We start from the raw sequence: 120,514 nt of genomic DNA, 5'->3' as shown, positions 1-120,514 counted from the left end.
ATTTTACTCTTTATTTATCCTTTATTTAAATATATTAGATCATTTGATAATTTTTTAAGATTTATTTTTATATGAATACATTTTAATCACTTTGTTTTTCTAAAAAATATTAAACTAAAATATTTTAGATTAATCGTAAGAAATGATCGAAATATATTACTGTAAATTAAATTTATTTGTTACACTATAAACATTTTATAACATTATAGTAGATTATATCTACTAAAATTTAATATTAATCTAAAATCAGACTTTTCTTAATAAACATTCAATCAACATAACATGTTAAAAGAACAGATTTAGTCTCACAAGTCCAATTGTTAATTAATGTGTAAACAAATTCTAAGGAATATATACTTTTGTTGACATCTAGACTTTGACCTATCTTTGCTTCTCTTGGAAGAAATTAAAATTAAATAATAAAGTGCACTTGTACGATACGAAGAAAATGAAAAATCACCGTTATAATAATAATAATAATAATAATAATAATAATAATAATAATAATAATAATAATAATAATAATAATAATAATAATAATAATAAATTTGAATAGTAAATAATTGCAGTTGGTGTGTGGGTCACTCAGCATCCGGTGCCCCATTACCTCCATTAAGGTGGTATCTAAGTCTAAATTCGTTTGCACTTTCAAAAAGATAAAATGCACTTTGGGATTCATGAATTAATTACTCATTCACTACTACTAATCAATGAGATTAATGCGTTGACAAACACAAAAGCATGGGGTTAGGAGTTAGGACTTAGGACCCATGAAATGCCTAAATACAGTACTTATGTTTTAATTTATAAACTTAACCTAACATATGTTTTTAAGAACATACGATAAAATTATTAATAGTAAAATATTTTAATTTTTTAATAATTATAAAATAAATATATTAAAATTTTTAAATTTTATTTTTAATAAAAAATTTTAATTTATAATTTTAACATGTCTCTTTAAAATATAAAATAACAAATTTTTTATTTATTGAATTTTATTAATAATTATTTTTATAAAAAATAGTAACTGAAAATCATTAAATGATTGATATAAAATTATTTGATCAAATTTTGTAATACAATATATTACATCTTAATTATTATCTTTACATAAATATATATTATATTTATGTGAGTAATCGTCTACTAATAAATATATTAAAATTTGAAAGTTCAGATAAAAAATATAAATCAAATACATATTTTTTAATTTTATGCATTAGATATATTAAAAAAATTAATTTCTTTTGATTTTATCCCCTTAACCATTGTTTTTAGGACTCTTTTAGCTAAATTCTTTATTTATTATTGTAATAGTTTTATATTATGAATTTATTAAATTTAAAAATTAAATAACGACGGACCTTGCTAACAAATTTCATAAGGATGTTACTTAATTTTTTAATATTTTATGCGTTGAAAAAACCAAAATTCTTTTCTTTTTACTTTTTTTTTAACTAATTTATTTAGAATGCTGTTAAGCCAAAATCTTCAAATAATAAAGATTATGAATTAGAATATACTTGTTTTGAGACACCAGAAGTGATCTAAATTTAATCTAAGTATTATTATATACACTAAAATGAATATTTTTTTATCTTTCATTATTTAAAATATTTTATGTTCAAGTTCTCTAATAATTATATACAAAGTTTAAATTACGAAAATAATTATTTTCCTATGATGAGACAAATGCGCTTTTGAACCCTGAAATAGTTTGGTAAGCTCAACATAAATCAAAACAAATTAATTGTACAATCTCAAAACCTATTTGTTAATTGTTTTTTCCTCATAATCCATTTTTTTAATGGTATTTACAAACTCATTAAGTCAAAAATTAATTTTTTGTGACTCAAAATTTCATTTATTAATTTAGTGCTAACTAATAAATTATTATATATACCAGATAAAATTAATATCCTCCAATATTTCTTAATGAAAAAGTCTAGGAACCAGTAACTTTTGTATTTTCTGACCAGCACTTAACTATTAAGACAAAAGTGAGTGATTTCCCACCATTAGATATAATCTCACACCATTAAAAACACTATTGATAGCCAATTAATGGTTACAAAACACCAAAATTACTGCCCCCTAGCATTCCTCTTTACTAAAATAAAGAAATGAACTAATCCAATCAATTAATCCAAATTAGTCATTTATTTAGGAACCTTGACAGTTATTCAAACACGTTTATTTATTCATTCATTGAAATTATCCATTTCTTCCTTCCATGCCGTTTTCTCTCTTACCATATTCACCAACCTTCCATTAATAGATATTACATAAATCTTTAATAATCACATTTTTCATGCCACAATGGACATTCAATCACGATGACGTTTCACTAAAAAACATACATATATATATATATATATATGACTTTGTAAAGACTGTGTTAAGAATATTAAAAGAAAATAAAGCTAGCTTTTATATATAAAATTTTTTATTTTGTATTCAAAACAAAGATTTCTAAATTAAAGTACCTATAAGCAAAATTTTCATCTAATGAGTTTTGCTAATAAGACAATATAAAATTTCAATCTTTTCTCAATAAATATATTATTAGAAAATACTGAAAATTTTTAAATTTTTAATAAAAAAAATTGTAAAGAAAATGCCTTAAAACCACTTATTAGCTATTGAAAAAAATTAAGTGATACGTGAATTTATACCATATCACAACATATATTATACATATGTTAAAATAACATGTCTTGCAATAATGCTGCCAGCAGTTCGGTTAGGTGAATGCAGCCAAATTTTATTGCTTTTACCTAAACATGAATAATTCGATTTATCATTTTTAGAAATATTTATCTCCAATATAAAAGTCAAACTCTAACCTATCCTTTCATGATGGCATGATAAATACCTCGTGAGTGTTACTTTATAAAAACATTTTTGCTTAAATATGGTAAAAAAAATTAAAATATAGAAAAATTATGGGTGCATACACCAATAGAGGATTTTTTTAATATAAAATAAAAAATTCATTAATTCCCAAAAAGAGATATTTAAATTTTATTTTTGAAAATACAATTTTTTTTGCATTAAAGACAAGTTCGTCGCACCCCAGCGAGCTTTATGTTGAGTTCGGCAGACTATAAAAACTGGTGGGACCATTTTTATTTGTCTCTTTCTTTTCGTTCTCTACTCAAAATTTACTTTGTTCCTTCTTTCTGTCTTTCAACGTTCGTGAAGTTCGTTATCCACGATATTCTCAGTTTCAAGTCAGTAAATAATATACTAGTTAAAGTTACTGTTTACATGTTAGTTAAAGTTACTAGTTAGAGGTTGCATGTTATTTAGAGTTACAAATTTATTATTTATATGTTAGTTAGAGTTACTGTTTACTGTTACATGTTAGATTTTTTATGTTATTGTTGAGTTGCTGTTTATTATTTATAATATGTTAATTAGTATAAGTTGTTAGTCAATTCTTAGGTAGTTTAAATTGTGAGTTACAAGGTAATTAATTGCATAATTAATTAAGTTAAGTTAGATGAGAAAGAAACATGATTAGTAAAATTTAGGATTCAATTAGTTATTAATTAGGGTTGTTTAGGGTGTTAGTTGACGACGTCATATAATTGGGTTAAATTTAAATTAGTAAATTTATAAACCGAAGAACTAAGGTAGACAATTATAGATTTAAATATATTTTTTAAGAATTTAGTTGATGTAAAAGAAACTGAGTTTAGTATATGTGATTTTATTTTACTAGAGTGTGGTTAGATGGAGCAGTAATTATTGGGTTACGAGGAGACGATGTACAGATTGGATCAGACTGAGCACATTGCTAGCAGGCTTGATTGAGTGGTACAATTTTTTCACTGTTGCTCATTGTATTGTAATTAATAAACAGTGAACTTGTTATTTTATGTGTTCACCGTCCTTTTTTTTTATTTTTTTGTCTCCGTTTGGTAGGCGTCTCGAATTTTGCGCACTAGGCAAAATTTGATGACACATCCGCCGGGACAGATTAGGCCATATCTCAGAGGAGGCTGGTTTAAGTATGTGGCCTATATGGTTGAGTTCGAGCACGACTGACCACTTACATCGGCGTTGATAGAGAGGTGGAGGCCTGAGTCCCACACATTTCATCTACCATGTGGGGAGATGACTATCACCCTACAGGATGTGGCTTATTAACTGGGACTCATGATCGACAGTAATCCTATCAGTGGATGCATTGGTGGTTGGGAGCAGTACCATCAGGGACGGACCATTGAGGAGTTATGTCAGCAGCTTCTAGGTGTTGTTCATGACATCATTAATACATTCGGAGATATTCGTCATCATGTGACTAAATCGACGACTCTCATCCGCATACAGCACCCATTGTGACCGAGGCATTTCTTAAAGCCAGTTTGTTATTGCTATATTTTTTCCCCTCAGACGGCCAAAATAATGAGCGAACTCACGCTGTGACTTCGAATACGCTACGTTTATCAGAATCTTCTTCAAGTCCTTGTTCTTGAAGTGAGTCATGAAATTGGCGGCAACGTGTCTTGTACAAAATGCCTGGAAGGCATGTGGTGATTTCCACAAACTTCCCTCATCGTTCAGCGCACTATCAATTGATTTGTATCTGTCTGAAATCACTAAGACACCGGGTTGTGGTGTCACATGCTGCCGCAGATACAAAAGAAAGAACGACCAAGCCTCCTTCGTCTCACCCTCAACAACGGCAAATGCAATAGGCAAAATGTTTGCATTGCCATCTTGAGCAATGGCCATCAGCAACGTCCCACCGTATTTACCATATAAGTGGGTACCATTGATGGAAATAAGTGACTTGCAATATTTGAAAGCCTCAACACACGGTGGAAATGTCCAAAAAATTCGATAAAACATGACTATGTCGGCTGAACCAGGTTAAGACTGTGTCACAAGTTGCACTCAAGTACCTAAAGATCTATCATCGATGAGCACATATAGATAGTGTCTTTCTTAATAGCGAATAACCACATTGAAATAAATTTTACCGAGCAAGTACATCTGCATAGCGAATAACCAATGAGAAAACTTGCTATATAACTCCTCCCAATCGCCATATATTCTAGCAATGACTCTTTGTTTTGCAAGCCAAATCTTTCTGTAGGATGCCTTGTAATCGAAATGATTCTCCACACCTCCTTGCAGCACCCTGATGCTGATTGTTAGATCCGCTTTTACCATTTTGAAAATGTGTTGAACAATCACCTTCAAATCCAACCTACGATGGTCTTGACCCACTGATGTTTGCGTACAAGTATGAGGACCAGTGTATCTCCTAACCTCCCACTTTTCTTGCTTTCAACGATAAGATATGAGTATGCTCCAAGAAAAACCGGGCCCAAACTGGATACACTGTGCATTATATATCAAATGGTCACTCTCTACTATTTTATACTCCGTTGTCCTCTTGATGCTGTACATTTTAACTGCCAACATGACTTCTTCTTTGTTCTAAAATTGTTGTCCAATATCTAACTCATTGCTTTGATTCTCTTCGGGGCCTCCTTGGGTAAATGACCAATCCAAAGTCATTGCATCGAGATTCAACTGGGAGAAGTGATCCGACCGGTCATACGATCGAGAAATCGTAGGCTGTGTCAGAGCGATTTGTGTCTCACCGTAGTAGTTCATCTCTTCTTTCTCGTCGCCATCATCAGAAATTTTGGGTGGTTCGTCATCAACATCGTCTCCGTCATCGGGGTTAACTTCATACTGATCTATCGTCGGATCCCTGATAGCAGAACCCTCATGACTTTCAACATCGTCACCCATCATGTCAGCATTCCGAACTTTAACATTAGACCCCTCTTGACTACCTTCAGGTGACATATTCGGATCGGCTATCGTCCTTCGAATATTCCGTCTAACAGCTCCACTCAACGGACTATCATCGACAGTATTTACAGATGATCCTCGACCACCCAACTCAACCAGGAACACGAATAATTCCAATAAATGAACATTTGTCCATCTGTTGTGCCACGACCTTATAAGACATACATCCTTGTCGTCACGTAAACGATACCTAATTCAAAACAACATAAATATTTCTCACAACCGTGGTCTAATAAATATACTATCAACAGAGCCAAGACAACTGTGATATACCTTTTATATAACAAGTTGTCATCTACTTGTGTCGGATATCTGTAGTAAATTTTTTTCACCAACTTTGTCTCTTGTTGTCTGATGGAATGCAATATCAGATTCTTCAACGCCGTCAGACTGTTGACTTCGGGTGTTATATAGGTAATTATCGGTTGTTCGACTCTAAAAACGATAGAATCTTCTTGATTGTATACTATTTTACCATTATAATGAATTGATAACAATGGATTCCTTGACATCGTTGAGAAAAAATGTAATTACTAGAAAGAAAGTGGAGAAAGAACTTGTGGTACTCAGCTCCGTTATCCAACAACCTCGCATTTATTTTTGAAATCCAAAGCCGCCTTTGTTACTCTTTCCCCATCAAAAGAGTTGCAGTTCAGCCTCCTAGGAATACAGAAGGCTTTGGTTGAGGAAGATCGAAAGAACCACAAGATCCAAAATCTTCCAATCATAATTTATGTTTATGAATTCAGGTACGCTTCCGCATTATGTTATTTTTGGTGATTCAATATGGATGATCTGGGTTATTGAAATTAATTTATTCCAACAAGTAGAGTGCAGCGAACTTATTCTTAATACAAAAAAAATCGTATTTTTGAAAATAAAATTCAAATCTCTTCTTTTGGAAATTAATTAATTTTTTATTTTATATTAGAAAAAAATCCTACCAATAGACATTTATTTAAAAAATAAATTTTGCTTAATATACCAATATAACATCTATTTATTCAATATACCAATACACCATCTATTTAAAAAATAAATTTTCCTTAATAGACATCAAAGTGAAATTCTAACCTATCTTATCTTGATATCAACATTTTATTTTAATTTATCACTTAAATATTTAACATGATGTTTTAAACATTTATCATAAACAAAACTTTGCTTCCAAGTTCCTTGGTTCTCAAATTCCAACAGTCACAGTCACACCCACTTCACTACACAGCTAAGCTACCTTGATCTGAATGAAGACAATCATCTCAATTCACAATGTGATCTATTCATGCTGCTTGCTAAATAGGGTGGGGTCCCTCTTCCTCACATCAAACAAAAAAGACAACAATATACCATGTTATTACTACTATTTTCTTGGCCATGATTCAATTTCATGAATACTATTCCCTACACCACCAACATCACTACCATAATCTCACTCAAATTTTTATTTTTTATCTTTTCTAAGCTTTATACTTGTTTCAGAATATTCTCTACTTTTTTTTCTATTCTTTCTTCCCCCCATAGTGCCCAGGTTCTCCAAAGTCCTTGTGGTCTTCCCCTGCTTCTTTTCTGGGTTCCATATTCCTCTGCAATTCATGGCCACTGTTTAAAGTTTGTTTTTTTATGCCTTTAGTTGCCCCTAACCTCACGTGTTCTGCACCATATTTCTTCCTATATATCCATGTCACTTCATTTCTACTGAATCTACAAGGCATGTGCTTCTTCAATTTTCCCAATTGTAGTAGTTACAATTCTGACATTTTTTTGATAAAGTTATCTTCTTTACATGTTCTATAAGCTTTTGCTATCTTGCACCTTTTTTGCTTTATTAACAATCACTTTAGGTATATATTTTCTTTATCTATCTTGCTCCTTTTGTTGTTGTGTGATTTGATTATTGTTTTTTGGGGATATGTTGTTTACTATTTTCTCTTTGATCTTTTATTTCCCCCTAGAAATTTGTATGAAATTTTCAGGTTTCAAAGTTCATGATTTCTATATTATAATCTTTTTTTTTTATTTGTACAAATGTCACCTGTTATCTGGATATTAGTGTATGATGCCACTTTGACTTCATATTTTACATTAAAAAATGGTTGGGGGTTTGTTTATTCACTTGTTTGTTGACAAGGGTGATAATTGGTGGCTATGGCTTTTCAGGCAACTGGTCCAAACATGGTTAAAGTTTGGTTCTTGGTGTTGATTATTCTCTCCAATGGATTCTATTCAAATGGGGCAGACATGCAAAATTCCACAGTACCTGAGGTTGTAAATATTGGGGCTCTCTTCTCTTTCAATGGCTCTTTTGGTAGAAGTGTAAAATTTGCTCTAAAGGCTGCAGTTGATGATGTAAATTCTGATCCATCAATTCTTGGTAAAACAAAGCTGAATCTCATACTGCAAGAGGATACAAAATACAGAGGTTTTCTTAGCATTTCTGAGGGTATGCCTTTCATGGATATCATCATATAACCCTTTTCTTTTGTGTTCATGGCTTATAGATGATGTTGCTTTAACTTTGTTAGATCACAATTCTATGCCATTACAGTTTTGCAGGTTGCGACGAGACATACTGTGGCTATAATTGGTCCCCAGTCATCTGTAACAGCTCATGTCATAGCTCATATTGCAAATGAGCTCCAAGTTCCTCTGCTATCGTTTTCGGCTTTAGACCCTACCCTTCATTCACTTCAGTTTCCATTCTTTATTAGAACAGGTCATAGTGATCTTTATGTGATGACTGCAATAGCAGACTTTGTTGATCACTTTGGGTGGAAAGATGTTATTGCTTTCTATGTGGATGATGATAATGGGAGGAATGGAATCGGAGCTCTAGGCGACAAGCTCGCCGATAGGCGCTGCAGGATCTCGTTTAAGGCAGCTGTGAGTCCTGATGCAACTGATGAGGAGATTACTGATGTGCTTGTTCAGGTGGCTTTGGCAGAGTCAAGAGTTATAGTTCTTCACCTCAACACTCTTTGGAAACTCAAGGTTTTCAATCTTGCAAAGAATCTTGGGATGATGGAAACTGGTTATGTCTGGATAGGTACTACTTTTCTTTCTGCTGTGCTTGATATGGAAAGTCCATTGTCTTCAGATAAAATGGATGATATTCAAGGAGTTATTACATTTCGTGTTTACACACCGGATTCTGAACTCAAAAGAAGGTTTGTTTCTAAGTGGAAGAATTTGACTCAAGCTGATAGTGCTAATGGAGGCCCTCTTGGTTTTACTCCTTTAATTCTATATGCTTATGATACTGTTTATGCTCTTGCACATGCACTTGATTCGTTTTTCAAACAAGGGAACAGAATCACTTTCTCAAATGATTCAAAGTTATCAGTGTTACGCGGTGACAACTTGCATCTTGATGCCTTGAACATCTTCAATGAAGGACCTTCCTTGCGTCAAAGCATTTATGGGGTTAACATGACCGGTGTGACAGGTCCATTCAGCTATACATCTGATGAAAATCTTGCCAATCCTGCATTTGAGATCATCAATGTAATTGGAACAGGCTCTAGGAAGATTGGTTATTGGTCTAACTACTCTGGATTATCAGTTCTTCCTCCAGATACTCTTTATTCCAAGCCTGTTAATAATTCCAGGGAAAGTAAAACTTTACTTCCTGTGATTTGGCCTGGAGACACTGATCAAAAGCCCCGTGGTTGGGTTTTTCCCAACAGTGGAAGGCTATTAAAGATTGGAGTACCAAGAAGGGTTAATTACCATGAATTTGTGTCACCGGTAAAAGGCACTGATATGTTTCAGGGATTCTGCATTGATGTGTTTCTTGCTGCAGTGGATTTGTTGCCTTATGCTGTTCCCTATAAGTTTGTCCCCTTTGGCGACGGTCGCATCAATCCTAGCGCCACAGACCTTGTCCGTCGGATCACAACCGGTGTGAGTATCATTCCAATAGTTTCTTTATGCAATTGGGATATATTATGACAATGTTCTGAGATTAACTTGTTTGTTTCAAAACTAGGAATTTGATGGTGCTGTTGGTGACATTGCCATTACTACAGAAAGAACAAGGATGGTGGATTTTACACAGCCTTATATTGAGTCTGGTCTAGTTGTAGTTGCACCAGTTAGGAAGGCAGAATCCAATGCTTGGGCGTTTTTGTCGCCGTTTACGCCAATGATGTGGGCTGTCACAGCTATGTTTTTCTTGTTTGTGGGAGCTGTTGTTTGGATATTGGAGCATAGAGTTAATGATGACTTTAGGGGACCTCCCAAGAAACAAGTAGTTACTATCTTATGGTAAGAACATAGCAAAGTTTATATTGAAGTTGCAAAATTCCACACTATGTTCACTTATTTAGATATGGATATGTTGTAATCCTTACCTGTTGTTGTATCTTGCAGGTTCAGTTTTTCAACTATGTTCTACTCACACAGTTAGTACTATTTCTTCTCTCTAATGAAATTTATGCCTAAATGGTAGCTTGAATAGCTTCCCTTTGATTTAAATAAAGTTTTTTTGTATGATTTGTAGGGGAAAATACAGTTAGCACGCTCGGTCGCTTGGTGCTGATTATATGGTTATTTGTAGTTCTTATAGTTAACTCGAGTTACACAGCGAGTCTAACCTCAATCCTCACAGTGCAACAACTTTATTCACCCATCAAAGGCATTGAAAGTTTGGTAAATAGCAAGGATCCTATTGGTTACACTCAAGGTTCTTTCGCGAAAAATTATTTGATTCAGGAAATTGGCATTGCTGAAGCGAGGCTGGTTCCTTTGAACACGCCGGATGAAGCTGCTAATGCTCTTAAAAAGGGTCCCCATGGTGGTGGTGTCTCTGCATACATTGATGAACGTTCCTACATAGAGCTCTTCCTTTCAAGCCGGTGTGATTTCACTGTTATTGGTCAAGAGTTCACTAGAGATGGTTGGGGATTTGTAAGTATTCTCCTACTTTGATCTTAAAAGATTGAAAGCAGCTTAAAAATCTTGTGTTAACTCTTGTCCCATCAATTTTCTTCAGGCCTTTCCGCGAGACTCGCCTTTAGCAGTAGACCTGTCAACAGCAATTCTGGAAATGGCAGAGAATGGAGACCTACAAAGGATCCATGACAAGTGGCTTCTGCGCAGCGCCTGCTTGTCGCAAGGCACGAAGCTGGAAGTGGAAAGACTAAATCTTCAAAGCTTCTGGGGCCTCTATCTGCTATGTGGCTTTGCCTGCTTCATTGCTCTCTTGATATATCTCATACAAGTGACTAGGCAGTACTTCAAGCATGGCTCTGATGAACTTGACCCTTCAGAGCAGGGCTCATCTTCAGGATCTGCGCGCCTTCGGAGCTTCCTTTCATTTGTGGATGAAAAGGAGGAGACAGTTAAGAGCCGCTCCAAGAGAAGGCAAATGGAGAAGATCTCATACAGAAGCAGCATTGGATCATCCATGAGCTCAAACAAAGACTATGCTCAATCTTCTCCATACAAAAATTATTGTGCTAATGATGCTCCAGCTTCTCCACACACAACTGATTGTGCTAATGAAGCATGATTTTGTAGCCTCTGATCCCAACTTCCTCTGCACCACCACCATCATTATCACCTTTGCTTTGAAATAGTGGTATATATTTTCTCTTATTCATTACACATGATATCAAAGTTGAGAAAACCAAACCGGATATTGAACCGGTTAAATTGATAGGAAATATGTATTTGTAGCTTAAGTACAATACATAGGTTTATGTATAATGTATCTTCTTTGAAAATTGATTGTAATATGTAAGTATTATTTTATGATGATTATATATACTTAAAGGTAATTATTCTGGTATCTTTTGAAAGTTAGAACATAAATTATTTACTTTTATGATATATTTTTGTATAATAAATTTAATTATATACGTAATAAATTTCTCTGTATATTTCATTTGAATATAGAGTATTATATTTGAATCAAATTCTAAATAATTAATTTATTGCATCATTTTCATCTTCATGAGATTATAAAATTTGAAAAATACTTGAGTAATATGTTTTTGGTTTTAGTTTTTATATGTTTTTATAATTAATTAATTTATTAAATAGTACAAGAACAATTGCCATAATTAATATGTTTTTAGCTTTTATATAGACATTTTTTTAAATATAAATAAGTTTTTGGTTTTATTGTTTAAAGTTTGAGTAAAGTATCGTTTTTGTCTCAACGTTTGGGGTAAGTCTTATTTATGTTCCTAACGTTTAAATCGTCCTATTTGTATCCTTAACGTTTATAAAAGTGATTCAATGTTATCCTACTATCAATTATACTAACAAATCAGATTATATTTTTCAATTATTCTCACTTAGATGTATTCATTTTCAATTAGGTCTCACTTGGATGCGTTTGATTTTAATATTATACCCACTATTTGTGTTTAGATTCAATTATGTCCCTAGAAAAGTGAATTATGTAAATGTTGTAGGAATTATTTTCAACATTTCATGAGCTATTTTTCGGAAGGCATGTGTATTCTAACTTGAAGAAGAGATTTTTAAAACTCAAACTAAAGGGCTCATGATGTGTAACTTTTACAAACGTTAGGATACAAATAGGACGATATTCGGGTAAAAAACTAAAATAAGCTATGGGGAGATACATATTACATGAATCAGCCAAAACGAAATCTGATTCACTAATCAACCAATGCACAAATTCATGTAGTTCGAATCACCTCGTTTCGAACTTGACTTGAATGTAATTCGAATCATGCAACTTCGAATTACATGCAAACGTGAAACATACATAATTCAAATTGATACAATTCGAATTACTATCAGACGTGTACTTAGCATAATTCGAATTGATGCAATTCGAATTACTATCACACGTGAATTCAACATAATTCTAATTGAACTGGTTTGAATTACTCCCAAGTGCCTAGTCCTATATAATTCGAATGATGTTGATTCGAATTACACATTGTACAATAAGATACCAGAAAAAATACTATATAATATAAAAAAATATACTAAAAAAAGTATAAAATAAGATTATAACAAATTAATTTTAGTATAAAATTATCAAATATAAATTAATTTTAACTCCTATTAGTACATTGAATTAAAAATAACATATAAAAATGTACTTGTATTTATTAAATTTTAATAACATATAAAAATTTAATGACTTTTTAAATATTCTTTTTATAATAGGAGTACATTTTTATATACTTTAAATACTTTATAAAAAGATTATTTAATAAAGTGTGGTGTATGTTTATTATACAAAAATAAAGTATTGTGCCAATATAATAATATTATAGCATTTTAAATCAATTTTTTCTAGGATTTTAGATTAAAAGCAGCAAATAAAAAAGCATTATTGGTATTTTAAAGCTAACTTAATTAAAAAAGATAGAACTGTATTTTTTAGGATTTTATGTACATAATTAGGCTAATTTTTGTTAATATTGATCAAAGATGTGTGTTACACTATGTTATTTGGTTTCAGGTAAATTTTACTATACTATAATTTTTTTTTTTTTACTTTTCAGAAGACACAAATCTAAAAAATTTTATAAATTAATTTAAAAGAAAATATCATTGACGTTTTATAAAATTTTTTAGATTTGTGTCTTCTGAAAAGTAAAAAAAAAATTATAGTAGAGTAAAACTTACCTGAAACCAAATAACATAGTGTAACACACATCTTTGATCAATATTAACAAAAATTAGCCTAATTATGGACATAAAATCCTAAAAAAGACAGTTCTATCTTTTTTAATTAAGTTAGCTTTAAAATACTAATAATACTTTTTCATGTGCTGCTTTTAATCTAAAATCCTAGAAAAAAATTGATTTAAAATGTTATAATGTTATTATATTGGCACAACACTTTATTTTTGTATGATAAACATACACCACACTTTATTAAATAATCTTGTTATAAAGTATTTAAATATTCTTTTTATAAAGTATTTAAAGTATATAAAAATGTACTCCTATTATAAAAAGAATATTTAAAAAGTCATTAAATTTTTATATCTTATTAAAATTTAATAAATACAAGTACATTTTTATATGTTATTTTTAATTCAATATACTAATAGGAGTTAAAATTAATTTATATTTGATAATTTTATACTAAAATTAATTTGTTATAATCTTGTTTTATACTTTTTTTTAGTATATTTTTTTTATATTATATAGTATTTTGTCTGATATCTTATTGTACAATATGTAATTTGAATCAACATCATTCGAATTACATAGGACTTGGCACTTGGGAGTAATTCGAACCAGTTCAATTCGAATTATGTTGAATTCGAATTGCATCAATTCGAATTACGCTGAGTTCACGTCTGATAGTAAGTCGAATGGCATCAATTCAAATTATGTATGTTTCACGTTTGCATGTAATTCGAAATTGCATGATTCGAATTACATTCAAGTCAAGTTCAAAACAAGGTGATTCGAACTATATGAATTTATGCATTGGTTAATTGGTGAATCAGATTTCGTTTTGGCTGATTCATATAATATGTATCTCCCTATGGTTTATTTTAGTTTTTTACCCACAAGAATATGTGAATTTCTTGAGGACCCTTAATTGAATGGGACTTGTATTTTATTAAAAAGACTAGTATATGTATATGTATTCATTTTTGTATTAGATAATATATAAAATATTTTTTTTGAATTTTTAAAATAGAATCACGAATAATAATTTTGTTATAAAAGATTTATAAATTAATTAACTTTAAAGTTTAATTATTTTTAATATTAAAAATAATAAAATTAATAAATAATAATTTTATTTATTTTTAAAGTATAACAATTATTTATTAATAGTAATATATAATTTGGGATTAAATTAAAATATTTACATTATAATTCTACTTTTTCAAAAAAAATTTTAAATAACATTAATGATTGAATTTGTAAATATTTTTTTATGATACATAAATAAAACTTCAAACCCTCTTACTTTTATATTAAAACTGATTTGAACAAGTATAATCTAATATGAGATAAAATTTACTTTTGAATTATCTTTTTTATTATCATAGTAAAAAAAATATTATGAAGAACTATTTTTGTTAACCTAAAATTATTTTATATTCTAGTATTATATTCATTCTTGGAATCAAAGTAATATGATCTAACATTATATATTAAAATTTACTAATATATTTTATCTATTTTTAAGTTGAAGCAACTGTATTTGTACATTTTATAGTTTTTGTTAGTTTAAACACTTACAAAACTGCTTAAGATAATATGAATGCACAATATCTCGTCATAACAATGATAAACTTATTGATTCAAAGTAATTTATAATATTTTTCTATTTTAAGATGGATAATAAAAATTATATTAAGAAAAAATGGGATACAATTTATACTTACTCATTATGCATAATCGACATTATATATAATATGATCCCTACAAAAAGAAAAACAAGCCAAAAAGACAATATATATATCTTCATTAATGTTATTTCATCATTCAATTTTTTAAATTAAAAATAAAATTAAACATGTAAAGAATATAATCAAATCAAATAAATGATTAATTATGATACTCTTAAAAATTATTAATCAAAATATATAAGATAAAAAATTAATACAAATTAAAATAAAATTAATTTTATTTTTCTATTCAAATTAAATGATTAACGTAATTGATTAATTATAATTAATATAATCAAATAAAATAATTAATTAATTAATATATTTAAATAAATTTAATAAAATAAATCAAAAAATATTTAAAAAAATATTATGGATCAACTATGTTATTAATTGAAAAAATTCGATTTTAATAATATATAATATATTAAGAAGATTGCAATACTTCCTATCCTATTCTTATAATATATTGCCAAACTGATTAGAAGAGATTAACTTGCTCATCGTATAACATATTATGAAATTATTCGTTGTAGTCCATGATAGATTATGCCCGTTGTTGGCAAAAAAGAAAAAAAAAAAAAAAAAAAGAAAAAAGAAAAAGATTTTCCATCAACTCCTATAATGATGATGGTGAAAACTCAGGTGAAGTCAACTTTACGTGACGTGAAGTTGATATCTGAGAGACGTTGGATGAAAATTTAGTCAAATCAGTCAAATCATCTAACGGCTCTCAAATATCAACTTCACATAAAGTTGACTGCACCTAAGTTTCTACCAATGATGATAGGTCACAACATAAAACCTAATCTGTCCTTATGATAAAGAACAGTCCAATCAAATCTCATAAAAAATTCAAATTATCACAACAAAAATTGCTTTTATTTTTAATATGATGATCAAATAAGTGTAATAGGTCCAAATGAGAGTTTGAATGTGTAGTGCACATGTATAAAATTAATAACAGTTTTTACATAAATTATCATATAAGATTTAAATCAAATCGTGAATCACGATCTAAAAAAATAAAAAAATAAAAGAGAAGTCAAAAATCATCAAATCATTGATCAATCGTTGGGAGTTATCAAAAAAATGAGAGTTGAGAGTAGATGAAAAAAACAAGAGTATCAATTTCTTCATATAAGTGATTTTAGAACAAAACGTTATTCTCATTTTTATTGAGTAAAAAATTTTGCCACTAACTCAAATTGTTAGTGACAATTTATTCTAATATTAATCTATTCCATATTAGTGTATTACACTAAATTTGCATAATATTACACCTTTTATTTTATAATATCTACAAAAATAGCTACAAAAAGTGCTTCCGTTTAAATTGGTAATTAATGAAGCCCATTAAGCCCATGAGTGACAGGAACATTAAGCCCATGAGTGTTTTCGTAGAGTTAACAAATTATCGAGTCTTAATTTAATACACGTGATGGTAAGTTATGGTACTTTTTTTAAGAAAATTCGTATCTCAGATCAATTGAGTATATAAGCCAAACAATATTCATAATCATTGTAATCTTTACAAAATCATATCATACATGCCATAATATCAAGTATACTTCAATTATATCCATTTTCATATTTATTTCACCATTTTTCCTACTTTACTTCACCCCCAAGATATCTCAAATTCCTATCTCCATCTTATTACTAGAGCTCATACTATAGTTTGAGGCTAAAAAGATGAAAATAGAGGTTTAGAAGTTTAAAATTTGACATAAAAACACAAAATTTATTTTTGCTGAAACAGGGGCCACGCGTACGCGTAGGCGTGCGAAAATGCTTGCTCGCGTACGCATACCCCCTGCTCGCGTACGCGTGGATCCTAGCCTGTAAGGGTTGATCGTGTCGCGAGCGACGGGACGCATATGCAAATCCTCGGTCACGCGTACGCGCCACGCGTATGTGTGAGCGTACGTTTTTCCAAAAATTCTGCTAAGTTGAAAAAGCTGCAGAATTTCCAATTTTCAATCCGAAACTTCCGACGCACATAATTTTTTCGTTTTAAATAATTTTCCTTCCGTTCTTCGAACGGCGTAAACTTCACGGACCCAATTTTCGTATAAAATAAGTTTAAAACTATTTGGGGATCTGGAAGCCAAGTTATGGCTCGCCGAAGATCGGACAAAAATCAAGTTTCTCAAAAAGTCCCAAACCTCACTTTCATCAAAATCAAGTTCAATATCCACTTCCTATACATATATTCAACACAACACATATCATAACATCTCCAAACAACTCTACTATCCACTTACCAAATCACAACCCATCAAACTTCAACTTTCTTACCAATCTACACCCTAAGTTTTCTTACCTCCATCAACATAATCATTAACATTTTACCATACACACATGTACAATCAATATCATCAATTTTTCCAACAATATCCACACACCAAAGGATTATGATTACCAACAGATACATAACTAATGTCATCAATCAGCATCATTAATGCTAAGCATCCAACCTACATAGTCATTCCAACATATCCTATGGTTCTCTAACCTAATTTTTCACACGAAATTATATATTAAATACGCGAAACCTAAACTATACCTTGGTCGATTTTCGCATATACCCCGAGACACCACCAAGGCACCCAAAGTAACCTCAAGGTTCAAAATCTTCAAGACAAGTCCTCCCAAACTCCACCAAGATCCCAATGTCCACAATTCAAGCTCCAATTACATATACACAAACCTAATTCATATATATATATATATATATATATATATATATATATATATATATATATATATATATATATATAACACAAATACACCCAAATTCAATATCTAACATACTAAATCAAGAAATTGAATAGGGTTAGTGATCCTTACCGCACCCACGGACAAAACAACCCAAGCCCGATAAGCTCCGCAAGCTAAATCGAACATAGAATACCAAAATCAACAAAATCTCAACATAGAAGCTCACAATTTTCGAAAATCAAAAGGGAGTAGAGAAACTGAGGTGAGATTGTGGCTTACATATGAAATTATTCCGGTAGAGCTTGACACGGTGAATACGTAGCCGCAAACGGTGTAGCGATCAAAACTCGGAGTGAGGAGATATGGAGGTTTGAATGAGGATCAAGGGTTTGGGATTCTCCTCTTCCCCTTGGCTGTTTCAGCGCCCCTTTTTGCTGAATGAGGAAGAAGATGAGCTTCAACTCATTTAATTGATGGGCTGGTTGGGCCTATGGGTCCGGTTTGGGCCCGGTTCGATCCATTCGGCCTAATCTCGGGACAAATTCTTTGAAAATTAGTGTCAAAATTCTTGTTTTAATGAGCTCTATCCTAATTTAATATAATATTCACATTTTTAATTTTTTTATTAAAATTTAATTCATTGACTAATTATTTACTAATTTAGCGGAGTTTACAGTTTTCATAATCTATTCTATTATATAAAAATTGAATTTTTACACTTAATGATAGAGCTAATGTGGCATGCTCTTGAAAATATTTTCTATTTTATTTACTTTAACTCATTAAATCAAATCAATTATAACTAAATAAATATATCAATAAATTAATTTAATTTATCCAAATCTCACATCATTTATTATATCTATTTTGAGATAATTTTTTGTGATTTTTATAAGTGTGACCTAATTAAATATACGAAATTGTTCATATTAAGTCATTCAATTAAATAGGTGTCATGTAATCATATAGCATGTACGTTCATATTTAGCATTTTTGTATTATAATTGGTCCCGACTCTTTCACTGATAGAAGATTCTACTTTAAATATTTCAATAGTTTTGATAGGCAAACTAAGTTAAAGTTTGTTTTGGATGGAGGAATTTTACTGCAACCTACAAATTGCAACTTGGGAGATGTTTGCATATATCAATAAATTAATAATTGTATTCAATGAATTCATACTAAAAATTTAAAATAACACTAAATATAATTGAGGATTTTACATGTAACATTAAACTTGGTTTCTCTCAAACAATGTTGTTGTTGAAAGTCAAAATTATAATTTGGGATGTGGCTCCAATGGTTAGTAGATATTGCTACGAAGTACTTGATAAATACTTGAGTGATACTATGAGATTTTCTCCAACATATAACAAAAATTTTCCTTTGGAAAAAAAGTGATTGTACTAGATAGAGTCTTTAGACAAATCCTTCCTGTCATTCCATAAGAGTCAAGACAAGATACTATTCATTCAACCGGAATTCGTTTTATTTTTAGAAGTTTTGTCTAGTACTCAAACTAACAAAAAACATAAACTCTCTATAGGGACAACTACTTTAAATTAAGATGAGGCAAAGTAGTTTGGTGGGTGGTTATTGAAAATTAGTAATGGTCTAATAGGTAATAATATAGATGGTAAATCTGAGATTTTTTTTTTTCGATAGTTCCAGTAAGATCCCACAATGGGATAAAGTTCAAACTAACATAGGAGAATCTAAGATAAGCAAAGAAAAACAACAACCCACAAAATGACCAAATAACATAACTAATCAATACTCAATCAAGCATTAATATGACTCTGAATCAGTATACAAGTCTCCCAGTTCAGGTCTCTCATGTAATATATGTGTCTCACTCTGTTGCACACATGATTTTGGCCCTTCACCCACCTTCTACACCAATATTCTATTTCTCATTCTATTGCATTTAGATTCAAATTCTTTCCATTAAAGACTTTTTTATTCCTCACCTTCCAAATATACCATATAGTTGTTAAGAATATCATAGCTTAAACGTTCTTTTCTCCTCCAACACTAGGAGCCTCCAGCCATGAGTTGAAACAGAAACTGACATCTCCTGGCCATGACTACGCAATTTGATGTCTTTTAATGCACCTCAACCACAACTCTCAGGCCAAGTTACATGAGATATGTCTTCCGGAAGATATTGTTATTTCTTTTTTTGAACCAAACATTTCATGAGTTGGTTCATTTTTCTTATCCAAATATTTTGAAAAACATGAATTCAAAAGATTTTTTCAAAACTAGAACTATGCTATCTCCTACATTGGACATTGTTGAAGAGGTCAACAATCATTTAATAGCTATTATCCTAGAGAAAAAAAAATTATATCTTAATTCGAATTCAATTTGTATGAATGAAGGGAATATGGAGAGTCAACTAGATTTCTATAGTCTTAAATTATTGAATAACATAAATTATTCGGATTTGTCTTCACATAAATTAATACTCAATGTTGATATTCTGGTGATGTTACTGAGAAATATTGACCAATTCAGTGATTTTTCTAAAGGTAAAAAGTTATAAGTTAGGAAGTTTAGAAATCATGTCATAGGATGTGAAGTTTTAATAAGTCGTGTTGCTTTGATTTCAATAATGAATATGGTAACAACAAATGAAACCGTCTCAGTTAGATTTTAACGAAGACAGTTCCCATAATAGTATTATTTGCCATGGCAATTAATAAATTTTTAGGGACAAACTTTATCTCATGTTGGATTGTACTTGTCCAAACCAGTTTTTAGACATGACCAATTAGGATCTGGATCCTCAAAATTTTGAATTTCACTTTAGAGGGTAAAGTGTGATCTCTCACCATTTATTTCATAGGTGAGACCAAGAGAAAACATAAAAGAGAAATTATTTAAGGGTGAGAAATCATACTTTACCCTATAAAGTAAAAATTCAAAATTTAAAAGATCCAAATTCGATCAATTATATGTGGCACTTTCAAGAGTTAAGAGTAAGAACGGTTTAAAAATTTTGCTCATAAATCAGGCAAAAATATCTACAAATTTAACAATTAATATTATTTATAGAAAATTTTTTAAAAAGATAGAATCTTAATGTAAATAATTTAATTTTATTTTAAATTGTGTATTAAAATCAATAAATAATTATTTCACTTCAAAAAAGTGTAAAATGATAATTATTCCCTATTCTCAAGTTAAATTTTAATTCAAATTAACCTATTTTATGGGCAAGGGAAACTAGTAGTCAATTTTTAGCCTCTTTGATAGTGATATGTAATTTTTTTAGGATAGTAATTATTTCGTGTATTTTTTTAAAATATTTAAAAATATAAATACTTTTTGTACTTTTATGAATTTTTTTGTGGATGGATACATACACTAGTTAATATAAATAAAGGAGTTAAATATTAACAAAAAAATCTAATTAATTATATTTTTTAATAACTAATTAATGATAAATTGTTTATTTATAATTATGCTAGGTAGAATTTTTATTCTAAAATAATCGGTCTGAAAAGTGCTTAGATATTTAATAATGATTGTATTTGAATTAAGACACATAAATTATGTATGAAGAAGAAAAAAAATTAAGAAAAAACAAAAAAAAGGTTAATATAAAAAATTAAACATTTTTGGTATTAAAATTAAATATTTTTTATGTTATTGTTAAAAAAATTTAGTATTATTTTTTTATAAAAAAACGTGATTAACATACATATATTGAGCCATTTTTATTAAATTTAAATCAATTTAATTAGACTTATCAAAATATTTAAATATAAAATGAGACTGATAATTTTAAATTAAATCGAGTTTGAATATATTAGATTTAAAAGGAGTATATAAGGTTGTATTTGTTTACAGAGACAAGACTCTAACATATAGACAAAAATACAAAATCGTATTTGACAGGAGAAATATAAACAGAGATATTGTGTTCAGACTTTGGGTGTGTTTGGTAACTACGTTTGAAGGAAAAAAGCATATTAGAGTTTCTTGAAAACTTCACTTTTTTGTTTGGCTAGTTTTTTTCTAAGTGATTTTGTTCATAAAATCACGTTTACAAGAAGCAATAATTTTTAACTTCTCCGTTGCACTAACGTGCTTTTAGCCAATACCTTCCATATTTATTTTTCTTTTACCAACTTTATCCTTTATACATATTATTGCATTATTTATAGAATTTTTATTATTCCTCTCTATATGAACTCTTTTTATATTATTTATTATTTATGTTTTTTATTAATTTTTTATTTGACATTATATATTTTATAGTTATAATTTTTGTGTATTATATTTATTATTATCTTTTTATAATAGAATTTATTGATCCATTAGGTAAAATAAATTAAATAAAAAAATTAATCATAAATAATAATAATAGTTAAAAATTATAATGTATTAAAAAAAGTACTAAGAATATTAAAAATATATTATATAAAAAACATATAAGAAAAAAATATATAAAAAAAATTAAACATGTATAAAAAAATAATATTATAATTTAATGTCATGTCCTTTTAAGTAATTATTTATCTAAAAGTGATTTTAACTAATATTATCCAAATAATATTTATTTTATCAAAATCAATTTTAGTAAAGAGTTGCCAAACATAAATCATATTGTCACAAACTTACTTCTATCCAAAATTAATTTTATAAAATTACTTTTATTCTAACTCCAGTTTGAACAACCAGAATCCAAACACACACTTTATACTCAATACTAAATTAATATATTTTGTATTTTTTCACCGTCGCCGGCGCCATCTTCCTTTAGGTAAACCTCTGTTTTACTCTTGGCCTCTGTTTTTCTTCTTTTATAGAATCTCCATGTATGTTTTATTTTGTAAATTAAATGGCAATACCGCTGAGATTTGAATTTTTGTAATTATATTCTTATTCATGCTGTATTGTGGAGTTTCCTCGTACGTATGAGGAGGGGTCCGATTCCTGATGATGATGATGATGATGCTGTTCCGAGGAAGGGGAAGGTTGTCACGACAAAACCACCACCTATCCTTCTGGACGAGCTCATAGCGGAAATCCTGCTGAGGATACCGGCGAGGTCTCTCGTTCGATTAAGGAACAGCGTCTGCAGTTCATGGAGAACCCTAATTTCCAGTTCCCAATTTGCGAAGGACCACCTTCGACGTTCAATGGCGGTGGATCCAGGCTTGACCCACCCACTTATTGCCTATTTTGGCCGAGCCTGCCAATACCCCAAAATCGGAGTGTTCTCCGTACGATCTGTGATGGAGAACCCTCCCCAGGAACCCACTAAAGTAGTTTCCTATGAGGGACGACGCTACCGCATCATCATTGGCTCTTGACAAGTATAAGCTCTTGGCTGTTGTGAGAAAGAAATCAGGCGAACCCGTCACCACCAGAATGTTTACATTCGGCCCAAATTCTACCTGGAGAACAATCCAGGATTTCCCCCATAATTATTTTGACTTTCATTCCGGGGATTATCTGGAGCGTCTTGCAGGGCTTTATTTAAGTGGCACTCGCACTCTTAATTGGCTTCTTTACAGCTATACTAGTTTTGTGAAGGTTATTTCCCTTGATGGAACCCAAATTGGGTATCTTGAGGGATTGTCTTGCTGTTTGTTATGAGACTAAGAAAACTCATTGGACTCTCTGGTTCATGAAGGACTATGGAGTTCCTCAGTCTTGGACTAAATTGACCACAATCCCCCACCACCCGCTACTCCTTCATAGTCCCTCATGCGTTGCATTACAGCCTATATACATGTTCAAACATGTTCTCCTTGCAATTTCTCCCAGTGGCAAGTTTGTTTTATGTAACTTAAAAGATGGCTGCATAGATCTTCCTAATATTAACAGCTCCAGTGATGGCATGCCCAGACTTCTTCCTTTAACTCAGCACTCATGTACAAGGGTCTTTCAACTCTATCATGAAAGCTTAGTTTCACCGTCGCACTTTGGTCTTCCAAGTTGCTCATTTGAGATGCGGTTAATTAAGCCAAGCCTATAATCTCTTAAAGATGGGATCCTACAGCCTTGTTTTTTTTTTGTATTTTATAGACTCTGGCTTCATGTTTAATGTTTTTTAATTAGGTTCCTTATGAATACCGATCTTCTTTTGTTTTAGTTAGAATATGTATTCATCATAAAATGCTATATAATTTATGTTTTGTATCCAACAACTGCACAGAGGAGCTTCTGATAGTGGGCTTTATGATCTTAACAAAATACAGAAATGCCAAGAAAGTGTTGCTATAAAACCTGTAAAGAAAATGAACAAGATATACAAGAAAGAGCTTGCACTTGCATTCTTATTGCTCACTGCTGCATTTAGGAGCTTGTTATCAGCACAAGGGATGCACTTCTACTACTTATTGTTCCAAGGAGTGTCATTTCTCCTCGTAGGTTTGGATTTAATAAGAATTTGTTATTGTTACTATTATTAGAAAGATAAACAATTCAAGAGGCCAACCAATTGTGGAATTGCTGCTATACAAAGATGTTGGTTTTGGCAGTTATATCATATGCAAGGTTTCTGTAATATATAAGCCGATTCGCTTTCTCTCAGTTCCGTATCAAACTGTTGGTCAATTCACTCTCAGTTCATATGTAATGTAATTACTGAAATGAATGACATTGATATGTTACAAGTGCATTTAAAGATTTATACGTTTGTTGTTCCAAATTTCACTTACATGATGCAACTTTGCTTAGGAGTAAACTTGCAATTTTATGCACCATAAGTGTAAAATAAAATTTCACAAATTTCTAATTATGTATTGCCACAAACAGAAATATCTTATTGGATGAAAGTAGGAATTCATGGTAAGTAATCTCATGTCAAAAACAGTTTATGATAAATATAACAAGTGTCGGCAGGAAGTGGAGATTGAGAGAGAAAGAGAGAAGAATTAGATTTTGTATTGCATCAAAGAAACACATAAATGTGGGTTTTAGGCCATGGATTTTGCAAAGGGACCAAAATCATGCAAGTGCCCCACATTTAGACCCCATTTGTTTTTAATTTAACCGTTAAACATATAAGTAAAGATTATTTTAGAGTATATAGTAAGCATATGCCAGTTGCTGTTCCATTAATGGCAGAGCACATGAATTGCATATCCTCAAGGCCTCAACCAAGTCTTGTGGGTGGGCCCTTTGCTTCCTCAACAAATAGTTCTCTTTTCTGCTTTTGAAGGACTTTTAAAAATATGTGGTGCTTACATCAAAGGTAAGCATAATATGTTGTTATTGCATGTCAACGTTAGCGAAAAACACGTTGATGGTGATGCTTAAAGAATTCAGTGGGTCGTTGTTATACAATTTTTTTTTTGTTTGAGGATGTGTTGTATAATTTGCTAGGAGCCTCAGAAGGCATGGATAATGCTACCCACAGAAAAAAATTCTATCCAAAAAGGAATAAGGAAAAGTTATGTGTGGGTTTATTATATGAGTTTATGACATTGTTGAAATTATAATGAGCCAAAGTAATTGTAATACGTCTTATAATTATATTATTTTTGTGGTTAAAGTTATTACAGTTTAAGAATTTGCAAGTGAATCGTTACGGTATTAATAATCTATTTTGTAGCTACTATTTTTTAACTAGAAATTGTATAATAATTTGATTTTAAATATTTTATAAATCACTATACATCGTATACAAGAATTAACAATATTATATACAAGAATTAACAATTGAAAATGAAAAAAAATTTAAAAAGAACCTAATTAAAAGTTTGCATCTAAAATGGATAGTAAATGTAGATATATAATTTTAAATTTTAACGTTTTTGAAATGAAATTGTTTTTATTATAAAATTAAAAGTAGTGTAAAAATTAAATCGAAAAAAATAAAATAATTAAATCCTTTATAAAAGTAAAATCTAATTTTGTATAATTATATTTGTAACTATAAAATATGAATAGTCGTCAAATGATCTAACTACTAACAAAAAACACTAAAATATTAATGTCGGTATAGTAATGTATACTCTAGAATTCTATTATTCTTATTTTCAAAAGATTGAATAAAATTTTTATTGTAAAAATAGTCAAATGTATAGGTTATGTATTGATATTAAAAAATAACTTAAAATCCATTCAGTCAATTTTGTTAGATTTTTAATATAGAAACTAACAACCATTAACTATAAACAACAATTATTTTTTCAACAATAATCATTGACATGGCTCAAAGTGCAGTGGTTCCACTAGAGTCACGACTCACGAGAAGAAGCATACATTTAAGCCTCAGTTCTTCTCCCTCAACTAGTCACTTAGAATTTTTTTGGAACCTTCTTTATTTTATTTTGGGATCTTTTTTATTTTTTATTTATTTTTTACCAACATCGCATAGTCTATCCCATCAATTTGTCTATTACTACCTCTTAATTAAGCATGTGATGCTTACACCATAAAATCTTCCTAACAAATAAGGATGTCAATGGGGCGAGACAGGAACAAAAAATGCCTCCCTATTTCTCGTTTTCGCCCCCAGAATTGATCCTCATCCCCGCCATAGAGAAATAATAGTCTCCATCCTCATTTTTTGCGTTTTTCGTATTCCCCGCCGAAGGCCCATTTCCTATCTTCTTGTGTTGAACATTTATATAAAAATTATAGTAAAAAAATAAAACAAAATACAAATTACAAAACATTATTACAAACATATCTTATCCAAGATTATAAGTCCAGAAATACAACATTGCAAATCATAGTCCATAAAGGGATAAACACTGAACAGGAAGAGTGGCCAGTAGCGACTGACGAGGGGGTATGCTGCTATGGCTGTGCCTGTGGACACAACTATGGGGGATTGGGAGTTTTGAACTTTTCTAAAAAGTTGGGGCTTAGAAACGGCGCTAAGTGGAGTAGTAGGAGATAATGGAAGACATTCAATAAGATAAGGTTAGGGTTTTCAATAGGCGAAATTACGAAAAAATCCCTATATTAGAAATAAATTAAGGGTATTTAAATAAACTCAAGAATTCGAGGAATTATCGAGGACGGGACGGAGATCTCCGCTCGAGTCCTTGCGCCTGTTTCGGGGGGATTTTAGTCTCCATCCCCATTCCCATCCGCACGGAAAAAATTACTCGCCTTCGAATCCCATTCGAAGTAGTTCTCGCAGGAATATCCGTACTTTAAAAAATTTTGACACCCCTACTAACAAAGATACTCCTTTTATAATCAAAGAGATCATGACAAAATCCCCACATCAATTATATATGAACAAATCGATTATGACAAAGTCTCCACATCACTATAACGAACATAACTTTATTTCTTTTTAATTTTAAGCTGTCACGTGGGTGTTAGGATTTGGTTGAATTAGTCCCACATTGCTCAGGATAGCAAATGGAGTGGGTGGCCTAGGTTATAAATATGAGGCTAAGTTCTCCATTTGTTTTTGCACCAGTCAGAAACACTTTAAGCTTGTATCTGATTTTTCTTTTCCTCTGTACTCTTTGATTAGAGAGTGTTGTGAGGTGTAGTTAGATATTTGCTTTGAGAGAGTGTGGGTGTACTGGGGTGCCGGTGAGAGAAAGAAGTCTATGTGTTGTAACAATTTTCACATAGTGATATTCTCTGGTTGTCATTTGACAACAGCCGTGGTTTTTTCTCTGGTAATTGGAGTTTCCACGTTAAATTCTTGTGTTGTGATTGTGTCTATTTTATTTCTCTGTCAAAGGTGTTTTCTCAAGGGGGAATGGTGTATTATTCCCAACAAGTGGTATCAGAGCTTCGGTTCGGTGGGATTTATTCTTAGTATGCTCTGTGGTTGCAGCCTAGTCTGACCTTCCACATCAGAAAAGAATTTTGTCCTGTGGCTTGAGGTTGATCTTTGGTTGCTGTTGTTGTTGCTGGAAGGCAGTGTGACACTGTGAGAGTGCTGTTTGGAAAGGTTCTGGCTAAGGAAAGACTTGGTATTTAAGTGTGTCCATTGTGACCCACCTCTCTTTCCTGGGGACCCTTCCTAGTGCACGGTTGAGTTATACTATTCCAGTATACGGTTGCAACAATGTCAGGATATTCAAGTGCTGTGAAGCTTGAAATAGAGAAATTTGATGGAAGAATCAATTTTGGCTTGTGGCAAATACAAGTCAAGGATGTGTTGATACAATCAGGTTTGCACAAGGCGTTGAAGGAGAAGATCTCTGGTTACTCTCTCTATGAGAGAAGATGATGTTCTCTAGAAGACAAGAAGTATCCTCATGGTATTACCGCACTGCCATGGATAAGGATAAGTTGTGGCAAGCGGGTCCACAATTGCACACGGGCATTGGTTGGCGTTGAGATGCAAGGTGTGTGGCGGAGTTAGGTCGATGGCTGAAGAACTTCCAGGAAAAGCCAATTTGGAAGTTGCACCATGAATTTTCAGCAAGGTTTCGATCTGTACCAAGGTGAAATGCTTGGAGTGGTCTAATTCCAAGTGAGTATACTTTCATGGTGGAGTATGATAGTTCTCTGAACTATGATTGTCGGTATAGACAATGGCAGCAAAGAATTGTCGGTGTTGACAATGGAAGCTGAAGATGTGTGACTATTTCAATCAAGGTGGAGATTGTTAGGATTTGGTTGAATTAGTCCCACATTGCTCAGGATAGCAAATGGAGTGGGTGGCCTAGGCTATAAATATGAGGCTAAGTTCTCCATTTGTTTTTGCACCAGTCAGAAACACTTTAAGCTTGTATCTGATTTTTCTTTTCCTCTGTACTCTTTGATTAGAGAGTGTTGTGAGGTGTAGTTAGATATTTGCTTTGAGAGAGTGTGGGTGTACTGGGGTGCCGGTGAGAGAAAGAAGTCTATGTGTTGTAACAATTTTCACATAGTGATATTCTCTGGTTGTCATTTGACAACGGCCGTGGTTTTTTCTCTGGTAATTGGAGTTTCCACGTTAAATTCTTGTGTTGTGATTGTGTCTATTTTATTTCTCTGTCAAAGGTGTTTTCTCAAGGGGGAATGGTGTATTATTCCCAACAGTGGGTTTACATGACCACCTCATCTTTTGTTCAAGTAAAACATACATCCTTGTTTATAGTTCGAAGCCGTTGAAAATTTGCAAGAGTTTAAGGATTTCTCACTATTTTGCAACAGCTACATCTAGATACTTGTTAAGTTGATATGTATGTATTTTTGCATCATTTTTGAAGGTGTATGCCTGAAATTAAAGTGAGGAAAGGATCCAACTGTCAGATAAAGTCTTTATTATCTTCTGATGAATGTATTTTTATTGCTTTTGAAAATTTACTAAACTTTAGAGAATGATACTACGTGACATGATATTCATCTATTACTTAACTACTTTTCCAATTCGATCGATAAATCAAGAATTAAGAAATAATAATTAATTTATTTATTCATTTATAAATGTGAGAGGACCTACGGCCCATAAAGAAAAGGGAACAAACAATACTAAGGGATACTCTTCAAAAATACTATAAATTGATAAATACTTTAACTAGAATTTACTATTTAGTGTAAAGAGTTAGATATTATATTCAAAAGCATTATGTTATGTAACTGCCATTGATATGCTTTTTTCGGTTGAATTTTAAAATTGTAAATGAAAATTTAGTGTTAGACATTTATATTGTATAAAGTCACATTTTTTTTACCTTAACCACTTTATTAGTGATAAAGATATATCATTCAACATTAATATAGTAGCATTTTATAACTTTATAGTCTACCACATAATTATTTGACTTTTCACCTTATTTCAGGATATTTTTTTTAAGGGTTATTTTAAATAATATAGTTCAAAATAAACTTTATTACTAACTGGAAAATATAAAATTATTTCTAAATGGATTTAAAAAAGTGACCGAAACTTTTATAACCAATTGAGTAATTTAAATCATGACTTCGTTTGAATTTGGAAAGTGGCACATATGTATAGGAACACATCAAATGCTAATTCTTTTATTTTTTTGTGATATTGACACACACTAAGCTAAACTATTTTGGGTTCCAATTTTCAGCAAAGTAATATGCATAGGGTAGAACTTTTGTCAATGTGTGCTGTCTGAATAGATTCTTTCAACCCTTGATATCCACAAATTCGGTTATTTAACAATAAATATTAATTGATAATAGGACAATAATATATAAATTACAATTACCTCACTTATGTTTAAACAAAAATTATACATGGCACCTGCTGTTTATAAAAGAACATACTCATATACTAATATTTCCTTGGATTAAAATTCCATGACACTCCATAAACTTATTAGCATCTAACTTTAAGAGAGGCAGGGGCGAAGTTCGACAATATTTATTAGGGGGCCAATATTTTTTTTAGTTTTTTATTTTAACAAAAAAAATTAAAAGTAACTATATATAATTTTAATTAAAAATAACAACTAAAACTTAAAATTTATTTTTTATAAAATAACTGAACATATTGTATATTAAAATAATTAAACACAAATATCTCAAAACTAATTTCAAATATTGTAAATATAAGTTGTTACATACTTGTTTTTAGAATCTTTAACTACTATTCAATTTTTCTTTAAACGTTTCCTGCAAAATTATTAAAAAAATATATTATGCTTCAACCTTGATGTAAATAATTTAAATCACAACCATAATTTATGCAATAAAAAAATTAGTAACAATATTATTAGAACTGAAATAAATTAAAATTTACAACTTACATAGACAATTGAGCTCGACGTTTTTTCCTTGATTCAAAGTCATCTATTATTGAATATGTACTGAAAGTAGCTGCAATTTCTTTCTCAATGTAAATGACTAAATTATCTGCAAGAAATTCGTCTGTCATTTTACTCCGAAGTCTTGTTTTAACAATTTTTATTGCCGAGAAAGCTCTTTCTGTTGTTGTAGATACTGGAAGAGTCAAGACATTGCGAATCAGTCTATCAACCAAATGATAAGTTCTTGATTTTCTTGTTTCCTTCAATATTTGACATAACTCAGAAAGTGTCCCAACAACTTAACTAAACTCAATTTATTTTATTTTTTGCAAATCAATAATATCACTATCACAAACAATTAATAATGAGAAAAAAAATTAAAAACAATACAAGGATAACATTATAATTACATGATTCAAAAACCTAAATTATTATTACAATATTATAAACTAGATAAATAAATAAATATATAAATTATTTATAAAAACAAATAAAATAAATAACTTACAAAAGAAAGAAGAATGAAAGATGATAATGGAAGATCAAAGACTATTTGTTTTCTTCTAAGTTGTAATGATAATGGAAATATGGAGTGATGTTTTGTTTTCTAATTGAAAGAAGAGGAAAGAATGAAAAAAGTGATTTGTTGATTTTTTGTTATTGCCTTTTCAGATTCTTCACTTTTAATATGGATTTGGGCTTTTTTTTAATTAAGTATATGACCCACTATTCATAGCCCAAATAACACATTACTTTCTAAACCATTTTTTGAATAGAATTATGTAGAGTATATATTTTTCAAAGGGAGAGGCCTACTTTTTTTTAGGGAGACCACTCTTTAATTTTTTATTATTCTTATAAACAAAAACTTTTTTTGGGGCCACTGCCTCCCCTACAATATGAGAAGCTTCGCCCCTGAAGAGAGGTGTATAAGTTTGCAGGAGGGACCAATTTCTAGCTTATAAGTTGATGCATCCTCAAAAATCATTCATGGGGTTAAATGGCACGCTTACAAACATGGATTTACAGAAGACTTGTATTATTATTATTTCATATAACAACCCAAATCAGTTGCGAAGCATTCTCATATCATGACCGCTAAAACAGATTAATGTATAAACTCGAATTATTACAAGATCAAGCATCCAAATAAAAGAAAAGTGTTTGAACATAAACCAAAACAGCTAGGTTCAAAATGACAGATAGTTGCAGCTACAAAGCTTTCCAATAGCTATGGATCAATGCTCTGTGGTATCTGAAAATTGAAAAAAAAAAAAAAAAGAAAGAAACAACAACATAACACTTTGATCAAAATACAGCCCAAACAAAACAAAACCAGCTTAATAATATCAACAGACAATATAATTGTGAAGAAACAAAAAGGATAAAACAATTTGAGATATGGAAGGCAATAAATGGTTACACTACAATATAACTAAATGGAAGCAAAAAAGTACCCAACAAACTGAGTGATCATCAGAGTATATGCAATTGCACTTATCAAATAGCCTCAACCAATGTGTTGAGCTACTGTAACAGCAAGTTCCTCCGGAGGGGTATCATCGAGGCAAGTAACAAGAACCTCCGATTGACGACGGAGGACTATGAAAGGAAGGGGATGGTTGAACCCGATCTCAACCCGAAAGCAAGGGTAGGGGCTGACATCCATCGCAACAAATTCCACCGCACCGATGAGCCTTCTAGTTTCACCCATTAGCGTGTAGTCCTGAGGAGCAGGTGGAGTACCGAAAATTAAGGAAATTCAACAAAATTAATTTAAAAGGTATGTCTATTGAAAAGTAAGGAAATTCAACCAAAAGTTATGTCTATTGAAAGGATGTAACTATTTGAAAAGTCATAAATGTTGAGTACGTAGCTGCATGTTGCATGTACTCCGTATTTATAAATTTTCCTTCATTTCATTCTTCTGTAAATTTGAGTACGTAGCTGCATGTTGCATGTACTCAGCAATAATGAAATAAAAAAAATTTATAAATATGGAGTACATGCAACATGCAGCTACGTACTCAACATTTATGACTTTTTAAATAGTTATAACCTTTGAATAAGTCACAACTCTACACCTCTCAAGAACTTCATTGACTTTTAATACCTTATAAAGAAAAACAGGAATTCAACGAAATTAATTTGTTACCTCTTCAATAACAGAAGAAATGGTACTTTCTTATTCATCTGCCGTAAACGTCGCAGTCCGGATAAAAATCCTGATTCAGCTCATCTTCATCTTCGTAGAAAATAAGAGAACAAGAGCTGAAGAGAATCAAGATGAATTTGTTAAATTAATTTAACCGAAAGTTATGTCTATTGAAAGGTTGTAACTATTTGAAAAGTCATAAATGTTGAGTACATGGCTGCATATTGCATGTACTCCGTATTTATAAATTTTTCTCATTTTATTCTTTTGTAAATTTGAGTACGTAGCTGCATGTTGCATGTACTCCGTATTTATAAATTTCCCTCATTTCATTACTTCAAATTTACAGAAGAATGAAATGAGTAAAATTTATAAATACGGAATACATGTAACATGCAGCTACGTACTCAACATTTATGACTTTTCAAATAATTACAACCTTTTAATAGACATAACTTTTCAAATAGTTACAATCTTTCAACAGACATAATTTTTCAAATAATTACAACTTTTGAATAAGTCACAACTCTACACCTCTCAAGAACTTCACTGACCTTTGATGCCTTATAAAGAAAAACAGGAATTCAACAAAATTAATTTATTACCTCTTCAATAACAGAAGAAATGGTACTTTCTTATTCATCTGCCGTAAAACTATAACATCGCAGTCCGGATAAAAATGCTGATTCAGCTCATCTTCATCTTCATAGAAAATAAGAGAACGAAAACTGAAGATGAATTTGTTGAATTAATTTAACTAAAAGTTATGTCTATTGAAAAGTTGTAACTATTTGAAAAATCATAAATGTTGAGTATGTAGCTGCATATTGCATGTACTCCGTATTTATAAATTTATCATTTTATTCTTCTGTAAATTTGAGTACGTAGCTGCATGTTGCATGTACTCCGTATTTATAAATTTTTCTCATTTCATTATTGCTGAGTACATGCAACATGCAGCTACGTACTCAAATTTACAGAAGAATGAAATGAGGGAAATTTATAAATACGGAGTACATGCAAAATACATTTATGACTTTTCAAATAGTTACAACCTTTGAATAGACATAATTTTTCAAATAGTTACAATCTTTCAACAGACATAACTTTTCAAATAGTTACAACCTTTGAATAATATGAAAAGATGTGACTCTTCAAAATAGCTTTTCACATATTTTAAAAATATATCTCACAAAAGATATATCACAAAAAAGAAAAAACTAAGTAGCAAAGATAATAAGATGTTTAAGGTTAAAAATTAATGATAAAGATATTTGTAAATAAGTGCTTAAAAATAATGAAAAAAAATGACTGTTTTTGAATGTGTGGCTACGTGTTTTGGATTTGGATATTGGAAATTGGAAATTTGGGGATGATACTGTTCAGAGTTGTCCATTTGTTTTCAGCTCTTATACAAAGACATGTTATCTAACCAATATTTTAAAAATTGGACCGGATTGATTGGCTTGACCGGTTCAATTACAAACCAGAGACATAAACAGTTTAGTCTGATGTTTAATACTGGAAATTATAAAACTGAATCTAAACTGTTGAACCGGCCAAAAACCGGCCGGTCGAATTGGAACCGGCCAATTTGAATTAAACGGCGCAGTTTCGCACTTAAGGGGAGAAACAAAACGCTCTTCTCCATCTCCTTCCTTATTCCATCGAGCAGAACACGCCCAGCCTCAACCAGGGAAAAACCGTAGCTGCCACCACCGCCGCAGGGAGGAGCCGTGTTTGCCGCTGTTGTCGCAGTCAGGGGCTTGTCTCCTCGAATCTTCGTGCGTCACCGTCACAGTCAGGGGAGTTCTCCAAGTCTTCGATCTGTTCGCAGTCACCAGTCGCAGGGGCACCGCTTCTTCCTTGAGCTCGGTGTCCGTCGTGTTGTCGCCATCTGAAATGTTTGTTTTACAGTTTTAAATGGCAAAGTGATGCAAAAAGTGGGTGTGGAGGTTGTAGGGTTGGGAGCCCTAAAGCTCACTGGATTTCTTAGAGAACAAATGCAACAGAATAACATGAGTTTCGAATAAATGTACACTGTTCGAACGCTAAAAGAGGTACTAAACTACTAATACCATTCTTTTTTGTTTTTACTTGAATTTTAGAAGAAAGAGTAATGTAATGTATTTCCTATGTATGATTCCATAAGACCAAAGTTAAATTAACAATTCAGGTAGAGTTGAGTTTGTTTACGAGTAATTAAATGTACGAAACAGGAATATGATTGCTAATTTCTTTTGTGACTTTCATTGTTCTTTTTCCCTTATGATTTTTCTCTGCAGTGTGGTGAGAGGGACTATTTCTACATTGAAATAATCTCAGTGATATTGTCTGATATTTTGTTGGTTGCATGATAATAGAAGCTATGCTTTGTTGCTATTGATGATGAAGTAGAGCTATCTAAAGATACACAAGCATCATTTGAAAAATGCATCTCAATCATCTAATAAAACTTAAATTGCAATTTATTTTTCTTACTTTCTTTGCATTATTCAAGAATCAAGATCATTAGAAATCATCATGCATCTTTTAGTTACATTGCAACGTTTCAAATTGACGATAATTCTTGCATTGTGTTAATTTGTTTGATTTCAATTGGATCATCAAATCATGCATTGATGCAAGAAATGATGGAAATACATGCATAAATGAGATTGTCTAGATCAAATAGAATATGATTATTAGCATATTAATTCTTTGTAAATTAGTTCTCTAGAATATGTGATTATTAGCATATTTATTCTTTGTAAATAAGCATATTTTTTTGTTGCTATTTAACTTATGAGTTTGTATCTATCTATTTATTAATATTAATATATAATAGGAGAGCAGTAGTAAATTTATTATTCGACAAGTGTACAGTTTATTTGCTCGACAAGTGTCTAATCTGTTTGTACAACAAGTGGCAAAAAAAATTAGACAAAATAAGTAATTAAGTATACAATGAGAAGTGGTTTTGGACGGGTCTTTTCCCAAAAAGGATCAGGATTTGAACACAAGTTCAGCATGTTTGGACACCTTTAAATGATGGAATTAGAATTCAATTCCATCAAGAAATGAATTCCTAAAGAAATGGAATTCAATTCCATAGTTTGGAACAACTAACTCATTTAATGAGATAAAATTGAATTCCATTGTTTGGAATGACTTGTTGATGAATTACATTATTTCTCTAAGACATTTTTACCTCTCAATAAATATTAAGTATAATTTTATTTATCAATTAAATTAGATAATATAATTATATAAATCACTTATAAGTAAAATTGGTCTAACACAACCTCACCAATTAGATCCATCTCACCCATGAAATCATGATAGGTGGAATTTTTTCAAAAATGAGAAATTTAAATTATTTTTTAAAAAAAATCAACATCTCATAACTTTTTCATTTTTTTTCTATAATCTTATTTGTGTGTGATTATAACACTCATTTGATATGATCATATTTTTGTTAAAAACAATAAAATTAAAAATGAGATAACCCCATAAGCCATAAACATAACAAAGTTTAATTTAAAACAAAATACTCATAATCCATATCAATAAATCAACCTCACATGACCCTCATAGAAGTTTTGCGTTTTCATCACGCTAAACATAACATAAAAGTCTAAATAGTAAAGATTTCATCATACTAAGTATAACATAAGAAAGTAACATTAGTTTAAATTTAAAAACATTGCCACAAATTTCTAAAACTCAAAATCCATTTTTTCCCTCAACCATTCAAGACGAAACTCTTCTGGTAAGCCAAAAAATACTCCAAGAAGAGTAGGATGAGTAACAAGCCATTCAAGAGCTTCACAAAATGAGTGGCCCTGCAAACCTAATTTAGTTAAAGCTTCCCTTATATCAGATGTCTTCCAAACTTTAGGATGCGAACTTATGATAGCATTTGCAATATCTTTCATTGCCATAATCATGTCTTTCATATCTTGGGAATACTCGTCTATTATTGCCACTTTTCTTTTTTTTTTACCTTTAGCAGATGAGGTATTAGACACCGGTGGAATAGATGATGGTGGAGCTTGTGAGGTTGGGCTTGCTGGCATACTTTCATAATCAAAGGGATTAAAATTCTTCAAATGCACCTCATTGTTTGCTTGCATTTCATCAATGTCATCAATATTAACGTGTGTATCTTTCTTTTTCCATCTTCTCACTTTTTGTTTACCGGTCTCAACCCGCATTCCATTTGCTATATCTTTTTCATAAATCTCTTTAAGAATTTCCAAGTGATAAAGATGTTTTCCTCTAATAGCTTTAAACTTAAGATTTGCCTATACAAAAATTAATAAAATAATTCATATCAAAATATCAAATAAAATAAATAATATTAATATTAAAATAGACAAATATATATATATAAAGAAAATATACATACCGAGCATAAAGATTTCCACACATTAGGTGTAGCTTCAAATGTTTTGGTTGTATCATTCCATCCTACCCCGCTCTTTTGATTAATTTCTTTTGCTAAAAGCATTTGTTCCTTGAGAGTCTCTTCAAACGATTTATAACTTTACTCTTATTAATGCTCACAGAAAATTTCTCATTAATTTCCTCCACCACCTTTCTATAAGATTCAGCCGAAAAAACTCTATCTTTCTTTTGACCCTTATTCTTTTGCTCCTTAAGAACATCAAGCATTAAGCCATCCATTTCCATGGTCCATTTAAAGTAGGTATAACACTCATTTTTTCCTTCTAACATCACTAACTTTTTCGAAATCCATATCACCACCTATTGAAAATATGATTGAACACAACCAGCTTCAGGATCTATGAGGTAATAAAGGAGATGGAACATATAAAATTGAAAGTTAGGCATAACATTTTGACAGCAAAACATTCAACTACTTGTAACAAATATGTATAGCATAGTAGCACATGCTACATGAATTGAAGGCTATAACAAACATCTATACTTATTAGAAAACCTTTAGAGATAGATCACTTCACAAACTACCTATTAGTATTATCATTCAGATGAATTATTCTACTATTCATTGATAAGTTTTTTGATCATACATCATAGCTAACCAACAAATGCTCATTCAATTTCTTACAGATACAACAAATTGATATTAAAACTTATATAACTAACAACTACATACGACAAAAAGCATTGAAAATGCATAATATATTTATTACCTCAATAGCCTTGCTAGGAGCAACCCTGATGACATTGACAAAATTACCCCTGAACAATCCCTTCCAGCCATCAGTCTTCATGATATTCTGAAACACCTCACCTGTTGAATGGCCACTACTCCCAACCATCAAATGAGTTCTTATTGTCTCCAATGGCGCCACGCAAGTTCGCGAAATTGCACCCGCGAATGCACCACTAATCAACCTCCTCAGCGAAGGGCTCTTCACCTTAACCTTCATCTTAACCACAAAAAACCCAGCCTTTTTCTTCTTCCCCTTAACACCTTCCTCTTCCTCCATAACTAACTCCTCCGATTCAGAAACAATCTTCACTTTCCCTTCTGAATGCACGTACTTCACATACAACTCAGTGCAGGGGATTCTGACTCCATTGTTGCTTCCTTGGGAATCAGAAGAGGGAGAAGGTGTACGGTTTGGTGCACCAAACCCCATTCCCATTTGACCTACGCTTGCGAGCAATCCACCAGGGTTGAGATCCCATTCAGAATGAGAAGAACCTAAACCGGAAACAGAGAGAAAAAAACCAATCGTTTTGCTTTCGGTTATCATCATCGTGGCTAAATCGCTGAATTCCTGTTCTTCCACCCATGAATTGATGAACCTAATATAATTATTGCACAGGGATATTTTTGATATTGCACAATTTAGGTGAGATTTAGGTAAGAATTGATTTTGAAATCAAACTAACTTTGGTCTGATTTGTAAATGGGATAAAATGAGAATTGGAATTCTCACCGAAATTCAGTTTCATGTTTTTTTTTTCTATTCCAAAGTAAGGAATAGAATTCAATTCAATTCATCTATGATTTCAAATCAGATGCATTCCAAACAGGCTGTGAGTGTTTGAAATCAAGAATTGAGTGAACAAATTTTTAATTTTCTGTATCTTTATCTTTCTCTTCTTTCTTTCTCTCTCTCCCTCCCTCCATCTGATTGTTCAAAATACAGAGATATTATCGCCGACAAGAAAGAAAGAGCTCGCAGTGATGGAATGACTAGCTGGAAGAGAAGATAGAGAATGGTGGTGGTCGGTGCTGCGGTTGGGAGAGCATTTGCCGAAGAAAAGATAAGACGACGGCAGAGGCTACGAGTCTGTTTCCAGCGAGCAGTAGAGATGAAGAACAATTAGTCAGAGGTTACGGTGGTTGTTGATGCAGCATCGAGTAGAAAGAACAGTGGCTGCGGTGAGTGGTGTTGCAGCCGTCACTGAAGAAGGAGCAGCTGGCAGCAAGTTGACAATACCGATACAGAGAACGAAGAGCTTTGAGATCCTGCCATCGGTGGTGTTACAGAGGTAATTTCTTTAAAAAAAGCATAAATTTATTTTATGTATTTTTTAAAAAAATGACAAAAGGTTATTTATTTATCTTTAATCTACTTCTGTTTTGGCTGAAGGTTGAGGTTGGACTAGGTTTAGTTAGCAGAGGAGCTAATGGTGGTATGACTGATTTGCAGTGATTACGACGACACTCCTTCTAGCAGTTTCGAATCATCTACAATTGGTGCGTATCAGGTATCTATTTTATAAGGTATCTGTTTTTATTTGTTAGGATTTTATTACTGCTTTCTAATTGCAAATCATGTTTATGTTAGGGCCATGTGAAGAGAAAGAAACTCATGCTTTTGAAATTAATCCTTCTCAGGTAACTTAGTTATGAGCTTTTGAAAGACAGTGTCTAATTTTCACTGTGAAGCAAATCCCTTTGTTTTCAATTTTGCATCATGATACCTAGATTTACACCACAAATTTGAATCAGAGTTATGTTATTCTCATGAAAGAATGATGCTGAATTTGGTAATTTAGGTCCCAAATGAATGGATGAGTTAATTGACTCGAATCCAAGGGGTAAATACATTAAGTGGATTTCACTCTAAATCCTTAATTTTACACAGTTGATCGTCACTCAAATTATGTAGTTCATCTTTCCATCTTTTTGGTAGTCAACTTTATGTTACTTCAGTTTACGTGAGTTTCTATTTGAAATTCGCCAATAAATAATGTGATGTCAAAATATTTTTAATTTGCAAGAAAATTAGGATTTTATCTGTTGGAAATCAAAATAGTGATTGCAATTGCATTAAAGCAACGATGCTTGCCAAATGCATTAAATTATCCCATGTAGGAGGAGTATGATTTCAGAAACGATACAGTGAGTTTACATAATTTTTTTTCCGAAGAAACCCTTAGGGTTGTAATTATGTTTATTAATAGTACATCTTGCTAATTTACAGTTACGAGCTTTGAATTGGTTATCTCGCATGCATTCAGTTGTATTCTGTTAATGCTGCAGGTAAACCCTGACCTTGACATGGAACTAAAGCCTCAGGCACAACCATGACCTTATTAAGAGAAGAGCCTTAGCAAAATATTTGGAAATGGTAATGCTGATATCTTAAACAAGGACTTTATCTCTTGCAATTTACTAAATTGAGAGCACACGTCAACTTTTGTTTTCGAATTGATTGAATTTATTTATTTATTCATTTATTTTTTAAAATTTGGTCTTAAACTTGGGGTTACAACACAATTTTCAAGTTCTGCATATTATCAAGAGTCAAGACTATATTTTTCAGCTTCATCATTAAACCATAACATATAGTTTAAAAACTTAAAGGCATGTAACTCTTGTATTCTATGCATTATTATACCTCATCAAGGTGCTACAGCAATTAACTCCTTGAGTTGCTTTATCAGGTTGGAATATGTGGAGAGCATGGTGGGAGCCATCTTCTGTTGCATTCTTTGCTCAAATTGGTCTTGACTATGTCTCATACTCTCCTTTTAGGTTAGATTTTTAGCTTAAATATAAAATAGAGTTTTAAATGTTCAACTATTAAACTCAAATTTGAAGACTCTTGCAGGATTCTAATTAAAAGGCTTGCATACACTTCAAGTTGTAGTTTAAAAAAATTGTTAATGTGATGTAAGAGGGTTTAGTGACTAGCTTGCTCTGTTGATACATAAGAATCCTAATCTTACCATAAATTGATCTATTATCATGTTTTGCAATTGCTCAATGTTCCGAATCCTGTTGTTCCTGACATTCCTGTTTGTGCATTGGGGGATGGATATTGGAATTATATATTATTATACAGATTACCTAAAGACTAGGTAATACCATTATGAAACAAGTTTGTTAGGTACTCATAAAAAATTTTTATGCCTTTGAATGATTAATTTAAATTCTTAATTTAGTCAAAAGAAAAATACTGCAAAAGTATTATGCTATTTTTTTGCATGTCATCGTATAGGTATATCCATGATGAGGAAGGAAGTTGAGAACGATGAGTCCGTATATTTTTTCTAACTCAAAACAAATAAACAAAGGTCATGCTTTTATATCAGCTGGATTTGATTTGAAGAAAAGGATTTGGTTTTGGAAATATTTGAAAATTTTCTGTGGTCAATTATTTGAGCTGGAAGCCTGGAACCAACAAACAGATAAGAAATTTTTGTTTAAAGGTTTTTGTTCTGATTTTTTGCAGGAATCTTTATCTATTTGAAAAATACCAGTGGTATCTTTGCCAAACTGATTAGAAGAGATTTACTTGCTCATCGTATAAGATATATACAGAGAAAGTTTAACAAGAAAAATATTTTTATTAAAATTTAGTCAGTATTTAATCAGCAAAATAATAATAATATTATATTATTAAAAATACTAATAATATAACAATAAAAAATTCAAATTATCACAACAAAAAGTCGTTTTTATTTTTAATATGACAATTAAATAGGTATGATACACTAAAATGAGAGTTTAAATGTGTAATGCACATATATAAAATTAATAACAGTTTTTATATAAATTATTATACAAGATTTAAATCAAATTGTGAATCACGATTTGAGCGAAGAGAGGGGAAAAAAAGAAAAATTAAGAATTATTGAATTATTAATCAACAATTGAGAGTTATTGAAGAAAACAAGAGTACCGATTTTTTTATGTCAGTAATTTCAAAACAAAACATTACTTTTATTTTTATTAAGCACAAAATTGTCTTCTATCAAATTGTTACTCACATGTTATTAAGTGTAGTTTTTGTCACTAATTCAAATTGTTAGTAATAATTTATTCTGATATTAATCTTTTCCATATCAATGTATTACATTTAATTTACATAATATCGTAGTATTACACCCTCCATTTTACAATATCTAAAAAAATAATGAGCCACAAAAAGTGCTTCCGTTTTTTTTTCGGTGAACATCGGGGCCAACGGCCCAAAGTGCTTCCGTTTAAACTGGTAATTATTAATTAATGAAGCCCATTAAGCCCATGAGTGACAGAAACGTTATAAAAAAAAAAGGGGGGGAGTTTTTAATTTTACCAACATGAAAACGCCAAAAAAAAAAAACAATGGTCATCTTCCTCAGTTTTGCAGTTGCACTTGCACCTTCTGTTGCGTCATCGACCTAATCAACGACCATAAAAAACCACCTTTTCTGAAACTTTCTCCCAATTGCCCTTCCAATCTCTTTCAATTTCCACTTTCAGTTTTCCCTTTCAACCTCTCTTTCATTTTTCATGTCCGTATCACAACCAACTTCTACCCTCTTTTTAAGTTTTCTCTAAAAATCTATTTTTGACTACTAATTCTTCCAATTCATCACAAAATCTCAGTGGGGTTCAACTCAATCTTCGCATTGGGTTGTTCCCTTCTATTTGATCGCACTATTATGCCTGTGCCACCAAATGCTATGCAATTGCGCTCTTCAACCACCACCTATCCATAAATCTCTTCAATCAAAAGTGGGTATTCTTCTTCATATCAAAAAGACATGATCTTTAGTAAAATCACTGCAATTTTATCCACTTTGTTGCATACCCAAAATTCCTCTCCTTCTGCATACCCACTCTCTCTGCCCTTCGCACCCACCAAAAATAACAACCTGCAAGTCTCTTCCTCTCTTCAGGACTTCTCCTCGTACCCCCAATTTGGTCCTGAACGTGGCCATGTTGCTGATGATGTCACCGGTGTTGTTCTTCCAACCCATTTGAAGCAACCACTTCATAAGGTGAAGCCTGTTCAAAGTGTTGCCAACTGTTCTCGCAAGAAATGGGTCAGTGCCATCAAGCTTGCAATTTTTCTTACGCTGCTCCTTTTTATAGTTTACATGGTTTTGGTGATTGCTTATTCCTATTGGAGTCAAGGGTCTGGGAAGTATTTTGTTGTGATTGATTGTGGTAGCACCGGGAATAGGATTTATGTTTATCATGCTTCCATTCAGCACAAGAAATATAATAGTCTTCCAATAGTTATCAAGTCACTGAGGAGTGGTTTGCAGAGAAAGCCACGTTCTCAGAGTGGTCGTGCGTATGATAGAATGGAAACTGAGCCTGGCCTTGATAAGTTGGTGAATAATGTTACTGGTTTGAAGGGTGCATTGAAACCATTAATTCGCTGGGCGCAGAAGCAAATACCGGCACATGCTCATAGGGGTACTTCGGTTTTCCTTTATGCTACCGCAGGTGTCCGGAGACTCCCCAGCGCTGACTCGAAGTGGCTGCTAGACAATGCCTGGTCTGTGTTAAAGCAATCTCCTTTCTTGTGTAAGAAGGATTGGGTTAAGACTATATCTGGTACTGAGGAGGCTTATTTTGGATGGATATCACTTAATTATTATAGTGGCATCTTGGGTGTTAGACCTAGGAAGGCAACTTATGGTGCGCTTGATTTGGGTGGCTCATCATTGCAAGTAACATTTGAGAGTGATCAGCAGCTGAATAATGAGACTAGTTTGTATGTTCGGATGGGGTCAGTGAGCCATCATCTCACTGCTTACTCTCTCCCAGGGTATGGTCTTAATGAGGCATTTGGTAAATCTGTGGCGCATCTCTTTAAGAGAGAGTTCGGATCATCTGCCAATGCCGGCATAGCTAATGAAAAGAGAGAGCTCAAACATCCTTGCTTGCAGGCTGGGTACAAGGAACAATATTTTTGCCCTCGCTGTTCTTTCGGTAACAAAGGAGGTGGAAATCCTGTTGGTAATCAGAAACAATTGGGTAAGATAGGAGCATCAGGAACTCCAGTAGTGCTTGTTGGTGCTCCGAATTGGCAAGAATGTAATGCACTTGCAAAAATTGCTGTCAATTTGTCTGAATGGTCCAATATCGGTGCAGCACTTGATTGTGGAGTACAACCTTGTGCTTTGCGCAAGAATCTCCCACGCCCATATGGCCACTTTTATGTGATTTCTGGATTTTATGTGGTGTATAGATTTTTCAACTTGAGTTCTGAGGCCACACCTGATGATGTAGTTGAAAAAGGCAGGACTTTTTGTGGGAAGAAATGGGATGTTGCAAAGAAAAGTGTTGCCCCTCAACCCTTTATCGAGCAATACTGCTTTAGAGCGCCATACATTGCATCACTGCTGAGAGAAGGTTTGCGCATTACTGATGACCAAATATCTGTTGGCTCTGGAAGTATCACTTGGACTCTTGGTGTTGCCTTGTTGGAAGCAGGGAAAGCATATTCCACCGGATTCGGGTTTCGTGGTTTGGAATTGCTTCCAATGAAGATAAATCCCCTTATTCTTTTTCTCATTTTGTTGCTTTCCTTGATTATCCTACTCTGCGCTTTATCATGTGTTGGCAATTCGATACCAAGGTTCTTCCGGAGGAAATATCTTCCCATTTTCAGACATAGCAATGTTTCTAGTGCTTCTGTTTTGAATATCCCATCTCCTTTTCAGTTCCAGCGATGGAGTCCAATCAACTCTGGTAAGCTATTTAAATACGTGTTGATTTTGATTACCAAATAACTTAAACTGATGAACTATTTCTTCAAAACCTGTTTGAGATGCATATCGAGTTGTCAATTGTTATCTTTTAGATTTAGTTTTGACTTTTACTACTAGATATGGTATAAGTGGTAGACTCTTAATATTATATTACAACAACAACAAAGTCCTATCCAACTAGATAGGATCAGCTACATAGATCAAACAATGCTATTGATCATGTTTGCACTAAATTTTTACTATTATAACTTAGTCACTATGTAGTGTCTGCTCATTATGCATCCCAGCTGCAGTTGTTGCAAGTGTTGATCATGAACTCTTTTTTCAAATGTTTTAGGCATGATTTTAGCTCTGTAGAGTCATTTATAACCAAAACTGCTATCATGGGCTGATTTGTGCACCCTATTTGCATTGTTCACAATGTCCTTATATAATTGAGCTTTAAAGTCGTTTATGCCTATGAGTCTTCAGGGGATGGAAGAATAAAGATGCCACTCAGCCCAACTGTCGCATGCTCACAAGGTAGCCCTTTTGGCGTTGGTAATGGTCTTGGTGATGATGGTGGTGGCATCCAGCTTATGGAATCTTCCTTGTACCCCTCAGCCAGTAGCTTTTCACATAGTTTTTCATCGACAAGTTTAGGGCAGATGCAGTTTGACAGCAATACTATGGGCGCATTCTGGTCTCCCCACAGAACTCAGATGCGGCTGCAGAGTAGGAGGTCACAATCTCGCGAAGACCTGGATTCCTCGGTGGCTGAAGCACATCTCGTGAAGGCTTAGGGAATCATTTTCTGTAGACATTAACATTGATAGGTATGAATGATTACATTAACATATTTCTCTATACTTACTTCCTTATAGTGGAACATAAGTAATAGTAATTAGTAAAGCAAGCAAACATTCTTTTCTGGTGATTTTTCTATGGGTAAAAGAATTTATATTTTTCTCATCATTTTTTAGATTTTTGTCTTGCAGAAAAGTGGAGCTAAAGATGCAGCAGCAGCCAGAAGAACTGATTCCAAATGAAAAATTGAATTGATCATGCCAAGTAAGCAATTGCGGAAATTTACACTTGACATCTTGACATGGTCAATTCGGATTTTCCAGATCATAAAGGATCCATTTCCATTAAGCACTCGAACCGGGGAACGATTTATAGCTGTTTGATATCTCCATTTCTGCCTCAGCATTGTAGCTTTTGTGGTGCTACTCAAGCATCAATGGCTAACATAGTTTACTAGATCCATTAATTCATGGCTGTTTTCTGTAGTTAATACCATTCTTTAGACTAATTAGGTGCCATTACTATAGAGATTAGAGAATCTCCCCTTGTTTCATAGATGAGTATTGACTTGGAAAGATGAACCACAGAGAGGAGTTATAAGTACACAAACATGTTATACATCAAACAAGCCATTGGATATGATTTCTATTACACCATACAACATTAGTGCTGTGTATAAGTACAGTGTTTTTGGTCTAAATGGAGCCAATTATTGGTGAATGAACATGGCGTGGAAGAGTGGATTTGCTTCTGGTTTTGGCAATTATAGATCAAGACAACAAAATAATAAAACTTCAAGACAACAAAACGGGTCATTCTTTAACGATAAGGATGAAGTCGCCAAAATTTGATTAAGAAAGAACTACATCTTTGTCTCTACCATCAACAGCAATGTGTTGCACTCTTTTTTTTTTTTTCTCTTTACCGGTTGTTCTTTTAGTATATAATTGAGCAGAAAATATTGCTTATAGAAATTCTCAATTGAATATTGGCTTCATTTAAGCATTTTACGCAACCAGCGAAATAATCAAACGTAGCTATATCGGCAAGAAAAAGTATAGGAGGCAACACTCACCAAAGTTGATACCAAAATTTTTATACATTAAATTTAGAACAATGCTAGAGAATCAAAAGGGTATTAGCCAAAAACCAGCCAAATACTTTTGGGTGAATCCAAAATTTCTACGAGTTAATATATATGGATTATTTTTCTGTTAAGAATGTTTCTTTATTTTTCGAATTTTTTTGTATTGCAGATGTGAATGTCTCTAGCCAATGAGTAATAGCTCAAATAGCATAATCTCCTCATACTCATTTAAGAAGTTGCGGGTTTGAGTCTTCATATCTTTGGTAAAAAAAAAATGTGAATGTCTCTATTTCTTTAAGAATTTCATATTTTTTTTAAATTTTATAGATATTTAATTATTTTTGCTAAAATATAACTGGATATTTCTTTTGTTAAGTATTAGGATATTTTTTTTCATATTAAATAAATATTTTTTTTATATTTCTGTAATTGTGTAGTTTGCAGTCTCTTTAATCATCAAAACGGCACCTAATATCCCAAAATGTAGAGAGCAAACTCCTAATTACAAACATGTGGGTTGAATACAAACCAATCCCATCTTCTTCAAAACTCCGGCAGCGGCAGCCACGTCTCCAGCTTAGCAGTGTGCAACGAGGAAGTAGTTGTGTCCCGTCAGATTCAGATTCACGCCGCGCGTGGTCTATAGCTTTCTGGTGCGTTAGGATGTTCAGGACGGAGTAGAAGGTGGTCGCACTGGGGCAGCAGCCTCCAGCGTCGGTACGTGCCATATATTCGATGACGTGGAACGCGTCATCGACGCGCTGGAGCTTGCAGAGGCGCGTGATGAGGGAATCGAACGCGTTCTTGCGAGTGACGCCGCGGTTGAGGGTGGATATGATTTGAAGGAGGTGGTTGAGGAGGGAAGAGGAGAAGGTTTCGTCAGTGACGAAGTCGAAGGTGGACTTCGTGTTGAAGTAGTTGTCTTGGATGCGCTTGTTGAGGACGTCGCGGAGAGCATGGAAGTTGCCGGAAAAGTCTGTTTGTGTGATTGTTGGAGGTGGATAGGTTAATATGAGAGAGAAGATGAAGGTTTTTATACGTTTTAATTAGGTTTACTTATTCAATTTTAAATTTTTTAAATTTTAAATTTAAAAATTTAAAATTAATTATTAATATAAATTAATGTGGTTTTGTTTAATTTTTTGCTGGTAACATCTTGGTTTCATATATTTTTCCTTAAATTCACGTCAATACAGTTGCTTACTTAACAAAGTTTAAAAATCAATCAATCAAATTTTAGAAAATTAAAAATTAAAAAAAATTAATAAAATCATGAATTTTTTTTTGTATTTTTAAAACAAATTTATGAAAAAAAATATTCTTATTATTTATACTATAATCTCGAATGTTATCAATTTCATTACGTAAATCAAATAATACAATGCAAGTAAAAGTTTCTAAATTCATGGAGATACAGAACAGCATATAAGTTATCATACTTGCATATCCATCATTTGAATCTTCAACAATTATTCCAATAATAACATTCGATTTGACCTATGGACGAATGCGCAAGAATTATTATAGATTCAAAATTAAATTAACGGTTTTAGATTAAAGTGCTATAATAATTTTTGTGCTATTTGATAGAAAAACAAAAAAAATTATTGGACACAATTACCTTAAATCTAATTATACTCTAAGATATCAATGATACTCAAGCACTATCCTCATTGAAAAATTTATACAACTTCACACTTATATTTAAAATTAAAGTAAATTATTTGAGGTTGCGTGTTCAAGTCTCATATCTTTTCAAATTGCCAAGAAGCAATAGCTCAAATGACATAGTCTCCCCATACTCAATTAAGAGGTTGCGGATTCGAGTCTCCATATCTTCAATAAAAAAAAAAGTAAATTATTTTAACTATATTCTCAATAATACTATTACAAAGACATTTGTCCCAACAAAAAATACCAAAATTTAACTTCTATTACAACAAATAAAACAAGTAATATAACAAATTCTTTTTTGATTATAGGAACTAACTTCACCAATACTAATATCATCAGACTTAGATGACATAATAATTAAGAGATTAAAAAAAATTAAACAAATCTAAGACACATCTTCAAATTATATACAAAAATACAATGGCAGAACTTTTCTAGGACAACAGAGACCATGACTCTCCTAAATATTTTATAAAAACATGAGTAGTATATAGATAGAAAGTGAAATTAGTTCAATTAATTAGCATCATATTTTTCTAGCCACAATGATTTGTGTGCAACTTTCATATTTACCATTCATTCAACATATTTTCTATTTTAAAATATGTATGTTGACTAATAATGGACAATTGCTAGAATGGGCTTAACAACTTAACAAATTTATATTTGATACTAACACAATCTTATTATTATCCACTATTTTCATCCAACTACAAACTTATTTATTTAATTTTTTTTAATATAAGTTAGTGTTATTTTAGATTTTATTGGTTTTTTAAATTTTTTTTTATATTAGACAAAATATAAAAATAATTAAATAAATATTAATTTTATTTTATTTATATAAACTAATAGAAAATTTACAAGTCTTTAATGAATCGGGCAAATTTTTATATATTGAATTTAATATTTATTTTATATTTCGTTCGTTTTTCAATTGAATTTTTTTTTAAAAAAATATATTCAAACAGGGGCGGAGCTAGAAAATTTTTTGGGAGGGACGAACATAAAAAATATAAATTAAAAAGAAAAAAAATTAATAATTAAAAGAGAATTAAACTAAAATATTAGAAACTTGGGAGAGATCATTGCCTCCTTTTTCATGAACATGGCTCTGCTACTGTATTCAAATTTTCAATAAATATTATAATTTTTAATATTTATTGTTCTAAGTTCTAACTATAATTTTTTTACATATTTCATGGTTTATAATAGTCTAATTTTTTTATAATTATAACTTTTTTATTTATCTTTTGTCATACTAGTAACAAACTTAAAAATAATTAATATAAATATTATATAATTTCATTTTTAAAAAAAATTTCTCAATAATTCTATTCAAGTTCCGCGACTATAAAGATGGAACAGAAAAAAAAAATCAGAAAATATATACACAACTTAACAATTCAAAAAAAATATATCTCCACAAAAACATATAATAAAAAAAAATAATTTCAACAATAACTAAAAATAAAAAAGAGAAAACACTATATAAAAAGACTAAGTCTAAGTCTGTTAATTAAAACAAATATAAAAATAAAAACCACAAATAAAGATATAGCTCTATATAATTTTAATATAAAAACGTTTGTATTATAAAATATTTTAAGTAAAAAACACATCAAATTTAATATTAATTTATATATTTTTAATTAATTTTTAAATAATATAATTTTTTTAAAATATACTAGATATTATCATTAATTTACCATTTCGCGTTATGCGGGTTTTACTCTAATAATAATAAAATATTAAAAAAGTATAGGATACCAATATACTATCTGTCAATTTATTGCCAACAATAATTAATATCAAGGACATCTCCACTAGAAGACACATGTATAAAGAGACATATTTAGGAAATACATCTATAAAGATACTTTCATTAGACACCGCCATAAAAAAAATATTTTTATTAAACACATCCATAAAGATACTTCCATTAAACATAGTTATAAACAATAGTTGACAAGAGTTGGTAGAATCTTTATTGGTTACGTAGCAAGATTATACAATGTTAGGTAGCCAAAGAATAATTACAATATAGAAATATCACGTAAAAATTTTCATTTTCTTGATAAGCAAGTGATATACACCTCTTTATCACTTATTCTCCTTATCATCTACCATTTTGCTACATGTTTGAAGTCGTTAATGTTCTTTCCAAAATCAATTTCAATTTCTCCCAAATCAAATCCCTAACATCTCTCAATTACATTATTATCCATTAAAATGCAATAATTCTCTGCAAAAATTATAGAAGTTAAATTAAAAAATTTTAACAACTTCTACTATATAATTTATATTTTACATATAGACTATTAAAAAATAAAAAATAAAATATAAAATATAAACAAAAATTTAAAAATAAAATTTTAAAAATAATTATGAACTCGTCATATTAAAATCAATAAATAAGCATACATATGAATATTAAATAAAAATATTAAAATAATTAAAATCATGACCTATTAGTACATATATGAGATAATTTGAAGAATACAATAAAATGTATAGTTTAAAATTTGATAATATTGATTATAAAAATTTATTAATTATAGACATCATATGTATAAAATTATGAAAATTATGAGTACAAAATTATGGATGTTATTAATATGAAATTATGGATGTTATGTGTATGAATTTATGGATGTTATGAGTAAATTTATCAATTGAATAAATTAATTTACGAATTTGACGTTTTTTAAATTCAATTATGATAAAATTTAAAAATATCTGTGTTAATTTTATAGTTACTTCAGCACTAACTAAAAAATGATATGTATATGAATGTAATATCTAATAAACATAAATTTAAGTTTTAGATGTTAGTTGTATGTAATTATGGATGTTATGTATATAAACGTATGAATGTTATGTGTATGAACTTAGTTAGTACAATATAATTATAAATGCCCATAAAAACACACAAAAAAAATTAATCAGTTTATTACCATACCTCATCAAAACTAGTGGAGTTTTTCATATTCTCGAAAATTGATTGACTGACAACAACTTCGTCGAGTGAGTCCATCTGTTGTATGTTCAAATTCTTCAGCACTTTCTACCATAGATACCGTATTAAGGTAGAAATCATATGACATACTATTTGTAATGACAAAGATGATTTCTTGTAAAATTTCTTAACCTATTCTAATTGTGTTTGCAATGATATTAGAGTTGTGAATTTTAAATCAAAATAATTGAATTAACGGAAACAAAATTATATTAGGGTAATTTTCAAATTTTGTATCTCTCCATTAAATAACGATAAATGACTTAACAAAAATAGAAAATTAATTATAATAAAAAACGATGATGATGATGATGATGATGATGATGATGATGATGATGATGATAAAACAAAAAAGCGTTTATGATAATAATCAATTACAATTATTGAATTTATGTGATATTATTGTATCTCCATTAGGCGAAGGAGCAGAGCAAGAATCAATTACAATGATAAATCATAACCGTTATTAATTATTATTATTAATCTTTATTATATTTTTAAATATAAAAAATAAATTATAAAAAGGAATATTGAGTATTGATTACAAGAATGTCTAAAAGTAAGAAATATAATATTATAATTAATATCATTAATAAATAGAGTTGATAAGAATATGATAAGTGAAATGATAAGAAAGTGGACTAAAAAATAAAACTATTATTAAATAATATAAATAAAGTATATTATAAAAAATTTTAGCTAATTATAGTTGAAACTTTTTTGTTACAAATTTTTTCCTAAAATCTATTACACCGTTTAAAACTATATTAATCCAAACCTTTATCCGAGGATGCTTCATTAATATTTTCAAAAACCTTTTTAGTACATTTTACATAAAATTTAAACTTTGTCATAGAAAATAATCATTTCGTCTTTGAATGCTTATTTTAAGGTTTGGCATCTTAATTATCATTTTCCTCTCAATCTCTCATTTAATATAAAGATACATTCTACTAATAATGGCTTACTATTTTCGGTATATAAAACCTAGATTTTTTTTTTCTCTAAAATCCATAACGGCCATCTATCGTAATGCTTACATCTTTGTATTTAGTCCTTATTTGAAATAATAATTACTAAAAGTCTAAAAGAAGAGATATGAATAATAAATTATGTTCATTTAATACACATGTGATAATACTCTTTCCTTTCTTCTTCTCTTCTTCTCCTTCTCGAATATTTACATCTCCAATACCTAATTTTAATTTTATTTTATTTTAAATTTGATAAAATATCACATACTTATTATAGAATTATATATTATAAAAACTAATTTCAGACTCAATGTAAAATTTGTCTTTCAATACGTATTTGGTCTCATTTTAATTTAACAATATTATAATAATAAAATTATAATATTTATTTAATAAATTTAATAAATATATAATATTTTATATTAGTTTTTTTTTTAAGATAATATTATCTCTTTTTACTGATCTTAATATTATTTTAAAAATTATATCAAATACAAATTTTAATTTTAAATTAATTAAATTATTATAAAAATAAAATAATATCCAAAAAATATCTTATTGGAGTTGTTCTAATTTTTCTTTTTGCTCTGGTGTGCATTTGCTTTAATTTGGTAAACATCACTTGTAATTTGCTTTATTTTTTCTCTTTTGTAGTAATTTTTGTCCCCTTCTTTGTAGACAATATGGTTGTGTTACAGATCATATATATTTTGGAGAGTTTCATGTATTCAGTTATTCACCAAAGAAAAGTTTTCGTCCTCGGAAGAACTGCACTAAATTTGAAATAGGTTTACATCTATTTTAAAAAATATTTATTCTATTATATTATTTTTCTATTAATTAAAATTATTCATTCTCAACTTATAATTTAACATATATAGAAAATGTTTATTTCTTGTAGATCTATGTTTACTTGTAAGTTTCGCGTTTGAAGTTATTGATGAATAAAACGTTATTTCTTGTATTATATATATAAAAAAAAAAAAAAAGCTACGTTATTGTATGGCACTTTATTGTTGCGGCCAATTTTTTGGTATTTTTTAAAATAATTTCGTTAGATAATTAATAGAAGTTATTTCAAAAAGATAACTTTAAATAAGTTAATAAGTATTTTTGAATTGTATTCTATTTTTTAAATGGTCATTAATTATTGATTATTTAAATTTTATTTTATAAAATATAAAATTATTAATTATTAATTACAGTTATTTAAAATTAACTCGTTAAAAATTATTTATTTATATTTAAAAAAAATGATTCTAGTATATCTATATTATGGTGGCTATAATAGCTATAATATTTTAAAAAATATTATTAAAATTAGAATAATATTTTTTTTAAAATATATTACTAAAATAAAAAAATATGACTTTAATTTTTAAAATATTTGCATAATTATTATAACCATCATAAATATAGATATACTAAAATTTATTTTTTTAAAATTATATTAAAATTATAGAATTTAATTTCGATTAACTATATTAAATATATATTAAAATCAACTATTAAAATTAATTAAAAACATAAAATATAAATTAAAATATAAATTAAAATATAAAATACACATTAAAAATAAAATTTAATTATATGTGATATGTACATTTAGCATCTGTGAGTGAGTACGAACCTCACTATTATCCCACTAATACAATGTGAAACTCCTGCCCCCACTCAATAAGGAAGAAAGAAAACGAAGATGGATAGATTTACAACAGAACAAACTACTTTAATGTGATGTGTCCATTCATTCATCAACAACCCTAATAATGCTACTTCACTATATATGGTACGAACTATTTTGTCCATAATTAGATATTAGATATTTCAATAAACCGGATACCACATGCTTTTACTTTAAACTACTATTTCTTTATCATAAACATTGAACCTCCATAATTTAAACATGTTCCATTTTTGTTACTATCAAATTAATTTATTTTTTATAGTTAATTAACCGTTTAAATTTTTTATGATGTAAAAAATAAAAAATAAAAATACTAAAAAATTATTAAAATTTATTATTTTTATTATTATTTTTAGTTATTAATTTAATTTTTTAATTTAATAAACTAACTATATATTTTAGTTTATATTTTAAATTTAAATATTAACAAAAAAAAATTATAAATTATAATATCTTCTAACGTTTCTCGATCACGATAGCGACGCTTTCCTTATGTCAGTGTCCCTCACGAACAGCCCGTGAAACCCGTAAGGCACCCGACGAGGAAGCCTCACCGCCGCCACCACCTCCAGCTCCGGTGACTTTGCATCCATCACCAAGAACCTCGACTCTCCCTTCCTTTCATCGTGCACGTAGGTCACCACGTACCCGTCGTCCTCCTCCGCCTCAGGGTTCTCCGGATCCCTGGCCACAAAGAAGGGCTCGCCGGCGTAGCATCCGTCGCCAAACATCCGGCAGGCGACAGTGCAGTTGGTCTTCCTGGAGACGTCGAGCTTGACGACACCGGAGATCTTGGGCATGGGGTCGCCGACGGCGGCGTAGACGAAGTTGTTCTTTTTTCCGACGTAGGAAGGGTTGATGACGGCGAAGTCGAGGTTGCGAGAGGATAAGGGCTGGCGGGAGACGATGCCGGTGGGGAGATGGATGGTGAGCTTTTCAACCATGGCGTGGACGAGGTCCATTCTCTCGAGGGTGTGCTCGACGGAGAGAATGTTGGGGGCCACGAGGGTGATGGTTTCTCCGTCAGGTTCGTCCCATGCGTTGATGGCGTGGATGAGGTTGAATCCCGGCACATCCAACCACCTGCAAGTTTCAATTCATTATATTTACATGCAATCAAAAATATTCTTTTTGATAGACAAATTTTAGGTACATTTAATTTGACAAAGGTTGTTAAATAAAGTAATAAATTTAATTAAATTATAATCTAACCGCAATTTTACAATTAACTACACTTGAATTCTCGCTCAAGTTTTATTTGACATTTTTTAAAAAATATGATTTAAACTTTTAAATATAGATAAATATAAGAGAAATTTGTTTTTAACTATATTTAAACTTTTAAAATTCGAACTCTTAATCTTTATACCATTCATCCTAAAAATTTCAACTGATAAAAAAAAAAAAAACACTAATAATTATATCTTTAATATTTTCATAATCAATATTGTATAAATATTTCATGGCTACTCATCCTTTCCCAAAAAAAAAAATCGAGTCCGGACGAAAATTCAGCGCTTGATGAGATGGAAGAGTATGTAATTAATTACCTGATCTGAGACTCGTCAACCGCATAGCGAGGCAATATCCCCACCCTCGACACCTTCGACGGATCCGACCCCACCGGAGACCCACCGGAGATCATGTCAAGCGGGTTCATCCCAATCTGTATGTCCGCAAACAACGCATACTTCTTCGTCACCGCAAAATCATGCAGGAACGCCGGCCTCGTCATTGAGAATACCGGCACGTCCGCCTGCTTCCTCCCTTCCTTATCGAACCAGAAGTACGTCAGAAACGGCGGAATCGGACTGTAACGGAACGCAAACGTCTCTCCGGTCTCGCTGTCAATCTTCGGGTGCGCTGTCATGCTCATCGCCAGCTTCCCCTCGAAGTCAAAACGACCCACCGTTTCGATGTCGCCAGTCTCCGTCACTCTCACCTTGTACGGAAGATCCGATTCTCCGAGAGCGAAGAGGTGGTTGCCGAACAGAGCTAAGCTTGTGTTCGCCAGCCCAATGCCGTTCACAGGGTTGTACTGTCCACTCAGCACACGCGCCGCCGTGAGGGAGCCACGCGCCGCCGAGCCCATTAGTGTGTTGAAGCCGGAGAACACGTTGGGGATGAGAGGTTGACCTGCTTCGTTCTCTATGGTGTACTTGTAGGTCTTGACGTAGCGGCTGCAGAGTGTGGCTTTGCCTTCTTTGATGCGAATGGCGTGGAGCATGCCGTCGCCGTCGAAGAGGTGGTACGGTCCCTTCGGGAGAAACTGTGGGTTGGGACCGTTTCTGATGTACGCGCCGTCCAGGCAGGGCGGAAGAGAGCCCTCGACTATGTCGCATTGAGTTGGTGGAAGCTCGTCTACCGGTGCGAAGTTGTGAGAGAGGACGTGTTTTGGGTCCACTGAAGGCTTCAATGGAGGGTCGATGAAGTTGTTGATGACGTCATCGAATGCGTTGAAGATGAACCCTGGCAGCGACAACTCGGAAGCTCTTCTTCTAGGGGGGAGTTTTGAGGGTGATGGTTTGGTTGTTCTGGAGGGAGGGGTAGTTATTATTGTTGGTTGTGGCGGTGGTGGTGCGGTAGTGGTGGTGGTGTTAAGGGTTTGTGGGGGGTTTTGTTGGGTTTGAACGGTGGAGATGTTTCTGAGAGGGAGAGGTGGGGTTATTGAGGGTGATGATGAGGGTGGTGTAGTTACAATGATGGGTTTTGGGACCATGATTGTTTCCCCTTGCTAGTTTGTATAGTCCCAAAAGAGTGAAGAAAAAGAAAAGAATGAGGAGGGAGAAGGTATGGTGTTGTTATTTATGGAAAGAGAAATGACTAACAAGTAACAACTATGAAGCCCAAGATACATTCTCAATGAAATTGATGCTGACATCTATTTCAAATTAGTAAGGCCACAATAAATTGTTATATGTCTAAGTATTCGCTCCAGGTAGGGGTGTGCATGGCCCGGCCCGGCCCGAAGACCCGTCCCGGTCCCGAACACTTTAGGGGCTAATTTGATGTGATTTTATCGGGTCTAGGGTCGGGTATGGGTCTCAAAAGTAGACCCGGTCATTATTTCGGGTTGGGTACGGGCCATAGCTCGGGTCACCCGAAATCGGCCCGGTGGCCCGGTCATCATACACAATTAATATTTTGTGTTATTAGTGATGGATGATGGCTATTATTATGTGAAATTTAAGTATTGTAAACCTTAATATTTGTGTTATTAGTCATTATATATAAGACTATAAGTTAATGTTTTATGCTTAAAATGCATAAGACTTTAGACTAATGCATAATTTTGTGTTATTTGTATTGATTTAAATATTTGGTGTTATTAGGCAATATTAGTATTGATTATGGTTATACTTTAATTTTAGAGAAGAGTTACTTCTTATTATATTTTTCTAAGTGAATTTTACCATGTCAAATAATGGTTGGAGTCTTGGAAATTTGGATATTTTTACATGCTAACTTACAAGAAGGTATCAAGGTAATATAATGTTAACGGCCCGGTTTTTACCCGGTATAATCGTGGCCCGAAAGTGTATAGGTTTCATCGGGTCTAGGGTCGGGTTTGGGTCTAACAAATAGGCCCGGTATATATTTCGGGCCGGGTCTGGGTCACATCAAACCCGGTTTCACCCGGCCCATGCACACCCCTAGCTCCAGGTTTTACCAGAATTTTTTGGTTTTGATATTGGAGTGATATTAGTGTTTTTTTTTTTTTTTTGAAATTTGGATGGTTGTTTGAAACCATTTTTTTTGGTGACTTTTTTTTTTTTGTGACTAATAAATTGGGTTCACATTATACATAATTTTTTTACTAAAGATAGGAGACTCGAACCCGCAACTTTTTAATTGAGTATGTGGAGACTATGCCATTTGAGCTATTACTCATTGGCGTTTGAAACCATTTAATTAGAGAAATAAAAATTAGATTGTCTAGTAAAGATTCTTCGATTTATGAGAAGTATATAAATAGAATTGTCTAATTATGTTAAAAAAATTAAAAAATTTAAGGTATAGAAATCGAATTTTTCAATTTATGTACATTCCACCATTTTAAAAAATAGGTTTGCTACATATATAAGTTTTTTGGCTTACAAGTTATAAAAATTGTTCTAAATCCAAGAAAAAAACACACAAACCGTGTATTCTTCCACAACACGTTCACTCTTTCTCTTCTTCCTCAACCAAAACACAAACCGTCAAGATTCAAGGAACATTCAAAACTAACTACGATTCTGCAGAAACCTTCCAACTCCTCGCAAATTAAAGAGTAGAAGAAATCAAGAAGAAAAGATACAAATCTCCATAAAAAATCTCTAAAAAAACGAAAAAACATTATTCAAGGTACTATTTTACTGTTCTTCTAGATTTTTCTTTTAGATTGTCTCTGCCATATGCCTCATCCTTAACCAGCAAAACATTAAAAGTTTTTAAGAAGAAATATACTGTCTCCCCCTGTTTTGGATGTATTTCTTAAATCCTTTGGTGTATTTCTGTAATCCTTTGGGTGTATTTTTCTGTAATTCTTTCTGTAACCGTTTGGGTGTGTTTTTGTAATCGTTTGGGTGTATTTCTAAAGTTCCATTATCTTCAAAACGATTTTAAAGATTGATTTCAGTAACCATGAAAATCGAAAACAAAAACGAAGCAAAGAGAGAACGCACGAAGGAGATCCAACAAATTTGGCAAGAAATTCGAAAAAAAAAACGAAATCTTTTAAAAAATGAAAGTTATATATTTGCGCGTTAATTGATTTGAATTGATTTAAAAGTCGGTTAAAGAAGCACGTAACATAAGCAGCGTGTTTAGTGAATTTCATTCTCTTTCAAAATACTTGTATGTAGATATTTTCTCTTTAAAAAATATAAAAAATTATCATATTAAAATATATCACTACTTTTAATTCCATACCTAAAAAAGCTACCGTTTTACTTTTACCATTGTAATTTCCACAATAGAAACATGGAGTTTTTTTTTTTTTTTTTTTCAAAGAATTATAGTCAAATTGGATCGTAAATTTTAATCGAATTCTTTTGATAATATAACTCAAATTCTTGTAGTAAAATATATATATATATAGTTCGTAATGAGAAATGAATAGAAATCTAATTAAGAAGTCTAATTATCCTCGTATTTCTGTAAAATTGACATACACTTGTTAAATTTTTTTATATCTTATTAGAAACTAAATGGGCGTTTAATTTGTTGCTCTGATCATCATTTTTTTTTCATACCCCTTCCTATTTCTTCAAACTCTACGCATTATTTTGGTTTTTTCAAATGCAAAATAACGATCATCTTTTAACATAGAAAATTGTAAATTCCACTGTTTTGCCATAATCAATTCACCAAAGCAACGACAAGAATTATTTGACGTTGCTGTAATTGACTCATTGAAATCACCACATACTAAAGTATAGAGATGATGCAAATTTTTTTTTTTTTGACTTACTTATTAAGTGATGAATTATCAATTTTATTAAATTAGGAAAATAATTAGATATATCAATTTTATTAAATTAGGAAAATAATTAGATATATCAATTAGATCTAATGATTTCTCATTCCTAATTTTTGGTTGTTTAGATCATATGTCTCTACTCTCTACGTTGTCTAATTGAATTCTTTGGAGTGTTATGGTTAATTAAGAAATTATTTGAGGCGGACGCTATGGGGGCCTAAGGTGGCCATGCCCCTCCAAACAACCCCCAACCCCCAAAATTTTTTTTTTTTAATTTATTAGTATTATTATATATATAATATGTGTATTATTAATTAATTATATACTAGTATATTAGGTATAAAAAAATTATATATAAATAACTCAGTGTGTATAATATGTATTGCAATATAACAATAATAAGTAGTATTTAATAATAATAATAATAATAATAATAATAATAATAATAATAATAATAATATTGTATAAATATATTATGTATGAATATATAATAAACTTATATAGTAAATAAAGACTAAAATAAAAATAATAAATTAGTCTATTTAAAAATTAAGATGATTCAAACAAAATAAAATTGTAATTTTTTTGATAAAATTTCATTCTTTCATGTTTTCCTATATACATCTTGTAAATAAAGATTTAAAAATTTCTATCTTATTGTGACAATAGCAACAACGGAATAAAAATTTTCAGTTATATGAGGATTATTAAAGCAAGATTTCAAATAAAATGAAAGATAAATTTTTAGTAAATTATATGATTATGTTTATTATAAAGGAGATTATTTCGAAACTTTAGATATAATGATCGATGATTTAATTTTAGTTTATGAAGTATTGTCGAATAAGTTAAAAAACTACTAAAATCTTAAAATATTTTATTAAATGTTGATTTTTTATATATATATTGTAATTATTGATTTAACATACATACTATAAATTATATATTGTTAATTTTTTATTATATTATATTTTAATTTATTTTATATTTAATTTGATCTCCTTCTTATAAAATTTTTGGTCCCATCTATTGATGAGTTCGGAGAAAAACTTAATTAACAAGTATCCATTACTTGTAGCAAACACATTATGTTATTAATAGAAAAAATATATTCATCACACCACTTTTTGTATACATTTTTTTAAATTTTTTTATGATATATATATTTTTTTCTCCCTCTTTATAAATTGATATTTTATATGCAAAATAAAAAATTCTTTAACAGAAATATACACAAAAATAGTACATTTATCTTTTTTTTTCCCCTTAGCAATCATTCTTCACCTTTTATGCATATGGAAAATTAGTTTAATTTTTCATTCTATCTCTCACGTTTTCTTGAATTTCAACTTTGTTTCTATCTGTGCTATGATGCTTTTCTTCATGTCAAGAAAGGAAACATTATGCCGGACAGAATTGACAGGACCACTTTATTTTACATTTACATACAAGAGTTACATGAACATTTAGAAGGAAAAAAAAATGTTAGTGACGAATCCTCACCTATAATATAAAGTAAAAAAATGAGCATCTAAATAATGATATAATGGAGCTGATCCTTAATACTATATATTCAATGCTCTTTTAAACTATAAAGAAAATAAAAAAAAATTTAGAAAAAGATACAGTGGTATATAGGGGTGGCAAAGCAGGCTGGCCCGCCCACCAACTAAAATGGGTTCAAAATGCTAGTCCGTTCCGCTTTATGCCGGATTGGCGGGCTAGCCCGCTTTCTTTTTTTTTTTGAAAAATAAAATTCATTAAAATTAACCAAAAATAATAATTAAAAAATCAAATACAAATAAAAAATAGTTAAATTATAATATAATTGTTTTACTATTTTTTTTAATTTTTAACTTCAATAAAATTGTTTAAAATAATATTTGTCAATAAAATCATCTTTATTTTAAAAAATAAGTCACATACTTTGAGCATATATACGAAATTGTAAAATAAAATAAATAAAGTTAATAACTAAAAGAAGAATAAAAATAAAAAATAAAAAAAAGTGTTTAAAAATTTTATAATTATTAATTTTATAATAGTAATCACTCTTTTATTTAATAAAAAAAATAAAAATAAAAATCTTCAGCCCGGCGGACCGGCCCGCCCCGCCCCGCAAAAAACCGCCAATTTGGCGGTGCGGGTTTGGCGGGCTCCAAATCCTAACTCGACCCGCCTTTTTTAGCGAGTTTAGCGGATCGGCCCGACGGACTTGACCCGTTTTGCCACCCCTAGTGGTATATATGTATATCTTCTTTTCTCTTTTTTATGTAAGGTTGCCATTTAATCTAATATTCCTTAGATTACTAAATAGAAAATATCTATCTTGAGTCCACTTCAAATTAACCTGAGACTATATATACTTCCAATATCTAATAAATTCCATTTCAGGTATTTAGGTTTGACAATAACACTATTTTTCTATAACCACAGAAAATTTAAAATCAATCTTCAGAAACTGATGGTGTATAATGAGTCAATTATTTGTAACACAATTAAGATCTCCCAAGTCCCTTTGCTACATTTCACAATTGAGAGTAGAATATGTTGATGAGGGGAAGTGTTTGAGTGAAAGGTACAAATAAATGTTCCAATCATTCATTCACATCCATGGTTAGATATTGTGAAAATTGAAAACCATTGGAAACAAGTGTAAGGTGGAGATAAAACACGTAGCTGATGTACTATATCAAATTCAATATGATATTTCTACAATTTTATCCGAATCCATAAATGCCAAGATGGTCCACCTTTATGTTATGGGAAGTTCTATGGTGCTGACCAATATAATCATCATGTCATGTGGTCTGTATGTGTTGCTGTGGAGATGTGACACGTGTTTGTGGAGATTGGTCATAGGCGCTTTATGAATGCAGTAACGGTAAGGGAGCTCATCATGGTTATGTATTCCGTTTGGCCAAAATGTGTTAATTAATTAACGTAATTGAAGTCTTAATATTAAGTAGCAATATGGGCTAGTCCAGTACCTGTGTTATTGGGCCATAGGGGATTTTGGGCTCCGGTAGTTGGACTTTTTTGGCACTTTGAATTTTAATATTAGTTTAGTCTAATAGTGTTGCTATAAAAATAATGAAAGTAACTTTCTGGTTCAAAGGTCCAAAACACCTGTGATGAAAACGGCGTTGTTTTTTGCGTTTTGGTTAAAAGAAGAAGACCCAAATTCTGGTCGTCTGTCAGAGGAAAACCCTTGCCCTCCCCTCGAGCCTCATTCTTGATTCCTCAGCGTCAGCGTTATTTCTCCCCAAAATACAACCCTAGCCTCAGCGCGCGGCCCTTGTTCTGACCGTTGCCGGCTGGTTCGTCGTGGTCGGTTGCGAATCCTCCTGTTTCCAAGTGGCCGAAGGCCCTTCCATTCCCCCGACGCTAGCGTCTCCAGGTCATGGTTGGTCGTAGTCTGGCGGTCGTGTGCGTGGCCAGGTCTTCGTCGTCCGTCGCCTGCTCGGTTGTGACCGTCGCCAGCTACCCATCTGTTGTGGCTGTCCCTCAAATCTGTTGCTACGGCACGCGCATCTGGTTCTTTGTTTCAGCACTGGTCACCCCGTTCCCCTTCTTCTCTACATTATCATTCAGCCAGTCTCCACCGCGGAGGTTAACCGTGCCAGCTGCCACCACCCCTGCTCAAGTGCTCCTTCCACTATTCCGAAGCTCAGGTAGACCAATATTTTCGTTTTAGGTCAGGAAAAAATTAATGGTGATTTTCGAAACGGAATTGCTGTTTTGATAATTGTTACGGTTGTTGTTTTGATTATTGTTCTGGAAAAAAACTAATTAAGTTTGAGGTTCTGAATATTATTTTTGTTATTGCTCTAGTTACAGGAGATGGTAGTGTACTTTTGTTCCGGGAAAAAGTTAACTAGAGCTGAGTTTTTGAAATTAGAATTCGTCTTCTGATTATTAATTCGATTGTTGTTTTGATTACTAGTGATGGTATTGCCTTTTTTTGTGGAAAATAATTAAATTTGTGGAAAAAAAATTAAAGTTGAGCGTCTAAAATTTATATCAGTGTCGACTTTTTTTTGTTCCGATTATGAGTGATGGTATTGTCCTCTTGTTCTGGAACATATTAACGAAGGCTGAGCTTTTGAAATTGAATTTATTGGTCATTGATTATTTTGGTTTTTGTTCTGGATGGTATTGTCCTGTTGTTCTGAATACCAATAAATTGATTATATGCTATAATTAAAACATTTTTGTGGTTAGCTGCTATTACATTCGTTGATGTGGTTATTGTTGATGTACACGAGGGAATGTGGTGTTGATGTTGTGTATATGAATGGGGTTTGGGTTGTGTACTATGCTTGTTAATTTTTTTAGCGTGTTATTGAAATTGTTATACATTGTTGTTGTGATTTGTGATTACTTTGCATGTGCTTTTGGCTTTGCAGTATCAACTTCCACTCACTATAGCTTTTTATTTATTGGGCATTTTGAGATTTTTCCAAAGGAATCTTGAAAATATGTGAATCTAATTTAGGTGAGTACAAATTTTAAAGACAAAAAATATACTTTACCCTGTTTATAAATGATTATTTTAGTGTTTTAGTCTGTAAAATTAGATATTATAAAAACTAATCATGTTATATTTACATCGAAAATGATTATCTGTGTATATATATTGAAATAAAAAATACACATTAAAAATTAAATTAAACAATACATATATTTATATACAAATATATAATAATTAATAAATAATTTAATAACTAATTTTTATGTACACATAATATTTTTATTATAAAAATTATTATTATTATTATTATTATTATGCTCCCACTATCATAATTTTCTAGATCCGTCACTGTAAACAACTCAACATGCATAATGTGTACTATAATATGTCAATAGAGAGTACCTTTTAATTAATAATAATAATAATAATAATAATAATAATAATAATAATAATAATAATAATAATAATAATAATAATAATAATAATAATAAAAAGAGGAGTACAAATATATTATGCATGAATATGTCATAAATTTATAATAAAAATACGTTAACTCAACAAGAATAACTTAGCTCATTTAAAAATTAAGTTGATTCAAATAAAATAAAATTATAATCGTTTTAAATAAATTTATTTCACATTTGACCATGTTCTTTCCAGATATACCAAATTTTAATCATTTTTAATTTCTTTTATATAACAATAACAATAAGGAAATGACCTTTTCTAATTATCTAAGGCTGTCAAAAAAAATTTGAAAATAACATAAAACGTGATTATTTGTAATTTAATTTTACATTTATGTATATCAAAAAGACAATTGCTAATTTTACATTTATGTATATCAAAAAGACAATTACTTCAAACTTTACGTTACAAAATCTAAAAATAATCCAAAAAGTATAGATCGTCTACTAAAAAAATAACAACAAACAAATTTAGGTTTTTTTTTTAAATTTTTCATTAAAAAGTAAAAATTATTTTATATTTCGATATCTCATAAAAAAAATATTTTTATCCATCAAACATGTCTTGGTATAAGAATATAGAAAAAAAAAATTCTTTTTTCTGTTGTGTAAAAACTTTCAAGTATATTTTTTTAAAAAATATTAATATAAATTCTTAATTTATTCCTTTCTATAATGTTTACAAAGAAAAAAGATTTATAGGACAAATGTGTAAAGGGCATTAAGTCATGATTCACTGTAGCTTTTCTTCATGATAATAAATTTTCGTAAAATTATTGATACCTATAATTCCAGAATAAATTATGCACTATGCATTAGACTGAGACTTATAATTTAAATGAGCTTACATAATTAGGGTATTTAGTTATCACGTCCGAGGCTAGAATTTTTAGCAAACAGGATGGTTTAAAATTTCAATAAGTCCACATCACAGGTGTTTTGAACCTTTGAACCAGAAAGTTTTTTTTTTTTTTTTTGGTTTCCCACGGTATCCCCCAACCCGACAGGTCAAGGACTAATCCGTCGCGGTACTGAGCTCCATTTAGGGGTTTGCCGCTGGCCAATGGGTTGCTGCATGCACAAGGCGGGATTCGAACCCCCGACACTTGTTTAAGCGGACTAGTGAGCTAACCACTAGACCAACCCAACTTGGTTATTTGAACCAGAAAGTTACTTTCATTATTTTTATGCCAATATTATTAGACTAAACTAGTATTAAAATTCAAAGTGCCAAAAAATCTAACTACTTGAATCCAAAACTCCCAGGCCCAATAACACAGGTACTGGACTAGCCCATATTGCTACTTAATATTAACACTTCAATTACGTTAATTAACACATTTTGGCCAAACGGAAAACATAACCATGATGAGCTCCCTTACCGTTACTGCATTCACAAAGCGCCTATGACCAATCTCCACAAACACGTGTCACATCTCCACAGCGACACATACAGACCACATGACATGATGATTCTATTGGTCAGCACCATAGAACTTCCCTTATGTTATTAGCTACTATAGCCACTTAATAAAGAAGAAAATCACTATCAGTTTTTAACAGCTTTTTTAAAATAATAATAATAATAATAATATCAACTGTTTTTGTCCATATTTTCTCCATCACGGCAGAATCAATGGTAATAATTGGGTTTGAGAAGAAATGACACTTGTAATACTACTTTTGGTACACTCCAAAAATATATTTTTGTATATTAAAGAAATTTTTATATATTTTTTTAATTTTTTACTTTTAAATATTTTTAAAAAATAAAAAAGTACATATAATTCAATTTAGCAACTTTTTTTATTTTTGCAATACATTTTAAATTAATAGTGCTAGAATAATGGCATAATGGTTAATATAGTCGAAAAAATTGAAATTTTACATAAAATTAAAATAATTAATTAAATACATAAAATATAAAATTTTAATAAAATTTAAATTTTAAAATTATTCTATCAAATATATATATATATATATATATATATTTTAAATTATAACATCAAAAGATTTTAGAAATTAAATCAAAATAAACTCAACTAAAGAAGCAAGCAGGGTAACAATGTGACATGGCCAAATGGGACAATCCAATCAACTAAACAGTGAGAAATAAGAGTGGGACTAAGGCATGCAAGAGAGACATATGGTGACAAAACATGCAAAATTAAACTTTTGTCCTAAATTATGCAATCTAACCAAAACTCCAAAAGATCCTTTTTTTTTTCCTATAAAAAATTAAACAGCTAATAATAAAAATAATTTTTTAAGAACAATAAAACTAACTGAAAAATATCTGAGTCAGTGAACTGCAGTTACAAAGGATAATATTGGCTTCTAAATAGGGACCAGCCACTCATTAGAAAATGACCAATAATTATCCATGGAATAGGAATCAGATAAAAGTTTTCTGCCCTCCATTTAAACGGCACTCACTTTCAAAGCCACTTGAATTGGAGATGCTATTTCATTTCTGGCACAATAAGAAAGCAATTGGGTCCACTGCTTCACCATTGCTTCAAAGATAAATTGTTATAGTTGGTGGGGTAGTTGATTAATACATGACCTCTTTTGTGGCCTCTGTTTCCTATATCGAAATATCATAATGTGTAATAAATAATCAATATTTTTTTAATTTTTATCCCGTTTTAAAAAGTTATACTTTGTATTAATTTTTTTTAACATAAAAAATCTTGATAATAAATTTTTAATATGTTAATGTTCTATTTTAGATTCATAAATTTATACCGATATACAATTTCTTAGAATTTGAACTAAAATTTAGATTTCTATTTTTATTCATTTTGATTTTTTTATATTTTATTTGAATTCAAATGTAATATTTTTTTATTGACATTTATATTTTAAAATTAATTAAAAATAGTAAATATTAATAATATGTATCAATACTAAATTAAATCAACTAAATTCGATTTATGACTAACCCCTCTTCTAAACCTATTAATAACTAAATTACAACCTATCTTATTTAAATTTCTAGGCAGGAAATTTCTTGTGTGAAACTTAGATGTTGAAGCAACACACCCTTTATCTTATGATATGGGTAAGGAATCAAATGTGAATCGAATTTATTTAATTTAATTGTATAAATTTACTTTAAAACTTACATGTAAGTTGATCTATTTTAAGACATTAGTATAATATTAAAAGTCATTTAGTTTGTTTATATCATTTACCCTAATACTATTGTTTTAGCAAACCTAAGATTTTACTTATAATATATTTAATTTGTTACAAAATTTATGTTTATCATATATTATTACTCAAATAACATTTTATAAATGTAAAATGAGATTTATTCATTTACTTTTATTAATTTAAAATTTTTCTATTTTTTAATTCTAAAATATTAAAAGTTTATTTTTTAAAATCGAATGAATCAGTCCAATCCAAATTGCATTGTGTGTTTTCCTAAAAAAAATATAGCAAAAATCGTTTTCTTAAATCAAACAAACCTTCAAATTCTAAACACATTTTTCAAAAGTAAAGTTACCGGACTTTAAACATCAATCGTATGTATAGTTTCCATTCAACATTTGTGCATTGTGTATATAGTACATATACAATATACTTCTCAGTTTATTCATGGTTTAGTATTTGACACTGCCACAAGCAATTCTCACTTCATTAAGCAGATCTTCTTGGGGCTGCATTCCAGCTTCCTTCATCTGATACAGAAACCTCAAAGCTTCAATGTGCATACCATTATGCATGTAACCCATAACCATTGCATTCCAACAATCAACATTTCTTTCATTCCCCTTCATTTCAAACACTTGTTCTGCATCTCTCAGCAAACCACTTCTTCCATACATAGCTATCAAACTACACTTAACATATTTATCTGAGACCATCCCAAATTTGATGGCATTAGCATGGACCTGTTTGCCACATTGTTCGCGATTCAGCATCTTCCCACATGCCTTGAGAACACTGGAAAATGTGAAGCTATCCTTCTTCACCCCTTGTCTTCCCATCTCCTTGAAGTCGCAGAAAACCTCAGAGAATTGCTTTTCCCTGCATCCACCTACAATCTTAGCCGACCAAGTCATGTTGTTGTGTCGCGAAGCGTGGTTGAATACAGCATTCGCATCTTCCAGGTGCTTGAATTTCCCATAGAAACTTATCAAAGAGCTACTTAGAACCACGTCAGTACAAGCTCCTAACTTCAACAACCATCCATGAGCTTGCATACCGAGATGGAAGTTCGCACTGCAGGCACATGACTTGAGAAGGCAACCCCACATCCACGCAGGGAATTCTGAATCTTCCATACCCAAATCTTCAACCATGCTGACAAAAACTCTAGCTACCTCCGCATAATCAGCATTATCATAATAAGCAACAAACAAGGTTGCCCAAGTGTTGAAGTCCCTAACAGACATTAAATCAAACACATGGCGTGCATTGTCCAACAAGCCACATGACACAAGCATGATGAGAATCCGATTGATGAAGGGCAACGGAGGCTTAATCCCACTGTGGGTTATGTGATTGTTCAAGTGAATAGCAGTATGTGGGTCCCCAGAAACAGTGCACTCTTTAACAAGAGAGGTGTAGATGTCAATGGGTATGGGATTGTAGAGAGCTTCCATTAAGCACAATATATCTAAGGTTGAAGACCCATTTTTCTTCTTCTTCTTCTTCCTCCTCTTAATGCTGTCGCTGCAAGTAGTAGTGGTTTGTGGAGAGATAATGGGTTGGAGGGGTTTTGAAGAGATGACAGGGGAGGTGTGAAGGAGAGGAAGCTTGAGTTTGGGGTTGTGAGGAGAATATGTAATGGTGGAGATGCTGCTGCCGCGGTGGTGATGGTAGCTGGATTGAGTGGCTGTTGGCGGCGGAACAGTAACAAGTTCCATTTTTGAACCGACAACATGAGACCTACAAGCTTTCTGCTACGTACTTCTGATTGTGTAGCGAAGATTGCGAAACTTTCAATGGTGATGAATCACCAAATAAATATACCTGAAGTGAATTATTTGAATATCATGCTATTTATATACTAAAAATCAGCGACCACTCACTCATATAAACATAAAATACAAATTAAACAATACATATTTATACATAAATAGATGATAAATAATTCGTTAACTGAATTTTTATATGCTCATAGTATTTTTGTTATTGAAAACATTTATTAGATTTCAAAATTAAATTAGGGTCCTTTTTTATTTAAATAAGTATAAAAAAATGATTAATTTTCATAATGCGCATGGATAGAAATTTAGAACAAAATGCGCATAGTCATTTTTGGGTAGTACACACAAATGAAATTACACTCCATTCTAAGGAAGGCGCACACGAAATGAAGCCTCCTGTGAGCCTTCTTTAGAATGGAGTGCAATTCCATTTAGTATGTGCTACCTTTGAAATAGCGATGCACATTTTATTCTAAATTTCCATTCATGCGTATTTTAGGAATTAATAATTTTCTTATACTTTTTTTTTAAGTAAAGTGAGCTCAACATAATAGAGTGGAGCAATAAAAGTAGCTAAAAGCAACATCGAAAATCTAAATACAACCCCTAGTCATCTTCGATATGGCCATCAACAACTAAAGGGCTCACCACCAATCCATACATCGGGATACATAAACGACTTGTTTATAATTTCTACCACACTTGAGGCATGATTTCGGAAGAGTCTACCATTCCTTTCTAGCCAAATTGTCTATATAACAGCAAAGAAGCCTATCATTTTCTTTTACTTATTTAAATAAAAAAACTTGGAACTAACCCTTATGAATAATTGATATCAGTTTTCAGTTTTCACGAAGATATTATTGTGGAGATGATTATTCATACGACTTGAACCATCTTAGTATAAGATAATTTGCAAGATTCGAAGACCTGGTCACGACTTCTACTCTTCTAGCCTCTAGGTGCTCCTTTCACTTCACTAATAAGATAAAATTAACACCAGCTATCTGACCAAAAACTAAATACACATTGTAGAACACAACACAGATTAGGAAGGGAATAAAATGTGCGAAAAATGTGACAATATTACAACTATAATAAAAAGGAATACGCTTGTTTTAGGAGAAAATTGCTGAACTGAACTATTCAGTCTATCTCATATTCTCATCAGCATCACCAGAAATAGCGAAAATGAAATTATTACAGCAAAAACTGATATCACAATTGAAGGACAAAACAAAGTTGTGTTGGCACTAGCCATGTATCAGGTAGAGATGTCAAAAATCTTAAAAAAGAGTTCCAGCTTCCAAGAGTTAGTTGCTTGTTTTGGGAATCAATCAATGCTTCCCCGAAATGTTTCCATGAAGTTGTTCTACGAAATTGATCCTCGACTTCCGAATCTCTTGCATTTTCCCAAAGAACACTGGCTAAGGAACAACTATTTTCATCAGTGTCATAAGCCATGAGGATCTGAATCTGTCTCCTCGGGAAATTTCTCAGGCAACAGTAGACTTGGAGATCGGTAATGGATAGATTGTAAGAAATTGAAATATGCATACTTAATGTCAAATTGCATATCATACCCTGCATAAAAAAGAAAAATATAACTTGCATAAGAGATTTTGATTACAAACTGGACAAGGAAAAAGTAAGGCTTGATCCTTACAATAGTTTACTGCAATAGTGCATCCTCCATCACCTGAACTCTGCCTAACATGATGAAACCACATACTTGGCCTGCATTAGTTCCATCTGATCAGCACGAGCGCGCGACAAACTATATAAATGCAGGAATTCATCTCGCTAATGAAATTATAAGAGAGAAAAAGGAGGGAAATGCTTACAAGTAGAGAATCTCCCCAGCCTTCACTGTACACTCAAATGGCTTAGGGCCATTGAAGTACAAGGGGAACTTAGACATCTCCTCATGGAGTTTCTCAGGAGGAGGAAAAGGGTCTACACTGCACCATGGAACATATCTAATAGGCTCCTCAAGCTCCAAATCAAACTCTCCAGTGTCCTACAAACCAAAAACACTGACATCACAGTCTTGTTTTGCTAATTAGGGTCAGCTACATGCATCGGATCATAACATATAAAGTCAACTTAAGTCTTGCCTATCTCGTTATACTTCTTGTTGATCCAGTATCTACCACTCAAACGAAAGATAATGAAGATATTAGGCATTTTAGTCAAACATGTCAATCTCTACTATTATTCGCATGAAGATATCTTTACATGAGTAATCTATTAGACTTATAACAGCATAATAAAGATGAATGGAAGAAAAAACATAATAAATAAAAGAGGGAAAGAGCATACCGAAGAGTATCTGTAAGTGGCAGCAGGGTATTGACGGATGTAGAGTCTATGAACATCAGTGGGAGGCAACAGAATGAAATGCTTCTCTCCCGAGACAACGGCATACAGATTCTCGTAGTGATCCTTGTGGAATGAAGTGTGAGAACGCTGGTTACCAATCCAGAGGTTCACAGCTTCAGGCAAAGCGCCGCCGAAAGCCTCCGTGGCCCAATCGATGTGAGGGTCGCAATCGGCGGCGAGGGCAGAGTACTCGGAGCGGAAGCAGTCGTTCTGCTGCTGGGCGTAGGCGACGACGGCGGGGTTGTGATCGGGGGAGGCGATGAGGCGGAGGGCGTCGGGGAAGGGCGTGCGCTGCACGTGAGCGGAGGCGAAGCAGAGGGAGGAAGGAGAGGAGGGGAGAGGGGCGAGGGCGTCGGCGCGGCCGGAGGGGGTGAGGTGGAGGGAGACGGTGAAGGAGGAGAGGGAGCGGGAGAGGTAGGAATGTTGGGCCTGATTGGGTTGGGCCTGGGCCCAAAGGGAGAGTGCAGGCCAGTGGTTGATAGCGTTAGAGATGATGCATGGTTTGTTTGGGTTAACGAAATCTCTGAGGAATTGAAGTGCGGTTGGTGGGGTTTGCAGTCTTTCCACTTTGCTGTTGTTGCCTAAGCTTAGCTCTCTCACTTCGTTCCACAGTCTCTCTACCTCCTCCATCTTTTTCTCTCATATTCTTCTTTCGCACATCGCACCTCACTATTTAGCTACTAACATGTCTAAGACAATAACTATACTTACTTTATATACTTACTATATATAAAAAATTATTTAATATTCTAATAATAATTAATGAATATTAAATTAGATAACTGATTTTTTTTTATTGTTTTTCATGTTTAATCATGCTTAATAACATTTCTAATGGAGTGTTTTTAATAACCTTTGATAGAGAACCAATAAAATTTTACTACTTGTATAATGATATTGATTCAATAATTAAAAATAATATAAAATTCTAACTAAACTAAGACTGAACATTGGAGGGGCAAATTTCGCACTTAATTTCAAATCACTGTTTATGAGAAACATTCAATTCTATTTGTGTTGAGATTTTGAGCAAACCACATCTACATGTATTGAATATCAAATTCTCTTCACAATTACATGCACACATCTCTTTCATGGCCATTGTTTGACCCTTTCAAAAGTCAGTCCATCATTCACATTCAAATTGATATCTTTGCAGTGTGGTGTTTTAGGGTTCCAACCATTTATAGCTCTATGTCTCTCCACACCATTGGACCCATTGATGTGCTGATCACCAACAATGGACAAAGATGATAAGAACCAGCTAATCCACTTTGATCTCTCCCACATCTTCATCCACCATGCTTCTTCATGGCAATTCAACTGCCCATGCATGAAAACCACCAAACCTTGACAGTATCAGCTACTCGCTGAGGGTGCCATGTTGCCCAGACGAATTCTATTTGGTAATGGCCTCGCAATGAGGCCGTCCGTGGTCCAACCTACTGATTCCCCATCACTTCTGACAAGGTCGAATTCCCGTGTTACATAATCAAGGGACATGTGCAGCTTCCCGCCAGGTTTGGAATCTTTAACGACTCCTCTTCCTACAATTCCCGCATTCTTCTCTAACCAATATACATAGTTGACCTGAAACAACGCCTTCAGCATATCCAATGGCAAACAGCTCTCCTTAAGAACAACCTGATTCAGCCAGATATGTTAGTCACTGTCCATAACACAACAATGTACCAGGTTGCCTCATTTGGAGTGGCTTGTTTGAAGAAAAGAATTTTTTTCTCATTAAAAAAATGTACTTTTATTAAAAAATTCTTTTATTTTAAGCAAACAATATGTTGCTTTTCAAAAAAGGCAAAACTTTTAAGATTTTAATTAATCGTTTACTAAAACAGAAATACTTCTTATGTTTTCTATCCAAACATGAAATTGCTTTTTCTTAAATCTTTTTTTTTTCCTTTTTCAAAAGTCACTCCAAACTCGCCCTTATCCTTTGAACTTCTTATCTTTTAATCCAGTTTTCTGGGAAGATAAAAACATAACAAGGAAAATCTCAGGTCCAATATGCTCCTACCAAATGGAAGAGGCTATCAGATTTTGTGTGTATATGACTGTCAACTTACACAGAATTTCCCCATGTGTTCTGACAAGATATAGCCCTCATCTTTATAAAGCGTGAACAGAGCGAGCGCGTCATCCTTGCTGCTGACAATTTCACTAAGCTTGGACCCAAGTTCTAGACGCCGTTCAATTTCTGCAGCCGCATCCTTTGCTTCAGATGACAATGCATTTGATTTTGCCTAGTACAAAAGCGAACAAGCCATGTCATGAAGAGGCAATGTCATTAAGTGTTCGACAGTGTTTTATACCAGTTGTTTAGTGCCCAACACAATCATCATCTTTTATATGGGCTTACTATATAAGATTTGCAAGGAAGCATAAAATATTCAAAGTTTTCAAAATCAGACAAGCAATATCACACATTATCATGGCAATTGGCAAGATTGATATATGTGATATGATATTTCCCCAAATCCTTAGCCTCCCTCAACTGAGAAGTAGAATAAAACGAAAAACAACCTTAAACTACATAATACATTATAAAAATAAAAACTTTTATCACATTTTAGCATGCCGCAAAAATATGATCCAACAGATAGGAACTTCATTTTGAAGTTTCAAATGTCATATATATATTTATCATGGAAGAAAGATTAACTCACTTTATTTGCAAACGTTGCATTTAATATGGGTACAGCCGGAAATAATGGCTCCTCATCATTGACCTCTTTAACTGGAGGTGCCTGGCCACTCAGTAGATATTCACTGAAAACCAAACCTGTTTAAAACTCAATAATCATATGTATAAAATTCTAAACCATAAAGAAAAATTAGAACTCATTAAATCCTAGTAGCATTTCTAGGCTCCTTATTCCTCCAACAATTGATTGCAAAAACATTTAAATCTACATGTAAGAGACAACTTGGAAGAATATTCAATGTTTCATAATAATACACTCATTCTTTCAAAGTTTACTATAATACATCCCCAACATGTTAATGTTAGCCAGAGTGAGAGAAAGAGATCAGAAATTACTTGCACGATAAGGATTCAAAGTCCTCAATTGAATTGACTGGTATGACTTCAGATTGCAGTACATGTGAATCCAAGTCACAACACCAAAGGATGCAAGAACAAGAGGCGTGGAGGATCCTATGCAGTTACCCAATCCTATACCAAGCCCGATACCGATAAACTTGCTTGCCATTCCTTGTACTTCACCTTTGGCAATTACCTAATATTTACAATTACTTTTAGAAAGAAAAATTACATAAAAATAAAATGGACATGTGTTCAGAAAATTTCCAATAACTAGTAATACTAGAATGGTTGAGCTGTGTCATTAAACAAGTACTTCTATTTATTCAATGCGAAAACAATCTGTTTCTTACCTCAGCAAAATTTCTTTGAGCAGCAAAACCAGCAAAGAAACAACTCCTGGTTGATGCCTGTAAATATAAAATCAGGTTCAAGTTTCAATCAGATGCCTGACGCCTAATCCGCTTCAATCATTTTTCATACGAATAACTAACAACTAGATTAAGTTAACGCATACTCCCCAGCCTGAATCATACAGGAGAATAGATTGCCTTCTATACTAAAATTTCTTAACCATACCAACCACTACCTAAACAAAATCATTTAAACAAAGTAGAATACATGGGATTGGTTTGTTTCTAGCTTCATGTACTATATACAAGATCCATTCAATCACCTGAATCAAGGCGGCTGCGGAACGGGAGGCGCCGGCCACAGCACCAATCAGCACAAAGAACTGTGGAAAAGCAGGAGTGCACATCTCCAAACCAAATGCAGCATTCTCAAGCAGATCAGCAAACAACCTCCAGCCTTTGGGGTTAACATCGAAATGGCGGCCGAAATTGGACAGCATAATCTTACTGAGGTACCCAATTCCATCCTTGAGAACCCAATTAATGGCAGCAGCAGTGGGAATTGCACCTTTTCCCAATCCAACAGCATAAAGCAATGACTGAGTTGCCAGCACCCCACTAACCTGGCTTGCAACACCCTGAACCGCTCTCCACAGTGAATACTCCAAGTAATCGCTGGTTACGCTTTTCGGAAACCCTTCAGGGAGCATCAAACGAAGGAAGAGGTCCCTGCACTTGAACCACAGAAAGGTTACAACTTGAGTCGAGTTAATGGATGATAACTCACTGAACAAACCGGGTTCCGAGGTCACGAAAGAATCGTTGAAATTATCAGGGATTAGCTTTGTCCACTTGCCACCTTTCACTTCCCAAAGAGACTCTGAGAATGCTTCTTTCTCGGAAGCCAAAGTTTTCGCCTTTGCGAATTTTGCGAGGACGAGTTGGGAGAAGGAGCAGAAAGCTGAAGAGAGAAGCAATGAGAAGAAAAGGGTGTGGCTTGATGGTGAAAAAGAGTCATCGGAGTCAAAGGGGTATCCCCAACCACCACCCCCATTGTTGTTGTTGTTGTTGTTGTTGTTGTAACCGCCGCCATGGTGTTCCGAGAAGAGAGGAAGCGCCGAAAAACGACGGTGGTGAGGAGGGGCTGTGGGAAAGAGAGTGTTGAGTTGTTTGGATGGAAGGGAGCGGAAACGAGTGGCGGAGACCGGCGGCGGTGGAGAACAATATGAGGAGGAAGAGAGAGGGTTGAAGAAGTGGGAAGAGGGGAAGAAAGAAGAGCAGGCCATGGAGAAGGAAAATGGGTCAAAACTTGGGAATCATCGTATCAGTCAATCAACGGAACCACCGCCGCAACCAGATCCAACATTGAAAACCTTTGGAATTCCGACCACCGCTCCACTCAGAATAATTGAAAGTTTATTGTTGTAGCCTTGTAGGTTTTTTTTTGTTTTTGTCAGGATCAATGTAATGGTGGGCTTTTTGTTTTCATTTCTTGTTTGATGGGCCATAAACTGGACTATCCCAAGTTCAAAAACAAGATAAATACTCTGACCAGTTGTGAACCAACTGAATACAAAACAAAACAAAAAAACTTGTGAAGCAACTTACGTGAAAAGCAACTTACGTGAATTATTCGTCTACTTAATTAAATATTAGGGTTATAGGATTCTGTGAAAAAAAAATTGACAACTTGTGACATGCTTTAAAGTAGTCCTTGACTAAGTGTTTGGTTATTGTCTTAAAAAAATAGAGACATAAACACAAAGATACAAAAATAGATGAACATATATATACATAATTTTTAATATATTTGGTGATAATAGTCATAATACATAAAACATGTTTATCTAATTCAAAAGTCAAATTTATTCTTAAATTAGAACAATATTAACACTACTATCACTATTATCACTATCATCATCACCAATTTTTACCACCATTATCGTTAATATTGATCTTTCAATCTTATTTCAAATAAATAAAATTAACAACTCCAATTTAAATATCACTTAAACAAATTCAAATTAAAAAATGAAAATAAGGGTGAGGGTTTGTTGACGCATCAGAGGAGAAACAAATAATGAGAAAAATGACGGTGATGGCGAAGGGCGATGCAGAGGCAAACCACAGTGTTGGACGACTTTCTTCATGCCCGCGGTTACTGCGGCGTTCGGCAGAGACAACCTTCTTCGTGTTTGCGATTATAACAGCATCAGATTTACAATGATAGCTGACCACTCCAATCACCAACACTATTTCTCATCACTAGACGAAGATAGAGATGAAGGAAATAGAGAAAGTGAAGGCGACGTTGTCGGAGATGGTGATGCCAACGAGGAGAGAATAAGAAAGAGAGATCCAGAGAGAGAAAGAGAAACGTCGATCTTGGGGAGGATAAACATAAAGTGCTTCGGAAGCGTAACTACTTGATGGATATGGGATGGTGGAGGATGAGGATGAAATAGATTTGGAGAGGAGGAGTTGAGATGCAATAACAATGGAGGTTAGAGGAGGGAGAGAGGAGAAAAGAAAAGAGAACGTTAATGTGAGTTGGGTAATTTTAGAATTTTGATTAGTTCTTTGTGTGTAGTTATGTGTAACTGTGTCTCTTTTGAATTTGTGTCTTACAAAAAAAAAAAACAGTGCACATATGTTGTTGTGTGTGTCTCTTATATACACAAACACCATCCAAACGCAATGTGAAGTTACATTCAAGCTTCGTAGTGGTCTTTTAAGTTAATAATTACTCATATTCATCCTTAAAGTTGCATTTCGAGACCCAGAATCATCCTTCAAATAATTTCTGCCAACAAGCGTCATCGGAGAGTTAAAATGGACTCGTTTATGATACGTTGGCAAAATAAGAGCTAGCTGATATGGAGGACGAAACTTTTCTATGACAATTTACTCCCTAGACCAATTTTAAAATATCCAAATCCCCAAATTTGCTCCAGGCCTTCTCTTCTTAGTTGTTATTCATTAGGAGAAAGAATAATGACGATGAGGAAGCCTTCTTCTATCAATGGCATCCACCCTGATGGTATGATACCTAGATAACTAACTAACTAGGTTTCAATTTCAATTTCAATTCCAATTCCACTTTTCAATTCACCAATTCTTCGATCTAATTTCTGTAACTGCCAGTGACACTTTCTTTGGAGTGGCGCACGATGTATTCTACACTTTCTTCAGCGAGACAAGATCTGACAAGCACATTTCTCATGCCGTCTTTGTCGATCTGGAGCCAACCGTCATCGACGAGGTTAGAGCCGGCACCTACCGCTAGCTCTTCCACCCAGAGCAACTTATCTCTAGCAAGGAGAATGCCACAAACAACTTTGCCATGGGACACTACACCGTCAACAAGGAGATCATCGACCTCTGCCTTGATCTCACGTTCACAAGCTCGCCAACAACTGCACCAGCCTCCAGGACTTCCTCGTTTTCAACACCATTAGTGACGATACTGGCTCCGACCTCGGTTTCCTCTTCCTTGAGTGCCTCTCCATCAATTATGGTAAGAAGTCCAAGCTCGGCTTCACCATCTACCCTTCCCGTTAGGTATAATTTGAAGATTTATTGTTCAAGAATTTATCTCACGTGTTCTATTCTCTAATCGCTACTTTGGGGTTTGCTTTGCCTGAAATTATCTATGTTGTTTTTCCTCTTTCTATTTTTTAATTTTCGGTTTGGACGACTGTTGTAGAGCCATACAACAATGTTCTTTTCAGTCATTCTCTCCTCGAACACACTAATGTCGCTGTGCTCTTGAACAATAATGAAACTATCTATGATATTTGCAGGAGGGCCCTTAATATATCATAACAACGCAATTAAAGAGTAACAAGGAGAGAAAAAGGTCTCTATTCATGTTTTGGAAGAAAGAGAAAATGTTAAATTAGAAAAGAATTAATGTATTTATGTAAATGAAACGACGTCGTCTGACACAATTATCAGAATATTATCCTGATAACTTGTGGCAGAATTGAAATTAAAAAAAAAGTACACATTAAATTATTAAGAAAGTGATACTATTTTTATTCATATTTATCAATTGTTAAATATATTTATATCATATCTAGTAATATATAGAATATAAATAAAAAAATGATTGAAAAGTCCTAACTCATCTTGCTAATATCTTTCTAACTTCCAAATAAAATTTGTTTTGATTTTTTGATTTTGTTTTTAAAAAGTAACACATGTATTTAAAATTTTACTCTTTTAAGTATTAAGAAGATAATAATTAGAAGGATAAATTAGGATTCTCAATTATTACATTAAATCAAGATAAAAAATCTGAATTTTCTCTTCGAAAATAGTAATGGTGAAAAGAACAAGCCTTCTACTATTGAAATAAGATTGGTCTCTTTTCTTAACATCTATGGGGCATACAATTATACAATGCCTTCTTTCCTCAATTACAATGAATTTAAAGTGCATCAAAGATAGAAATATGGTTGAAGAAGCACATTACAACGTTAAAGCAAAGGATTGAGAAATTACAATGAAAAAGTATATCAAAGTATGATTGTTTTGTTGACAATGAACTCGACACATTATTAACTTGGGTTTAATGGAATGTACAAAAATGAAAATTTTCAAACAAATTGATTGTAGTAGCTGTTACCGAAAGTCCAAAAGGTTTCACTTTACCAACTACTTTCGATGATTCTCATTGAAGCCTAGGTTCTTTAACACACATATAGCAATATGGTCCACCCAAATTGAAGACTAAAGACACTTGCCTCCTCAACTTTCTCATGCACTCTCTTAATGTTCTTACAAGCTTGCACATGCAGCATAATAAATGTTGCGTTTGTTTCCGGAACATGATATTGAGACAGAGACGACATTAAGATACAAAATCTTATTTAACAGATGAGATATGTATAGAAATATTATATTTAGAGATATTGAATTAGTATATTTTGTATCAATCCTAATAAAAAGAATATAAAAACAGAAATAAGAGACACAATTTTTTTTATTATTCTTGTTAATTTTTTATAATTATATTTTTATTATTATATTTTTTTCTCATTTTTTTTGAATGAAAAAAAAAAGAATAAATTAGATTTCTATAATTTATTTTATTTTATCACGAAACAGAATATAAGAACACTAAATTCTATGCCTCTGTCTTTTATATCTTATTTTCAATGTCTTGTCTTATTCTATTCTCATCTCAGAATGCAGCGAAATAATTATACTCGGACGTTGGATAACCCTAGTTGAAATTCTATATATGTCAAGAAATTAAAACAAGTGTTTAAATGTTGAGTTTAGTTTTATTGTTTATACAATATAATTATTTAATCATATTGGTTTTTTTTATGACAATTTATGTGGGTGGTTATTTTTGTTGACATAATATTATATAATTAGATGTACATATTTAAATTGGTTTTATACTGATAATGTATCAAAATTAAATTATTAAATATTTGTTTGGTTTGTGTTCATTTGTATTTTTTTTTTTTTGTGTTTGGAATTACAAAAAGACAAAGAATTAAAATTTAATTTTCCCTAATTTTATCCTTTTCTATAAAAGAATCTAAGCACAAAAAATATTAAAATTAAAAAAAATGGATAAAATATATTTTTGTTCTTGAAATTTATTAAAAACACTCGTAAGTTTTATTTTGTTTCAATTTTATTACAAAATTTTTAATTTGCATCAAATATACACTTAACAGCTAAATTTTTAAAAAGTTTAGGACCAATTCAACAATAATACATGACAACTATGTCTAATTTATTTACTTATATTAAAATTTAATTTTATAAAAATAATATTGAATTGGTTCTAAATTTCTTGAAAAATAACCAATAACAATTTATTTAATACAAATAAAAAAATTTTAGAATAAAATTAAAATAAAATAAAATTTAAAAATATTTTTAAAAATTTTTAACAAAATAAAAAAATAAAAAATATATTTTACCCTATGTTCTTAAACCAAACGTACCATGATTGTTTGAAGTGCACAATGCTATAATGTATATCCCAAAATGTAGCCCTCCATTCTCGTGAATCATATTACTACTACACATTAATTGAACCCTCCAATCTTTTGTTTGTTTACCTTCTCTTTGCATATTCTCTTGAAACTATCGTTTCTACGTAGGCCCTTGCCGGCGAAACCTTCGGCAATTTTTATACTTATTTTATTTGCATGTACCTCTCAATCTTTCACACTCAAATTTTATAAATTCCTCACCCACTTTAATTTAAGTAATATGAATGTCTATACGAGTTATATTAGGGGTAATTTACTATTTTAAATAAACTGCCAATCAATTTTATCATAATACAAATTATACAAACTGAATAGCGAAATGTATTTTTTTCATAAACTATATAAACCGTGATAGGCGTATCGCGATTTACAAAATAGACGTAATCCGCTACAGGAGTATTGCGGATTACGTTGGCAAAGAACCATCACATAAACTGCTATATGAAGTCAGTAGAGGCGCAGTTGGGATCAGGCCAACGGTTTTGCCAGGCCCTGGTCAAGGCAATAGAGCGCAACCTGAAAGATGCGAGGTGCTTTACGATTATTCTGTTCGACAGACATCAGTCTGAGTATACCGTGGCTGAGACGACTCCTACCGATAATTTCTCGCTTGGGACGTATCGGGTTTCCCTCAGAGATCGCACTTGTGACTGCGGGTATTTTCAAGCTCTCCATTACCCTTGCTGCCATGCAATTGCATGTTGTGCTCAGTCTCGGTTAGGCTGGGCTATGTAAGTCTATGAGGTTTATACCATGAGTAAGGTGTTCAGCGTATATTGGATGAAATTTTTACCCCCTATTCCAGAGGGTCTCTGACCACCGTACGCCGGTCCTACTATCATCCCTGATCCTAACATGAGACGTGCTAGAGAAGTGGCGACCGAGGTCAACAAGAATCCGTAACACCATAGATGAGGTCGATACTGGTCGGCCGAAGCGATGTGGACTATGCAGACAGATAGGACACACTCGCGGGACTTGCCCTCAGCAAGGATCTGCCCCCAGTGCCGAGGCATTTAGGGGTCATTAGGTCGTCACGATTAGCTTGCATTTTTCTTTCCTTGTTTGTGTTCTTGTTTTGTTTTAGTTGTGCTTACTGTTAAGTGAAGTTGTATTTGCTGATCGATTCTCTATGTACTAGTGATTCTCTCTGGTTAACATGGTCTAATTTTGTTGATAATTTTATGAGTATAATAGACTAATTTCAATTAATTCATAGCAGCAACCTATGTTTTGCTATACACAAGTTAAACTTTCATCCAAAAACCCATCCTCCATGAAAAATGAACTAAGTCCACACTAAAGTATAAACCGCTACAGGCGTATCAAAAACACACATAAATCGCGATACCCCTATAGTGGTTTAAGTGATGGTTCTTCGCCAACGTAATCCACGACACCCCTGTAGCGGATTACGTCCATTTTGTAAACCGCGATACCCCTGTCGCAGTTTACATAGTTTATGAAAAAAATGCATTTCGGTATCCAGTTTGCATAATGTGTATTCTAGTAAAATTGGTTGGCAGTTTATTTAAAATGGTAAATTGCCCTTATATTAGAGAGTTAATAACTTAAGTTACTCTATTTAATTTAATATTTATAATTTTATAATTATGTATTTATTATATTTAATATTAATTAATTATTCTAACAATAATTAATAAATATAAAATAAAATTAAAAATAGTTAAAAATACAAAATAAAATAATTTTAAACATATTTACAGTATTTTTTATTAGCTTTTAATTATATTTTGTCAATACATTACAAGTTTTATTATTCTAAGAAAAACAATCAGTACTTAAAAATCTACTTTTAATATACTAGAAGTGTGAATAAATTTTATACATATTTTAGTGACGTCAACAAATTTTTTTTTTTTACAATTATTATATATTATTTAAAAAATAAATATAACTAAATTATTGTATTTATATTGTTAGTGAATCACAGTTAAACTCATAACTAAATGCTTGTGGAGACTCAAATCCATAACATTCAACAAACTCAGCACTACTTCACATTATGTGTCTAACACTGAGGGTGCCATCATATTCAAGTTCTAAGTAGCACAAATTGATACGAATTACTAATTTGCTAAGAGAAAAAAAAATGTGGAGATAGTGAGAGACTATATTCTTACAATTTAAAAATTTGTATATGCGTTCTTAGTTTCGAAAAACCAAGTTATTTACTATTGTTCTAATAATTTGTTAGTATATGTGATAAACATAATTATCCATTTTTATTTTGGGGAATTCTCCCACTTATAAGCAACCGATCGATGCAATTTGGTAAAATCTGTTGAATATGAAGCAAATGTGTTAATGGCAATCACGTACACAATCTAACTGCCCGTATATAAGTTTCATTTTATGGAGCAAGCTTTATAAAATAAAAGACAAGAGCAGGCAGCAGCAATATCTGCTTCATATATTAACTTTTTCACAACAGTCCATATGAATTTAATAATGGCCGTAGGTATAGCGATAGAGGCCAAAATTATTTTATATCTCCCTTCAATAAGTCTAACTAATAATAAATAATTGTTCCAAAGAAAGTGCAAACACCAACCCCTTACCGTTCATCTTATTAACTAGTTAAAAAAAATGATAAGGCTTTTTAATGGGTATGTCTGATAGACTGTGTTTGGTATATATGAAATACTTATATTAAAACGAAGAGACTGTGTTTGGATTGAAATACTTATATTAAAACAAAGAGACGGAAAAAAATTGAAATTTAGTATTGTGTTTAATGATTATAGATTAAAATTAAAATTTTAGTTTTAAAATACAAAATTTTAGTCATTTCAATATTTTTAAAAAGTGAGAATATATAAAATTGAAATATTTGGAGATGAAAATTAAAATTTTATTAATATTTCTTTCTTAAATTATCCTTTATCAAAATTTAAAAACTCAACTCTACCCTTTGATAAAAATTAGTTAGAACATTTTCCTGCCTCTCTTCAAAGCATGACATCATCGTCGCTATCAAGACCGACTCATCATCGTCATCGGAATCATTGTGACTTCCTTCTTTCTCTCTTCTTCTTCTTCTCTTCCTCATCCTTGCGCCGCCAGTATTTACTGGTCTCTCAAATCCTTCTTTGTCTTTTTCTTTCCGTATCTTGTCTTAGCTGCTTTGGCTTTGCCGTACTTCATCTGTCTCTGTCTTGTGCTCGTCTGCCTACTTCTTTCATTGTCATCGGGTCGACTCCTCTACAAGCTCTACTCTGCTCTCTCTCTCGTCAATGGCTTGCTCTTCAATGGTGCAACCCAACCCCTTACTCGTCACTACGCCGTCGCCACCACTCATCCTTATGCCATTTTCATCTTTTTCTATGAGTCACTAATTTCTTTGTTAAGGGGATTAGGAGTTTTGTTTTTGTTTTCATGGATTATTAATCTAAGTTTTATTTTATTTTGAGATTATGCATTGATTTATTTTTAAGGTTGAGTTTTCGTTCTTCATTCTTTAAGGGATTAGTAATATTGGTAAATATGCTAATTCTATTTTAAATTCTGTTTATTATTTTAAAAAATTTAATATTGGAATTATGGCTTGAAAATTTTTTCTCATTACTTTTTGATTTGACTAGAAATAGTGTTTTAAAAAGTGTGCGACGTTATCTTTCTTTTAACTTTCAATTGTTTAGGATTAGTTTAAATATGTGTCACATACAATACTTTTTTCTAAAACACCATCTAATTTATTATCAACAATAATTAATTATTATATTTTAAACACATATATAAAAAGACACATCTAAAAAATATATCTATAAAGACACTTCTATTAAACACAGCTATACAAAAGATATTTTTATTAGACACATTCATTTAAATACAGTTATAAATAAGAGTTAGCAGAAATTAAAATTAAAGTAAAAAAAGGACAACATTTAACCCTAAAATTTTCATTTTTTACAAACACAATTACACAACCTCATGGAAGATATTGCAAGAAGAGAAGATTTTTTTTTCAAGCTAGAGTTGGTTCAAATAAAATTATCATACTACAAGATTATAGGAAAAATAATAAGTGACCTACTAAACTTTACAAGAATAATACTTCTTATTCTTTTATGTATAATACTTTTTCTTATTTATTAGTACTAAACTACAATATGTAAATCACTTATTGCTGGACCATTAAACCTTTATCAAATATTTTTTTTGTAATTATACATTTTATTTTAATTAATCTAATAATATTTTTTATTTTTCTAAAATAAACATTTAAAAATATTTCTTTTAACGAATCAGTCCACCAGCTAAAAAAATACATAGCATATAAAGAGAGAATAAATGTCATGTTTTATAAGTTTTTTTTTTTTTTTTGATACTTACTATGTATGATATGTACATTTTCAATATATATATGTGAGTGTGCACCTTGGCATACTCTTGTGATTGTGGGCCCCATTCCAAATTATGCTTTCATTATTTATCCTTTTTACATTGTCCTACTGATTAAGTAATAGAGTAAATCATCCAATTAGTTCTGGAAAAATTTTCTAAATTAGTTTTTGAGAGACTTTTTTTAATTAAATTTATGTTTTAAAAATTTTAAGTTAGTTATTTTGGTTTTTTTGTCATTTTTGTTGTTGATGATATTAAAATTTGTTGTTTTAACATATTAAATGATACCATAATACATACCTAATAATCTTAATTGGCGACTAACATGATAAGCTGATAAAATTAAATTAAATTAACTCTAAATTGAAGGATTTCGATGCCTCAAATTATTTTTTTAATTAAGTTTTGATTTGATCTAATTTTATAAATTTATCATGTTAATAGTCAATTAAAATTTTTATATGTGTTGTAATATTACTTAATGTGCCAATAAAAAAATTTATTAATATTACATTAATAAATTTTTTGTATCGTCAATAAAAAAATGATAAAAAAACTAATACAATTAATTTAAAATTTTAAAAAAATAAATTTAATTAAAATTAAAAAAAAATTAATTTAAAAAAACGAATAATCCTTCGAAACGAATTTGACAATTTACCGTTAAGTAATACCTACTACTACTAAACAAACCTATTAGTATCACCATTAGACGTTAATATTTGTAAGTTGTTACATAGAGATTGTTGTTATAAATACATTCTCCAATAATCATAATATAGATAGTAATGATAGTATACATATGGAGTTGTATACTCACCTACGAGCAAATTATAGAAGATAGTTTACTTTCCATATTCTTATAATAATAAAGAACATGCATGTGCAACAATGTTCTATCAATTAATTTTAATGTACTTAGAGTTTTTTATATTTCTATTTAAACACTTTTCTTTTATTATAATTCAAATTGTAAACATGGTTATATAAATTAAATTCCCTTATTATTTTAAATTGTGACATCATTATAATTTGTTATTAGTTACTATTTATGTACATGTACAATGAATTTCATTGCTGATTGCAGAATTAAGACTGCAAATAGAAAAATAAAATAAAATGTGTATCATTTTGTATAAAACTGTCAATCATCAGGAAATGAAGTATATTAAAGTAAATTCCTTTTTTCTTTTGAAAGTATATTAAAGTAAATTCTACTTATACCATCTGTTTGTGAATAAATTATTGAGTTAATAGTTAAATTAATCTCTAAAAAATAAATTATTTTTTAAATTTATCTTTAAAAATTTTTATCAATCAAATTAATTTTTTAATAATTATAAATTAATTATTTTTGTCCTTCTATCATCTAATTAATAATTTTTGTCAATAATTAATAATATAAAATATTAACTAATAGCATACATGATACTTATCATGTCTAATTATTAGACGTTTAATAAATATATTTATATAAATCTATTAATTTAGTTAATTTTCTCAATTATATAAACCTTAATCCTAATATAACTTTACGACCTAAATTAATAAAGTTTTATAAATATATTTGTTTAGTGTTTAATTAAATATGTTAGGTGTTATGCATGATAATGTGAATTAATATTTTATATCATCAATCATTTACAAAAACAATTAATCGAGTAATTAAAAAATAAAAGTAATTAATTCATAATCTTTAAAAAACTAATTTAATTGATAAATTTTTTTAGAATAAATTTAAAAAATGAATCATCTTTTAAAAATTGATTTAACTATTAAAGTATTAATACATAAATATTAAAGAGAGAGAGAGAATCGTGCAGCTATGTCTTGTGTATTTATTATTATTTTTAAATTTGATAAAAGCTTATTATTCGGCCGTACTATTTTATTTTATTTTATTTCATTTCGGTGGAATTCAAGCTCTTCAAGACAAATGGTAAGAAAAGGGGATCCAAAGACTTTTGGAATTAGAAATTCAGAAATGGAATAAGCTAAATGAATGTACTATTAAGCAGTAACTACAATGCATAATTTAAAAAATAAAAAATTTTATTTACATACTAAAAATTAGTTATTAAAATTAATTATTATATTTAATTTATTTTTAATATATATTTTATATTTTAATTATATTTTATTTTAGTAGCTGATTTATTGTTATAAAATATATTACATATATGCATGACTAATAGGTCACCAAAATATTGCATAGTATCATTATCTATGAATTAATTAAGGTGTAATTAATATTAATATATGAAACCATGAATTCATTTATTTATGGCAACATTATTCTGAGTTTCTGAGTGAGTGAAGAAGAAGAAACTAATATAAGAAAGTAAAAGAAAAAGAAAAGAAAACCGTGTTTGTGTTTGATTTCCAAAAAGTTTTGGTGCTTAATAATGCTCTCGTGACTCTCTCTCTCTCTTCATCACCCACAAAACCTTTCAATTTTTAAACCAATACACACATCTCATCTGCAACCAAATCTACTGCCATTCAATTCATACTTCAGAGTTCAGATCTCTCTCTCTCTCTCATTGCACTTTAAGGTTGTCTTTTATTTTATTTGTTTAGTTCTGTTTAGCTGAGATACCTTGGAATGTGTGTCCGGTTTTGTTTGTTAATCTTCTAGATCTTGTACTACTTAGATCAATGCTCAACCTGCAGAATTTCAATGCATGCTTCTTCTTCTTCTTCATTATGTTATTATTATTTCTTTTCCTTTTCTTTTTGGTCTCTGTCTTTATTCTCCATTGCTGGGTTTTATTCAGTCATATTTTCAATGCTGCAAATTCAGAAAGCTCCAATCTTTACTCCAAATGGTTGAAATGTTTCTGAGGCAATGAAACTGAAATGATGTATGCAAATTCAATTTTTTACTTTTCTATGCAGTGGAAGTCTGAACTCTGAAGGAGATTAAGGAAGAGCAAATTTTGCTGCAAGTGGAGAAAAAATGACCATTGATATGCCACCATCTGTGGCACAAAGCGTGAGGACTAATAGATCTTCATTTAGTTCAAGCTTTGGCCATGAGGATAATACCCCTCTTCACCACTATTCTGCTGTTAGTAATGGTGATGGCTATGAAAGTGATAGCTCAAGTTTTGCACCACCGTGAGTATCATGCTTTCTTTCAAGATTCATTGCATTAGATTAATGCAAGTGTTTGATAAGTATTTTTGGATAAAAAGGTTGGAATTTTATGTGTTTGGTGTGTTGGCAAATGTTCAAACCTGAAATCAATGAGGCTGAAATTTCTGAATTATATTAGTAAATTCTACCAAAGAACCTATGGATTTTCTTCCACAATTTTCCTGGTGTTCTCAGAAAGAGGATGTCTCACTTACCCTGTCTGAAAACATTGTATGCTGCTGCTCACCATAATTTTCATGTCATGCACTTTTTTCTCCTTTCCCCCATTTGAGTGGCTAGTTTTATGGCAATGCAAGAATGAATTCTCTGATTGTGACTTGATGATTTTATTCATTTGTTGCAGCACACCAAACACTCTATCAACAGCTATTCCAGCTGAACTTGCTGGAGTTGTACCCTTGATTGATAGATTCCAGGTGCGGAATACATATTTCTATCTATCTAGAACTGTAATTTGCTTGAGTAATATTCTTCCCTCTTTATTATGTAACTCAATGATCTTTGTCCAACTAAGTTTATGTGTCATTGGTAGATTTAATTGATTGGTTTATGTGCATGTTCATGTCAAATCATCAAGTTCTCCTTGATGCTGTTTGTTATAGGTAGAAGGATTTTTAAAATTGATGCATAAACAAATTCAATCTGCCGGCAAACGAGGATTTTTTTCTAAAAGATCTGTGGGACCTCAAGTTCGAGATAAACTTACATTCGAGGACATGCTTTGTTTCCAGAAGGTAATCAAATGCTAAATTTTCCATAATGCACAGTTAAGTATATCAAACACAATTGAAGAGCTAACTTGAAAATTCATGTAGGATCCAATTCCAACATCATTGCTTAAGCTGAACAGTGATTTGGCAAGTCGTTCAACAAAATTATTCCAGCTAGTTTTGAAATATATGGGAGTTGATTCATCTGATCGTGTATCTCCAATTAGCTTAGACGAACGAGTTGAGCTTGTAGGCAAAATATACAAGCAAAGTTTGAAACATTCAGAACTCCGGGATGAACTTTTTGTCCAAATATCAAAACAAACAAGGAACAACCCAGATAGGCATGCACATTTCTTAAGTACTTAATTTCATTCTTTCATGTTTTCTTGTAGTGGTTAATATCTTTGTTGGTCTTTATCTAAATCAGGGAATCATTGATTAAAGCATGGGAGTTAATGTATTTATGTGTATCTTGCATGCCTCCTGGTAAAGACATTGGGGGATATCTATCAGAATATATTCATCATATAGTAAATGGTGTGAATACCGGCCCCGAGATACGAGCTCTTGCATTGAATACATTGAGTGCATTGAAGCGCTCTGTCAAGGCTGGTCCTAGACATATAATTCCAGGGCCCAAGGAGATTGAAGCTCAGTTGACTGGGAAAAAGCTTACAACTATAGTGTTCTTCCTAGATGAAACTTTTGAAGAAATTACGTATGACATGTCAACAACGGTTGCTGATGCTGTTGAGGTTTTCTTAAAACTCTTATCTACTGCTGTCTTAGACATAGTTATTTTCCTTTTGTTTCAATTTCTTGATGTCCTCAATCAATTGTGTTCACTCTATCAAGATTGCTTCAGGAACTTGCAGGGATCATCAAGTTGTCAACATACTCTAGCTTTAGCCTCTTTGAATGTCGCAAAGCTGTTACTGCCTCAAAATCACCTGATTCCGGTAACATAATCTCCTTTTCCCCCTCATTGCTTCGTTGCTTGTTGATATTGTTAATCTAGCTATCTGAAATCAATAGTCTCACAGCTGTTCTTATTGTTACTTAGAGGAGTACGTCGGGCTAGATGATAATAAACATATTGGGGATCTACTAGCAGAATTTAAGGCAGCAAAAGATCGAAGCAAAGGAGAAATTTTGCATTGTAAATTGATCTTCAAGAAGAAATTATTTCGTGAATCAGATGAAGCTGTGACAGATCCAATGTTTATGCAGTTGTCCTATGTACAAGTATGCCTTTTTTATTTTCTTTTTTGTTAATGAAAAAGAATTTCTAACTTTTAACTAAAATTGCCTTAAAAGGTATATGCTTTTCTGATGCCTGGATGTGTTATTACAGTTGCAACATGATTATATTTTTGGAAATTATCCGGTTGGAAGGGATGAAGCTTCCCAGCTATCTGCATTGCAAATTTTAGCTGAGATTGGATTTGTTAGGAGACCCGAATCATGCTCGTAAGTGGTTTTCAACTATCATCTTGTTGCAAGCTATCATCCTACAGTGTTTAGCATGCTATTGTTGATGTTCTGTTGATTGAACTTGGAATTTTCTAATCTACAGAACTGACTCAAATATCTGTATTTATCAGTGACTGGAGCTCATTTCTTGAGCGATTTCTGCCTAGACAAATTGCAATGACACGAGCAAGACGGGAATGGGAGCTGGACATTCTTTCATGCTACCATTCACTGGTATGGGACTCTGATACTGGCTAAGAGCCTGCACCATCTGTTTATCATTTTTCTAGTTGTAGTTTGTGTCATTGATTATTATTGATATCCTTCAGTCTGCACCTAATAGTAGTCATTTTTCTTCTCTCATTTAATATAGCATTCCTTTTTTCGTAGGAGCATTTGACAAAAGATGATGCAAGACAGCAATTCCTGCATATACTCAGGACACTTCCATATGGGAATTCTGTTTTCTTCAATGTTCGCAAGATTGATGATCCAATCGGGCTTTTACCTGGACGAATAATATTAGGAATTAACAAAAGAGGGGTGAGAATTTATAGTGTGATTAAAATGTTTTAGACTTAAATTTTTAGAAATGAGTTGATCTTTTAGTTAAATGTTTCTTCTGGGATATTGTATACAGGTCCACTTTTTCCGTCCAGTTCCCAAGGAGTATTTGCATTCAGCTGAGTTGAGAGATATAATGCAATTCGGAAGCAGCAACACTGCAGTATTTTTTAAAATGCGAGTTGCAGGTGTTCTCCACATATTCCAATTTGAAACCAAGCAGGTGATGCTTTGTTTGACATAAACTATTCAAGTTCTTGATTTTGGTCCTTCTTACTTGACTAATATCTTTATCAGTTTGGAGTTATTGAATGTCATTGGTATCTCATCCTTAATTGTAGGGTGAGGAAATTTGTGTAGCTCTTCAAACACATATAAATGATGTAATGCTCCGTCGCTACTCAAAAGCACGGACTAATGCTGGTGGTTCTTTGAATGAAGATATCTCTAGTAATTTCAAGTCTCCTAATTTAGAATCATATGAGAAGCGTGTCCAAGATTTATCAAAGCTTGCTGAAGAGTATAAAAGAAATGCTGATCAAGTAAGTTTAAGCTTCTAATTTCTAATGTATGTTATGATATGCTGTGCAAAATTAAGGTTTACCCTAAAGTCTAAATCCTTAATGATTGAAGCCTTAAGCATTAGGCCAATGCATTATTTTTCGGTCAATTGATATAATATCTTAAATTATGTTGAATAGTTGCGTGAAGAATTGAACGAGAAGAAAAAACAAGAAGAGAAAATGCTACAAGAGTTGGAGAGCTTGAACGAATCGTTAAATGTTGATAAGCTTAGTCTTGAGGAAGTTACAAATGACCGTGATAGGCTTATGTCATTATGTGATGAAAAAGATAAGGCTCTTCAGGTAAAGTTCTTAACTTAATTGAATTGGTCTTAACATCTTCACATTATTGACCTATCTCAATGATTATACAATCTACTAGGCTGCAATTCTAGAGAAAAGGAACATGGAAACAAGGATGATCAAGTTGAATAAATTGGTTATAGAGAAAGAGAACACTACCCAAAATGAGCCTATTGGAGCAAATCAGCAAGTAAGATGCCTTTTGAAAGTAGTTGTTCATCGTCATTCTTCTTATTGATATAATTTATTTTAATTACATATCATTTGTGGACTTTGTCTGGTACTTGATAGGTTTTGCAAAAGCTTGAAGCTGAGCTAAAACTTTGTAAAGATGAGCTTCGTGTAGCTGAAGAAACCATCAAAAGCCTGACAACTGACAAATTGATTTTGGAGCAGAGGCTGTCTAGCCTTGAGAAGAAAAATTCTGAAGAGGTAAAGAAGATTGAGACTCTATTAGTTATTTAACTTTAAAACGGATAATTCTAAGATGTTCAATCGGCATCATGGTGGTGGTTATAATGCAGAGTTCTTCTATTCAATTGAAACTTGAACAAGAACGCAAAACTCTGAAAGGTCAAGTTTATGACCTCGAAAGAAAAGTAGAAGTATTCAGACAAGAGTTAGTTGCTGCTGAGTCTACACTTTCAGCCAAGGACTCTGAATTGACTGCATTGAAGAGCAATTTGAGAGAGCTTGAAGAATTGAGAGAAATGAAAGAGGTTTTGATACTCTTGTCTCAACTTATGGTGTTAAATTTAAGATGCAAAGCAACTTATAAATTTCTTTTTACTTCATTCAGGACATCGATAGAAAGGACAAACAAACAGCTGCCATATTGAAGATGCAAGCAGCTCAACTAGCTGACATGGAGTTGCTTTATAAAGAAGAACAAGTTTTGAGGAAGCGATATTTTAATACAATAGAAGGTGGCAAGGATAAAGTTTTAATTGCAAGAATTATGTCTTTGACTTGTGAATTTACATATTTAATCGACATAATATGAACATTGGAATTTTGGCCTCTATTTCAGATATGAAAGGCAAGATAAGAGTGTACTGTCGGTTAAGGCCTCTAAGTGACAAAGAGATTGCTGAGAAAGATGGAGGTTCTCTTACTACTGTAGATGAGTTTACTGTTGAACATCAATGGAAAGATGATAAACCAAAACAACACATATATGATCGTGTGTTTGATGGCAATGCTACTCAAGAAGATGTATTTGAGGATACAAGGGTAAGTATAATCATGACAAATTCTTGATTTAGATATATATGAACATTAAAATTTTCTTACATCATCACTCTTTAACATTGTCATTATCTTGGCCATTACATTGCAGTACTTGGTGCAATCGGCCGTAGATGGTTATAATGTCTGCATTTTTGCTTATGGTCAAACTGGTTCTGGAAAGACATTTACAATTTATGGGTCTGAAAGCAACCCTGGCCTTACCCCGCGTGCCACTGCAGAACTTTTTAGAATTTTAAGGAGAGACAGTAACAAGTTTTCATTTTCCTTGAAGGTAACAATTTTAAATTTCAGATTAATAACTGTTTTGCATTTTTTTAAAAAAATTATGTCATTATCTCCTGAATATATGTATAATGATCTTGCTGAAGAAGAAGGTCATTAAGGTTTTTCCTTTGTCATGTGAGTGTAACAATATCATAATACTTCTTGTGCATCAATGATGCAGGCATACATGGTGGAACTATACCAAGATACACTTGTTGATCTTTTGTTACCAAAGAATGCCAAGCGTTTAAGATTGGATATTAAGAAGGACTCAAAGGTAAACATTTGTATTGATTGTAAATTTCCAATCTCAGATCATTTTTAAAAATCCAAAGTATTTAGAATTATTCAATTGATGCTAGGGAATGGTAGCTGTGGAAAATGTAACAACTGTGTCAATTTCTACTATGGACGAACTGAACAGCATAATACAAAAAGGATCTGAAAGGCGACATACTTCGGAAACGCAAATGAATGAAGAAAGCTCAAGATCTCATCTTATTCTATCAATAGTAATTGAAAGTACTAATCTTCAAAGTCAATCAGCTGCAAGGGGAAAGGTAGTACTATTCTTTAAGGTTATTTTGAAATATAGCTGTGCTGTTCTGTGGATGTTAACCTATTTTTATGTTGGATTTGAAATACAGCTGAGTTTTGTGGACCTTGCTGGTTCAGAGAGAGTGAAAAAATCAGGTTCTGAAGGTAGTCAACTTAAAGAAGCACAAAGTATCAATAAGTCATTATCAGCACTTGGAGATGTTATTAGTGCTTTATCCTCTGGTGGACAACACATACCTTATAGGAATCACAAGTTAACTATGTTGATGAGTGATTCATTGGGGGGAAATGCCAAAACTCTCATGTTTGTGAATGTGTCTCCAGCACAGTCTAGCTTGGATGAGACTCATAACTCTCTTATGTATGTCAACTACTTGTTTTTTTATCCCTTTTTTCATATATAAAAAAAAAATTTTCCTAACAAAATTGCTTTATGTTTTAATGATAATTTAGGTATGCATCAAGGGTGAGGTCAATTGTGAATGATCCAAGCAAAAATGTTAGTTCAAAAGAGATAGCTAGGCTGAAAAAATTAGTTGCTTATTGGAAGGAACAAGCAGGTAGAAAAGGGGAGGATGAAGATTTAGAAGAAATTCAAGATGTAAGACCTTCTAGAGATAGAACTGATGGCCGCCATTCTATGTAGAGTAACTATTTATTATTCAATTCTAAGAAAATAGGAACTGTCATTTGTTGTATTTTTGGTTTTGCTTCATTGGAATGTCATCTGTTAAATTTTCAAGATTGCATGTGCTTATAAATAGGTTGTAAGGTATAATTTTTTTTTTTTTTGGAGGGATGTAACTCTGTATAGTTGAATCTTGTATATATGTTGTTAATTAACTCATTCAATATTAATGTATACATTATTCTTCCTAAATATGGTACTCAAAAGTATACAATTATACACTTCAGAGATAAGGTTTGGATAACATCTTAAATCTAGAACATCTTTTTTTATGAACTTACTTTGGAAAATGAGTATAACTCCCCAAGACTTATAATTATAAGGCTATCAGTAACATTTAACGAGCAAAGAAGGTTGTGTTAATGGGAGAGCACTCTAAAGTTGCAGCTGTAGGCTCACTTGAAGAAGGATCACCCGAGGAAGCGCCGCTTTGATCCGCGGCAGGCCACACAAAAGGTGGCTTGAAGGGTGGAACATAAGGCACAGGAACTGACCCTGATATTATCTGAACAATTGTCTGCATCTTAGGCCTCTCACTTGCAATGGGGTGAGAGCATGCTAACCCCAATTTCAATACCCTCTCTGCTTCTTCAGCCTCAAACTCATTCTCTAGCCTTGGATCTACTGCCTCTAGTATCCTTCCCTCGCGGTGCAAGTGCCAAACCCAATCCACAAGAAACTGATAGTTCAAATTCTTTGTCCATGGCCTCTGTCCACACACCACCTCCAGCAAGACTGCGCCGAATCCATACACGTCGGATTCACGTGTGGCCTTTCCGATGTATAAGCACTCTGGTGCAATGTAGCCCATAGTTCCAGGAACACCTTGCAAATTTGCATAAGATGTCTTCTCGTTCTCAATTGCACGAGCCAAACCAAAATCGCCTAAGCGTGCATTGAAGTCAGAGTCTAGCATGATGTTACTTGCTTTGAGATCTCTGTGGATCACTTTCTTATCGCATTCGTTGTGGAGGTAGTTCAAAGCAGCAACCAACCCTGATATGATCTTGTATCTTAGATGCCAACTTAATGGGGTTTTGTTGGTCCTTTCCTTGAAGAAAAGGTGATGATCTAAGCTTCCATTAGGCATGTATTCATATACTAAAAGTAGTATCCCATTCTTGTGGCACCATCCTGCATATTTATCATCAAATTAGTAAAAAAAGCAATGCAATATAATATATACTCAGCTAATTATTACTAAATGAAACTTCAATAGTAGAGACTCACATGCAGTTCTCCTGGGAAGTTGATAGTTGATAACCAATAAATGATTAGACATGTTTGATTAAATTGTTATCTAATAATGTTTCACTATCAACTTCACATCAAGACAACTGTGTAAGTTTCCACCAACTTCAATATAGAGACCAAGTAAGCGGACAAGGTTCTTGTGACGAAGAGAATTGATGATGGTGAGCTCAGCCAAGAAATCATGTGTGCTAGAGATCTTGTCCCTCAAGAACTTCTTGACAGCCACCTGGGTCTTGTTCTTAGGGAGTGTTCCTCTGTAAATAGCACCAAAACCACCTTGTCCTAGCTTGTTCTTGACATCATGGAAGTTGTTGGTTGCCTTCTTCAGATCCTCAAAGCTGTACTCTCTGGGGGTTCCCGGGAGGTTCCTCAGTGTGTTCACTAGTGTCTTGTCTGACCCACTTTGGCTTATCATTTTGCTTATGCATTTGAGACAATACACAAATCTACGAATGATGCTGATAATACCTATGGTTACAAGTATTAGAACAGCCACTACAATATAGAGAGGGATCAGTGAATGCGCCATGTCGTTGGAGTGTTGAAAGTTGAAACCAAAATAACCTTAATTTTATTGTTTTAATTTGTATCTAAAGTTGAAATTAATGTATTAAAATATTGCCCTGCCGAAATTAAAAGATAAAGAATGTATTTGTCTCACTTTATATCGTTAACTACAATGTGGCTAGCTAGCTAGCTATATACAACAAGGAGGAGTTGACAAACAATAATGTTAGTGATGAATAAAATTCATTTGAGTGGAATACTAATGCTGTCAGAGAAGTCCCATGTGGATAAGACTCAACTTGTGACTTGTGAGTTGAGAAGAAATTAATAAAGGAAAAGTAAAATTAAAATTATAAATCAGATTATCAATTAATTAATTTTAATTTTAATTTTAAATTTTAAAAAATAAGAATTTGTAATTAAATAAAATCATAATTAGCATGGTTACTTCTGATATTATGCTAATCTCCTATTTTTCATTTGCAATTTTCGGTCCGCAAAGTTACTCCAGTGTCGCTGCACTTTCTCGTTGTCCAGTCCAACGCCGCCCAGCCTCTCCTCGTTCTATTTGCGTTCCGTTGTGATGTGAGATCACGCCACAGCAGTCTCGTGCATTCTCTTTCTCGCTGTCCATTCGGCGGCGGTCGTGTAGGCCCCATCGCAGCCTCACCATGCACGGTAGTGTCCCGACGTTCAGTGCCATATGTTGCTATATTTTCATACGTGCATAACCGTCACATGCACGTTAATGAAGTCCTACTTGGATGAACTACTTTGTGATGCCCCGTCATCATTTATTAATGATAATTTCTCGCATTCACACTTAGTCACCAATGGATAATAATTCAGATGTTCAGTTTATTAGTTATATATGCGGATGGTTAATCTAATACTTATGCAGATGGTTTGATTTAGTTACTAGTAACATATACTGGATGTTCAATTCAAGAGGTATGTACATGGTTTTGTTGATTCTTAATTGGATGGTTATTCTTTTTTATTCGGTTTACTCATACACAGTTAACAATAGCTGGATGTTTAATTCACTAGTGTGCGGATAATTATCCTAATGTTAGAATTTAGGAAATAATTTGGAGTATAATATTTTTTTATTTTATTAGGTTAATTCTAAAATTTATTGTTTACATTATTCATAAAAGTAATTATCTGACTAAACAAACCGATTAATAAACTGTTGTTTCCAAATTTTAAGATAAACGTGAACATTTACACTATACATACTTCATTCCTGCATGACTTACATATAACAAATTGTTTGACGAATTTGATACTAGCCAGTACAAATTAATGTATGTAGATACATAACAAGAAGTTAAGAAACAAGGTTGTTCATTCATTGTCGCATATAATTGATAACAAAAATGCTATTTGTACATGTAGCATTACCCAATTAATAAATAATAATAGAAGAACTCAACGCGGAAAGTAGTGTGTTAACGGGTGTAAATTCAAAAGTAGATATTTTTGTTGTCTACTCCTAAACAGTTTTTAAAATTGTGTATTGAAATGTCATACTTCATCGTTTAATTAAACTTAGCTTGTCTAGCCGAATGTTAATAATAAAATATGAAGGGTACTAGGGTCCTGGGTCCATCACAATTTATGATGTGTAGTTATTAATTAACTATTATCAATATTTTTAACTGTGTGAGATAATATCTAATGATATAGAAATACTCATTTTATTTTATGGTTAAGTGCTAACCAAATTTCAATAAAAGTAATTCAAATCGAACCAATTGGATGTCCGACTCGGGCCTATATGACATGATCGATCAATAAAAATACTCTAACACTCCACCTTTGTCATATATTCCATACATAACACTAGCTAGATATCATATTCATGGAATACGATTCACTTTCAAGATGCCTTGATGGTGAAATGGTAGACACGCGAGACTCAAAATCTCGTGCTAAAGAGCGTGGAGGTTCGAGTCCTCTTCAAGGCATAATATTGAGATCTCTTATTGAATTGGAATAAGTTCGGCAGCGCATCACGAAATCTTGGTGATCTTCTCTATCTAATGAATGGGGAGTTTCCTTGGTAACTTCTAGTTTGATTAAGGAAACCACAGAAAATGAATCTGCTAATGAAGGTTACTAGATTCGATCAAAAGGAAGAAACCTATAATATTGTGGCTGCTCATGGTTATTTTGGACGATTGATCTTCCAATATGCTAGTTTCAACAATTCTCGTTCTTTACATTTCTTCCTAGCTGCTTGGCCTGTAGTAGGTATCTGGTTTACCGCGTTAGGTATTAGCACTATGGCTTTCAATTTAAATGGTTTCAATTTCAACTAATCTATAGTTGATAGTCAAGGTCGTGTAATTAACACCTGGGCTGATATTATTAACCGAGCTAATCTTAATACCGCTTATCCGAGTGAATTTTACGGGCCCACTGGTCCAGAAGCTTTTCAAGCTCAAGCATTTACTTTTCTAGTTAGAGACCAACGTCTTGGGGCTAATGTAGGATCCGCTCAGGGACCTACCGGTTTAGGTAAATATTTAATGCGTTCCCCGACCGGAGAAGTAATTTTTGGGGGAGAAACTATGCGTTTTTGAGATCTACGTGCTCCCTGGTTAGAACCTCTAAGAGGTCCCAATGGTTTGGACTTGAGTAGACTTAAAAAAGACATACAGCCTAGGCAAGAACGTCGTTCCGCGAAATATATGACTCATGCTCCTTTAGGTTCTTTAAATTTTGTGGGTGGTGTAGCTACCGAGATCAATGCAGTCAATTATGTTTCTCCTAGAAGTTGGTTAACTACTTCTCATTTTGTTCTAGGATTCTTCCTATTCGTAGGTCATTTATGGCACGCGGAAATTGAAAAAGGAATTGATTGCGATTTTGAACCTGTTCTTTCCATGATTCCTCTTAATTGAGATATGAGATCTAATGCTTAAAGTAGGAATCACGTTGATTTTACCATACATATAGGATTGAATCGAGCGGGTCAGATCTCTAGACTTTCTCATAAAATAAAATATTTATCTAACATATTCAGATCAAATATTAATTCAAATTATATGATCGTCGTTATATATTACATTCTCTCCTTTAAATTTGAAGAAAGTTGTTAAAAAAATAACCAAAAAAATACTTAAAGTCTAAACCCAACATACGCGTTTGTTTGCTGAGGCTATACTTAATCTGGGAGATCACATGGCTCCACCACCGTGGCTCTCCCTTAGCGGCGCCACCACTGCCATTCCTATCTTACCTCTATTCATCATGTTGAAGGCGGTGACTTCCCAAAACCAACTCATTTTTGGACCTTCCAATTCCTCAAAAGAAATCAGTAACATCATATATCCCATACCCGTGGCATGGATCAATTACTCATCTGGTGGTTCCCTATCCCTTCAACTCACTCCATACAGCTCCGGCAACATCCCCGTCGGCCAACTCACCAACAAATCCGATGGGATCTTCTTCACCAGATCCTTCAACCTATGGCGAAACGCTTCAAAGGGAAGAGTGGCTTCCTTCAATACTTCCTTTCTCTTCAGCATGGTTCGTGTTAACAACGTCACTCCCGCCGGCGAAGGCATGGCCTTTGTTATTGCCCCTTCTTACTCGGTTCCAATTCCACCAAACAGCTATGGCCAGTACTTAGGTCTCACTAACAACCTCAACGACGGCGACCCCTCCAACCAGATCGTAGCAATAGAATTTGATACCGTGAAGCAGGATTTCGACCCCGACGACAACCACGTAGGGCTTGACATCAACAGTGTAAGGTCCAACCTTACCTTTTCGCTTTCGCAATTCGGATTTCAGATTGCACCGAGTAACAACAATGATTCAGGGAGTTTGTACGTGGTGTGGGTGGAGTACGACGGGGTAAAGAAGGTGATCGACGTGTACATGGCAAAACAACCTCATAAGGATGGGCCCTTGGTGGAGAAGCCAATGCAGGTGTATGATACATTATTAATAAGTGAGACAGAGTACTTTTGTATGCCTTGTACGTGTTGGCAGATGATTGGTGAATGAAGCTTCAACATTATTCTTCAATACTTTCAGCCTAATCTAATCTAGTTATATATACGAGAAAGTCTAGGGCTCAGTAATTTTTGTGTTTTGTGGTCAATATTTAATCATTAAAAGAAAAGTTAGTGATCTTTTACTATTTAATGTAATCTCACACCATTAAAAACACTATTGATAACCAATTAATAATTACAAAACACAAAAATTTCTGGCCACTAGCACTCTTTGTATACATTTCTATCAATAATAACAGGCTTAAACGTAATAAGTTTCAGGATGGTGTCACAAGAAGGGGGTATTGCTCTTAGTGTAAACATTTTCTATAATGATGGGAGCAACCAAACACCTCTGAGTTGGCAACTGAGATACAAGATAAGGTTAGGGGTAGTTTCGGCAAATTATCTCCACAACGAGTACGATCAAATAGTAGTTCATAGATATCTGAAAGCGAGTAACATAATGCTCGACTCTGATTTCAATGCACGCCTAGGTGACTTTGGTTTGGCACGCGCAATTGAGAATGAGAGAACCTCGTACGCAGAGTTGGAAGGAGTGGCGGGCACAAGGGGAGTGCTTGCATACAGGCTGTGTTGCTTGAAGTGGTGTGTGGTGAGCGAGCATGGGCAAGGATTGAGGGATACAACTTGTTGGTGGATTGGGTTTGGTACCTGTATCGTGAAGGAAGCTTACTGGATGCAGTGGATCCTCGACTTAGGAATAATTATGTGGGTGAAGTAGTAGAGATGATGCTGAAATTAGGGCTGGCGTGCTCTCATCCCATTGCGAATAATAATACACTCACAAGTCACACCTCCCACTATCGATTACACACCTATTAACACAGCCTTTTTTACACGTTGATGATGTCTCTTGTATATATTTAGAATATTAACTAGTATTTTTACCCGTAATACTATTACGGGAATATAAGTCATTTAAAATTACGTAAGTCCTGGTATTATAGATTATGACACGAAAAATTTATAATATTAAACTATTTTTATAAAATGGTATTAAGGGACAAAAGTCCTCGTCGGCTAAAAAGACCATAATCTTAAACAAAATTAAATAATAAATTTTTTAGTTATTATTTTCAAATGAAAGAGTTTAATTTTTTTACTTAATTTTAACATTCGTTATCTAAAATTTAAAAGAATTTAACGTGTATATTTTTATATTTGATTAGGTATTAAGTTTGTTGCACAAATAGAAATAATTAATTTTTATACTTGTTATTTAAAAATAATATTTTTTCTATATATATAAAAATATAATTAGATATTAATATAAAAAAATTTATATTTATAGTTATAAAATTAACTCATTTTTTTTAAAACAATTGAATCTTGATTCTAACTTTTAATCACAACATTAGTATTTTTTTAAAATTATATGTAATAAATATTTAAAAGAAAAAAGTAAAAACATATATTAAAAAGATAAGCAGTAAGATAAGCAGTAAAAATTTAAATTTAAATAAAATATATGTATATAATAATATTTTTTATTTAAATTATATTATGTTGTTAATTTTATTTTTTGTAGAACATAAAAGTAGAAAAAAAATAGAGAATGAGAGAAAAGAGAGAGAAAGATAAAGAAGAAGAATGAGAGAAGGAGTTTGTTAATTTTGGAAGTTAAGAAAATTTTTTATTTTAATTATAATGAAAATATCTAGTGACAAATTTTGATTTGTCAAATTACTAATATAAAATATAAATTATAAATTATATATAGAGTAGGAAGGATAGAGAGAAATAGAAAAAAAGAGAGGTAGATAAGAAAATATAAGAAGGATGTTTACTAATTTTAGAGAAAAATATTTTCTCTAAATTTTAATAAGAGAGTGTCGTATGACACATTTTAGTTATTAAATTAGTTAGTAATATATAAATATAATATAAAATATAGCTATGTTTCAATTTTAGTATTTTAATTTAATTTAAATACAATTAGAGAATGTTATATTGTATATTTTGATTGTCAAATTCATAATTAGTCATTAATAATGATAATGATATATAAGAGAAATAGAGTGAGTGAAGGAATGAGAGAGATAGAGAAAGGAAGAGAGAAGAGGGGAGAGTTTTTTAATTTTAAAGGAAAAGATTTGATTTCAATTGTAATGAGAGAGTGACATATGGCACATTTTGGCCTTAAAATTAGTAATATATAATAGATATATAAATATAATATATAATATAGCTATATTTTAATTTTAGTATTTCAATTTTAATTTTAATTTAATTTAAATACAATTAGAGAATGTTATGTTGTATATTTTGATTGTCAAATTCGTAATTAGTCATTGATAATGATATATAAGAGAGATAGAGTGAGTGAAAAAATGAGAGAGATAGAGAAAGAAAGAGAGAAGAGAGGAGAGTTCTTTGATTTTAGAAGAAAAAATTTTATTTCAATTGTAATGAGGAAGTAACATGTGGCACATTTTAACCTTAAAATTAGAGATATATAATAGATTCTATACCCCATCTTCCTATGCCTCATGTCCATCTAGTGGGTGCACTGGTATATATATATAGGGATTACTATGCAATGTGAACCTTCTATACACACTTCTTTGCACGTTGCTGATTCCTTTCTCGATTACGCTATGTTACCAACAGTATTTTTGTAAATTTTTATCAACTCTTATTTATAATTGTATTTAATAGAAGTGTCTTCGTAAATGTGTCTAATAAAAATGATTTTTTTATGGCTATATTTAATAGAAATATCTTTCTAAATATATTTTTTGGATATATCTCTTTATATATGTGTTTAAAATATAATAATTAATTATTATTGACAATAAATTAATAGATAATATATTAGTACCTATACTTTTCCTTTTTTATACGTAGATAGAGATGGACTTGGTTGGTTAAAATTAAAAGAATTTTTTTAAATTTTAGTAATATTTTTTAAAAAATATTGTTTAATAATAAAAAAATTTAATCTTTAACAATATTTTTTAAATTATTATAGTTATTATAATTACTATTAAATTACTATAGTTATTATAATTACTATTAAATAATCATACTAAAATATTCATATATATATATATATATATATATATATATATATATATATATATATATATATATATTCGACTTGTTAAATACTTCCATTCCACATTATTGAGCTAAAAGACCGTTATTGTATTAAAAAATATTATTTATATATTAAAATTAATTATTATATATTTATATGTAAATATATATATATAATTTAATTTATTTTTTAATATATATTTTATATTTCAATATATATTTTATTCTGATAATCAATTTTAATAGCTTAATTTAAAATACACTTAGTATTTTAGTATAATTTAACTAATTAATTATTTTTGAAATAAATAAATAATATTAGATGTAATAAATAAATAATTATTGTTTCTCTATTATTATGAAAAATTTTTCTTTGCCTCAGATAGATAGAATGAAAAAAAATTGTATTTAAAGAATGCAACATACTAAGTAGCTTTATTCAATAAATATAATTATTAATGGCTAATTCTATAATTTAATCATGTAGTTTTAAAGTGATACAATGCAAGTACAATCCAACCCTGAATAATATTGACAAAGTAATCCTGCCAAGATTTATGGGGATGCATTATCTTTATAATTAACAATATATACCAATTTTTTTCTTTCATGACCATAATTAGCAAAATGATCATGGTACTTAGCATGCAACGCATGGTCTCTATGATATCCATAGCCAGCCAGCAAAACAACTTAACAATACCATAATAATAAAAAAAAAAACTAAATCTAGCAACTTAGCATATAAAATATTAAAATTTACCTAGACATAGATATTTAAAATTTTATTTCAAAATTAAAAATAAAATTTAGCCGCCATTAAATAAAACTTATTATTTTTTATTATTTTATTTTTTAATATTTTTCTATCATCATTTTATTAACGTAATTTACCCTTAAAATTGTGTATTGATATGTTGAAAGAAAATTAGCAAAAGAGTTTATATTCGTATAAAGGGAGGTTTTTTCTATTTTTTTTAGAGTAAATTACTAAATTATTAAAAAAAATTTAAATGATCAAATTATTATAAAAATATCCTCTAAAATTATTAACAATAAAAATACTCTTAAAATATTTTAAATGGAATTGGTTGATTTTGTTTCCTTTTGTAGGCAAATAATGGCAAGAATTTTTTTTTTATTTCATAATATAAATTAATTTTTTTTACCATATTTTTAAGATATAATTTTTAAAATATCCGTGAATAATGGAATGAAAAATGGAGCAATATAAAAATGTTGGAGACATATTTAAGACACTCATCTAGTCTTGCCTGGCTATGTTAGTTGAGGTTCCATAGGCATATGGGGGAAAGCGATTCATGGGACGGCAGTAAGAATAGGACAAAAGATGGTGGAATCTCTATGCATAGAAGCATGCAGTAGAAGTAGTGGGGACTGATTTCAACAACTGGCTATGTCAGTTGAGGATCAACACATATATATAACTTCACCCCCACAAGCTGTGTGCAATGTGCAAATTGCACACAGATTCAGGGTCCTTATGGTGTGTGGTCTTCAAGTGTTGAATAATTCTTCTGCTCTCAGACGGTGTTTGTTTAGTGAGTGTTTCTACCAAATTTTGAGAGTGACACTCACACTTATATTTTTATATTTTATGTTTGGTTTTTAAATACATAAAATAAAAAGAAATATAAAATAGTACACATTAATACATAAATATATAAAATTTGTGTACTACTATTTTATTTTATTGAGACATTAAGATATAAAGACTAAAATATAAATTTTTTCATTTCTATTCTTAATGGTGGTGATCAGTGGCGGAACCAGAAATTTCATAAGAGGGGGCCAATTAAATATAAAATATAATAAAAAATTAACAAAATATGATTTGTAACATATATATCAAAAAAGTAATTATATTATATAAAAGTCAATGTTCGACTACATACTTTAAGATTTTGATATTTTTTAATCTTGCTCAACAAGTTGTGTCACGGGTTATTCAATAATATTTTGAACATTACTCAAAGAATCTGAAGCTGAATTTTGTTCATCATATATTCTCTCTTTTCTCTTGAAAAATGAGTGAATTATTTTCATCTTTGACATTTTTAACTTAACTTGAACTATCTAACAAAAAAAAAAAACAAAAATAATTGCATATATATTATTTTCTTTAAAAAAAATATTAAATCTATTGAGCAATAACAAATAATTTTAGAAACACAAATATATAATAATCAAAAATAAAGTTATTGATTTACCTGATTATTTTTTTGTTCCAAGTCTCATCCAAAAATAATTCTATTGAGTTTTGTCCTCACTTCAATCTTTGAACACTGTCCATTATAAAAAAAATAAATTAATTATTTTAAATAAATAATATAAATAATACTTGACATTGTTATTAACTTAAAAAAATTGAAATATACCTCTTTGAATCTTTGTTGTGCATTTAATGGTTAATATTTTGCTGTTCACTTCTCTTCAATGGTTTTTTTTCATATGTCTTATTTTGGTATGGAAAGAAAATTAGAATGAGAAGAGTAGAAGACCAAAAGTTTGGAAACCACTAAAAGAGAAAGAAAAGTGGGGCTGATGCCTCCATGGTTTGAAACAAATATTTGAAAAATGTACTAGTGTTACTTTAATTAATAGTATGGGTTTGGACTAGTATAATAGAACCATTTTTATTAATTATTAGAATGGACTATTTGTTAACAAGAGCAATAATAATTCAAATATCTAATACATAGTACAGTTTTTAATTATTTTAATTTATAAAATTTTGTAACTTATATTTTTTTAATATTATATATAAAAATAAATTTAATATTATTAATTATTACTATTTACTATTTTTTTTTAAAATTTTGGGGAGACCATGACCACCTTAGGCCCCCGCGTAGATCCGCCACTGATGGTGATGGTAGTGATTTTTTTTTTGGAGATATGAATAATATTGACATCTACAATTTATATTTTATTTTGTGCATAGTTACCAAACAAAATGAATATTTTGTGTCTTCTTATGTATATGTCTTCAATGTTTATGTATTTGTGTCTATATCTTCATCCATATATGAACCAAACCCAGCTCTATGTAACGAGATCAACTAAGACACAGATTGACAAAACAATTTAATTATGCTCTTTTAAAAAAAATTAAAATATAAAAATTTATATTAAAAATAATTTATAAATAAATTATTTTATATTTAAATTTTCAATAAATAAGAGTAATAAAATAACTTTTAAAAAAAAGACAAATTATATTTTTTTATTTTTAAAAAATTTTTTAAATAATTTTTTGAAAAGTTAAAAGTATTTTTTTTAAATTGTATTAAATAATATTAATGTAACTTTTTAAAATTTAAAAACAAAAAAAGGTAGCTTTTATCATTTTCCAAACAGACTCTTAATTATTTCTTCCTAGTATATCAGTAAAAAGTTGGATTCGAATAATTTTTTTAAAAAAAAATTACATGCATATTTATAGTTAAACAATTTTTTGAGATTTGAGAGAGGAATTGAATTGTTTATTATAGTGATGATGCCAAAAATTATCTTCATGTAATCAATGTATAAAATTATCTTTGAATTAGTCACTATTAAAGTATTAATTAGTACAACTAAATCAAAACTGTTATGAGAAGTAGTAGTAGTATAGTCAACCACTTCTCTAATTGGACTTCAGTTTATAAAATAGATATTTATGAACTGTTCTGTTAGTTAATAGTGGTGACCATGGAAATTTAGACTATTCATAAATCAATGTATACGATTGTATTAATTTTTTTTTCACTGACAGCATGTAACAAAAGGAATAGTGACAGCAATGGAAGGTTTTGCAATGTGAAGCACAGGGTACAATGCAAGGAAGCAAAAACTCGGTGGTCAATTGCCACATTTATGTTAGCATCTAGGAATGGAAATATTGAGACCCCAAAAGAATTGGTAGACCATGATCACAAATGCATTTATCATCCTTTTTTTCATGAAGATTAGAGAAAGCTAAGAATGTCCAACAAGATGCGCACTAATGAAGCCCTTGAGTTATTAAGGCCATTGTTTGCCAAATAATTAAGCAACTTTTTTATCAATAGGGGGAAGCCCTGGTTTGTATTAGCATTGATACTTCTATAATCATCAATTCTATATTTGTGCACGGAAGTGAATGTTCTTATGATTAATTGTGGGGATTTTGAGATAATACTAGTTTATCCTTTTAAAGAGTACAAAAATCAAAAGCTGAATCAACATATTTCATCAAAATTTACATACATACATACATACACAGAGTTCCCCAATTTCTTTCCTTTCAAATAAAAATTAGAGGGAAAAGAGAAAAAAAAGGACTATGTATTAAAGAATATATACTTAATTACTTATCAATCAAGTCAAATCAAAACAAAGAAGTGGAAAAAGTCTGAATTGAACTTCTTCCACATTTTCAAGGGGCGAAAATTGATTTGGATGTGTGAACAAACAGGACTGAAGCAAAATCTATTTTTAGAAAAAAGAGGCCACATTATTAGACAAAGGAACTGTTACTTGAGAACTCAAGATTCATAGAGGAATGTGTGTTAATTGGAGTGTACTCAGTGTTTGCTAGTGATGTGAGATCACTTGCAAAGCTTCCAAGATCCACAGCAGGCCACACAAAAGATGGCTTGAAGGGTGAAACATGAGGAACAGGAACTGACCCTGATATGATCTGAACAATTGTCTGCATCTTAGGCCTCTCACTTGCAATGGGATGAGAGCATGCTAACCCCAATTTCAACACCCTCTCTGCTTCTTCAGCCTCAAACTCATTCTCTAGCCTTGGATCCACTGCCTCTAGTATCCGTCTCTCGCGGTGCAAATGCCAAACCCAATCCACAAGAAACTGATAGTCCAAATTCTTTGTCCATGGCCTCTGTCCACACACCACCTCCAGCAAGACCGCGCCAAATCCATACACATCGGATTCGCGCGTGGCCTTGCCCGTGTGGAAGCACTCTGGGGCAATGTAGCCCATTGTTCCTGGCACTCCTTCTAGCTCCGCGTATGATGTTTTTTCGTTTTCAATTGCGCGGGCCAAACCAAAGTCGCCTAACCGTGCATTGAAGTCGGAGTCTAGCATTATATTACTTGCTTTAAGATCTCTGTGGATTACTTTTTGATCATACTCGTTGTGTAGATAGTTCAATGCAGAAGCCACCCCTGATATGATCTTATATCTTAGATGCCAACTTAATGGGGTTTTGCTTGTTCCTTCTTCAAAGAAAATGTGGTTGTCTAAGCTTCCATTAGGCATGTATTCGTACACTAAGAGTAACACCCCGTTCTTGTGGCACCATCCTGAATAATTAAATTTTAGATTAACAAAGTCAATCATCTAAATAGAAACATTAATATGGTGCTAACTGCTGATAAACTAATGCCGTTGACCTTGACCACATATATAGACAGATATGCTTAGTATTATATATAGTTATATACTACTACTACTACTACACCTAATTAATTGGTAATTGCTTGTAAGTCAAGATAAGCAAAATTGATATGTATTACGATAAGAAGATAACGACCTTAGATTTTTTTTTTTTTTTGGGTGACTTAACGACCTTAGAATTTACTCTTGCTATAATAAGACTTGAGGAGTTTTTCCAATAAAATAATGGCTTATGGCCTTATGGGAAGCTAGCTAGCCGGCAGGAAGTTTTGACATTGTCATGAATGTCATAAACTCGTATTGACAATATAATTTGACCAAAAATGTTGGTGACTTATTTTATGTGTTTATTCAAAATTTCCCTATTATTTCTTATTGACGAATGAAGTATACATATCATTATATTAATCAAAGTGAAAGTCACATTTTAATTTTATAATATAATAAGAGTTTAATTTTGATCCACTGATAGTATTAAGCGTTTTACACCGTCGTGCAATCACATTGTTCTTTTGAATGATTATTTACGCGATTAATGTGAAAAATAGTTATTTTTACTGATATGACGTTACGTAATTGGACGCACGTATAAAATTACTTTCCACTTATAATGCATTAAAATTAAATTCATATAATAATTAGATAAATTCTACATATACACGCAAAAGAGGGGTCATTTATCATTATAATAATGAAATTTGGTAACAAAAATTTTTTGGCTCTATGGTAAGGGTTGATATTGACTAAGTACATAAGGAATACAAGGTCACTTTCAAAAGACAATTAGTGCCTTAGTGGAACCAATGAAAAGGGAAGAAAAAAAAAGGACAAAATAAGGATACCAAATCTGAAGATATATGTTGATCAAGCTTCCAAGAAGGTCAATTCTAACTAAAGGGGATGGATGAAAATTTTTGAACTAATTAGATTTTGGCCTTGTGCAACTATGTTTCATCATTATCTCTTTTTTTAGCTATTCTTTACACGACCTACTTGAGGGAAAATATTCATATAAAAAATAGTAAGACTAGTTCTCTCAACAATATTTTTTCATTTTTTATTTTAAAAAAATATAGCTTTACACCTTACTTAAAGAATAAAACATCTACCATTTAAACCAATTTTTTTCTATTAAAAGGAAAGCTGGAAAAGAAGGCACAAGGAAGGAGAAACTCGTAATTTTAATTATGACACCATCACCAACCATTCTATTATTAGATGGTCAAAATTGTCAGCGAATATATGTACTTGCACTAAATGCAACTACACATCAATCATGGCCGCTAATCAATTCGACACGACACCATGGATCACTCTCTAGGTCTCAAATATTCCTAGTCCGATCCCTTGATCATCATCACCATCGTCATAATCAAAACAATAACGAATCTAGATCCTAACACTGTCAAATTCGATCTAACTTGTTCTTATTCCTGACAGTGACTGCTAGATTATTATTATCATTAAAGCAGTAATTTAATAAACAAGTAAGTAAGAAATTAAATTAGAAACATACCAAGTAACTTGACAAGGTGCTTGTGGCGGAGCCTATTGATGATTGTAAGTTCAGCCAAGAAATCATCAGTGCTCTTCATCTTGTCCCTAGAGAACATCTTAACGGCCACTTGAAGCTTCTCCATTGGAAGAGTTCCTCTATAAACCACACCAAACCCACCCTGTCCAAGTTTATTGTTCTTCTCATCAAAATTATTCGTAGCCTTCTTCAATTCTTGAAACTTAAACTCCCTCGGTGTTCCAGGCAAGCTCTTAAGCGCGCCCATAATTTCAGAATTCGAACCATTATCACTCTTTTTCCTCAACACGCAGCACCACAGGAACACACCTACACCACCAACACCGATAACCACTATAGGAACGCCCACACCAAGCCCAATCGAGATCCCTTTGTTCTTCCCATTACCGCTACTTTTCTTTGGAAGGGTTTCTATTGATACGTTCCATCTCAAGACGCAGTTCAATTCAATGGTTTTCCCTGTTGAAGCTGAGAATCCGAAAAAGGATTTCTGGCTAACCAAATCTCGAAGATCTAGTGTCGAATTCAACACCGGTTTTGACGGTTTTGCCACTATTGGATCGTTTTTATCGGCCTGGGGAGCCATAAAGACGTTTATGACCCTGCGTGAACCGTCGTAGTCGATCCAGATCACGTAGAACGCTGTACCGTTTGGTGAGATCTCGTAACCGAATTTGGACAGTGGAACGGTGACGGTGGAATTGACGGAGTTGATGTTCAGACCGATGTGGTTGTTGTCTGGATCGTAGGCCTGTTTCACGGTGTCGAGCTCAACGGCGACGATCTTGTTGTCGGAGCTGCCGTCGGTGGTGGCGTTTGTAAGGCCGAGAAAACCGCCGTAGCTGTTGTTAGGAAGGGTGAGATTCGGCGCAATGAGGAACGTGATGCCTTCGCCGGGGATGGCGTTGTTGACGCGGAAAACGTTGACGAGGAAGGAGGTGTTGAAGGAGAAGAGTGTGGAATCGTCGGTCCAGAGAGTGAAGGGTTCTTCGTTGAAGACTCTGCCGGAGATGTTGTTGAGGCTGACGTCGCCGACGCTCTCCGGTGTGACCTGGAGGGCGCCGAAGTTGATGTTGCCGTTGATGACGGAGAATTTGTCGTTGTAGGAGGCGTCAAAGGGGCCCCAGGTGTATTTTTCGGTTTTGAAGTTGGTGGAGGCTGAGGTGGTGGTTGTGGCCGCCGGGATGACCAGGAGGATGAAGATGATGGTGGCAGCGGAGAGTGGCGAGTGTGGTGGAGACATGTCAGTGCTGTTAAAGTTTTTAATGGCGGCTAGCGGTGGTGCTGGTGGTGCATTATTAGTGTGAAATTTTGATGCAAATTAAAAAGAAGGAAGCCATGGAGGGTCTTTTTTATATGTTAATTATTATATTATTTTATTATTTATGACAATTTTGACTCTGTTTCACTCTGTTTCTTGCTAGTTTCCTCCAGTGTATGGCTATTGCATGAGAAGGATAAAATAAAATGACAAGTGCTGATTTTCTTTTCTATTTTCAACATTTGAAATTTATATGATTTGAACATCTTCGTCTTCTTGTATTGAATTAACAGAAGATAGTTGTTATATAACACTAGAAATAATAAAAAGAGCAATGCTAGGGGCCAGCAATTTTTGTAATTGATAGTCATCAATGATGATCTATTGGTGTGAGATTTCATCCAATGACTCACCTTTTTCTGTTAGCTACATGTTGGCCAAAATTCAACAAAATTGCTGGCCCCTAGACTTTTCCTAATAAAAATCAGTTAATATTAACTAATTAACTAAAAGATTTTTTCACATTCACAATTCCAAAACTATAAAATCCATGTAAACTAATTATTTATCTAATGTATATTTGTAATTTTGATAATCTTATCATCATTATAAAATAAGATGAATAATGGATAAGTTTTGAATAAATGAATAAGAAAGCGAATCAAGTTACTACTGAGGAGAGAAAATGTCTAAGGTGTGATGGTGTGCTGTGATGTCATTGACGTGAAACCTTTTTGGTTGATGCTAAATGCTAAGAAGTTTCTGTTTTTACTTTTTATAAATTCAAAAAAAGTTGTTTGTTATAAAAAATAAAAAATAAAAAAATTAGTATTTTTGTATTTTATTTAGTAATAAATTAAAATAAATTATGAATATTTAATTTATTTTTTTTTTAATTTTAAAAAAAGATATAATAATAAAAAATACAATTATAAAAAATTAATAAAAATAATAAAAAATAAAAAATAAAATGTATTATTTATTAGTATTTTTATGTCTTATTCATTAAAATAAATATAAAATATATTAATTCAATATTTTTAAATATAATATTTTTATACATATCTCAAACATAATTTTATTTTTATTTTAATATTTTATTTCTATAAACAAATACAATTTATATTTCTATCTCCCTCCTGATCCTATAAACAAATGCAACCATCCATATTAGTTAATTAAACGAGGGCATTCCATAGTAGTTGACAACGAACATCAAAATTTCTTAGTATATCTTTACAAGTTATTGAACCGTTAATTTTCTTTAATTTACTAATTAACAAGGGATTGTCCTCTATCATTTCTGAATGCTATCAAAATCTAATTATTTTTAAAATAAAAAAGGTCAAAACACTAATATTTTTACGTTTTAGTAAAAAATTAATTAGAATTGATATAAAACAAATTCAAAGAAAAATTGTGTTATCCAGCAGTTTTCTTTTAAAATATAGAAATACTTAGCATTTTTTTAACTAAGTTCACATATTTATGTATATATGCTTTTTTTTATAGTTTTTTTCATCTCTTGTTTAATTTTTTTTTTTGTCTTTTTTTTTCTTCTTTCTTTTATATATGTTCAACAACGAAACTATTAAGTACAAAAATTTTGGTATATAATATAAAAACTTTGTAGTAATTAACACTAACAATTTTAAAGAATTACAAAACAAAAATATTGACTCACTCAACTAACAAAATACATTCAAAATATTAAATATTATCAAAATTTAACAAAAAATTATTAGATAAAAAAAAGAAATTAGTATTGACAAAAAAGATAATAGAAATAATTTCTAGCTATGTAACAAATTTATTGAACACAAAAATTTTAGTGCACAATATATAAATTTTTATATATCAGTTTAAGAATTTTGTTTTTTATAAATTTTTGTGTGCGTGAATTACTATCAAGTTTTATTAATTTTTGAATTCAAGAGGAGTTTTGAATTTTTTTTCATCATTCTAATTACTTATTAGTATGAAGTACTGGCATTTAGTTTTTTTTTTTTTTACTTTTATTTTTGTATTTTTTAACAAAAATTTATGTATTTTTTATTTTTTATCATCTTCTTCCTTTTTTTAATCTTCTTCTTTTTGTTTTAATTTTTTTTTTTGTATTTTTCTTGTTTCGTCCACTCCAAAAAAATACAAACAAGAAAAGAAAAAAAAAAGCTAAACAAATAAAAAGAAGAAATAAAAAAAATTTACAATAACATCAAGAGGAGAAAGAGAAAGAAATTTTAAAAATGGATAATAATTACTCAAATTAAATTTTGAGAACTTTAATATTAAATATTTTAATCTCTCAAATTTTAAAATACATAAAACAGCCCGTAACATTTATTTTTGTTCACAATACAATCTTTGACTGCTTTAAAACTTTTAAGATTTTGTCGGGACTGTTTTGAGTTTTTTTTTTAATTCTCTAAAAACTATTTTGTATTTTACTATTTGAATCAAAGTAGATGAAAAATGTATTATCTAATGAAGATAAGACTATTTTATATATTTTAAAATTTGAAGAACTAAAGTATCTAATTTTAAAATTTTTAAAGAGTGATTTGTGTAACTACTTTTATAAAATAATATTACAACGACAGCAATAACAGAAGAAGAACAAAAAAAAAAAGAAATGTACAAAAAAAATGTGTAATTCGCATACAGATTATGTAAGTGCTTTTAACTGAATTTGAGCTAGATAAATAGACGTTAAGGTAACGTTTGTTTTGAAGTATTGCGATAGAAATTGGGAGACTAGGACTGAATATCATGTTTGTTAGTTTTAAAACTGGTATTAAACTTTCAATCTTTGTCTCCAAAATTTCAGTATTTCAGTATTTTCAAAAAATAGAGACACAAGAGACTGAAATTTTTGGGAACGGAAAATTTTAATAATATTTTATACCTAAAATACCTCCATTTCAATTAATTAATTCTAACTTTACTCTTTTTACAAATTAAATTAGAGCTTCATTTTTATTTCAGTTTCTGTCTCTCACTTTATACCAAATATAATACTAAAACTTATTTCAGTCTCTATCTCAATATCAGTCTTTCCGTTTTTGTCTCTCTTCCAAACGCTACTGTTTAAAATATTCTCAATTTATTTAGTGGAAGATAATATAGTTGAAAGTAATTATTATTAATTAAATATTTTTAAAATAATATACATGTAATACAAACAAAATATAAAATTTGAAATTAATATTCAAGAAACAATACATCGTGAAAGAGAATTAAATCTATTGGCCAAAAAAAACAAAAACAACCAAACTAAAACTATATTGGCAATTTGACAAAGGATCGGACTAATTATCATTATCATATGCGTTGCACGTCCAAACAAATATGGCCATATTTAATGGCATGTACGGACTTATAAAATCAATTTATTAGTTTTGTTCTTTTTTTAGTTTCAGTTCTTGTATAAACTAATGGCAACCCCACGTCAAAAATTAAAATAAATTGGAATCTTATTTGAAAAAAAAATGCAATGACAAGAGTCAAATAACAATTTAATTTAGCCTCTTAAATTTCATTTGTAACTTGTTTTAATATACACCTTTAGAAAACCAAAATAATTTAAGATGATTAGTTGATTGCAATAATCTCGAAAATCAATCAATTTTATATATATAAAAAGTTAAAACATAAATTTTACTATAGCTAAAGATTGGCATCTTATTTATTATTCTATTGTTATGTGTAAGTTTTTTTTAAATTATAATTTTTATAAAATTTTAAATTTATTCTTTTAATTGTTTTTCTTCATTTAATAGTCTGTATTAATATTATCTTCTAATTAATATTGATAATAAAGTTAATCAACAACTTTTATTAGTATTATCTTTTAATTAATGAATTGAATACCATTACTAAGTTATTTTCTATGAAAGACTAACCTCTCATTTCTTTGTTATTATCTTTTATATATATTTTATGTTATAAATCAAATAAATTATATATTATTTTTTTAATATATTTTTAAAGTTTAGGAATGACTGATAAATTATGAAGTCAATTGATATTAATGATATTTAAAAAAGTTATTACAAAAAATATTTGAATTTATTTTAATTTTTTATAATTTTATTTTTTTAACTTATATAAATTATTATTATAGAATTTTATTCGATAACAAAAAATATTTTTAGTGGAGTAGAAATTATATGAGCCAGATAGACTTTGTTTAAGTAGGATATATTACTTTTGTATTCATATGTTAATTTTTTTTTTAAAATTGAACTAATTTATCAAAATCAAATAGGGCAAAGTCGATTCTTTTCTTATATTTCATCAAAAAATTTTATTTAAACAAAAACGGTCAGAAATTAATTTAGTAATGGATAAAAAAATTGGTCATATTCGTAACTTTAGGGGTGCAAGGATTTTAGGGTAAGTGTGGGAGAAAGAAGAATAAAAGAAGGTTTAGAGTAAGAGAGGAAAAAAAATTATTCGTAATTTTACCTTGAAAAACATATTATTAAATATTTGAATCATTTTTAATAAAAAAATATTTTTTTAATTTTATAATAAATAAATTTATTTATTTTTATTTTATTTATTTGTGTTTTAATTAATAATTTTATTGTTAATTTCGTCGTTATTATTATTGTTGTTATATAAATTTTTATGATATAAATTTTTATTTTAAAAATTATATAAATTATTCTAGAATTAATTATAAAATATTAAAACTCTTTTATTATTATTTTAATTATCTACAAAATTATGTATAAAAAAAACTATAATATTAAACTTCTGCACATTGTACGAATCTAAATCTTGTTAAAGGAATGTGCAAAGCACTATGTTCTAAATACCCTTTGTTTTCCTTTTTCCATTAATTACTCATAATTCAAAGTCTTTCTTTCGCGTTCACATCTAACAACAATAACTTATAAAAAAACAAATCTAACAATAAAAGATATATGGTTTTTCGATTTCGTTATATTTATTTACGACGATAAACTATACTATTAATTAGATTTTAATTAAGATCTCATCCGTGATCCATCGTCATTGATTATTATTCTGTTCGGATGCTTTTAGCTTTATGTTGCTAGGCTTTTTTTGTCATCCAAGTAAAAAGGATAGATGCCCTTTAGCAAAGAAATTAAAAAGAGATGTTTTAGATTAAATTTGGTTCTAAGAATAGGATAAGATAAAATATTAAAAATAAAATATAAAAAATAAATGTATAAAAATTTATATTTTTATATTTTATTTAATAATAAATTATAACAATTTTTTTTTAATAACTAATCTATAACAAATTATGAAAGTTATCTAATTTATTTTTATTCAAAAAATTTTAAAAAATATAATAATAAGTTATAATTATAAAAAATTAATAAAAATTAAAAATAAATTATATTTTTTATTAATATTTTTATATTTTTTATTAAAATAAACAAAAAATATATTAATTTAATATCTTTAAATATATTATTTTTATTTATATTTTATTTATTAAATATAATTTTATATTTTTATATTTTTATTTCAGTATCTTGTATGTGTAAAGACACATTCAACAGATAAACATAAACTTAAAATTGGTGAATATGACAGCCTTTGTGCCAATGTTGATGTATTATATTTGCATATGATGTTTTAACTTTTAGCATATGGTCTATTAATACAGCTGGTGGTCATTATTAATCATTATTTATCTTGATTATTAGACCTACACTTTTTTATCTTTATCGCTTTAGAGCAACTTGACAATAGTTTATGATCATATAACTTTAACTTATTCCCATGCATATTATATATCGTAGTTTTATTTTATATATTTTTGTTTAACATAAATTTCATATTACTTTAAGCAAAATGTCCGGAATATATATAATAAAAGCATAGCTAACATAATTAATATATATTATAACAATAAAATTTTATATCTAAATTATTTAGCCAATTAAGTCTAACTAAATTGTTATAACCTAATTTAATTCTACGCATACTATTTCTAACAACTTTTTAACTTAAAGCACAACTATGTATAATTACCTTTTTTATGCGAATTTTATTTTTTTTTTCAAATTTTTTTATTAGTGTTTTTTGCGTTCTCTTCCTTTTCTACGTTCTTTTTTTTCCGTGTTCTCTTTATTTTTTGTATTTTTTTCGTTCACAATCAATACTCTTTGATATGATTTAAAGATTTGGGTCAAATTTTTTTTGAAATCAGGTACAAAATCAGGTTTAAACAGATATTTTATTTTCAAAGACAATGAATGATGCAAGTTAAAACGGTGAGTTAAACTAGGACGAATTGGATTATTGTTTTAAAACGAATCAAATGGATGAGGTTTGGTTCGAACTTCGTTAATGTAGTTCATTAATATTTGATATTTCTGTAGTTATATAATTTCGTTTTTGTTTGTGAAAATTGGTTTCATGGTTAAAGATTTAAATTTGAATGTAACCTAAGATTTTTGAATTTTTTGTTAAATATGTTTTTGTTCTTAATTTAGGTGCATTCTAAGTTTAATTTCGATGTATTATGGTCTGAGCTTACTTTAAATTGAGTTTGTTTGTGTGGTCATAATTAAGGGATTTCGATGCATTCTAAATTTAAATAAGGTGCACACAATTTAAAATTCTTCTTCCTCCTCCTTCTCATTTTCTGCTTCGTCTTTTTTTTTTTTCATTTTTTTTCATTCATCTTCTCTTTCTTATTTTATTTTTTCATAGTTATTTTTATTTTACTTTTTTTAGAGGAATAAAACCAAAAAGAAAAAAGAAAAAAAAAAGAAGAATAAATTTCGGTCCATTTTTGCTAAGAATTTAATCTAATAAATGTGAACCTACATTTATTCAATTAAATAAGATTACAATACAGTATGAATATATTCATTCAAGTCTAATATAAAAAGCAATGTTACCAAAAGAAGAAGTAAGAGCAACGAAAAAAAAAAAAAAGAACAAATACAACATTAAAAAGGATATTTTTGTACTTTTATAGCAAAATTTTGGTATAAAAATTAAGACATTTATGTGTTATTATTAAAATTTCGATGTTATCTTTTTGATAAATTTTGCACAATTTAAAATTCTTCTTCCTCCTATTCATCTTTTATTTCTTTTTTTTTTTATCTTTTTCTTATTTTATTTTTTTATAATTTTTTATGTTTTATTTTTTTGAGAAAAATAAAATTAAAAAAATAATAAATAATTGTAATAACATGAAAAAGTGAAAAAAAAAATAAAAATAAAATAAAGCAATAATACCAATAGAAGAAAGAGAAAAATACTCATGAAGATAGAAATAGTTTTTCATATTCTTTGAACGCCGCGTACGAAACGATAGTCAAGCAGATTTTTTGTTTGCACTAGTAAAGCGTATGTATATATCATGTGTAATGAAAATGATTTTTGTTAGTTTTAGATTAATTTAGAGAAAAATTCAAAACAACTGACAATTATCTCGAAAGATAATGAGGTTATTGACAAAAAAATCTAATTCGACCTCTGACAATTACCTCGAAAGGACAACGAGGTCCCTATGCAAAAAAAAAAATCAATATTATTTTTTTGGCACAGGGACTAAGCAGTCCCAAAAAAAAAAGAGTAGGGACTAGATTGGGTGTTTTTTTTTTCTTAGGGACCTTGTTATTGTTTCGAGGTAATTGTCACGGATAAATAGGGTATTCAATCATTAATTTAATTAGATTTAATTACCAAAAAAAATTTAAATGTATAACGAATCTGATATTATAAATATTGAAATAAAGATAAAGAGCCAAATTAAAAAAAGGAACATATTAATTAATACTAATCTTATTCCACATAACAATAATAATTGTATAAAACTATAAGCATAGTTAAATTTTTGAGTAAATGATCTAATTGACTTCGCATTTTTAATATATTATAACTCATAAATAGGAGATGCAAACGAGCTTTGAACTGACTCCTTTAACTTGTTAGAAAGGACAATTTGGACGACGACAACGACAACAACCACAACAACAACACTTATTATTATTATTATTATTATTATTATTATTATTAAGAAAAAAAATCAGTTGCATGTTAACTAACGATGCTAATCGTTATCCCAACATTTTTTTATGCAGTTAGAGTATATCCAAAATTTGATTAAAGTATAATTTATGTTATTGTTAGCCGGATGTAATTTGAAATATTTAACGATAATTATAATTCGTAATGAATAGTATTTTTATTTAATTAAAATTTATTATTTTTTATAATAAAATATTATGTGTTACTATTTATGTATATTTTAAATTTTTTTAGTTATAAATTTTAATGTTTAAACTTATTTATAAATTTTTAATAATAAATTATAGACAAATTATTATGTAAATTTATAAAATTTTAAATTTTATTAGTTTAAAAATTATTAAATTAAATATTTAAAATTATATATTAAATTTTTAATAATTTTATTTTATATTTAATTAAATCAATTTAATCATAATTTAATTTTAATTTAACTATTAAATAATTAAATCAGTTACTTTATTAATTTATTTATCGGTTCGATTTTCATAACTTTACTTA

The 120,514-nt window shown here is 31.0% G+C and overlaps 11 protein-coding genes, 2 long non-coding RNA genes, 1 other non-coding gene and 4 pseudogenes across 23 annotated transcripts; 9 read left to right on the top strand and 9 right to left on the bottom strand.

Moving 5' to 3' along the window:
- Window positions 1–4,365: 4,365 nt before the first annotated feature.
- On the bottom strand, window positions 4,366–5,187 carry LOC148563225 (uncharacterized). The gene is made up of 2 exons (XM_088486206.1): window positions 4,995–5,187; window positions 4,366–4,874 (listed from the first exon to the last, which is right to left on the bottom strand). Exons 1-2 carry the CDS (start codon window positions 5,185–5,187, stop codon window positions 4,366–4,368), a joined length of 702 nt encoding a protein of 233 aa, XP_088342332.1.
- Window positions 5,188–7,211: 2,024 nt separating this feature from the next.
- Window positions 7,212–11,670, top strand: LOC107642495 (glutamate receptor 3.6). 3 transcript variants are annotated; one of them, XM_088488542.1, is made up of 7 exons: window positions 7,212–7,549; window positions 7,999–8,281; window positions 8,387–9,741; window positions 9,827–10,104; window positions 10,210–10,241; window positions 10,340–10,746; window positions 10,832–11,670. In XM_088488542.1, exons 2-7 carry the CDS (start codon window positions 8,014–8,016, stop codon window positions 11,348–11,350), a joined length of 2,859 nt encoding a protein of 952 aa, XP_088344668.1. In that variant the 5' UTR covers window positions 7,212–7,549; window positions 7,999–8,013; the 3' UTR covers window positions 11,351–11,670. The 3 variants fall into 3 exon arrangements, with proteins under 3 accessions (XP_088344668.1, XP_088344669.1, XP_020978497.2); XM_088488543.1 differs by having other exon boundaries at window positions 7,547–7,682; XM_021122838.2 differs by lacking the exon at window positions 7,212–7,549 and having other exon boundaries at window positions 7,987–8,281.
- Window positions 11,671–17,327: 5,657 nt separating this feature from the next.
- Window positions 17,328–18,332, bottom strand: LOC148563224 (uncharacterized). Its single transcript, XR_015883192.1, has 3 exons — window positions 18,192–18,332; window positions 18,042–18,085; window positions 17,328–17,901 (listed from the first exon to the last, which is right to left on the bottom strand). It is a non-coding gene; the product is annotated as an uncharacterized LOC148563224 (long non-coding RNA).
- Window positions 18,333–22,715: 4,383 nt separating this feature from the next.
- Window positions 22,716–24,071, top strand: LOC148563223 (F-box/kelch-repeat protein At3g23880-like; annotated as a pseudogene).
- A 13,658-nt stretch (window positions 24,072–37,729) lies between these two features.
- On the bottom strand, window positions 37,730–38,452 carry LOC107639960 (adenine nucleotide transporter BT1, chloroplastic/mitochondrial). Its single transcript, XM_021122696.2, has one exon. It carries the CDS (start codon window positions 38,450–38,452, stop codon window positions 37,835–37,837), a length of 618 nt encoding a protein of 205 aa, XP_020978355.1. The 3' UTR covers window positions 37,730–37,834.
- Window positions 38,410–40,942, top strand: LOC148563222 (uncharacterized). Of its 5 annotated transcripts, none has more exons than XR_015883243.1 (6): window positions 38,410–38,548; window positions 38,849–39,194; window positions 39,356–39,402; window positions 39,494–39,543; window positions 40,192–40,279; window positions 40,596–40,942. It is a non-coding gene; the product is annotated as an uncharacterized LOC148563222 (long non-coding RNA). The 5 variants fall into 5 exon arrangements; XR_015883246.1 differs by having other exon boundaries at window positions 39,356–39,413; XR_015883244.1 differs by having other exon boundaries at window positions 38,422–38,559.
- A 1,288-nt stretch (window positions 40,943–42,230) lies between these two features.
- On the top strand, window positions 42,231–46,151 carry LOC107642494 (putative apyrase 7). 2 transcript variants are annotated; one of them, XM_016345871.3, is made up of 3 exons: window positions 42,231–44,625; window positions 45,117–45,460; window positions 45,623–46,151. In XM_016345871.3, the coding sequence occupies exons 1-2, from the start codon at window positions 42,684–42,686 to the stop codon at window positions 45,425–45,427; spliced, it is 2,253 nt and encodes a 750-aa protein (XP_016201357.1). In that variant the 5' UTR covers window positions 42,231–42,683; the 3' UTR covers window positions 45,428–45,460; window positions 45,623–46,151. The 2 variants fall into 2 exon arrangements, with proteins under 2 accessions (XP_016201357.1, XP_020978494.1); XM_021122835.2 differs by having other exon boundaries at window positions 42,234–44,625; window positions 45,608–46,151.
- An 8,028-nt stretch (window positions 46,152–54,179) lies between these two features.
- NCED4 (nine-cis-epoxycarotenoid dioxygenase 4) lies at window positions 54,180–56,751 on the bottom strand. The gene is made up of 2 exons (XM_016345870.2): window positions 55,423–56,751; window positions 54,180–54,955 (listed from the first exon to the last, which is right to left on the bottom strand). Exons 1-2 carry the CDS (start codon window positions 56,589–56,591, stop codon window positions 54,343–54,345), a joined length of 1,782 nt encoding a protein of 593 aa, XP_016201356.1. The 5' UTR covers window positions 56,592–56,751; the 3' UTR covers window positions 54,180–54,342.
- An 11,045-nt stretch (window positions 56,752–67,796) lies between these two features.
- On the bottom strand, window positions 67,797–69,353 carry LOC107641625 (Tetratricopeptide repeat (TPR)-like superfamily protein). The gene has a single exon (XM_016345108.3). The coding sequence runs from the start codon at window positions 69,155–69,157 to the stop codon at window positions 67,889–67,891; it is 1,269 nt and encodes a 422-aa protein (XP_016200594.1). The 5' UTR covers window positions 69,158–69,353; the 3' UTR covers window positions 67,797–67,888.
- A 918-nt stretch (window positions 69,354–70,271) lies between these two features.
- LOC107639959 (2-oxoglutarate (2OG) and Fe(II)-dependent oxygenase superfamily protein) lies at window positions 70,272–72,289 on the bottom strand. Its single transcript, XM_088488247.1, has 4 exons — window positions 71,543–72,289; window positions 71,065–71,240; window positions 70,887–70,957; window positions 70,272–70,804 (listed from the first exon to the last, which is right to left on the bottom strand). The coding sequence occupies exons 1-4, from the start codon at window positions 72,230–72,232 to the stop codon at window positions 70,674–70,676; spliced, it is 1,068 nt and encodes a 355-aa protein (XP_088344373.1). The 5' UTR covers window positions 72,233–72,289; the 3' UTR covers window positions 70,272–70,673.
- A 263-nt stretch (window positions 72,290–72,552) lies between these two features.
- LOC107642492 (protein root UVB sensitive 1, chloroplastic) lies at window positions 72,553–76,526 on the bottom strand. The gene is made up of 6 exons (XM_016345868.3): window positions 75,337–76,526; window positions 75,014–75,070; window positions 74,658–74,856; window positions 74,284–74,399; window positions 73,684–73,860; window positions 72,553–73,246 (listed from the first exon to the last, which is right to left on the bottom strand). Exons 1-6 carry the CDS (start codon window positions 76,297–76,299, stop codon window positions 72,962–72,964), a joined length of 1,797 nt encoding a protein of 598 aa, XP_016201354.2. The 5' UTR covers window positions 76,300–76,526; the 3' UTR covers window positions 72,553–72,961.
- Window positions 76,527–78,007: 1,481 nt separating this feature from the next.
- LOC148563221 (tubulin alpha-5 chain pseudogene) lies at window positions 78,008–78,838 on the top strand (annotated as a pseudogene).
- An 8,849-nt stretch (window positions 78,839–87,687) lies between these two features.
- On the top strand, window positions 87,688–95,132 carry LOC107642490 (kinesin-like protein KIN-14E). 3 transcript variants are annotated; one of them, XR_015883465.1, is made up of 24 exons: window positions 87,688–87,959; window positions 88,303–88,524; window positions 88,907–88,979; window positions 89,166–89,297; window positions 89,379–89,617; window positions 89,704–90,031; window positions 90,142–90,235; window positions 90,340–90,521; window positions 90,631–90,746; window positions 90,881–90,983; window positions 91,140–91,292; window positions 91,390–91,536; window positions 91,655–91,855; window positions 92,015–92,179; window positions 92,259–92,369; window positions 92,471–92,611; window positions 92,704–92,898; window positions 92,979–93,105; window positions 93,210–93,412; window positions 93,519–93,701; window positions 93,876–93,971; window positions 94,067–94,254; window positions 94,342–94,613; window positions 94,706–95,132. XR_015883465.1 is itself a non-coding variant. In XM_016345866.3 (24 exons), the coding sequence occupies exons 2-24, from the start codon at window positions 88,364–88,366 to the stop codon at window positions 94,896–94,898; spliced, it is 3,813 nt and encodes a 1,270-aa protein (XP_016201352.1). In that variant the 5' UTR covers window positions 87,688–87,959; window positions 88,303–88,363; the 3' UTR covers window positions 94,899–95,132. The 3 variants fall into 3 exon arrangements, 2 of the variants coding, with proteins under 2 accessions (XP_016201352.1, XP_088344107.1); XM_016345866.3 differs by having other exon boundaries at window positions 94,057–94,254; XM_088487981.1 differs by having other exon boundaries at window positions 87,776–87,959; window positions 89,141–89,297; window positions 94,057–94,254.
- On the bottom strand, window positions 95,081–96,826 carry LOC107639957 (putative L-type lectin-domain containing receptor kinase S.5). Its single transcript, XM_088487982.1, has 2 exons — window positions 96,312–96,826; window positions 95,081–96,074 (listed from the first exon to the last, which is right to left on the bottom strand). The coding sequence occupies exons 1-2, from the start codon at window positions 96,721–96,723 to the stop codon at window positions 95,278–95,280; spliced, it is 1,209 nt and encodes a 402-aa protein (XP_088344108.1). The 5' UTR covers window positions 96,724–96,826; the 3' UTR covers window positions 95,081–95,277.
- Window positions 96,827–98,593: 1,767 nt separating this feature from the next.
- Window positions 98,594–98,674, top strand: TRNAL-CAA (transfer RNA leucine (anticodon CAA)). Its single transcript has one exon. It is a non-coding gene; the product is annotated as a tRNA-Leu (tRNA).
- Window positions 98,675–99,882: 1,208 nt separating this feature from the next.
- Window positions 99,883–101,563, top strand: LOC148563220 (putative L-type lectin-domain containing receptor kinase S.5; annotated as a pseudogene).
- A 3,298-nt stretch (window positions 101,564–104,861) lies between these two features.
- On the top strand, window positions 104,862–107,830 carry LOC148563219 (2-oxoglutarate-dependent dioxygenase DAO-like; annotated as a pseudogene).
- Window positions 107,831–107,993: 163 nt separating this feature from the next.
- On the bottom strand, window positions 107,994–112,230 carry LOC107642486 (putative L-type lectin-domain containing receptor kinase S.5). The gene is made up of 2 exons (XM_016345864.3): window positions 110,704–112,230; window positions 107,994–109,093 (listed from the first exon to the last, which is right to left on the bottom strand). The coding sequence occupies exons 1-2, from the start codon at window positions 111,962–111,964 to the stop codon at window positions 108,282–108,284; spliced, it is 2,073 nt and encodes a 690-aa protein (XP_016201350.1). The 5' UTR covers window positions 111,965–112,230; the 3' UTR covers window positions 107,994–108,281.
- Between the last annotated feature and the right edge of the window lie 8,284 nt (window positions 112,231–120,514).

Source organism: Arachis ipaensis, chromosome B5 (assembly GCF_059453495.1).
Source record: "Arachis ipaensis isolate K30076 ecotype BB chromosome B5, ASM5945349v1, whole genome shotgun sequence".
In the NCBI taxonomy this organism is placed as follows: domain Eukaryota; kingdom Viridiplantae; phylum Streptophyta; class Magnoliopsida; order Fabales; family Fabaceae; genus Arachis; species Arachis ipaensis.
The sequence above is the reverse complement of the archived record's forward strand: the minus strand, read 5'-3'. Positions and strand labels throughout refer to the sequence as shown.

Excerpts from the sequence above, each read along its gene's own strand:
- LOC107642494 (XM_016345871.3), top strand. The coding sequence starts at position 42,684 with ATGATCTTTAGTAAAATCACTGCAATTTTATCCACTTTGTTGCATACC. Across the intron at positions 44,626-45,116 it reads ATGGAGTCCAATCAACTCTG|GGGATGGAAGAATAAAGATG; the intron begins GTAAGCTATTTA and ends ATGAGTCTTCAG.
- LOC107642490 (XM_016345866.3), top strand. The coding sequence starts at position 88,364 with ATGACCATTGATATGCCACCATCTGTGGCACAAAGCGTGAGGACTAAT. Across the intron at positions 92,899-92,978 it reads AATTGAGAGAAATGAAAGAG|GACATCGATAGAAAGGACAA; the intron begins GTTTTGATACTC and ends TACTTCATTCAG. Across the intron at positions 93,972-94,056 it reads ATATTAAGAAGGACTCAAAG|GGAATGGTAGCTGTGGAAAA; the intron begins GTAAACATTTGT and ends AATTGATGCTAG.
- LOC107639960 (XM_021122696.2), bottom strand. The coding sequence starts at position 38,452 with ATGATGATAACCGAAAGCAAAACGATTGGTTTTTTTCTCTCTGTTTCC.
- LOC107639959 (XM_088488247.1), bottom strand. The coding sequence starts at position 72,232 with ATGGAGGAGGTAGAGAGACTGTGGAACGAAGTGAGAGAGCTAAGCTTA. Across the intron at positions 71,241-71,542 it reads CCACTTACAGATACTCTTCG|GACACTGGAGAGTTTGATTT; the intron begins GTATGCTCTTTC and ends TTTGGTTTGTAG. Across the intron at positions 70,805-70,886 it reads CACTATTGCAGTAAACTATT|GGTATGATATGCAATTTGAC; the intron begins GTAAGGATCAAG and ends TTTTTTATGCAG.
- LOC107639957 (XM_088487982.1), bottom strand. The coding sequence starts at position 96,723 with ATGGCGCATTCACTGATCCCTCTCTATATTGTAGTGGCTGTTCTAATA. Across the intron at positions 96,075-96,311 it reads GAACCTTGTCCGCTTACTTG|GATGGTGCCACAAGAATGGG; the intron begins GTCTCTATATTG and ends ATAAATATGCAG.
- LOC107641625 (XM_016345108.3), bottom strand. The coding sequence starts at position 69,157 with ATGGAACTTGTTACTGTTCCGCCGCCAACAGCCACTCAATCCAGCTAC.
- NCED4 (XM_016345870.2), bottom strand. The coding sequence starts at position 56,591 with ATGGTCCCAAAACCCATCATTGTAACTACACCACCCTCATCATCACCC. Across the intron at positions 54,956-55,422 it reads GTTGACGAGTCTCAGATCAG|GTGGTTGGATGTGCCGGGAT; the intron begins GTAATTAATTAC and ends TGAAACTTGCAG.
- LOC148563225 (XM_088486206.1), bottom strand. The coding sequence starts at position 5,187 with ATGGTAAAAGCGGATCTAACAATCAGCATCAGGGTGCTGCAAGGAGGT. Across the intron at positions 4,875-4,994 it reads TATGCAGATGTACTTGCTCG|CCGACATAGTCATGTTTTAT; the intron begins GTAAAATTTATT and ends AACCTGGTTCAG.
- LOC107642495 (XM_021122838.2), top strand. The coding sequence starts at position 7,987 with ATGGCTTTTCAGGCAACTGGTCCAAACATGGTTAAAGTTTGGTTCTTG. Across the intron at positions 8,282-8,386 it reads TTTTCTTAGCATTTCTGAGG|TTTTGCAGGTTGCGACGAGA; the intron begins GTATGCCTTTCA and ends ATGCCATTACAG. Across the intron at positions 10,747-10,831 it reads CTAGAGATGGTTGGGGATTT|GCCTTTCCGCGAGACTCGCC; the intron begins GTAAGTATTCTC and ends AATTTTCTTCAG.
- LOC107642486 (XM_016345864.3), bottom strand. The coding sequence starts at position 111,964 with ATGTCTCCACCACACTCGCCACTCTCCGCTGCCACCATCATCTTCATC. Across the intron at positions 109,094-110,703 it reads GCACCTTGTCAAGTTACTTG|GATGGTGCCACAAGAACGGG; the intron begins GTATGTTTCTAA and ends TTAATTATTCAG.
- LOC107642492 (XM_016345868.3), bottom strand. The coding sequence starts at position 76,299 with ATGGCCTGCTCTTCTTTCTTCCCCTCTTCCCACTTCTTCAACCCTCTC. Across the intron at positions 74,400-74,657 it reads TTTGAATCCTTATCGTGCAA|GTTTGGTTTTCAGTGAATAT; the intron begins GTAATTTCTGAT and ends AGTTTTAAACAG. Across the intron at positions 73,247-73,683 it reads AACACATGGGGAAATTCTGT|GTTGTTCTTAAGGAGAGCTG; the intron begins GTAAGTTGACAG and ends TGGCTGAATCAG.